The sequence below is a fragment of the Eleutherodactylus coqui genome, chromosome 3 (assembly GCF_035609145.1).
Source record: "Eleutherodactylus coqui strain aEleCoq1 chromosome 3, aEleCoq1.hap1, whole genome shotgun sequence".
Classification (NCBI taxonomy): Eukaryota; Metazoa; Chordata; class Amphibia; order Anura; family Eleutherodactylidae; genus Eleutherodactylus; species Eleutherodactylus coqui.
This window is the reverse complement of record NC_089839.1, coordinates 251,238,148-251,382,326: the sequence shown is the minus strand read 5'-3', so window position 1 is coordinate 251,382,326 and position 144,179 is coordinate 251,238,148. Positions and strand designations below refer to the sequence as shown.

Sequence of the window (144,179 nt, the reverse complement as noted above, 5' to 3'; positions counted from 1 at the left end):
GTCTGGGTTTGCCACGCTCTAGAACTGCAAATCAAATTAGAGACTTTTGTAGTTACGGCAGATTTCAGTGCAAGAGATAAATGTGTTCACCTGTTTGAAGTGAGCCTTCCTCTGGATCAACATGGGGGTGGTGGGTTAAGAGGCTGAACTGGATTGGACAAGTTTTTTCACTTCAAAAGACTTATTAAATTTAATAGTACATGTGAATACATTAACCCTTCAGTGACATACATATGACAACTTGCGTTGTAACTGCACATACCTTTTGCAGTTAGCACTTATATAGCTGTCCAGCATATTCTATATATCAAGCAAGCTTGGGAGCTGAACGTGCTCCATACATACACCGTATATACTCGTGTATAAGCCAACTTCAGCAAATTTATTTTTGCTGAAAAAGCCCTCCTCTGCTCATACTCGAGTGAGGATCCCCCTTACCTGTTCTCCAGGGCAATGCGGGTGTTCTTCAGTCTCTCCCGCTCATCTGCAGGCACCTGCAGACTCTATGGGTGGTCCGATGACTGCTGATATTACCGTTTTTGTTTTCTCCTGCACGCCGGTCACCTCTGTGTTGTCTGTGCCATACTGGGCAAGAACCTGCCTGCTTCTGTGTTCTGGTACCTGGTGCGCACCGCATCCTTGTTAGATGAATGTTGGATGCGGCTGCTCTTCTTTTCCCACTCTTTTCCAGGGCTGTGACCAATGACGTAGCCTTTACAGTCTTACCCATGCTTGGTCCTGCCCCCTTGCTCTGCCCAAGCATTGCTGAATTCAAGTATTGGTATATCTCTGGTCTTGGATATACAGTACGTTTATTTACACTACTCAGTTCACTATATTTTATTTATTTACTTATTAACCCCTTTCTGAACCAAGTGTTGACCAAGAGCAGCCTGTGAATTAGCTTACGTGCCCTTCAAATGGCTAAAGATGACGAATTAAAAGTACCAGGCATTGAAAATTTTGTTCCGTCAGCAGGATGGTATACCCGCTTTATGAATAGGTTTGCCCTATGTTTGTGGCAAAGAACAAAGATTTCACAGAAGTTGCCAAAAGACCTTGATGAAAAAGTGATGTCATTTCATTCCTTCTTCATAAAACAAAGAAGTATCCATAACTATAACCTGAAAGATATTGGGAATATGGATGAAATAGCTATGACCTTTGATCTTCCAAGCAACAGAACTGTGGCAAGTTTGGGAGACAAAACTATTTTACTCAGAACCACAGGAAATTAAAAAAAAAAAAACCTTTCAGTTTTTCTACCATGTTTGGCTAATGGAACTAAGGTGCCGCCTGTCTTTATTTTTAAAATAAAGACCTTGCCTAAAAAAGGTCAAATTTCCACCACAAATTACAGTGCGCACACATATTAAAGACTGGATGGATTAAGACAGAACAAGAAAAATGGTTGAAGAAATTTGGAACGGATGACCAGGAGCAAAAAAACATGATTGCTAGTTTGGGATATGTTCAGAGCCCACACATCTGATGACATAAAAAAATTGGCAAAGTCTTCTCAAGTTACTTTGTCCGTTATTCCAGGTAGGCTTACATCTGTATTGCAGCCCCTAGATGTATGTTTAAATAAGCGGAAATTGATGTCATCTAGTCAAGCCTGGCTGTCAAAAGTTGCAAGTCTGATGAAGCCCGACATAGAATTGATAGCAAAGTCGGTTTGTGATGCCTGGGAAGAGATTCCAGAGGACATGGTGCAACGCGCCTTCAAGAATTGTGGCATTAGTAATGCTTTGGATGGCAGTGAAGACAGCGCTTTGTATGAGAACGACAGCAGTGATGGGGAAGACTGTGAACTCAGTGATGATGACAATGTGTATGCTGATAACCTCACACCATCTAAAGCCGAAGCTCTGTTTAGACATACAGATGAGGAGGAGGAATCCAGTTTTTAAGGGTTTTAACTCTTGTGTTTTAGTTTGGCTGCTGATTGAGCTAAGGTTTTTGTACTTTTAAAGTTATTGTTGATACCATATTGTTTTTGTTGACCCTCTTTTCTACTTACAGAGCTAGTTTACTGTTTTCCTTTTAAATAAATATTTTTATTTTTTAAGTTTACCAGTAGCTGCTGCATTTACCACCGTAGGCTTATACTCGAGTCAATACGTTTTCCCAGTTTTATTGTGGTAAAATTAGTTGCCTCGGCTTATACTCGAGTATATACGGTCCATTGTAGTGTATAAGCAATCAAATGATCATAAATTTAAGTCCCCTATAGGAACAAACTAAGAATGGTAAATAAAGATTTTTTTAAACTATTATAAAAATAAAAAATTATAAAAATTTAAAAAAAAAATTCCGAGTCATTACTTGAAAAACTAAACATTCTTTTAAACAATCAAAAAATTGGTATAGTTATATCTGTTAAAAGTCCAGTCTATTAAAAGATCACATTATTAATCCCAAATGGCTTACTCCATCAGAAAAAAACAATGTCAGAATTTCGTTTTTGCTCACTCGAAATGCAGTAGGGGAGGAACACAGGTCACGGGGACCCCCAGCAATCAGACATTTACTGCCTACCAATTCTGGGAATAGCCGTTTTAACTCCTAGTAAGATCTTAGTGAATTGTTTTTCTACATTGTTGATATATGTGAACATACAAATGCAAACGGAATACATTTTTAAAGGTTTTAAAAGTATATTGATGTGATGGCTATTTATTAGTATTAATACATTTTATCACTTTTCTTTATACAATAAGGTTTGCAACAGCCGAAAATAATTTCCGTCGCACAAATTACATTACATACATGGATGATCTCTCTGCAGATATAGGTGTGAATGTAAACATATGGAAACTGTTCCTAACGGACCCAGTTTTGGCATGGAAGGTTGTTTTTGGGCCCTGCAATCCCTATCAATTTCGTCTAACTGGTCGAGGAAAATGGGATGGAGCCCGAGAAGCAATTTTAACCCAATGGGATCGAATTGAGAAGCCTCTAAGAACAAGGGGGCTAAAGCAAAATCCTAAATCTCATTTGGAATCACTTATAACTTGGATACTTTGCTTTGGGATTCTGCTTTTAGCCATTATCCTGAGATGGTAATAAGTTACAAAATACAGTTTAAGAGTTTGTCATCATCTAAATACCATATAAAAGAATGAAAAAAAAAATCTATATTGTATCAATACACATTTATATATCTTAGTCTCTCTTTACACTTCTGTCAGTTCTATTCTGACAAGTTTCCATTGATTTTTGAGAAGTGGAATAGCATATAATTCACAATAAAAATGTGTAACTATGAATGCTTCCTCTCAGCATCCCAATATATATGCAATATTTTATATCTCATTCTATAGAGTTGTAAAAAATAATAATGTGATTATCGGTGGTTAGCATCATTATTTGTGTAATTCTTACAGTAAATTTTACATTGATGTAAAAAAGGGATTTTGAACTTGAGAGCTATTGGAACAATAACTTTATTTCATGCTTAAAATGAATCTGTTACCATCTTTATGTACTCATGTGTTATGTTACTAATAAAATGTACGTTTCTGACAAACTACAATCACGTCTGGATGGTGGTGCAATGCAGCAACTGACAGATGGAGAGCGGAATATATTCTAAAAAGTAACTTTTACTGAACGTGTGCATGATGAACAGTATTGCTCTCAGTCCCCGGGCTTGGGTACTTTAACATTACTTAACAACTTGGCATTAACACTTTCTTTTAAGCAATAGTTATTTTCATATGTTGTGCAACTCAATATACACTTCCCCTTTACACAGTATTTCTTGCCAGCATGTAAATCTCCTACTCATGTCCTCTTGGCGGCAGCAAGGCACATGACATCTCATATAATTGACAGCGCCTTTTACAACTTCTCTTGACTGCAATATAGCCATTACGCATAACTTTTCTGGCCGTAGGCCCCGACCTCAAATCCTCCATAGGAGCAGCATCCTTACACACAGATGCTTAACAATTTCATTAACATCACTTCTGTATGCAGAGGTCATCACACAATTATAGCATTTCAATTCCCACATCACATCTTACACTAATCTGTAATACTGCTCCACATGCCTTGCTGTACCATTACAATCCTATTAACTGTCATAGACCCATCATACCCTTCATATCATATGCATTACACCTTAAGGGTATTAGGTTACTTACTGGGTAATAGTTTCATATCAGCTTCCCCCACAAGGACTTATGTAAACTACTAGCGCCTCACTAAACTTTAAATGCTAGAGTCATCACAGTCCCAACGAGTCCATGATCCCCCACCTTGGCGACGGAATTAATATTATGTAGTCCTGGGGATCGTAGTCCACTCACGCTCAGTTGATGCCACTTTCACTGCTCGCAGGGATTTCTTTGGCACCACTGCCGCAGTGTTCAGCATTGCAGGGAGAGCTACTCGCTCTCCTCCCATGAGCTGTGGGGCGCTTCCCTCCAAGGATCCAGCGACTGCATTATACTTTGCTTCTTCAGTGGCTGGGTCTTTAGGACCCTTTGGTATCTCAGTATGGTCCCTCTGCAGGCCTCTATAAGGCTTGAGGACCTTCCTGCTGGGGGTGGGTGTAGCCCTCAATGTAATCCTATGGATGAGGTGTTCTGAGTGGGGACATGCTAATTAGGTCATCGCCTGCATCACTATGGCACGTCCTGCACCTGGTCCCACTCCCCATCTCCCAGCCACATCTCGGACCTGGATGAGGGTGGGGTTAACATTTTAGCCATAGGCTGCCAGCTCTGACAGAAGTTGTAAGTGGGATCTGGGCACTGCTACCCTCTTTCAGATACATAAATCACATATCACTACAATCAGTATGCTGATCCTACTTCATGCCACCCTCAGACAGGAGAGCATAAAGAAGGTGAGAGATTGCCTTTAACGTTCCTGATTTTTGTAAAATACTTAGCCTATAAAGGTACCATACTTAGGGATAGAGAGTTGGTCTAGCTAAGTAACTTGGACATTCCTCCACACCGTTTTTTTGTATTTTTCCTTACACTTTCATACCTACCCCTTATAAGAAGAGCAACAAACCACTTAGTAGTTTACAAATGAGTTCCAAGCAATTTTTATATTATTGTTTGGAGGAAAAAAATAGCTGTTTTAAAATGGCTCAAAAATCATATAAAGCTGTAATAAAAAAAAATTTAAATTGAGGCATTTTTTGAGCAATTTGTGCTTTAAGCTTTCGCATGGACTGCAGTTTCTGATTGCAAAAAAAAAGAAAAAACAACTCAATCTTCATCTTAAAGAGGTAATTTATGCAAGAGCCTTTTTGTTTCACATTAAATTTTTGCATTGGAATGCTTGGTCAGGAATATACAGTACATTACAATGGCATTGAAAAGATAAGACCACCGCAATGGAGTTGGTTAGACATATTAAACATTCTTGCCAAATACAATTACAATTAGATTTCTCTGACAGTGCAATTCTTCTTGTAAATTATTATGTATAAGTAAGTTTGTTACTTGCACATATTTTTCCAATATTTCTAACATCTTAATAAACCAAAACTAAAGAACTAACTAGGCATCAATTCATTGACTACACATAGCAGATACTAATGTATCATTTTCCATTTATTCCAAGCCTCCCTATATTGTTTCAAGGAGTTATTACGAAGCGCTAACCAACTTTTGTACATACACTGTTCTGCCATACGGTCCATGAACTCTTTTATTGTTGGGGGGGGCAACTTCCCTCCAATGTCTTGCAATGATGGTTTTCGCCGTCATTAAGGAGTTACCAAGTAGGTATCTATTGTTTGAAGAGAACCTCTCGAGGCCCACCAAGAGTAAAATTAACTTGGTGTCCCTAGGAACGCTGCATCCTAATATATTATCAAGGCCTTTGAGAACCTCCTTCCAAAAAATGTTTAATTTGGGACAAAACCAAAAGATATGTTATAGAGGGTCCCTTTGTCCGCAGTCTCTCCAGCACACGCCGTTTACACTTTAGTCTACCGTCTAGCAATGAGAGAGGGTAATACCACCTTAATTGCAATGTGTTTGGGATTCTAGTATACCCAGACCCTTGGTAGATTTTAGAGTATTTCTAAATGCCTTTTTCCAAGATTCGATTAATATTTTATTTCCCAATTCATTTTTCCAGCTCAACATATGGGTTTTTTCTTTATATTTTTGTTGTCTGTCATATCATAGAAGAGCCTGATGTCAGATTTAGCTGTAATCCTTTCTAAGGTTATTATGTGAATAATTATATTAGAGAGTTTTACTTTGTGAATAGGTCATTTTTGCAGAAAGTACCTGATTCTATAGTAAGTAAATAGTTCTTTTTGTGGAAGATTATGTTTGGAGCTAAGTTCTGAATATGGTCTTATACCATTTATAGATAGTAAGTCATCTATCCATCTCATTACCCTTGCTTTCCAAATCCTTAAATCTAGGTTTGGTAGAAAAAGATTTAAAATTTCAAGGGGAAAAAAGGGTTTACAAACTAACACCTCATCAGCACAGAACACCTACATCACACATCTTACATTCATTACAGTCTTTTTTTGGACAAACAGTTAAAGTTTGACTGATTCCAGGGGGAGGTGGGAGTGATTGAATGCATTTGTTTGCAAGATGAGGACAGTTGCATCATACGCGTTACGTCCTGTGTGAACTCTTACTAACATTTGAATGAGACTTGACCGCATGAACGGATGGGAGTTAATGACCCGTGCTCAGACAGAGCTAGTTTCTGCAAAAGGTCACCCCAAGCTGCTATCATAGGAGGAAATATTTCCAGGTCCTGTAATGTCAATTTCAGTATCTTTGATACACTTGCCAGTGATACTGCGAATAATGGTGCTTGGCCTGAAACGCGTTTTATAAAGTTTCTTTCTATGCCTATCCAACTCTAAGCATTTTCTTTGCTCGCCCAGTTCCTGGTATGGCTCAATATTGTAGTCCTGTAATACATTACTGATTTGGGACATCTGCAATACCGCTTTTGCGTGTAATGCTAAAATTGATAGTGCTAAGCAGGGTTTTTTCCCTCCCCAAATATAATTTAATTGTTTCTGTAAATTATTTATGGTATGGTTTGAGATTGGAATTGGAAGAACCCTGAAATAGTAAATATTTTAGGTAGGATTTTCATCTTGTATGACATAATCCTGCCATACCATGTTAGATTTAATTTATATAGGTGATCTATTTCCCTCTGGGTGGTTTTAAGTAATGAGGCAAAATTTGCACGGGTATTGTCTAATCCGGCGGGTGCTGCAGGCAGCCGGATACTTCCTGGTTGCGTCATCGCGTCAATGACGTCTCGCGACGACGCAACCTGGAAGTGTCCTGCTGCCTGCAACACCCGCCGATGCTGGTGAGTATGGCCCCCTGTGTGTGAGTGAGAGGGTGACTGTGTAAGTGGCTGAGGGGGCGGGTAGCTGTGTGAACTGGCCGGCTAGCTGTGTGAACTGGCCGACTGTGTGAGCAGGTGTCTGTGTGAGGAGCAGTGTGTGTGTCTGTGTGTGGATGCTGGGAGTGATGGTGGATGAGCATGAGTGGATGTGTGTGGAGAATGGGGGTGATGCTGCAGGAGCAACCATCAGCCAATCCCCGGAGGGGGTCATCTTATACGCCGGAAAATACACTTTTTTTTTTCCCCTTATAAATTTCTCACAAGCGCTATAAAGAGTGTCATACATCTATCCCATTGGTTCTACAAATTTACTTTTCTTATAACCAAATTATGTATATGTGGCTTGCTGCGGAGCCCAGCAGCTAACTGTCCCAGGGTAGGGAATGCCCTCCTCCTGTGCCTCAGAAGCCCACTGGACAGCACTCCCGATAGAGGCCCTCAGTCCAGGCAGCTCCCAGCTTCCAGCAGTCTCTGCCTTCCTGGTGCTGCAGGCAGGCCCGGGACTCTCTCACCTCCCCTCTGATGTGGTCTCCTCTTTCCTATCCGGCAGCTATGCCTCCTACTCTGCTTACTCCCAGTGGGAGCTTGCTGTAACCTGGCTGGACTGCTGCCCTCACTTCCGATCAGGGAGGTATTATTGTATCTTGACGCCACCGGAAGCTAGGGGTGTGACAGGGAAAATGCCCCTCTCACACCCCCAGCTCCCAATTGGCTGAATAGCTGAGGGGCTGAAGCAGTGTCCCATCTAAGTGAGGCGACCTCCCTCTCTCTTACTTGGCTCTGTCTCACTGTATTGATGCTGTTGCCTTCCGTCCCTCAGGGAGCCGCGGTGCATCTGGCAGTCCCCCGACAATGTTGGGTCCCTTGTGCGCAGCTGTGTGATCTGTGCTGTGGTCCCGGGCGGTGCAGCCGGTGGCCCTGTGGCCTCCTTGCAGTGGGGGTGGGGGAGTGCAGGGGTGGCCGCTTCTGGCCTGGCCCCGGTGTCTGCTCCACGAGTGTGCGGCCACCGAGTCTCAGTCTCTCCTCCAAGCCATGTGGTCTCCCCGCAGTGGTGGCGATGTAAAAGGTGGAGAAGTTCCAAGGGTGGCCACTTCTGGGGCGGCCCTGGCATCTGCTCCTGGGGTATGCGGCCGACAGCTCTCAGTGTGTCTCCCGCTGGCCCTGTGGACTCCCTGCAGTGGCCTGAAAGTAACATCGGCTGGGAGGGGCACTCCTGGGGCTAAGGCAGCCACGCAGGAGAAAGCGCTTCACACTAAGGGGGGGTTCCGGCTTCTGGGTCAGTACCGAGGAAGCCCCTTGCACCTGGTGCTGCATGGCTACTGCGGGGGCTGCTTTATGCATTTTGCAGCAAATTGTAGTGACCTTCCAGGACCTACAGCCCAGCCTGCTGTTCATCCAATCAGGATCAGGGGGTGTCACCCCCCCTGTCAATCTTGGCTCCACCAGGACTTCCTGGTGGCATCAAGATACAATAATCCCGCCCAGAGATGCAACCTGGCAAGGTAGGCTGCGCTCCTGCACCTCCACCGAGAGACCCACGGAAGGTCTTGTTCTGTAGCTCCTGGTCTGATGGTGTCAGTGGTAGGACTCTCAGCCCTAGGGGCACACTCAGGAAGGCAGGAATGCTCTAAAAGGCCTCGCCCACACAGAGGGTCCTGAGATGGTGTCCATTCCTGTTGCAGGCTAGGCCACGTTCCCTCTCATGAGTATTTTGATCCCACGGTTTCTTTTAAGGAATTCATGCAATTTAGGGGAGTAAAAATACAATTTCATATTTTTGCAATAATGTCATTTAAAAAGACAGGATTTTTTTCTGTAATGCGCATGAAAATGAGGATTTGCACCCAAAATGGATCCCCCTGTTTTTGCTGTATTCAGAAACATACCCATTGTGGCCCTAATATTATGTCTGTATGCACAACGGGGCCCAAACCAAGGAGCAGCCAGTGTCTTTCAGAACAGACATTTTACTTGGAGGTGTTTTAGGCCCCATAGCCCACTTGTAGAGCCCTTGAGCGTCCAAAACGATGGAGAACACCCACAAATGACCCCATTTTGAAAACTAGACACCTTAACGAATTCATCTAGGGGTGTACTGTGTATTCTGATGCCACAGTTTTTGAATGAATCTGAGCAAAGCAGAAGGGAAAAATTACGATTTTCTTTTTTTTTGGCAAATGTGTCATTTTAAAAACATTTTTTTTGTACAGCACAGATATGAAGACTTTCACCCCAAAATGGATATCCCCAATTCGTCCTGTGTTCAGAGACATAACCATTGTGGCCCTAATCTTATGTCGGTATGCACATGTTCTTCATGCCCGCAGGGGTCACAGCAGTGGCGGAGGGGTACGTTTTTTTGTTGTTTTTTTGTTTTGCACTAAAATGGTTCTTTTTCAGGGAAGGGCTTATATGTAAAGCCCTTCCCTGAAAAAGAATGCAGGGGGCCGGCAGAGCACTGTTTTCAATGGAGCCGCTGGCAGCAGCCACGGCGCCATTGACAACAAGCACGCAGCTGTGTTCACACGTGTTTTTGCTTGTACCTAGGTGCGGACGTATGTACGCACCTAAGTACGCACCAAAATACGCTCGTGTGAACCCACCCTAAAGCCCAGGAAGCTAGGATGTAAAAACGCTATGGGGTGGTCACTAAGGAGTTAAAGGAAATTGTTTGTTACTTGAAAATGAGACGTGCTGCTATTATTCAATGCTACCAGTGTAATCAGCAGGTTTTAAGTTTACAGAAACATCTCAATTATTTTCTTTTATGAATTTTTTTTACAATTTAATTGTTGAGAATTGTTCAGTTTCCCACTCTCCTATAGGAATATGAATGATAATCGTCCTGCATATATGCATGCAGCGACTAATATAGCGCAGGTAACTAATGCAAAATAATGACTCTGCCTAAATAATATTACCAGGTCTGCATATTTGAGCTTGAAGAAACATGGAAACCCCTATTGTAGCAGCACTGAATGACATATGATAGGTGGCTCAGCACTCCTGGGTTTGCTAGGCAGGGGTTTGCATTTTTAATTCCTATGCCTTTTAAAACTTGAATTTAGTCCAATAATATATAGATTTTCATGAAAGTATCTTTCTTGCCCTTTGGGCAATTGTGATGTAATGTAGAATTTCTAGTCACGCCCCAGATCCTATTAAAACGTAATTAAAAAATACCAAAGACAAACAATCCTCATGATTGGTTGGCAAATTACATGTACATGTGTTTCACCTTTCCTTACCTCATTCTGTTTCAACCTTCCTGGGTTTACAAGCTAAGGGAAATATGTTTGACTAATGAAAAACAGTAACAAGATATAGAAAAAGAACAAAACACCGGAGCATTTCAACTTCATATACCAAAAGGTAAGTACAGTATGTGTGCCAAGAAAAATAGATATATAGATAGATAAAAGACGACAGTTGATGCATAATGAATGCGTAGTGTTTCTCAATTCTAATTATCACAGATTTTGGTTAAATGATATGTTTAGAATACAAGTAATATACTAGAAGAATGAATGTTGACTCGTTGCATCCCACATTTGAAAACAGCTGGGATATCACAATTTGAATGATAATATGCTTTATAATGATTCAAGATTATATATATCTAAATACATTTTGTTGAAGGGGTTACATATGGGATGGAAATCGCCTGTCAATCTGTTAGAACCCTTACTATAAGGACTTATTTACACAAGCATATATCGGCGGGCCGATATACGCTTCCATCTAAGCAGTCCCCCCTTCCCTCCCCCTCACAGTCTCTCTCCTCCCCTCCAAGCGGTTTGCAATGGGAGGGGGCGGGATGTGAGCGGAGCTAAGCTCCCGCACCTTATCCACAGCCAGCAATGGGAGTGGGCGGGACACACCCCCTCCAATTGCAAATGCCGGAGTGGAGGAAAGAGGCAGAGAGACGGTGATGGGGAGGGAAGAGGGGGACAGCTCAGATGGTAACGTATATCGTCCAGCCGTGAAAACGCCGGCCGATGTACGCTCATGTAAATAAGCCCTAAGGCCGGCCACAGGCGAGCGTATGCGTATTTGTACATTCACGAGCACCGTGTATTTACAGAACAAACTTTGCTTTTTTGCGCACACATCGGTGTATATTTTGCAGTTTTTTTGCGTGTGCAAATGCACATACTTTGTGCTCGAAAAGAAACAGGAAAAAAAAATCAGCAGTGACCATTGAAATGGCTAATTAGTCTAATGAGTTTAAGATGTGTTGTTTTCCTGCACAATTATGCAGCATATTACGCAATTCTCAGCATATTGTGCGCACATTTGCACATCCCTATTGACTTTTATGGGGGCTTTTGGTGTGTAAATGCGCAGGATATTAGAGCATGTGTTTTTTTTTTTTTTTGCATGACTGAAATATGCAGGTAAAATACGTGCACACGAATGAACCCATTGAGATCAATGCGCTCTATTGACTGTGCATTGCATGCACAAATATGCTTGCAAATACGCCTTTGCGAATTTGCACTGTTTACATCGGTTCGATTTTGCACAGCATTTTCCCTTTTATTTCCGTGCCCACTTGCGATATTTCTGCATGATTTTTAATTTTATGCATACGTTTTTCACATGTTTTTTTAAAAATCATATCTTAGTTCTCTTTCTTTTTTTAATTATGGTTTCAATAGTTGCCTGCAATAAAATTGGATCGCACTTGAATCATGCAAACGCAATCTGATATTTTAAACGCAGTCATAGACTTGTATGGGCGATTTTCATTCAAAAATCTCTCCATTATAGGAAATGCAGAGATTCATTTTACTCTGACTTTTTGCCAGATTTAAAAAGAACCTGGGGGGGGGGGGCATGTCCTAGTGGAGCACCATGATGGTTGTGTAATCCCGGAGCTCCATGCAGAGACTGTTCCGATAGTTACATCAGCAGGATGTGCTTTTTCTTCAAAGAGCCGCCCAACACCACTGCCGCTCCCGATAACGCTCCGGAGAACCTTCCATACCCAGCTGGGCAGCCTGGAAGAGTTCTTGACTTCTCATGGCACTACACATGCTCAGGCTCCAGACTCCCTGGCCTGATCTTACTCACTGCTGAGACAGGGGAGTGACATGGGAATCACCAACAAGGCAATGGAGGAACCCACTTGTGCCACAGCAATCACGTGAGTATCCCAGCAGACCACTGAGCACGCATGTAGAACAGCATACACTGCCGCTGCATGTGTCCAAAATTGCGCCATCCTCCATAGCCCATATGCAAGAGGACCAATTACCCTTAAATCAGCTCTATAAAATCCCCCAGGCTAGAAGAAGACCAAGCTAAACTACCAGACTCCATCTCTCAGCAGCCTGCGTCAGAAGCATATATAACAGAAATGGCGGTCATTTTAAGAGATTCTCTCCAAACCAACATTATATCCCTATCTTAAACACTCAAAACAACAATAGAGGACATTGGGGAGGGAGTAGATTGAACTGAAATAAAAGTGGGTGAGATAACAATATCGCATAATGATTTAATTGATGCGCACTACACCCTATCAGAAGAGGTGGAGCAGTTTAAGGCGAAACTTGTAGATATAGGGGACAAAAGTAGGCACAACAATATTAAGTTTAGATGGGGCTCTAGAAACCATACATCATCTGAAATTATTAAGTATCTGCAACAGCTCTTGAAAAAATTGCTACCATAGGATACCTCGCACAACTTAATTATTAACCCTTTGCAATCCAATTTTGGATTCAGGGTTTCCTAGGGGGCTCACTCTTTCTGCCTTTATACAATGGCACCATCTGATGGCTAGAGTACTGCGGTATGGGACATGATAGAGAGGCCCCCGACAACAGAGCGGCCAATAATCTACAGTAAGAATACCCTGCTGGACGTCCTCCGACATCGGAGCTGTACAGCCTTCAATCAGAATGTCTTTAGACGTTAGACAGTGGATTGGAAAGGGTTAATATAGCACACAGGCTACCTAGGCCTGAATACCTTTCACCTCGAAGAGACATAGCAAGGGTTCACTTTTACCACATCAAAGATGCCTTAATGACAACTGCCCACAAGATAAATCTGCTGCCAGCTCCATACACGGACATTCATCTATATATGGACCTGTCACAAACAGCTATGCAAGTTAGGAAAAAATTTGCAGGAGTCACCAACACCCTACGCCAATCTAATATCCCTTATAAATAGGGATTCCAACCAAAAATATTAATTCATAAGAATGGTGCTGTTCAAGTGATCCACAAACCCGAAGACATAGTTCCTCTTTTTAAAGCTTGTGGTAGCCTACTAGCCGATGCACAACAACCCCATTCAACTAGGAAACCAAGGAAACACGTACAGGAATGGTCTCAGAATCAACCACCCAACTGATACATCTTATCTCCTATGATCTGATTTGAGAGCTTTTGCCTTGCTCCCCACCAGGCAAACTTTTACACCCCCACCAAACAGGCCGTACAACCTGCTAGGCTGATTTTTCTCTTCTTACCTGTGTCGCCTGCCCTCGCCAAGGTGGCACAGGACCTTCCGGCCTACCTGAGGCGTAGGGAGCAAAGAGTTCCTCTATTCTTTTTGTTACGCATCTCTAGACAAATGTTTTATTGTTTTCCTGTTTTAGAAGACACTTTTAAATTTCCACATATTGTGCAACGTCTTTTGCACTAGTAGAATGTCTGTGAAAATAGTCCCGCTAAATGCCAATGGATTAAATTTACCCTTTATGCGCTCCTCGATGTGGAAAGAGGCCCTTCCTAATAATGCTAATGTGTGTGCAGGGGACGGACTTCACTGCTTCCGCATACCCAAAAATATCCCATAAAAAGATATCCAAAAATCTTTTTTACCTGCTCAACAAAGAAACAGACAGGAGTCCTTATTGTGTTTAGGGATTCAATACAAGTTGAAATCAAATCCCAGGAAATAGATCCCAAAGGCAGATATCTAATCCTAGCATGGTCTTTAAACTCAATCCCTTTCACACTAGTCAATCTACATGCACCCATCTCTTCCCAAATACGATTCTTGAATAAAACTCTAAACAAAGTGCAGAAGCACGCAGTCGGTAGACTTATTGTATGTAGAGATGTCAATGTTGTCCCAGACAAGTCACGGGACGCAACAGCTTACTCCACTAGGTCCTCAACCTCCTTGATTCCTTGGCTACAAAAAAATCCTTTACAACACCTTTAGGTGTCTAAATGCGCCTGTGAAAGAATTTTCCTATTACTCTCCAAAGCATAAAACTTTTTCCAGGATTGACCTAACCCTTGTAGACAGGTGGTCTCTCCCTCATGTGTGTGAAGCTCATGTTGGAATCACGACATGGTCAGATCATGCTTTGGTGGTAATATCTATCAATCAGTTATAATGCGGTGGGGAATAGGGTCTGGAGAAATAATCTTTTCTTGATGGGGACCCCCAAAAGTAAAAGCGCTATTGTTGCTGCCTTAACGGAATACTTTAAATTAAATGTGACAACCGATATTAGCACACTCACAATGTAGAATGCACACAAGGCCTTTGTCAGGAAAGTCCGTATCAAAATAAGCACCCAACATAAAAAAAGAGGGCACAGCTTAACATACTTGCCCAAATCACTAAGGTACAGTCCCAGCTGAGTAAATTGCCCTTGGATCTTTGCTAAGACCAACTTTTTAATCTTCGGCAAAAACTTAGAATGTTACTTATGAATGACTACGACTGAGACATGAAAGCCTCACATACCACCTTTTATGCTTTAAACAATATGTTCTTGTGCATGATTGCAGTTCGGGTCAAAAAACGGGCGATTGAAGTTAGGATTCCATACTTGATTGCTAAAAATGGTAAAGGGAAAAAAAATTACTCAACCCAAACAGATCGTGGCAGTATTTAGAAAATACCACTGCCAACTTTATAACCTTGAGGACAACAATCCCCCCCCCCCCCCCCTCAAACCTCACCACCAGCAATATCAAAATTTTTACAAAGAATAAATCTCCCCATTCGCTCAAAAACTCAGTGCAACTTCCTAAATCTTCCAATGACTCCTAGAGAAATTGTAGATGCAATTAAAACTCTTAAAAACCCTAAAATCACCAGACCAGATGGGTTTCCCAATGATTATTATGAAGTGTTCCTGAACATCCTTGCCCCACACTTAACTTTGGCCTTTAACCTTAGCATCGTGCAAGGCAAGCTTCCCAACGAAATGCTGGAAGCAACAATAGTCACCATCCCCAAACCGGGAAAAGATACAACATCCACGGCCAATTTCCGCTCCATTTCTCTCCAAAACTACAACACAAAAGTCTATGCCAAAGCATTGGCTCAAATGCTCCTAAACATTCTACCCAATATCATCCACTCTGATCAGGTAGGCTTCACCAAGGACAGGCAGGCCTTGGATGGTACTAGAAGAGTTTTAAATCTGCTATCTAACCTGCAAGGCTCTTACACCCCCTCAATCCTACTAGCCCCCGATGCTGAAAAAGCTTTTGACAGGCTACATTGGGTATACAGCTTCTCCACTCTAGAAAAATTTGGCTTCCAGGGAATCATTTTAAACGCCATCAGGGCTCTCTATACTGCCCCTTCAGCTAAAGTGATAATGGATGGAACATTATCAGCCTCATTTTCTATCACCAATGGCACCCACCGGGGCTGACCACTATCTCCCTTCCTATTTACCTTGATAATAGAACCGCTAGCAGAATACATTTGACTAAATTCAGAAGTCTGTGAAATTCATACTGGACTCAGACAGCATAAAATCAGCCTTTTTGCTGACAACATTTTATTGATTAACTAATCTTCTAACTTCTCTGAAAGTGACCTGTGAAATCTTAGCTGTTTCATACTGCAGGTTGAACCTGACCAAGTTGCAAATACTGGGAATACATATAACTAAAAATCTTAAACAAGATATTACTTCAGAATTCTCATTCTAATTGCAAAACAAAAGTATCCCTTACCTCGGAATAAATTTATGCTACCCTACCTCGGAATTAATAACTGTAAATTTAATTCCCCTACTCCAGGAACTACAAAGGGAATTAGAATCTTTCAGCACCCCCATACATCTTGAATAGGTCACATCATCTTATACAAAATGCTTATACTCCCCCAAAATTCTGGCTAAATTCCAGAGAGAATTGTTACCATGCGGCGGTTGCTGGTCCTTCCGGGGCGGCGGTGTGCGGGGTCTTGCGGTCGGGGCGCATCCCCCTGGCTTGTTGTCTGGCTTCAGGGGGTGCGGGTGCCTGGCCGGCATGGTGCTGGTGGCGCGCGCGCACCTGTGAGTGCAGCTGCCGTGCACGAGCTCCCTTTTATTATGTTCTGTTGGCAGTTGGCTGTTTCCCTTTCTCTATCCATGGGTGGAGGCTTTTGTTTAAAGGTCGGGCAGAGCCTGGCAATCACTGCCAGTTTTGGTTTCCCTCAGTGTGCTAGCTAGTCTGCTTCGGTTGGTCTCCTGCTTCTGCCATCTTGTCTGCTATACTTTCCTATTACTGCCAGGTTTTTCCATCTGCCTCAGTTCTGCATAGTATTGCTCCTGTTGGTCATTTACAACTGCCTTTTCTGTCAGTATTCTACCCTTTCCATCCAGGTACGCCAGCATCCCTTTTTCGGTCCCTAGTGAGAGTAGGGATCGCCACTCAGTTGCCCGCCTGGGGTTAGCCAGAAGTGGAGGTAAGTAGGCAGGGACAGGGGTTGTGGGTGAGATCTAGGGAACCCGGGCTGGCGTATCAAGGGTAGTATACCGTAACATAACTGGCTCTTAAAATTACTTTCCTATGGAGGCCATGAGTACCCTCGCAAGGCAGTTCCAGGATTTTGTGGTCGTGATCCAAGACCTGTTCGGTCGTATGGTGGACCAGGAGCAGTGGGAGTTAGTGCATGTTTCTACCGCCCCTTCTATTCCTGAGCCCAAGTGTCCGCTTCCTGAGGTATTTTCAGGAAAGAGGAACAAGTTTTTTGGTTTTCAGCAGGCATGTAGATTGTATGCTGCCCCGCTCCTCCGGCTCAGAATCTCAGAAAGTTGGATTGATTATGTGTTTTTGTTGGGTCTTTCTCACGGGGTCAAGGATCTACTCATTTCTCATCCCGCTCCTGTGATACTCAATGATGTGATGGAATTGGTGGTCAAAGCTGACAGGAGGCTGAGATCTAGAAAAGAGGAATGTCAGGCCCATAATGCTAGGGAATCCGGCAGACCCGCTCCCGCTTCTCCCATGCCAACTTCTGGTGCCAAGCCTATGGAAGCGGATCACCTAAGACCCGAGGAACGGCGACAGTTCCGGATGACTCGTCGCCTCTGCCTCTATTTTGGGAAAGCCGGACATCGTGTAGCAACCTTTCCTCAAAAGCGTCTACAACATCAGTCTGAATTGGTGGAAAACTTCAGATCCTAGGCAATTTTTGGGAGGATCGCCTAGGATCACAGGTACTCCCTAAGTTGTTGGTGCCTTGTCAGATTGGCTTCCGGAATTTTACTCCGTCAAGCTTTTATTGATTCGGGGTCTGCCACCAATTTGATTAGTTTAAGTTTTGTCAGACCTCTGATGACTAAATTCTCAGCGTTAAAGATTCCCATACGCTTCACTAGTATTGATTCTACCCCTCTGTTTGCAGGGGTTGTACAATGGAGGACTCCCATGTTACAGTTCACTGTGGGTGTTCTCCATTCTGAGAATCTGTCTGGGTAATGGAAAGGATGTCTGTTGATGTAATGCTTGGTATGCCCTTGTTAGCACTGCACAATCCCTGATTTGATTGGTCCACTCGGGAATTAAAACATTGGGGGTTGTCCTGTCATAGTCAGTTAGCTACTATGTCCATGTGTTCAGCAGATACCATACTTATTCCTGAGTATTTGTCTGATTTTCATGATGCATTTTTTGAAGAAACTGTCTGAGACTTTGCCTCCCCATAGAGAGGGGGACTGTGGTATTGATTTGATCCCCGACAGTCCCATCCTTAAGGGAGCCATTTTTAATTTGTCTGGGCGTGAGTACGAAGCCCTTAAGTCCTATATTTCAGAGTCTCTGGCCAAACGACATATCAGGCCGTCCAGTTCTCCTGCCGGGGCAGGTCTCTTCTTTGTAGAGAAGAAGGATGGGACATTGAGGCCTTGTGTGGATTATCGGGCTTTGAATAAAATTCCAGTGAAGAACCAGTGCTCCTTGCCGCTGATTCCTGATTCATTGAATCAGGTGGTAGGGGCCCACTGGTTTTCCAAATTGGACTTAAGCGGGGCTTACAATTTAATTTGCATCTGAAAGGGAGATGAGAGGAAGACTGAGTTCAACACCTCGTTCGGACATTTTGAATGTCTAGTCATACCCTTCAGACTTTGTAATGCGCCCGCTATGTTCCAGGGATTTATGAACGCAGTCTTCCATGACTTCCTGGGGGTATTTTTGGTCATATATCTCGATGACATTCTGGTGTACTCCCCAGACTGGGATTCACATGTGTGGCACCTGAGGCTGGTTCTGACCCGTTTGCGTGAGTACCAACTTTTTGTCAAGTTGGAGAAATGCATTTTTGGTACTAAACAAGTGTCTTTCCTTGGTTATGTGATTTCACCCACGGAGATTCAAATGGAGTCTGATAAAGTGGCAGCAATGTCCCAATGGGTCAGACCAGATAACCTGAAAGCTCTCCAGCGGTTTTTAGGTTTTACAAACTTCTACCGTAGATTCATTAAGAATTATTCTGCTATTGCTCAACCCCTGACTGATCTTACCAAGAAGGGTGCCGACTTGATAGGATGGTCGCCAGAGGCCCTAGAGGTTTTTAGTCATCTCAAAGGGTGTTTACTGCTGCCCCGGTGCTAGTACAGCCTGACGCATGGCGACCGTTCTTTATTGAGGTTGATGCGTCTGAGGTGGGGGCGGGGGCTCTATTGTCTCAGGAAGTCAGCAGGAGACCTGGGTATAGTCTATGTGCATTCTTCTCGCGGAAGTTCAGTTCGGCGGAATGTAACTACGACGTGGGTAATCGTGAGTTATTGGCGATTAAGTGGTCTCTAAAAGAGTGGCGTCACCATCTTGAGGGGTTAAGGCATCCCATTACTATGTATACTGATCATAAAAACTTGGTATATCTTGCCAATGCTAAGAGACTCACAGCTCGTAAGGCCAGGTGAGCGTTGTTTTTTGGCAGGTTTAACCTCGTCGTTACATATATTCCAGGGAAGAAGGTGAAGGCAGACGCCCTGTCCCGTAGTTTCGGTTCACTGGAAAGTGAGACCGTGGCTCCCGAGAATATCTTGGGAGCCACAATCTCCATTACTGTGCGTATATGGTCAGCATCCTCGCTTCCTTACAGCTGTTTCTACTCCGTCTGCCTGTCCTGCAGCTGATGTCGCCACAGATGTGCTGCAGGGGGTATGGAAAGAAGTACAGAAGAACCTGGAAGCAACGGGGCTCGTATGCAGTTGCGTAGTGGGAAGAGTCTGTCAGTATCTGAACCTTACAGGATGGGACAGAAGGTATATTTGTCTTCTAGAAATCGCAAATTGAAGGTTCTATCTTTGAAACTAGCGCCGCATTACGCGGGTCCCTTTGTCATTACGCGTGTAGTAAATCCACTTGCTTATGAACTTGATTAGCCAGCTTCATGGAGGGTTCATTGGGTTTTTCAGAAGTCATTGTTGAAACCTTTTGTCCCATGGACACGTTCAAAACCAGCAAGAGTTTAATGACAATAAACCCGTGAAATCCCTATTTGCATCTGTACTGGCTGCTCTTTCTCCTGCCCTGAAACTACTTTTCTCAACCCCTGGCCTCACCCTAACTATGAAGGCCTCCATAGAAGCTTGACAGAATTTTGTTGGTAATACAGACAAATTTAAGGTAGATTTCCCTGAGGAAAATTCCTTTTGAAACTTTGGAATACTTTATTCGCGATCTACGATTCGGCTCGTGTGTAGACAAAGGCATAAAATCTCTCTCTAACCTTGTAAACAGGGGTAATCTGGAACCATTCACATCACTGTCTCTAAGATATGCCCTGCCCAACATATATTTATACAAATACTTCTAGATTTGTTCCCTCTTGAACTCAACCCTAATTCACTAAACTAGGATCCCATTGCTAGTGCTGATAATGCTAAACAAAAAACTTATGCCCACACTAAATCTATGACCCGCACATTCTACGATAAAATCATCAGCAATTGAGACCTACAAAAAAGTCACTTACTTAATTGGGAAAGGGATATGGGAGAGACAATTTCCATAGAACAGTGTCAGAGGGCTTTTGCCTGGGCTAACTGGGCTTCCAGAGGGGCTAACCCAGTAGGGACCCACCTGAAACTGGTACTATATCCCATTTCAACTAGCAAAAAGAGGGTTGTCCCCTAGTGCTGATTGCTGAAGGCTTTATGGACATACCGACACCCTGCCCCATATTTTCTGGTCCTGTCCACTAATCATTCCCTATTGAAAGGGCAGTATACACACTGATCAAAAAGGTTACAAATCTAACCATACCTTTTAACCCAATATTTGCTTTATTGCTTATTGATTCCAATTCATCGAGCATACAAAAAATTGATAGGCTATGTCCTATTGGGTGCTAAATTGCTTACTGCCGAAAATGGTAAATCTGAGGCCCAGCCATCTGTTAAAGATCTAATCTGCTTGACCTCAGTGCATAGTATTTACGAAAAAATATTGGCTCTTCGAAATAATGCTTTTTCAAAATATCAGGAAATGTTGAAGCCATGGATAGTACAATTCATTCTCTAAAGTGTCTTCTCTTACACTGTTAATCTGTTTTCCCAGTTTATTTCTTACCTAACCTCCTCCGATTTACATCGCCCTCCCTCTTCCTTTACCCTCCCTTATGATGTCTATAAAAGACAATTGCTCTAACCCTCCAAAGAGCTATTGTATCAACTTGCTTTTCTTATCAAACATGTTACTGTTTTGAGGCATGTACTCTCATGTAAGAGATGCCAATGTATTCCTTTACTTGCTTTTTTTTTTCTTATTAGTTTTTCTATACGGTAACACTTGGTAAATATGTTTATACTTTTTGATTAATTGCTTTTAATTTCCAATAAAAAACTATTGAAAAAAAAAAAAGATTTAAAAAAGGCTATCTGAATATACCCATTTTGAATGGGTTCTATTTCCACCCAATTTTGGATCAATTTTCTTTGGACCATAAATCGGACTGAAAAAAAATAAATAAATCAATCGTGTGAATATAACCTTAATGTCGTCAAATTCAAGTGCTTTATTGTGTGTCTTAAAGGAGACAACTCATTGATCACCCACTGAGTGAATCAATAGATTATCAGCCACAAATAAATAAGCAATTACCTTTTGTTTATGCAGATTTATAAATTGTTCATTAAAATGTTGTTAAATACACAATATGAATTATGATTCGATGTATTCTGTGCTTATATAATAGGCCACCTGTATGGCACGAGGCAAATAATAAGATTGATTTTATCTGTATGGCACAAGGCCAAATTCTTCACACGTTAGTGCAGTCTTTTTTAAAAAAAAAACCATATAAAACGAACATAATTAAGGGATTAAAAGATTATCTGGATCTGGCATACTGTGAGAAAGGCAAAGACGAGCTCGTCAATCATTACATAGAATGTTATGAATTGGTTTAAATGAATAGTGATTTAATTTACACTTCAAACATAACATGAACCATAAACTCTGTAGCCGTAGATTTAGCTATTATGTGTGACAGTAAAAAAAAAATGAATTTACAGCTCCTTGTGGTTTCATCTGTGCTTAATTTCTAAACATCAGGCTAGATTACATTGCCGGGGATCTGCTGTTCACTGGGCTCTAGATACTTAGCTGTCAATAGACAGCCATGAGGTTCGGCAGGGATGAGAGTGGTATAATGAGGGTGAGGAAAATGTCATCTGCAAAAAGATTGGCTTTGTATTCTTTCATGTCTTCCCCTACACCTGCCACATTGGGCTTATTTCTAATTAGATGGGTTAATGGCTCTATTGCTAGAGCGCACAGAGCTATGGATAGAGGGCAGCCTTGCTGCATGCCTCTCTGAATGGGGATTACACTTGGGCTAGAGCTGAGAAGTTTCAAGACTGCGGAGGGTTTGAAGTGCAATGCCCCAAAGGCCATTACAGAAGGACCGTGGAGACCCATTTTTTCAAGGACCGCAAAAATGCACTCCGAGGAAAGGCTATCAAAGGCCTTTTTAATGTCTAAGGCTAGAGTTAATAATGGAGATTTCTGTAATTGGGATATATGGATCAGATTCAACAGTCTCTGTATATTATCTGGAGCTTGCCTCGATGGTATAAATCCCACTTGATCTTAATGGACCAAGTGGGGGAGTCGAGGATTTAGCCGTTTGGCAAGTATGCTTGCGAATATTTTGTAGTCGAGGTTTAATAGTGAAATGAGGCGGTAGTTTTTTGGGGAGGTGTGATCCTCATTCAGCTTCGGAATAACAGTTAAGTGAGCGTCGGGGAATTCTCCCGGAGGGCGTTTCCCTGCTAAAATTTTGTCATAGAAGCTTGCAAGGTGGGGGGCTAGGAGGGTGGCAATTTTTTTTATAATAGAGGGCTGTAAAGTCGTCGGAACCTCGGCCTTTACCTTGTTTAAGGTCTTTAATGGTATCGGGTATTTCCTCTTCAGAAATGGGACTGTTTAATTTGAGGTTACTATCTGTGGTGAGTTTTGGGAGCGACAGGTGTAGAAAGTTTGAAGGGACCTTCTGCGGTTTATATTTGTAAAGAAAACTGTAAAACTCATGAAAGATCTTAGTAATTTTGTCAGGATTTGAGGTACAGCCCCCATTCCTTGCCCTAATCGCATACACAGAGTTGATGCGCTCTTTTGTTCTGAGCTGCACTGCCAGTAACCTATCAGGCTTGTTTGCTAATCTAAAGTCTGTGGCTTGGGTCCAGTTCAGGGCCTTTTCTGCCACAGCAGCATATAGTAGATTTAATTGTACTTTTATGTCTCTGATATCCTTAGTAATCGTTATACTGGGCCTATGTTGGTTTGCAATCTCAAGGAGAGTTAGGCGGTTTTCTAGTGCATTTTGGGCCTGAGATTTCTGCCGTTTTTTGTGCACTGCTATTCGGGCTATATGACCTCTCATGAAGGCTTTCTGGGCAAGCCAAACTCAAATTGGTTGTGACTCAAGTTAACATTTATGGACAGAAAGGACATAAGTTGCTGAGAGAAGTCTGTTAGTTAATGGATTTTTTAGGAGAGATTCATTCAGGTGCCATCTCTTAGGAGGCTTCAAGGCATTTTGGGTCAGAAAGTATGTCATGACTATGTCGTGGTCGGACCAAGCGCAGGGTATGTGCCGTGTCTGAACGAGAGCAGGGGCTAGATGGGTGGAAATCAAAGTTCAATCAATACGTAAATATGATCTATGTGGGTGAGAGAAAAATGTGTACCCCTGTTTAGTCCCATGTGCCTCTTTCCAAGCGTCTACAAGGTCCAGATCTTTCAGAGGAATGTAGGGCAGCTCTTTGGGAAGTGCTAATTTTATCAACAATCATGGAAAATGGCCAGATACTCATTGGTGTCCCTCACAGGTGTAATTAGCTCCCTCATTTGGTTAGTTTACTACATGCATGTTGAGAGGATGCAGCAATCTGCCCTCCTTAGTCAGTAAGTATCTGGCCATTTTCTGTTAATGGTTTTATGTTTTTATATTTCCCCTTCTGTGATGTCGCTAATTTTATCAGGTCCCATTGATGTGCGTTCGAGGGCAGGTGTCGGGGTCATGTTAAAGTTACCCATGCAGTATATATCTGCCCCAAGGGAAGAGGTTGTTTACTGGGGCATAGGAATTAATGAGGACCACTTGCCTATCATAAGGTGACCCTTTCAGGAGTACAAATCGCCCCTGTGGGTCCAATTCCGCATCAGATACCATAATAGTGAAGGCGTTATGGAGGAAAATGGTAACCTCCTGATGTTTTTTGGGGGCTATTGAGGAATACATCCACGAATATTGTGAATGTATAAATATGGATGCTGAGGAGGCAGAGAATTGAGTTTCTTGGAGGCATATAACCGCCAGTCTTTTTTTAAGATATTGAGAAAGGGCTCCTCACCTCTTGGTCGGGGAATTAAATCCCCGAATGTTGCGGGATATAATAACTACCATTTATATTGATAAGAGATTGCTGGAGCAATCTAACTATTGAAAGTGAAGGAGCGCATACAGTAGTATCATACCATTTAGAAATGTACCAGTCCAGAGGCAATGTGGATAGCATGACATAACATATACAAAACATAATAAAGATAACTACATTAACTTGAAGCCTAGATGAGCAGGTCAGAGCTAAAAGCACCCAGGGTAGTCCAAGCTGAGAGTGATCCCCTATATTTATGGGCGCCACTCCCATAGTCTGGAGTAGGAAGACCAACAAATCTCTCCAACCTGTCCCAGTCATATGAGAAGCTGAAAAAAAGGGATATCAGGAGATCAATGTGTCCCCTGTGGTGTGTCAGGAGTGTCCATCCACATTCTATGCCGGGGGAAAGCCACAAATATACAACTGAGAGGGAACGGAAGGAGCAGAAAAGGAGAGAGGGATAGAGGGTGCAACACACCCAAGGGAGAGAGAGAGGGAGGAAACAAAATGAACAAGGCCCTCTCCCCAATGGCGATTTAACAAAACTATTTCAATCAAGGAGCAGAGGGGTACTTTATGCATCTGGCGTCAGTGTCCTCAGATTGGAGAATGTGGTTGCCGTTCTCTGCTGAATGAGGATCTGGTGTGTGGTGGACGCTGAGATCTCAGTGGTCCGCTTCCGGATGCACTGTAGGGAATTCCCATCTCCTCCAGGGCCCGCTTTCCATCGTCTAGGGAGCAGATCACGAATGAGCGCTGATTGTTGCGGGCCTGCAGGGCGAATTGGAAGCCCCAGCAGTAGCGGAGCCCTGCTTGTTGCAATGCAGTGGTGACAGGTCGCAAGCCTTCTTCTGGTCAGGGTTGCAGGTGAGATGTCGGCAAAGATCTGGACTGCAACCGTTGGTCAAAAGGGTCCCTGGGTTTTTGCAGGACAGGAAATCTGTCATGCAGCAGTTGAGAGAATTTTCATGGAACAATAATAACAGCTGGGTTTTGTGTGATGTAATAGATCTGTATTCGTGCATACCACACCATGTGACATTGACATCTATCAAATTTCATTTAAACAATCACAGTAATTATACAAAGGAACTAAAAGTTTATTTTATTGGCAGTTGATTTTTTATTAAAACATAATTTTTTCACATTCAATAATAATTTGTTTTTTTACAGATATCGGGAGCCCCGATGGGCTCTTATTTTTCTTATTGGGAGTCTGTTTATTTTTTTTGATAATCCGTTTGAGGGCCGCATGGTGTGGTATGCACGTTACATAGATGACAGTGATAATTTGGAATAATGATTCCATAATGGATAGTAAAGAAAAAAATCAAAGAATTCTTCCAATATATCAATAACAATGATATGGGATTAAGGTTCACAGGAGAAGGAAGAAATTATGAGGTTCCGTTTTTGGATCTGGTCCTAAAAGGCAATGATGTGACAGGTAGAATAGAGTTCAAGTCCTACAGAAAAACCACAGCTGGCAACACTATCTTACACGCTGATAGTGGACATCCAAACCATGTAAAAAAAGCTATACCAGTTGGTGAGATGATTCGAGCTCGCAGAGCTTGTACCCTACAAAAAGATTATAAAGAAACTGAAAAAGGAATTATCAATAGACTCACAAAAAGGGGATATAATAAAAATTCTCTATAAAGTATCAAAAAATATTAGTAAAATAGACAGAGATGAATTATTATTCAGAAAAAAGGAGAAGCATATAAGATCAGATTTTTTAGTCTTCTCCACTGCTTACAGTAGGGAATTTAATGCTATAAAAAGAATATTTAAGAAATATATTCCTGTTCTCTGTCAAGATAAAACCACAAGTGATATTCTGGATAAAAGGTATAAAAGTTGTAGCCAGAAAAAATAGGAATCTGGGGAACATGTTGTCCCCGAGTTTTTTTCTCGTTAGAACAAATAGAAAATAAAAGGTACATGGCTACCCTTTAAGGGATTTGCAAAATGTGGACACACCAGATGTAGCACCTGTCATATGGCAAAACAATGTAACACCTTTGAGAATAGTTACAAAACAAAAGAATTCCCAATAAAATACATTAATTGTAACTCCACCAATATAATATATGTCATCAAATGTACAGCTTGTGAGAAATGTTACGTCAGATGCACAATCTGAAAATTAAGAACACGAATAACTGAGCATGTCAGAAATATAAAAAATAAAAATGCCGAGCACTCAGGCGCTGTAAGACATTTTTTAGAAGAACATGGTGGTAGTCTGACAAACTTCTCTTACTTTGGCATTGAAAAGGTTAAATGTAAAAATAAAAGAAAACAATATGTAGATAAGTTTTCTGTTCTAAAACGGGAGGGTTACTGGATCCTAACTCTAGACACTAGATATCCAAAGGGATTGAATTCCAAAACTGATTTGTTGTGTGTGTATATATATATATACAGTATATATATAATTATTTTGTTATATTAGGCACCTATGTGTAACATCAGTTTTGGTTGTGTAATGTTGCATTTTTCTCTATAGATAATTTATTTATTTATTTTTTTTAATTTTTAAACATTTTTTTGTTGCAGGCTGATTGTTATGTCGCTATTAGAGATGAGCGAGCACCAAAATGCTCGGGTGCTCGTTACTCGGGACGAAATTATCGCGATGCTCGAGGGTTCGTTTCGAGTAACGAACCCCATTGAAGTCAATGGGCGACCCGAGCATTTTTGTATATCGCCGATGCTCGCTAAGGTTTTCATTTGTGAAAACCTGGGAAATTCAAGAAAGTGATGGGAACGACACAGCAACGGATAGGGCAGGCGAGGGGCTACATGTTGGGCTGCATCTCAAGTTCCCAGGTCCCACTATTAAGCCACAATAGCGGCAAGAGTGGGCCCCCCCCCCCTCCCAACAACTTTTACTTCTGAAAAGCCCTCATTAGCAATGCATACCTTAGCTAAGCACCACACTACCTCCAACAAAGCACAATCACTGCCTGCATGACACTCCGCTGCCACTTCTCCTGGGTTACATGCTGCCCAACCCCCCCCCCCCGCGCGCGCACGACGCAGTGTCCACAGCGCACACCAAAGTGTCCCTGCGCAACCTTCAGCTGCACTCATGCCACACCACCCTCATGTCTATTTATAAGTGCGTCTGCCATGAGGAGGAACCGCAGGCACACACTGCAGAGGGTTGGCACGGCTAGGCAGCGACCCTCTTTAAAAGGGGTGAGGCGATAGCCCACAATGCTGTACAGAAGCAATGAGAAATATAATCCTGTGCCACCGCCATCAGGAGCTACACACGTGGGCATAGCAATGGGGAACCTATGTGCCACACACTATTCATTCTGTCAAGGTGTCTGCATGCCCCAGTCAGACCGCGTTTTTTTATAAATAGTCACAGGCAGGTACAACTCCGCAATGGGAATTCCGTGTGCACCCACAGCATGGGTGGCTCCCTGGAACCCACCGGCTGTACATAAATGTATCCCATTGCAGTGCCCTGGACAGCAGAGCTAACATCAGATTAAATGCAGGTGGGCTTCGGCCCACACTGCATGCCCCAACCTGACCGGGGTTTTTAATTCATAGACACAGGCAGGTACAACTCCCTGTGGACCCACAGCATGGGTGGGTGCCAGGAAGCCACCGGCGGTACATAAATATATCCCATTGCATTGCCCATCACAGCTGAGGTAATGTCATGTTTAATGCAGGTGGGCTTCGGCCCACACTGCATGCCCCAGTCAGACTGGGGTTCTTTAGAAGTAGACACATGCAGTTACAACTCCCTGTGGACCCACAGCATGGGTGGCTCCCTGGAACCCACCGGCGGTACATAAATATATCCCATTGCAGTGCCCAGCACAGCTGATGTAACGTCAGCTTTAATGCAGGTGGGCAAAAAATTAATTGGATTACACTGTAGGCGAGGGCCCCATATAATTGGTGTACCAATAGTACTAATGTACATCAGAAAAATTGCCCATGCCCAACCAAGAGGGCAGGTGAAACCCATTATTCGCTTTGGTTAATGTGGCTTAATTTGTAACTAGGCCTGGAGGCAGCCCAGTTAAAATAAAAATTGGTTGAGGTGAAAGTTTCAACGCTTTAATGAGCATTGAAACGTATAAAAATTGTTTACAAAAATTATATGACTGAGCCTGTGGGCCTAAGAAAAATTGCCCGTTCGGCGTGATTACGTCAGGTTTCAGGAGGAGGAGCAGGAGGAGGAGGATGAATATTATACACAGATTGATGAAGCTAAAAGGTCCACGTTTTTGATGGTGATAGAGAACAATGCTTCCATCCGCGGGTGCAGCCTACGTATTGTTTAAGTATCGCTGCTGTCCGCTGGTGGAGAAGAGAAGTCTGGTGAAATCCAGGCTTTGTTCATCTTGATGAGTGTAAGCCTGTCGGCACTGTCGGTTGACAGGCGGGTACGCTTATCCGTGATGATTCCCCCAGCCGCACTAAACACCCTCTCTGACAAGACGCTAGCCGCAGGACAAGCAAGCACCTCCAGGGCATACAGCGCGGGTTCAGGCCACGTATCCAGCTTCGACACCCAGTAGTTGTAGGGGGCAGAGGCGTCACGGAGAACAGTCGTGCGATCGGCTACGTATTCCCTCACCATCCTTTTACAGTGCTCCCGCCGACTCAGCCTTGACTGGGGAGTGGTGACACAGTCTTGCTGGGGAGCCAGAAAGCTGTCAAAGGCCTTAGAGAGTGTTCCCCTTCCTGTGCTGTACATGCTGCCTGATCTCTGCGCCTCCCCTGCTACCTGGCCCTCGGAACTGCGCCTTCGGCCATTAGCGCTGTCGGATGGGAATTTTACCATCAGTTTGTCCGCCAGGGTCCTGTGGTATAGCATCACTCTCGAACCCCTTTCCTTTTCGGGTATGAGAGTGGAAAGGTTCTCCTTATATCGTGGGTCGAGCAGTGTGTACACCCAGTAATCCGTAGTGGCCAGAATGCATGTAACGCGAGGGTCACGAGAAAGGTATCCCAACATGAAGTCAGCCATGTGTGCCAGGGTACCTGTACGCAACACATGGCTGTCCGCACTAGGAAGATCCCTTTCAGGATCCTCCTCCTCCTCCTCCTCCTCAGGCCATACACGCTGAAAGGATGACAGGCAAGCAGCATGGGTACCCTCAGCATTGGGCCAAGCTGTCTCTTCCCCCTCCTCCTCATGCTCCTCCTCCTCAACGCGCTGAGATATAGACAGGAGGGTGCTCTGACTATCCAGCGACATACTGTCTTCCCCTGCCTCTGTTTCCAAGCGCAAAGCGTCTGCCTTTATGCTTTGCAGGGAACCTCTCAAGAGGCATAGCAGAGGAATGGTGACACTAATGATTGCAGCATCGCCGCTCACCATCTGGGTAGACTCCTCAAAGTTTCCAAGGATCTGGAAGATGTCTGCCAACCACGCCCACTCTTCTGTAAAGAATTGAGGAGGCTGACTCCCACTGTGCCGTCCATGTTGGAGTTGGTATTCCACTATAGCTCTACGCTGCTCAGATGAAACCGATGTTGCAGGGTGCGCAGGGTGGCAGCGTCCGTGTGGGACTTGCGGAAATGTGCGCAGAACCGGCGCACCTTTCCGAGCAGGTCTGACAAGCGTGGGTAGCTTTTCAGAAAGCGCTGAACCACCAAATTAAAGACGTGAGCAAGGCATGGCACGTGCGTGAGGCTGCCGAGTTGCAGAGCCGCCACCAGGTTACGGCCGTTGTCACACACGACCATGCCCGGTTGGAGGCTCAGCGGCGCAAGCCAGTGGTCGGTCTGCTCTGTCAGACCCTGCAGCAGTTCATGGGCCGTGTGCCTCTTCTCTCCTAAGCTGAGTAGTTTCAGCACGGCCTGCTGACGCTTGCCCACCGCTGTGCTGCCACGACGCGCGACACCGACTGCTGGCGACGTGCTGCTGCTGACACATCTTGATTGTGAGACAGAGGTTGCGTAGGAGGAGGAGGAGGGTGGTGGTTTAGTGGAGGAAGCATACACCGCCGCAGATACCACCACCGAGCTGGGGCCCGCAATTCTGGGGGTGGGTAGGACGTGAGCGGTCCCAGGCTCTGACTCTGTCCCAGCCTCCACTAAATTCACCCAATGTGCCGTCAGGGAGATATAGTGTTACGTGTGCTGCTGGGATCTGTTGTCCTATGTACTCCTAGCAGCACTCTCAGGGTTAATTGAGCTGGCTGGGTGTGGTACTTCCTGCTAGCCAATCTTCTGGATCTGTGCTCACTTATAACCCAGCTCCTGTCAGTCTCTGCCTGGGTCCCCTAGGGTGAGTACTCATGTTGGTTCTGTGTCCTGTAACTTGTTATCAGTCATGGTCTGTCCTGTTCCCACTCTCATCTGTGTTTGCAAGTAAGTCTATTGTGTGGCTCTGCTTCCCCAAGATTGTCTGGACACCTGTCGTCCTAGTTTGCAGTACATGCAGCCCCCTTTTCCTTCCCCCTGTTCAGGTGCAGCCTCCAGAGGTCTTATGTCTTACTCCGGGTGTCAGTTGGTGTAACTGGACACTCCCTTATGTCAGCTTGTGTAGCTGACTGTCTATTCCCCCCGGTATGAGGACGCATAGACTTGCTGTGTGTACATGTGAGTTCTGAGTGGAGTCTGTCTGGCCCTGTTCCCTGTTCTCTGTCCTGTTCCTGATGCAGCTGGCTGTGTGTCTAGTGCTCTGTTCTGTCCTGTTGCAAGCTTTGCTCAGTAATTTATGTCTTGCTGGTTCATGTCCGTTTGTACGCTTAAATTCTGTCAGTTTGCTGTGCAGCCTGCTGTCTGTGTCCTGTCCTGTTCCAGCCTTCTGTGTGAACTCTGTCCGGTTCTGTTGGACTCCTGGTTAGTGTAGGGACTAGCGGTATAACCAAGAACCATGAAGTGGCCTGCTAGCTTCCACATATTGTACAACATGTCAACCAATACCTGGTATTTACGTTCAGCTTATCTGTTTCTAGTGGTTGCATGTTGTGTGCTGTGTATCCTGTTCTGTCTTTGTCATGTGGCATGTGTATGCCTTCTGTTCTGTGGCATGGTTCCTAGGATCAGCTAGAGCCGAGTTCCGAAGACCGCTGGGCTTCCCTTATTGGGGCAATGTTCCCCGCTTAGGTAGGGCCATGCCATCCGCCTGGTAGACAGGGTCAGTTGCCTGAAATCTGTGATCCCGTGTGACCCTGGTGCTACTTGTGTGCTTCCTTCCCATCCGTACATTTCCCAATTTTTGGGTGCGATCGTGTCGGCTCCCATGCTTAGGTTGCCCACACGATCGTAACATAATGCCTCCCCACTTACGAAAGGGGGTGGCATTATGGGTGTGATCGTGTGGGCTCCCGTGCTTAGGTTGCCGACACGATCGTAACATATAGTGGCCCTGCCCGCCTGTGCTTGTCCACGTGTCCGTTGTTAAGTGGACCTTGGCAGTAACCGCGTTGGTGAGGGCGCGTACAATGTTGCAGGAGACGTGGTCGTGCAGGGCTGGGACGGCACCTCGGGAAAAGTAGTGGCGACTGGGAACTGAGTAGCGCGGGGCCGCCGCCGCCATCATACCTTTGAAAGCCTCCGTTTCCACAACCCTATACGGCAGCATCTCCAGGCTGATAAATTTGGCTATGTGCACGTTTAACGCTTGAGCGTGCGGGTGCGTGGCGGCGTACTTGCGCTAGCGACGGCTGGACGGTGCGCTGAGAGACATTGGTGGATGGGGCCGAGCACAGCGGAGGTGAGGGTGTGGGTGCAGGCCAGGAGACGGTAGTGCCTGTGTCCTGAGGGGGGTTGGATCTCAGTGGCAGGTTGGGGCACATAGGGAGAGGCAGCGGTGCAAACCGGAGGTGTTGAACGGCCTTCGTCCCACCTTGTGGGGTGCTTGGCCATCATATGTCTGCACATGCTGGTGGTGGTGGCGGCTCCCCGGCTGATCTTGGCGCGACAAAGGTTGCACACCACTGTTCGTCGGTCGTCTGCACTCTCAGTGAAAAACTGCCAGACCTTTGAGCAGCTCGGCCTCTGCAGGGTGGCATGGCGCGAGGGGGCGCTTTGGGAAACAGTTGGTGGATTATTCGGTCTGGCCCTGCCTCTACCCCTGGCCACCGCACTGCCTCTTCCAACCTGCCCTGCTGCTGCACTTGCCTCCCCCTCTTAAGACCTGTCCTCAGTAGGCGTAGCAAACCAGGTGGGGTCAGTCACCTCATCGTCCTGCTGCTCTTCCTCCGAATCCTCTGTGCGCTCCTCCCTCGGACTTACTCCAATTACTACTACCTGAGTGATAGACAACTGTCTCATCGTCATCGTCCTCCTCACCCACTGAAAGCTCTTGAGACAGTTGCTGGAAGTCCCCAGCGTCATCCCCCGGACCCCGGGAACTTTCCAAAGGTTGGGCATCGGTCACGACAAACTCCTCCGCTGGGAGAAGAACCATTGCTGGCCATTCTGGGCAGGGGCCCGGGAACAGTTCCTGGGAGTCTGCCTGCTCCTCAGAATGTGTCATTGTAATGGAGTGAGGAGGCTGGGAGGAAGGAGGAGCACAGCCAGAGGATTCAGAGTTGCAGCAGTGGACGGCGCAGAACTCTGGGTGGTCGATAGATTGCTGGATGCACTTTCTGCCATCCACGACAGGACCTGCTCACACTGCTCATTTTCTAATAAAGGTCTACCGCGTGGACCCATTAATTGTGAGATGAATGTGGGGACGCCAGAAACGTGCCTCTCTCCTAATCCCGCAGCAGTCGGCTGCGATACACCTGGATCAGGAGCTCGGCCTGTGCCCACACCCTGACTTGGGCCTCCGCGTCCTCGCCCGCGTCCACGTCCTCTAGGCCTACCCCTCAGCATGGTGTATTACCAGTAGTGCAGAAACAGAATGCTGTAATTAAATGTGCCACTTATTGGCCTGTGGTTGGAGGCTGACTTCGCTTACGGAACGCACAGCAGAGGCAGGAAAGAATTTTGCGCAAGCCTGCTGTAACACTTAGCTGGCTGCATATGAATTAGGACAACTACCCCCAGCAGAGACCCAGTACACTTGTGGACAGGAATACAGCGGTGATGTAAGAGGCAACACAGAGGAAGGAAAGAATTTTGCGCAAGCCTGCTGTAACACTTAGCTGGCTGCGTATGAATTAGGACAACTACCCCCAGCAGAGACCCAGTACACTGAGGACGGTCACAGGCAGCCCAAATAGATTTTTTTTCCCAAATGTTTTTGGAAAGGCCCACTGCCTATATACACTAAATATGTCTTCTGTCCCTGCCTCACCACTACTGGCCCTGGACAATGTAAAATTACTGCAGTACGCAATGCTCTGCACGGCCAATATACAAAAAAAAAAAAAAAAAATGTGCAACACTGCAAAAAGCAGCCTCCACACTACTGCACACGGTTAGATGTGGCCCTAAGAAGGACCGTTGGGGTTCTTGAAGCCTAAAATAACTCCTAACGCTCTCCGTATAGCAGCTCCGGCACCAGCAGCACTGTCCCTGATCTCTGTCAGAACGCATCTGTGGTGAGCCGCAGGAGGGGCCGATTTATATACTCGGGTGACACCTGATCTCGACAGCCACTCACTGCAGGGGGGTGGTATAGGGCTTGAACGTCACAGGGGGAAGTTGTAATGCCTTCCCTGTCTTTCTATTGGCCAGAAAAGCGTGCTAACGTCTCAGAGATGAAAGTGAAAGTAACTTGAACATCGCGTGGTACTCGTCTCGAGTAATGAGCATCTCGAACACGCTAATACTCGAACGAGTATCAAGCTCGGACGAGTACGTTCGCTCATCTCTAGTCGCTATATACAAGAATTAATATTTTTAATAAAGTTGGTTTAATTTCAAAGTTACAAGAGATTATGCAATTAACAAGATATTATGATTCACATGTTTAATAGGAATATAACAACCTCTGGTATTCGCTGGAATAACAGGTAATAATAATTCATTGCCGTTTATAACAAGTATGCAATTGAATAATATGGAATCCATCCACCACTGTTGTATAAAGACAAATGTTCTATACTAGTATAATCTTTTGATAGACATGTGTTTTGGGCTAGAATTATTTTCTAACAGATTGTGCATTATGTGTAGCCATAAAACTGTGATTAAGTGATTTTTCAAGCAAAATGACTTCCACCCTTAGGGAACAGGGTGAGAGGTGTTCTGAAAGAGTAAACAAAGGGTTAATAATCAGGTGTTTTTAATTAGTTTGACTATTTAAATAGGCTAAGGCTAGTAATGTTGTTTGTAAGAGATGATCAAGGCTCATGAGGAGCTGAAACTAGTCCTCTGGACCTCTGATTTTTACATGCACGGATTACAATAAAAGGAGTTTTTTTTATTCACGGCATCTCCTCCAGGGCTCGCTTTCCATCGTCTAGGGAGCGGATCACGAATGAGCGCTGATTATTGCGGACCTGCAGGGCAAATGGGAAGCCCCAGCAGTAGCGGAGCCCTGCTTGTTGCAATGTAGTGGGGACAGGTCGCAAGCTTTCTTCTGGTGAGGCTTGGAGGCGAGATGTCGGCAAAGATCTGGACTGCTGGAGGGACCCCTGGGAGGGCCTCCAACAGATGAGCCATGGAGAGGATCTGATCTCTCATCTCAGGGTTGTGCATCTTGAGGACAACATTCCTCGGGGTGTCTGGGTTGCTGAGGTTGGAGTGCGCTCGGTGGATCCTGTCCATACGGAGCGACTCCTGTGGACTTGGGGCAGGAGAGCAGAGAACAGGTTAACAGTAGAGATGAGCGAGCACGCTCGGTAAGGTCAGTTACTCGAGTAAACCTCGCTCATCTCGAGTAACTGCCTTCTCCTCCGAGCGTGCTTGGGGGGAAGAGAGAGACCTCTCCCCCCCCCCCCCCCCGACCCGAGAAGGCAGTTACTCGAGATGAGTGAGGCTCGCTCGAGTAACTGACCTTATCAAGCATGCTCGCTCATCTCTAGTTAAGAGCTGCTTCCTTCAGGTTGTTGATGGATTCTGGCACACCTGATTCTGATGTTGGCTCTCCGGCTCCTATTTTCCAGATCTTCACACTTTAGCTCAAGCGCTTCAACGTGGGCTGTGTAGGCCTCCCATTTTGTTCTCTCGTAATCAAGAGTGTCTACAATTTCATCTGTTCTCTGCTCTAGATCAGTTGTACGCTGTCCCAGGTTGCCCAGTTGCTTTGCCTTGTCGCGCATAATGGTTTGTAACTTGGCTCTGATGATACGCTGGATCTGAGATTGTAGGTTGCCATCAGATGAGGAGGAGCCTGCACTCGTGGAGGGCGGCATAATCTTGTTTGGTTGACCTTCCATTGTTGGTTCACTTGTGACCGGAGAGTTTGAACTCCGGGTGATGATGCCTTGTTGGAGTGTCTAATGCTTGATTGTTCTGGGAAAAATTCTGAAAAGGTGCTTTGTGATGAGTTCTGTGTTTGATTATTTGATTTGCCACTTTTTCTTGTTTTCATCCTCCGTCTCACCCCCGAAGTACAGATAAAAGATCTGATATCGCTTTAGATATGCTGGTGTACCTTGATGCCACCGGAAGTGGTGGGTGTACACCAGTGTTAGGCTGCTTGACAGCCAGGTGATGCCCCCATTTCCTGATTGGCTGAAAACCTTCTGCTTTGCAAGGTCCTACGAGCGTGGAAGGAGTTTTGTAATGGATGGAGGGTTAGGGGTTGTTTCACAGTGAGGCATACATTATCTAACCTTCCATCCATTAGCAAACTGCTTCTACGCTCTTAAGCCACAGTGGTCGGAACTTAGCCGGCCGTGTGTGAAGGCCGCTTCCCCCCCCCCCCCCCCCCTTTTGTCGCTGCCACTCCTGATGCCGACCTGGGTGGTGTGTTACAGTACCGCACCTATAACTTTGGCTGCAGCTCTGCCATATTCCCTGCTGCTCCATCACTGTCCATGGGCCACTGACAAGGTCCGCGGCGCTGCCGCTGCTGTGGCTTCTTCCCTGCTGCTCATCCGCTCTCTGTCCCATCCCTCGCTGTCAATGAGCTCGGCGCCTCTGCTAGCAGCTTCCGCTGCTGTGCCTTCTCCCCTGTTGCACTCCGGACCGTCCCCCATTGTCAATTATTTTGACGTCGCTGCTGTGCCTTCTTCCCCAATGCTCTCTGTCCTGTCCACCCACATGTCCCCCGCTGTCAGTGAGCTCGTCGCCGCTGCTGTGCCTTCTCCCCTGCTACTCTCAGGACTGTCCCACAATGTGAATCATTTCACCACCGTTGCTGTGCCCTCTCACCCAATGCTCTCCATCCTGTCTGCCGCCACTGCAAATCTCCAATCATGAAGTGGGGGCGTCACCTGGGTGTCAAGCAGCCTAACACTGGTGTACATCTACCACTTCCAGTGACGTCAAGGTACACCAGTACCAGAGGCTAGAGCATAGTTCAGGGGAGGGTAAGTAACATTCCCATCACCATGTATGTGTTCATTACCTTCGGGGGTTGAGGTCGGGTTGCTGGGTGGAGGCCCCTTTTAAGTTATGGCCTACCAGATTGGCCTGTAATAATGTATGGAGGCAGATTGTTGGTGGAATTGAGAGTCTCTCACCTCAGCCTGGGCACATAGAGATAAAATTGCTGCAATTTTCACTTTCAGCCACTAGGTGGTGCTCTGGATAAGTGTAGTTGATGTAGCAGAGCCAAAAGTGTTGAATAGGTCAGGAAAGGTCTGAAGTGGCACGGGACAATATTTTCAAGTTATTTTACTCAGCAGATGTCCTGCTTTATTAGATGTAGGGTGCAGACTTCTACTGGGGCATATGTTGCAGAATTGTGCATAATGGCCACAGCTTAGAAGCCCCAACCAGCAGGCTGTGAGTGTGCAGAGCCTCTCCCCTCATAACCTGGTGGCTCTGCTATCTCAGGGCACCAGAGATATCTTTCAGACCAAGACAAGAAGGGGTTAACGAATGGGGCCTCCAATCCACCCCACACCAAGCTCTTTACTTTACTTTTAATGTCCAGGCTTAGTGGTGACAGGGGGAGTTTGCTCCATTGCCCCGAACCTGCTTCTTGCCGGCTGCTCCACCAGATCCCCTGCTCTTCCTAACATGTCTTTAAGGTCTCCTTCACACGAGCGTCAAAGTCGTGCGCTTTTTGCCTATGCTTTCCTATGGGTTCCTTCACACATGCGATATTTTGTAGCATGCAACAAACTGACAAAAAACCTTGCAGGTCCAGCGATATGCCCGTGGCTCGTGAGGTTTTGTAGCTCACGTTTCCCTATGGAGCCTTCCTCTCTGTTGCATCGCACGAAAACATGATTTTAGTGCGGTGCGATGCAACTTTGACAGTAGGAAATCCTACTGCCAAAGCCTAATCTAAGCCCTAGCTGCAGAAAAAGAAACAAAAAAAACACACCTCACCTTACAAGTGCTCACCGCCGCCGCTGCAGTTTCCCCTCGGGTCCCGGAACGGTTTCTTTTCATTATCTTCTGGCTGGGAATTGAAAAATCTCCGCCTCCTTGAAGTGTTGGCTATGATTGGCTGACGCTTAGCTAATCACAGCCAGTGCTTGATGAATGTCTGTGATTGAAACCAATCAGGGACTGAGAAGAAGCTGCAGCGGCGCCCCGGACAGTGAGGGAGAGGTGATGTATACTTCCTTTTTTCCTTCAGCTACAGTTTATTTTCGGGGTAGGGCTCATATTTCAAGACCCCCCCCCCCCTTCCCATGAAAATCCTCGCATGTGATGCTACAAAGTTGTGCGACTTTGTAGCACCATATGCGACTTTGTAGCGCTATAAAATCGTGGTATTGAGAGAAGATATCAGCAATATCGCACAGACCAGCGATGCTGTGTTGCCCATGTGAAGGAGGCCTAAAAAGATACAGGGCTGAGACCCAATCATCTCATTTAACACCCTAAAGTTGCCAATATTCACCTGAGGCACAATTGCCCTGTATATACTGGAGACGGCAGCTAGAGGCTGGTGAATATACCTGAGATGCAATAGCCAAGATTATTAGGCCCTGAATGCCAAATAAGCAGATACAAACATCAGTCCTGATAGTAAACTGAGGTTGGAAAGAGAAAATCACAAATGGAAACAGCAGCTCTGGTGGTGAGCTGGTGTCAGAAGGAGAGCTCATTCTGTTATTGGATTTTAGATGCTTTGCTGTTCACAGATGGAGCATAATTAATGTTATTCTGTTATTGGCCGTGACTTTTTGTTCCCTCATTGGTTCTTTTGTGCATTTTAAGGATGTTCATTTTGTAAAAGAATATATGATTAGGAAGTCTGTTTGAAACATGTAAGTATGATTTTGGTAGATTTTTTTTTTATCCATGAAATGCCGTTTTTATTCTGGAATCCACAGCTTCAGTGAATCTCCTCCTGACTGCAGGACCCCTGTTCTTGGGATCAGTGGGGGTTCCAGCATTTGGATCTCCACCGATCTATCAGTTTTCACCTGTCCAGTGGATAGGTGAAAGCTTGAAAAAATATATAGCCTCCAGAATATCCCTTTCAGCATTAAGGCTTATTCAGATGGGCGTATATTGGTCGGGTTTTCACACCCGGACGATAAATGCAGCCCCTCTCTGCAAGCGGAGGAGGCAGGACGGGCTGGGAGTTAGTGCACTGAGCTCTGGCCCCCTCTCTTTGTCCCTCACCACTGTTTGCAATGGGAGGGGGCGGGTGGGGCAGAACTTATCGGAGAGGGGGCAGGGGCTCAGTGCACTAGCTCCCGTCCTGCCTCCCACTCTTGCAGACAGGGGCAGCGTATATCAGCCGCATGTGGAAACCCTACCAATATACGCCCATCCGTATAAGCCCGTACATATACTTTCCACTGGATTGTGCACCTAATAGGTTTATATTAAATGTCAAAAGAATTGAGAAAACAGAAATATACAGCCAAACCTGTCGCTAATTAACATTTGGATTTACAATGTTTTTTTTCTTCATCCTGTAGATAAAACCATGGTTAAAACAGTTGCTGTCATTGGATCTGGAATCAGCGGTTTGGGAGCTATTAAGGCATGTTTAGAGGAAGGTCTTGAGCCTACATGCTTTGAAAGAAGTAACGATATTGGAGGCCTCTGGAGATTTACTGTGAGTGCACCACCTCTTCCTAGAATTGTAAAAAAAAAATGAGTTGTCCCACAATTGTTACTTTTCTCTGTTAGCAGGGCCATTTTTAGGCAAAGTGTGACCCTGGACAAAGTAAAAAATGGGGCCCCAAATACTAACAACAATATAGTCACATTCAGTCAGTATAAAGACAGCATAAAGAGATCTCAAATCGAATCCAGGGGTGTTGCTAGGGTCTTGAAAAATTAGAGGCAAAAGCTCCAAGGCATATGCCCAACCCTGATGTTTTACATATATACATAGTTATCAAATACCACTATACAGGACAAAATATTACCACCCTACAGTGATGAAATATTACCTTCAAACAATTACTGAACAAAATGCACTATGCAAAGACCAATATAAGCTATTGATACTACTATATAAGGCTCAAATAATACCATGACCACTACCATAACCATTACACAGCAACTCAATAATATTACTACTACTAAGACGATTACTGAGTAGTAATAGTAGTAGATACCTGTTCTACATAGGCATTCTGCAGACCTTACAAGTGAATACAGTACAATTAAATCACATAATCATAGGGGATCTTTGACTGTAGTCATTCACTTTCTTATTTTTCCCATCCAGCCCAGACCACCATGAAGGCTTTTTTCAGATTTTACTTCCCTCTGCAGAGTTTGCACTCCAAACATCTTTGCCTCCTTACTTTTCTAGTACCCTCTCTACCTTTTCCCGACCTACAGTTCACAAACTCCCTATTCTGCTGCTATCTTCAATTCCGTGTCTGTAGCTGCCCCATTTACCCTCAAAGCTGAACCTACCATATGCCACATTGCTCTCAAAGTGTATTTGAATGTTGTGACATCTAATATGGTATCATAGCTCAAGTTGTTCACAAAAGAAAACAGTTCCACACAGATGACACTCCTGAAAACAATAATATCAGATAGTGAGTGACCCAAAAATAATTGTGCCAAACAGCCAGTGCTCTATATTGTGCCCCAATCGGTAATGGTGCTCAACACAGTAAAAGTGCCATTATTAGTACCCCACACAGTAAAAACATCCACACACAATAACACTGATATTTTCAGTGGCCACAAACAGTAGTGGTGCTGCTTTTAGGCCCCATACAGTGATATTGCCCACCTTTGTGCCCCTTACACAGTAATAATGTCCTTTTTGTGTCCCCACAAAGTAATAACGCCTCTTTGTGCCCACTAGACAATAATAGGCTTAAAAGTAATAATGTGCCCTTTCTGTTCCAACATAATACTAGTATGACAGCTTCCTACAGTCTCTCCCTCTGTTATGCAGACTTTCACTATGTCCTTCTGTTACACAAGCTGCTCCCATGGTCTTCTCTCTCACACAGACTACTACCCATGCTCCCATGGGCTGGCACATTTCAGCTTAAAGCACAAGCACATCCGTAACCTGTTTACCTTTGCCTTCTGTAGCACAAATACAACATCAAGATTATCCTCGGTACACAAACGCTGCACCAGAACCAAGCTCATAACACAAATCCAGTATCAGAACCAAGCTGATGACATACTGTAAATATAGACCCCAAAAACAAACAGGGCAGTAAGCAATTGCAAAGTCAGGTTTAACGCTAGCATGTAATCTTATACCATGCAAAATTCCAACTCCAAGTATAGCTTTAACAATGGTAAGAGTATACAGGGAGTTGTTCTTTCGCAAACAAATATATTATAGCCCATCATTCTGACCAAACACAGAAGGAGAATAAGCATTTATGTTAAAAGGGACTCCCAGTTCTTCTCTGATTGGAGTCCTTTTCTTCTTTATCCGCCATGACGACTTCTGCTAGTCACGACTCACTTTTGCAGAATTTGGCATCCAGATGTCTTCTGCTTCTTCCTTTTGCAGCACTTCTGCCTATTGTGGGTGGACTGGTGATACCAGCTGAGTTCCCTCCAGTTTGGAGAATTCTGATTTTGTTTATATTTTAACCTTGGAGCGCTGTCCTTGTTTTTATACTATTTCAGGATGAAGTAGAAGAAGGTAGAGCCAGCATCTACAAGTCTTTGGTCAGCAATGCTTCCAAAGAAATAATGTGTCTTAGTGACTTTCCAATGCCGGATGATTTTCCAAACTTTTTACCAAACCACAAATACTTTGAATACATCAAGCTCTACACAGAGCATTTTAAACTGTTGCAATACATAAAATTTAAGGTAAGAATGGTTTATATTTCACATGCTAATTCTAGTAAGGTCAATTATTAAATACAGCAAAATAAATGTATTACATAAAGTTACGTAAATTAAAATAAATTAGATTTCAAAACTAATTTGTCTTTTTTTAGATGTAGTACCATTGCTACTACATACATCCATACATTCCGCAGTACATACATTTGCTATATATATATTTTTGTGCAGTCTTACTCCTAATATATAATTTAGACATAGTAAACAGTTTAAAGCAAATTAAAAACCACAAGAAAGGTGCTATTACACAAGCGCCGCTAATGCTTGTGATTTAGAGCTGACTGCTGAGCTGCACATGGATTTGCAAGTTCAGCCATCAGCTCTAAATTATGAGTGCTATAATAATAATAATAATAAACTTTATTTGTATCGTGCCAACATATTCCGCAGCTAAGGGCGCCCACCCACTGGCGATTTTTTTTTTTTTTTTTTTTTTTTCCTTCTTTGCGTTTTTCTCAAGAGCAATTAGAATTGAATGTACTCCTGTCCACTGGCGTTTTTTTTTGCGGTGCGTTGCGATTTTTAACATAGGAACTGTCAGTTGCATATGTGTCCTTATTTTTCTCCTAATGCACCCATGAATGTCAATGGAAATGAATGGAAAAGGCGCGAAAAACGCCACGGAAAACGCAAACGCCAGTGGGTGGGCGCCCTAAAAGTGGCAACTCGTTAGTCTACTAGAATCTGAAAAAAATAAATCACAACTGTAACATTAAATTGAAGGAGGAAATTGCTGACAAGGTCCCTATTATAATTTAACATTTATTAAAGAAGTACTAAAATATTTGGCAAATGTGAAAGGATGGACATGTCAGAAATACATAATTCACATGCATTACTGGAAAAAACAAATACAAATTATAATTAAAAATATTTTTATAAAAAGACAGGGTTAGATATACGCACATAGGAGGGCTGAGCAGAAAAGTCGGGGCAAGATATAATGTTTTTGTTAGCTGTTTAGTTCACGACAAGAGATGAGCGAACGTACTCATCCGAGCTTGATACTCGTTCGAGTATTAGCGTGTTCGAGATGCTCGTTACTAGAGGCAAGCACCACGCGATGTTCGAGTTACTTGCACTTTCATCTCTGAGACGTTAGCGCACTTTTCTGGCCAATAGAAAGACAGGGAAGGCATTACAACTTCCCCCTGCGACGTTCAAGCCCTATACCACCCCCCTGCAGTGAGTGGCTGGCAAGATCAGGTGTCACCCGAGTATATAAATCGGCCCCTCCCGCAGCTCGCCACAGATGCATTCTGACAGAGATCAGGGACAGTGCTGCTGGTGCCGGAGCTGCTATAGGGAGAGCGTTAGGAGTGATTTTAGGCTTCAAGAACCCCCAACGGTCCTTCTTAGGGCCACATCTGACCGTGTGCAGTACTGTTGAGGCTGCTTTTAGCAGTGTGGCACAATTTTTTTTTTTTTTTTTTTTTTTTTTTTTTTTTTTTTTTTTTTTTTTGTATATCGGGCATGCAGAGCATTGCGTCCTCAGTCTGCAGTCATTGTACAGAGTATAGGGCCAGTACTGGTGAGGCAGGGAAAGAGATATCCAGGCTATATAGGCAGTGGGCTTTTTCAAAAAAATTGGGGAAAAATACTATTTTTGGGCTGCCTGTGACCGTCTTCCGTTTACTGCGTGTCTGCTGGGGGTAGTAGTCCTAATTAATACGCAGCTAAGCGTTACAGCAGGCTTGCGCAAAATTGTTTCCCTGGGTCTGCTGTCTGTTACATCACCGCCGTCATCCCGCCAGAGGGAAACAGTATACATATTATACGCTGCCTACAGTATCTGTCTGCTGTATCATCTCAGCATTTTAAAAAATAGAAGCAAAATACTTAAGGCCTACTACTGGCCTTTGGCCACTTGACTGCTTCTGCGCTGTGAATTCCACTTGCTCAGTCATACGCACCTACGTCTCACTACAGGCGTGCGCATAATTGTTTCCTGGCTCTGCTGTGCGTTCCGTAAGCGAAGTCGGCCTCCAACCACAGGCCAATAAGCGGCACATTTAATTACAGCGTTCTGTTTCTACACTACTGGTAAAACAGCATGCTGAGGGGTAGGGGTAGGCCTAGAGGACGTGGACGCGGAGGTCCACGTCAGGGTGTGGGCACAGGCCGAGCTCCTGATCCAGGTGTATCGCAGCCGACTGCTGCGGGATTAGGAGAGAGGCACGTTTCTGGCGTCCCAACATTCATCTCACAATTAATGGGTCCATGCGGTAGACCTTTATTAGAAAATGAGCAGTGTGAGCAGGTCCTGTCATGGATGGCAGAAAGTGCATCCAGCAATCTATCGACCACCCAGAATTCTGCGCCGTCCACTGCTGCAACTCTGAATCCTCTGGCTGCTGCTCCTCCTTCCTCCCAGCCTCCTCACTCCATGAAAATGACACATTCTGAGGAGCAGGCAGACTCCCAGGAACTGTTCCCGGGCCCCTGCCCAGAATGGCCAGCAATGGTTCCTCTCCCACCGGAGGAGTTTGTCGTGACTGATGCCCAACCTTTGGAAAGTTCCCGGGGTCCGGGGGATGAGGCTGGGGACTTCTGGCAACTGTCTCAAGAGCTTTCAGTGGGTGAGGAGGACGATGACAATGAGACACAGTTGTCTATCACTCAGGTAGTAGTAATTGGAGTAAGTCCGAGGGAGGAGCGCACAGAGGATTTGGAGGAAGAGCAGCAGGACAATGAGGTGACTGACCCCACCTGGTTTGCTACACCTACTGAGGACAGGTCTTCAGAGGGGGAGGCAAGGGCAGCAGCAGGGCAGGTTGGAAGAGGCAGTGCGGTGGCCAGGGGTAGAGGCAGGGCCAGACCGAATAATCCACCAACTGTTTCCCAAAGCGCCCCCTTGCGCCATGCCACCCTGCAGAGGCCAAGGTGCTCAAAGGTCTGGCAGTTTTTCACTGAGAGTGCAGACGACCGACGAACAGTGGTGTGCAACCTTTGTTGCGCCAAGATCAGCCGGGGAGCCACCACCACCAGCCTCACCACCACCAGCATGCGCAGACATATGATGGCCAAGCACCCCACAAGGTGGGACGAAGGCCGTTCACCGCCTCCAGTTTGCACCGCTGCCTCTCCCCCTATGCCCCAACCTGCCACTGAGATCCAACCCCCCTCACAGGACACAGGCAGTACCGTCTCCTGGCCTGTACCCACACCCTCAACTCCGCTGACCTCGGCCCCATACACCAATGTCTCTCAGCGCACCGTCGCTAGCGCAAGTGTTGGAGCGCAAGCGCAAGTACGCCGCCACGCACCCGCACGCTCAAGCGTTAAACGTGCACATAGCCAAATTTATCAGCCTGGAGATGCTGCCGTATAGGGTTATGGAAACGGAGGCTTTCAAAGGTATGATGGCGGCCGCGGCCCCGCGCTACTCAGTTCCCAGTCGCCACTACTTTTCCTGATGTGCCGTCCCAGCCCTGCACGACCACGTCTCCCGCAACATTGTACGCGCCCTCACCAACGTGGTTACTGCCACGGTCCACTTAACAACGGACACGTGGACAAGCACAGGCGGGCAGGGCCACTATATCTCCCTGACGGCACATTGGGTGAATTTAGTGGAGGCTGGGACAGTCAGAGCCTGGGACCGCTCACGTCCTACCCACCCCCCGAATTGCGGGCCCCAGCTCGGTGGTGGTATCTGCGGGGGTGTATGCTTCCTCCACTAAACCACCCTCCTCCTACGCAACCTCTGTCTCGCAATCAAGATGTGTCATCAGCAGCACGTCGCCAGCAGTCGGTGTCGCGCGGCACTGCAGCACAGCGGTGGGCAAGCGTCAGCAGGCCGTGCTGAAACTACTCAGCTTAGGAGAGAAGAGGCACATGGCCCACGAACTGCTGCAGGGTCTGACAGAGCAGACCGACCGCTGGCTTGCGCCGCTGAGCCTCCAACCGGGCATGGTCGTGTGTGACAACGGCCGTAACCTGGTGGCGGCTCTGCAGCTCGGCAGCCTCACGCACGTGCCATGCCTGGCCCACGTCTTTAATTTGGTGGTTCAGCGCTTTCTGAAAGGCTACCCACGCTTGTCAGACCTGCTCGGAAAGGTGCGCCGGATCTGCGCACATTTCCGCAAGTCCCACACGGACGCTGCCACCCTCCGCACCCTGCAACATCGGTTTAATCTGCCAGTGCACCGACTGCTGTGCGACGTGCCCACACGGCGGAACTCTACGCTCCACATGTTGGCCAGGCTCTATGAGCAGCGTAGAGCTATAGTGGAATACCAACTCCAACATGGGCGGCGCAGTGGGAGTCAGCCTCCTCAATTCTTTACAGAAGAGTGGGCCTGGTTGGCAGACATCTGCCAGGTCCTTGGAAAATTTGAGGAGTCTACCCAGATGGTGAGCGGCGATTCTGCAATCATTAGCGTCACCATTCCTCTACTATGCCTCTTAAGAAGTTCCCTGCAAAGCATAAAGGCAGACGCTTTGCGCTCGGAAACAGAGGCGGGGGAAGACAGTATGTCGCTGGATAGTCAGAGCACCCTCCTGTCTATATCTCAGCGCGTTGAGGAGGAGGGGGAGGAGGAAGATGAGGAGGAGGGGGGAAGAGACAGCTTGGCCCACTGCTGAGGGTACCCATGCTGCTTGCCTGTCATCCTTTCAGCGTGAGGAGGAGGAGGATCCTGAAAGTGATCTTCCTAGTTAAGACAGCCATGTGTTGCGTACAGGTACCCTGGCACACATGGCTGACTTCATGTTAGGATGCCTTTCTCGTGACCCTCGCGTTACACGCATTCTGGCCACTACAGATTACTGGGTGTACACACTGCTCGACCCACGGTATAAGGAGAACCTTTCCACTCTCATACCCAAAGAGGAAGGGGTTCGAGAGTGATGCTATACCACAGGACCCTGGCGGACAAGCTGATGGTAAAATTCCCATCCGACAGCGCTAGTGGCAGAAGTTCCGAGGGCCAGGTAGCAGCGGAGGCACGGAGATCAGGCAACATGTACAGCACAGGCAGGGGAACACTCTCTAAGGCCTTTGACAGCTTTATGGCTCCCCAGCAAGACTGTGTCACCGCTCCCCAGTCAAGGCTAAGTCGGCGGGAGCACTGTAAAAGGATGGTGAGGGAGTACATAGCCGATCACACGACCATCCTCCGTGACGCCTCTGCCCCCTACAACTACTGGGTGTCGAAGCTGGACACGTGGCCTGAACTCGCGCTGTATGCCCTGGAGGTGCTTGCTTGTCCTGTGGCTAGCGTCTTGTCAGAGAGGGTGTTTAGTGCGGCTGGGGGAATCATCACGGATAAGCGTACCCGCCTGTCAACCGACAGTGCCGACAGGCTTACACTCATAAAGATGAACAAAGCCTGGATTTCCCCAGACTTTTCTTCTCCACCAGCGGACAGCAGCGGTACCTAAACAATACGAAGGCTGCACCCGCGGATGGGAGCATCGTTCTCTATCACCATCAAAAACGGGGACCTTTTAGCTTCATCAATCTGTGTATTATATTCATCCTCCTCCTCCTGAAACCTCACGTAATCACGCCGAACGGGCAATTTTTCTTAGGCCCACAAGGCTCAGTCATATAATTTTTGTAAATAATTTTTATACGTTTCAATGCTCATTAAAGCGTTGAAACTTGCGCCTGAACCAATTTTTATTTTACCTGGGCTGCCTCCAGGCCTAGTTACAAATTAAGCCACATTAACCAAAGCGATTAATGGGTTTCACCTGCCCTCTTGGTTGGGCATGGGCAATTTTTCTGACGTACATTAGTACTGTTGGTACACCAATTTTTTGGGGCCCTCGTCTACAGTGTAATCCAATTAATTTTTTGTCCACCTGCATTAAAGCTGACGTTACATCAGCTGTGTTGGGCACTGCAATGGGATATATTTATGTACCGCCGGTGGGTTCCAGGGAGACACCCATGCTGTGGGTCCACAGGGAGTTGTAACTGCATGTGTCTACTTCCAAAGAACCCCAGTCTGACTGGGGCATGCATTGTGGGCCGAAGCCCACCTGCATTAAACATGACATTACCTCAGCTGTGATGCAATAGGATATATTTATGTACCGCTGGTGGCTTCCTGGCACCCACCCATGCTGTCGGTCCACAGGGACTTCCCAATAGGGAGTTGTACCTGCCTGTGTCTATGAATTAAAAACCCCGGTCAGGTTCGGGCATGCAGTGTGGGCCGAAGCCCACCTGCATTTAATCTGATGTTGGCTCTGCTGTCCAGGGCACTGCAATGGGATACATTTATGTACAGCCGGTGGGTTCCAGGGAGCCACCCATGCTGTGGGTGCACACGGAATTCCCATTGCGGAGTTGTACCTGCCTGTGACTATTTATAAAAAACCGCGGTCTGACTGGGGCATGCAGACACCTTGACAGAATGGTGTCTGGCACATAGGTTCCCCATTGCCATGCCCACGTGTGCAGCTCCTGATGGAGGTGGCACAGGATTATATTTCTCATTGCTTCTGTACAACATTGTGGGCTATCGCCCCACCCCTTTTAAATAGGGTCGCTGCCTAGCCATGCCAACCCTCTGCAGTGTGTGCCTGCGGTTCCTCCTCATGGCAGACGCACTTATAAATAGACATGAGGGTGGTGTGGCATGAGGGCAGCTGAAGGCTGCGCAGGGACACTTTGGTGTGCGCTGTGGACACTGGGTCGTGTGGGGGAGGGGGGGTTGGGCAGCATGTAACCCAGGAGAAGTGGCAGTGGAGTGTCATGCAGGCAGGGATTGTGCTTTGTTGGAGGTAGTGTGGTGCTTAGCTAAGGTATGCATTGCTAATGAGGGCTTTTCAGATGTAAAAATTTTTGGGAGGGGGGGGGGGCACTCTTGCCGCTATTGTGGCTTAATAGTGGGACCTGGGAACTTGAGATGCAGCCCAATATGTAGCCCCTTGCCTGCCCTATCCGTTGCTGTTTCGTTCCCATCACTTTCTTGAATTGCCCAGATTTTCACAAATGGAAACCTTAGCGAGCATCGGCGATATACAAAAATGCTCGGGTCGCCCATTGACTTCAATGGGGTTCGTTACTCGAAATTAACCCTCGAGCATCGCGAAAATTTCGTCCCGAGTAACGAGCACCCGAGCATTTTGGTGCTCGCTCATCTCTATTCACGACCCTATGTGACACTAAAGTCTCTCTCCCTCCATGTATTTCGATTTTTCACTGCTTCCCTTCAGTTGTGGGATATCCATGCTCTGTATCAGCTCTGACTATATCAGCCATCGTGTCCTTTGGCGACCGGGTCTTCTTTTGCCACTGATCTGTCCAAGCATTATAGATTATCTTTCCCTACAGTGATAGATCGGGTCATATACACTTCAGGACTTTTGTTTCTTACTCTCACCATCCAGGGCATACGCAGCAGCTTTCGCCAGCACCACAGGTCAAACGCATCAATCCTCCTATCAGCATTTTTCGCAGTCCAGCTTTCACTATGGCTATGCGGAAAACAGCGGTTTGCACTTGGCTATGCGGAAAACAGCGGTTTGCACTATCCTGCGTTTAGTTGCTATACCAATATCCCAGCTTTTCCAAATTTTGTCCATGTTTAGCATTGTGTTTTGCCCCAATGCTAAAAATATAATAGTTCACCCAAATCTCAGTCACCCATAAAGATACATATATAAGAAATGCTTGTAAGGTAGGTGGCGCACTAACTTGACTATTTAACTAGCGCTCTGGTGTTTGACTGTTAGCTTCTCGTATCGCCTTCAGCACACCATCAGGGCTGGTTGTTTGGGCAGTAAATATAATGCCATTTTCTGTCTTGTATCTATTTAATATCCATCGTTCATCTTGTATGCTTCAGTCTGTCATATTGTTGCCATTTTCCTTCATAAGAAGCTTGCAGATATTACATCTAGCATAATCTTCTTGGTCAGAACATCCCATAATTTTTGTGTTTTGAGACAAGAAGACCAGACTACACAACCCTGGATAATATCAGCACCAGTTCTCCATGAGAAGGCCATTGTACAGAGCTCTCATGAGGCTTAGTGCCAATCGTCCTGAAAGAAGTCTGCCTGACAACTAAGATGTCCTCTTTCTTTTGATTTAACAAAGAGATGAGCGAGCGTACTTGGCCATGCCCCTTTTTCGCCCGAGCGCCGCGCTTTTCAAGTACTTCCGTACTCGGGCGAAAAGATTCGGGGGGCACCGTGGGTGAGTGGGGGGTTGGAGTGGGGGGGGGAGAGGGAGAGAGAGAGGGTTCCCCACTGCTACCCCCCCGCTCCGCCACGCCTCCCCCCGCCCCCGATTCTTTTCACCCGAGTACAGAAGTACTCGAAAATCGCGGCAGTCGATCGAGTAATTACTCGAAAAGAGTAGGTTCGCTCATCTCTAATAACGAAATAATAAATTATAATTATTACAAGTGAGGCATGTTCTAGCCTCGATGCAAATGTTTTTGTATACATACCTCTGCTGGTTAATGGAGTAAACAGAAGAACTTGATTACACTAGGAAAATGATTGTGGTCATTTGTTATCAGAGTACTCCATTTTTCTAAGATTTGCAAAGCACCTAAAATGTACCTTTAAGCATAATTTTCACTATTAATTGGTGCAGTGACTCAGATTATCCAACCAAGCTCTCACTCCAGACACCAGCGAAGAATGCAGTGACTTTCTCTTCTCCGGGAAAGACAAACAGCAGAGTGTTATATAAATAATAAGTATGAAACTTTATTTCCAACAAAATTGTCTGTCTTCCCCTGAGGCTGTGATTGCCATCTGCGCTGGTGAGACAAGGCATTTAGTGTCTTGCTTTGAACCCTGTGTCAAAACTACCCGACAGCAATATTTTGGTAATGTGTTCCAATCTACTAAAATCGCTACAAATAAGGGTGCCTGTCCACGGGTGTGATTTCGCCGGTGTTAAACTGCCGTCGAATCACGCCGGCCGACGGTTTCCATAGCATTGCTATGGAAAGCGCCGCCACCTGTACATGAGCGGAGAATCATTGTGATTCTCCGCTCACGGTGGGCAATTCGCAGAATTGCCCCAATTCTTCGCGGCCAGCCTATCAGATAGGGCAGACCGTCGGAGAATCGGCGACTGCTCCTGCGGCGGCGATCTGCCACGGGACCTCGCATCGCCCATGGACAGGGAGCCTTAACCTTAATTCTTTGTGATATCATTCATAACTGCAGCCCTTTATGTATTATGCACAATGTACGTAAAATTCTCCTATTGATATTATCTCAATTATATTCCATATATTTGTCTGTGACTTCTTGGACTTAGACAACTGTTTGCCGAGTAGAGAAGCATTCTGACTTCCCAGTCACTGGTCAGTGGTTAGTTACTACAGAAAGTAACGGAGAAAAGAAGACAGACATCTTTGATGCAGTTATGGTTTGTACAGGTCAGCATGCACAACCAGTAGCGGCCATGAACACCCTTCCAGGTAGTTATAAAATAGTTGCTTTTACTTTGCCATTTTTGTACCTAATTTGGAAAATCTTTGGTCAGGTCTAGTATGCTATACCATATAAAAAAAGAATCAGCGGTAGACCCAGAGGTCAGACCCCACAATCCCACGGTAATCCCCTATCTTGTGGATAGGAGATAACTTTATATGGTGTTACAACTCCTTTAATTAGTCCATAAGTAAGTAGTGTGGAAAATTTAGTTAGTCCAGACACTTTGGATCTGGTCTGAGGATCTGCGTGTATTAATGAGTCTCATCTGGGTCTGTCTGTGCTATTATATCCTGTTGGTCAAACATTACATCATCAGATTTGGAATTTTTACTAGATAAGGTTTTTTTTTTTATTTTTTTTTTAAAAATCGGTTGATATCAATGGGAATGCATTCATAGATGGAATAAATATACGTGAATAAATTTCACTGCATAATAGATATATTATCCAATTGTGCGCTACAAACCATTTTTATGAAGAATGTTTATGCACTGTCTCGTTCAGAGATTTTATTTACGATACATTAATGTACTTGTGCTTATTGTTTATGTACTGATTCTTCTGAACATCTTATATTAATTACTTTTTTTACACGGTGTGACTTCAGTTTATGCAGTTTAAGAAATATATACATTTATCATTTATATGTAATATCTATTTAATTTATTCAAATATTCAAGTTGCAATTAACATTAGGGCCAATTATCTGAATCATTGTCTGCATATTTTTTGGAATATGAACTGTATTATGCACATTGTTGAATTCAAGCAATCGCTCTAATTCTGATGTATATACATTTTCTTTGTACTCGTCTTTTATGCTCTGTCTCTACTTTTTATCTTATCTTACCTATCATCTGTTATGTACATATAGAAATCACCGAGGCAGGGAGATCTAATAAGAATAAATGTCCCTCATAGAAAAAGAACCCCACAATATAATATCTAACATTTTATTAATGTAAATATAACAATAAGGCTGCATTCCCACGAACGTATATCTGCTCGGTTTTCAAGCCGAGCCGATATACGTCGTCCTCATCTGCAGGGGGGGAGGATGGAAGAGCCAGGAGCAGGAACTGAGCTCCCGCCCCCTCTGCCTCCTCTCCGCCACTCTGCACTAATTCCAATGGGGAGAGGTGGAATGGGGGTGGGGCTAATTCTCAACTTAGCCCTGCCCTGTCCCGCCTCCTTTCATTGCAAATGGTGCAGAGGGGTGGAGAGGAGGCAGAGAGGGGGGCGGGAGCTCAGTTCCTGCTCCTGGCTCTTCCATTCCCCCCCCCCCCCTGCGCATGAGGACGACGTATATCGGCTTGGCGTGAAAACTGAGCCGATGTATATTAATGGGAATGCAGCCTAAGGGTGCGTTCACACGAGCGCATAAACGGCGCATTTTTGCGCCCAATCGTATATACGTGGCCATCTGAGGCGTTGGTTTCAAATGTATTCGTTCGCATGGGCGATTTTACGGCGCGTAAAAACGGCAACCCCAAAAAAAAACGGAACACATGCGACCGAAATACGCGCCAACGCATATTCGATGGCCGAAAAGATAGTTTGCAAAGTAGGAACAAACGATAATACGCTTTCTAGCTCTGGTCATGATCGACGAAAAACGTTCTTTCCGGCGATTATATGCTGCGCACGTGCGAACGTAAATATGCCTACGCTCGTGTGAATGCACCCTAAGGGCTAGGACTAACAAACCAATCATGACTATTCCCTGGATTGGATAATCCAAATGAGAAGTGATCTTTTAAGTAATAGAAAACGAGACGACTTAAAGGGTATGCATACTGGATAATTAGAAAAATACATTAGATTTGTATTGTAATCTCTATATGCAGAATGAGGAAAATGACAACTATTGGGTTATGGCAGTCCCCATAAAGAATAACTCGCTGCATAGGCAAGAAATAGTGCTGGATACCAATGCTTTCCTCCACTATACTACCTATACAGACTAGTCTCTAATGATGTCTCCATATTTGCATAATAAAGAATCTCATTAGTTCCAGGATTACTAATGAGAATTCACAATTCAATGTACCTAGTATTTCCTAAATCAGCTAATTAGACAAATTTCGATTACTAGTCCAAACAATGGCTTTTGCGCAATAGCCATTCCGTGTAAAAGGCACGCCCATTGTACAGTTTTCAGTCACTTTTCGTTCATCACTGACTAAAAGACAGCATAAAATCCATCATGCCTGATAGCAGGGACGGCACGCTGAGTTCTCCGTGGGGAGCGCTGATAACATTGAATTCAGCATGCAGCCCCCACCAGAACAAGGGAGATGTATTTACAGATCAGGCCACCTGCTGTTCTCTGAATACATGCAAATGAGGCTAATAAGCTACTAATGTTAATTAGTGCCCATTAGTAGCTTATGCAAAATGATCACTCAAAACTGTCACTCAAACTATCTTTTGAACTAATTTTGAGCGATCATCTTTGCATGTAAATAAGGCTTTAAAGGGGTTGTCCGGCCATAAACATTAGGTCTCATTACTTCTGTTTGCCCAATACAATGCACTTTGTAATATACATTGTGCATTGTAAATGAGGCAAACAGAAGTTATTCACTTACCTTTTGGGGGGGGGTGCCCCCCCCCCCGTGTTGCTCCTCGGTTGCCATGGTTCCGACAAGTCTCTTGTCCTCTTCTTGTCGGGACGACGGGGACGCGCTTCTCCAGCACAGCTCTGCGCATGTGCAGAAGAACTTCAGCCGCTGGGAAGCTCAGTTCTGCCTGCAGGGGAGGCGTGGCTGCTGGCTCTTCATCTCCAAGGTAAGAATGAGTGGAGGGGCGGGCGCTCGTGGGGGGGGGGGGGGAATGGATGGATGTGTGCAAGTGGTGTGGGGGGGGCAGTGGTGTGTGTGTGTGTGTTAGGGGTGTCAGGAGACCCGGCTGTCACAAGTCGGGGGGGGGGGGGGTGCGGTCACATAGACTTGTCGGGCGGGGGGGGGGGGGTGCGGTCACATAGACTTGTCGCGGGGGGGGGGGGGTGCGGTCACATAGACTTGTCGCGGGGGGGAGGGTGCGGTCACATAGACTTGTCGCGGGGGGGGGGGGGGGGTGCGGTCACATAGACTTGTCGCGGGGGGGGGGGGGCGGTCACATAGACTTGTCGCGGGGGGGGGGGGCGGTCACACAGACTTGTAGCGGTGGGGTGTGCGGTCACACAGACTTGTCGCGGTGGGGTGTGCGGTCACACAGACTTGTCGCGGTGGGGTGTGCGGTCACACAGACTTGTCGCGGTGGGGTGTGCGGTCACACAGACTTGTCGCGGTGGGGTGTGCGGTCACACAGACTTGTCGCGGTGGGGTGTGCGGTCACACAGACTTGTCGCGGTGGGGTGTGCGGTCACACAGACTTGTCGCGGTGGGGTGTGCGGTCACACAGACTTGTCGCGGTGGGGTGTGCGGTCACACAGACTTGTCGCGGTGGGGTGTGCGGTCACACAGACTTGTCGCGGTGGGGTGTGCGGTCACACAGACTTGTCGCGGTGGGGTGTGCGGTCACAGACTTGTCGCGGTGGGGTGTGCGGTCACATAGACTTGTCGCGGGGGGGTGTGTGCGGTCACAGTAATTTGTCACGTGGGGTTGGAGGGGGCTGTGACAGTAATTTTTCACACAATGTATAATCCTGCCTGTGCAGGGAGGGGAGGAGGGGAGCTGTGTCTGTTGTGAATGGTGGATCCTGTGTTATCTATATATAGGTATCACTGTACTTGTAGGGGGGAGGGGCAGGGGGTGCTGTTAGTGTACTTGTGTGTGGGCACTGTAAAGGGGGACTGTGGGGGAGGTCACAGGGGGGGGGGGCACTGTATAGGGACGCTGTGGATGTAGGGACTGTGGGGGGGGGCATGTGGAGGGGGGCTACTTTGGAGTGCACTGGGGGGGACTCTGGGGGGGGGGTGGCATGTGTAGGGGGGGTACTTTGGAGGGCACTGTAGGGGTGACACTGGGGGGGCACTGTGGGGGGGCATGTGTGGGGGGTACTGTAGAGGGCACTGTTTGTGGCACTGTAGGGGGGGACTGTGGGGGATCATTAGGGGGGCACTGTGGGAGAGTGCACTGTGGGGGGGTCATTGTGAGGGGGGGGGTTGCTGTGGGAGGGGCAGTGTGTGTGTGTGTGTGTGTGTGTGTGTGTGTGTGTGTGTGTGTGTGTGTGTGTGTGTGTAAATGTTTTGTTTTACTTTAGCAGGGTGGGGGGGCAGTAGGTAGCCTTGCAGTGGGGGGGGGGGGGGGGGCTGCAGGAGAGTTCTCTCTTGGCTCTCCCCAGCCCCTCTCCATTCACTATACACTGTGCTGCTGTTTACACTCATGCCAGGATTTTATCCTGAACCATGAGTGTATAACGCAGTCTCCCCTGGCCACACCCCCTCTGAGTATAGTATGCAGCGGGGGGCGGGGCCTGGGCAGGGAGAGACTGTAGAGCAGTTCAATAGAGGTGGGCGTGTCGTGGGCGGGGCTAGGACGTGAGCTGAGGGAGGCCATGAAATCCTGCTTTTTCATGCCTCTTACTGCCATCGGGAGCGCACACACAGAAGAGGGAGAGCGCAGAGCATTGTGGGAAGGCAGCACAGAGGCGCCATTTTTGAAAGCTGCAGTGAAGATCAGATTCTAAGGTAATAAATGACATTCCAGCTGATCTGCCTGCCGGTTTGAGCCCCTGTATGCTGTGTGTTACTATCCTTACTGAAAGGGAAGCAGCAGCATTATAAAAATGTTATACCCTGTGTGGCCGGACAACCCCTTTAAACTTAAATAAGTTCAACACTCAGAAACTGATAATTAAAAGAAAGATTCAAGGTTCTCGTTGATGGGTCAAGAGTCAAAAAAAAAAAAGAAAGGGTTCAATGTGTCATTTGGTCAGCTCAAAATCGTCAGGACCATGTAAGTCAATAAATATAGAGATTAGTTTTAAATACAACAAAATCAGGCGTATTGATTCTTGACACTGAAAATGCTTCAGTCAATAATCCCTAGGTGAATCAAATCCCTAGATAGCTATTCAAAATCAACCTGGCGTGCTATTACCCCGATTTCGCTTATGTAGTGCAGAGCCCAATCCTGCCTAGCTACACAAATTAAAAAATAGTGGAGCAGAAGCAGAATTAGCCATCAGTCCACCATCAGGGCTGATGCTGCTACTGCTCCTCTATTTTTTAATTTGTGTAGCTAGGGAGGATTAGGCTCTGCACTCTATGAGCAAAGTCAGCATTATTGCACTCTAGGTTGATTTTGAATAGCTAAAGCCAGCATTGAATTTGTGGATAAGTCTTGTCTACCATGAAAATTGCTCACTAGTCTTTGTCTCTGCATGTTATGTTTTGATATGAATATAATTTCCAATTTACCCATTTGCTTTATTTCTTTTAAGATATTGAAAAGTTTAAAGGTCAAATAATCCATTGTCAAGAATACAAAAGGCCCATTGGTTTTGATGGAAAACGAGTATTGATAATTGGAATGGGCAACACTGGAGTTGATATCTCTACTGAATTGTGCACAAGAGCATCACAGGTACATTTCACTCCACTATAAGAAACTAATCTTCACAGCAAAGCTGCATGGCAAAGGACCTGCTTAGTAAACCAGTCCAGCTCACTGAAGGGAGATGCTATTGGCTTATGATAAGGTTAGAGTTGCAACCCAGTATTAGACATGAGCTTTGAATTGCCTGAGATGAATGTCTGTAAGACTCCCTCAAAGCCTTTGCAGCTGGTGAGCAGAGAACATAGGGAGCAGGACCGTAAATGATCCCAAAACGTAGCAGTATACAATAGGTACATCTCATATGTGCACACCCCATGCTTTGCATTTGTCCTCCTGTTTTTACTACTGTCCCATGTGTCTCACCCTATGTTCTTTAATCATGTGACTCATGTAACGTTACCTACATCATGCGGTTCATATTGATCAGCTCCCCAGTACCCTTTTTCATTTTTCCCTCCTTACATAAGTGAATAGAAACCCACACATATTCTTAAAGCAGAAGGCATTTGCCTCCTATAAATTGCCTTGGCTAATCTGTGTTATCAAACTTTTGATCCTTATTGTGCCCTCCATATTGCACTATTAGTCATACAGTAGTTCCTATTTTAGTTAAGATGCCTATAATTGATTGTTTCCAGGTATATCTTAGCTCTAGACAAGGGGTTTGGGTTCTTCAGCGCTGTAAAAATGGAGGACTTCCCTTTGATTTGGACTTCATATGTCGTTACAAAAACTGGATCAGCACAATAATGCCACCAGCCGTGTCTCGATGGATGCTAAAGAAGGCCATGAATGATCAGTTTGACCATGAATTATACAACATACAACCAGAGGGGTAAATTAAAGAACATGATTATGTTATGTTTTATGACATGATTGAATATTCAGGTTATGCATGTGTGATCGATTATATTCAGCATGGACCTGAGAGGGCACATATTGTTTATACGCTGAGCTCAATAATATAGTGGTATGCAGTAAGCAGCTGAGCTCACTCTAATTGTATTAGAAGAAGGATATTTACCTTCTGCTTCATTCTTTACCACACTTTTGGTAATCTTTCTCTACTCTTATTACTATTATATGACCTTGATCACAGCATGTTTTGCAGCATATTTGAAATTGATATCATGCTGATTCCACATCAAATCTGCATCCTAAAAGTCTTCCTTTTACTGTAATGTATGCCATAGTTTATACAACATGACTTGAAATTGGCATAAGGAAAAAAGTAATATGTAGCATCTTGATGCAGATTCTTGAGGAAGAAGTCTTTATGTGGATTTTCCCCATTGAAAAGGGCTAAATCTGTGTGCAGAACACAGTAAACTCAAATGCAAATCTGTTGCAGAAATTCATGATTTACCTTTGATTTCATTTGTGGATTATAAATCCAAATCCACACCGAACAATGTGACACAGGAATTCCACTGTGAGACCAAATCCTATATATCTATGTAGAAAGACAGTCAATGAACGGTTTTGCCAATTAAGAAGTGAGAATACAGTGCTGTATATTGCATATTTTAACCCCTTGCAATCCAATTTTGGATTCAGGGTTTTCTAGGGGGCTTTCTCTTTCTGCCATTATACAATAGCACCATCTGCTGGCTAGAGCCAGTACTGCGGTATGTGACATGCTGGAGAGGTCCCCGACAACAGGGCGGCCAGTAATATACAGTAAGAATACCCTGCCAGACGTCTTCCGACATTGGAGCTGTACAGCCTTCAATCAGAATGTCTTTAGACGTCAGACAGTGGATTGGAAAGGGTTAAGCTCGTATATAGCTGAATTAATAAAAAAATGTGTTATTACTTAGACAACTATTTTAGACATGCAGTAATTTTCTTTACTGAATATCTGACTGTTGTACTGTATAGCTGTAGTAAACATTAATTTAACATATAACGTGTTATAACTCAAGTTCAATGTACTAAAATGCTGTAAATTGAGTTACTGTGATAAGCCAGTCATGTCAACTATAGCTACATCCTATGTTCCTTATCTGAAATTACTATTGATAATATTTGTAATCACAGATCTGTATGGAAAGAACCTTTGGTGAATGAGGAACTTCCAAGCCGCATTTTGTCAGGATCTATTATGATCAAGCCACATGTGAGCCGGTTCACTGAGAACTCAGTCCATTTTGCAGATGGTTCTGTTGTGGACAATCTTGATATCGTTTTGCTGGCCACAGGCTATGATTATAGTTTTCCTTTTCTGGATGAATCGATTGTTAAAAAGGATGAAAACAAAGGATCTTTTTACAAAAAGATAATCCCTCTGGGAATTGAAAAGCCAACAATAGCATTCATTGCATTTATCCTTCCAGTTGGGCCAACAATGGTGATCGCTGAACTTCAGTCTCGATGGGCCACTAAACTTTTCAAGGGTAAGGAATTGTGAAACCATATTTAGGGAAATACTATAATAGAGGAAGGAATATTAATTAATTCTTTAAAAATTATTTTATTTTTAGGATTACACAAACTTCCAGACACTGAAGGAATTAGAAAAGAAATGCTAAAGGATGAACAGCTCAGAAAAAAATGGTATGTTTTAAAATCATTATTTTTAGTACCTACTTCATCAAATGGCTCATTGTAAATACAGATCTGGTAATCGTCATGGTTTATCTGGGTTTACCACGCTCTAGAACTCCAAATCAAATTGAAGACTATTGTAGTTTGGGCAGATTTCACTGCAGGAGATAAATGTGTTCATCTGTTTAAAGTGAGCCTTCTTTTGGATCAACATTTGGGTCATGGGGTAAGAGGCTGAACTGGATGGAAACACATCTTTTTTCAGCCTAAAATACTCTGTAATGTAATTTTTTATCAGTAGTTTTTGTGAATATATTAACTTTTCAGTGGCATACATATGACTACTTACATCTTAACTGCACATACCTTTTGCAGTTAGCACTTATATAGCTGTCCAGCATATGCTGTATATGAAGCAAGCTTGGGTGCTGAACGTGCTCCATACATATACATTAGGGTGGCTTCACATGAGTGTGTTTTTATGCTTACATAGGTGCACACCTATGTACGTGCAAAAACACGCGTGTATGAAGGTCCGTGCATTGCCTTCAATGGAGCCACAGCTGCTGCTGGTGGCTCCATTGAGGGCAATGGTCTGCCGGCAACCCTGAATTGTTTTTCAGGGAAGGGCTTTACATATAAGCCCTTCCCTGAAAAAACAAGACTTTTAGTGTAAAAAAAATAAAATAAATAAATACTTACCTGTCCACCTCTGCCGTGTCCCTGCAGGGATAAAGAACACCTCAACCGCATGCGGCAGATGTTTCCTTCATCCCTGCGAGGAAAAAGAATTCCCTGCTGCACCTGCCACATCTGTGACAGATGCGGCAAAGGAATTCTTTATCCCTGCGGAGAATAAAGAATTCCCTACCACAGCTGTCACAGTTGACAGCTGCAGTAGGGTTTGCAGCTGCCGGCATCCTGTAATTGTTTTTCAGAGAAAGGCTTTAAATATAAGCCCTTCCCTGAAAAAGAAAAAAAGGTGATAAAAAAAAAATACTCACCTTTCTTCAGCTGCCGGGGCTCAGCCGCATCTAGCCAGCTCTTCTGCTGCACTGCTCTGAGGAGTATTCAGCAGCTGGGGATTTAAAATACCCGCCTGCTGAATGGGCTGCCTCTGATTGGCTGAGCACTGTGGCTGCCACTGATTGGTCCCTGCGCTCAGCCAATCAGAGGCAGCACTCACCCATTTATGAATTCATGCACAAAAACACGCTTGTGTGAAGAAACCCTTATAGTGTATGAGAAATCAACAGCTCAAATTCAAGTCCCAAGCTAAAAATAAAAAATTCTAAAAATTAAAAAAAGCCTTCTCTCGGTCATTGCTTGAAAAATGATTTTTTTTTAAACAAAATCGAAAAATTGGTATCACTATATCTGTTAAAAGTCCAGTTTATTAAAATATCACATTATTGATCCCAAATGGCTTACTCCATCAGAAAAAAATATATAATGTCAGAATTGCGTTTTTGCTCACTCCAAATGCAGTAGAGAGGAACGCAGGTCACGGGACTGTGTTCTCATGATTGGTTGGGCTCTCAGAGGTGGGACCCCAGAAATCAGACATTTACTACCTGCCAATTCTGGGAATTGCTGTTTGCACTCCATATTTTCTAGTAAGAGCTTTATGAATAGTTTTTCTAAATTGTTGATATGTGAACATATAAATGCGTACTGAATTAATTTCAAAGGTTTTAGAATTATATTGATATGATGGCTATTCATTAATATCTATTAATACACTATTACTTTTCTTTATACAATAAGGTTTGCAACAGCCGAAAATAATTTCCGTCGCACAAATTACATTGGGTACATGGATGATCTCTCTGCAGATATAGGAGTGGATCTAAACATATGGAAGCTGTTCCTAACAGACCCAGTTTTGGCATGGAAGGTTGTTTTTGGGCCCTGCAATCCCTATCAATTTCGTCTGACTGGCCCAGGAAAATGGGATGGAGCCCGAGAAGCAATTTTAACCCAATGGGATCGAATTGAGAAGCCCCTAAGAACAAGGTTGCCAAAGCAAAATCCTAAATCTCATTTGGAGTCGCTTATACCTTGGATACTTTGCTTTGGGATTCTGCTTTTAGCCATTATCCTAAGAGGTTAATATGTTACAAAATACAGTTTGAGAGTTTGTTATCATCTAAATACCATATAAAAACTGAAAAAATTCTAAATTGTATCAATACACATTTATATATTTTAGACTCTTCTCATTTCTGTCAGTACTCAAAATTCAATGGAAACCTGTCAGAATAGAAGTGGAATAGCATATAATTCACAATAAAAATGTATAACTATGTATGCTTCCTCTCAGCATCCCCATATATATGCAATATTTTATATCTCATTCAATGGTATTGTAAAAAATACTAATGTGATTATTGGTGGTTAGCATCATTAATTGTGTAATTCTTAGAGTACATTTTACATTGATGTAAAAAGGATTTTGAACTTGGGAGAGCTATGGGAACAATAACAATTTCATGCTTAAAATAAATCTGTTACCATCTTTATGTACTCTTATATGTATTCTGTTACTGATAAAATGTAAGTTTCTGACAAACTACTTGATAATCATGTCTTGGATGGTTGTGCAGATGGAGAGCGGAATATATTTTAAAAAGTAACTTTTAGTTTCAACGGTTTTTATTGAAGGTTTTTTTCTCCAAGAGTGAGACAGTAACATACATGCTCTTGTCCCCACGCAGGGGGCTTAAGTTAAGCTGTCTGGTATTATTTAGCTTATAATACAATCTTTTACTCTTGGCATATAATATTGGGAGGGGTTAACAGGGGGGACAGAACAGGGGGTCGTCAGGGATCCATATCTTCCCCATGGTATAATTTATTGAGAATCTTAAGTAAGTTTGTGTTATAAATTTTTAGGTGGTGGAGGAAATATTATGTAGCCCTGGAACAGCTAGGTAATTTATCTTAAAAAGTAACTTTTACTGAACGTGTGCATGATGGACAGTATTGCGCTCAGTGCCTGGGTTTGGGTACTTTAACATTACTTAACAACTTGGCATTAACACTTTCTTTTAAGCAATAGTTAGCTTCAACTGTTCTGCAACTCAAAATACACTTCCCCTTCACACAGTATCTCTCGCCAGCATGTAAATCTCCTACTCATGTCCTCTTGGCAGCAGCAAGGCACATGAGATCTTATATAATTGACAGCGCCTTTTACAACTTCTCTTGACTGCAATATAGCCATTACGAATAACTTCTCTGGCCGTAGGCCGGACCTCAAATCCTCCATAGGAGCAGCGTCCTTACACATAGACACTCAGCAATGTCATTTAACATCACTTCTGTATCTAGAGGTCATTACACAATTATAACAATTCAGTCCCCACATCTCATCTTACACTAATCTGTAATACTGCTCCACATGCCTTGCTGTATTATTACAATCCTATTAACTATCATCGACCCATCATACACTTCATATCATATGCATTACACCTTAAGGGTATTATGAAACTATTACCCAGTAAGTAACCTGTCAACTTCCCCTACAAGGCCTTATGTAAACTACTAGCGCCTCACTAAACTTTAAATGCTAGAGTCATCACAGTCCCAACGAGTGCATGATCCCCGACCTTGGCGATGGAATTAATATTATGTAGTCCTGGGGATCGTAGTACACTCGTGCTCAGTTGATGCACCTTTCACCACTCGCAGGCATCTCTTTGGCCCCAGTGCCAAAGATACTTCCTCTTCTCCCATGAGCTGTGGGGCGCTTCCCTCCAAGGATCTAGAGACTGCATTATACTTTGCTTCTTCAGTCCCTGGATCTTAAGGACCCTTTGGGATCTCAGTATAGTCCCTCTGCAGGCCTCTATATGGCTTGAGGACCTTCCTGCTGGGGGTGGGCTTAGCCCTCAATGTATTCCTATGGAAGAGGTGTGGTTCTGAGTGGTGACATGCTAGTTATGTCATCGCCTGCATCACTATAGCACGTCCTGCACCTGGTCCCACTCCACGTCCCCCTCTCCAAGCCACATGTCGAACCAGTAGGGGGATGGGGATTAACACTTCAGCTATAGGCTGCCAGCTCTGACAGAAGTTGTAAGTGGGATCTGGGCACTGCTACCCTCTTTCAGATACATCAATCACATATTACAACAATCAGTATGCTGATCACTACTTCATGCCACTCTCAGACAGGAGAGCATAAAGGGGGTGAGATTCCCTTTAATGTTCCTGATTTTTGTAAAACACTTAGCCTATAAGGTACCATACTAAGCTAGACCAACTCTCTATCCCTAAGTAACTATGACATTCTTCCCCACCCACCCTGTTTTTTTGTATTTTTCCTTACACTTTATTACCTAGCCCTTATAAGTAGAGCAACAAACCACTTAGTAGTGTACAAGCGATTTCCAAGCAATTTTTTTATATTTTATAGTATGCAGGAAAAAATTAGCTGTTTTAAAATGGATCAAAAATTATATCAAGTTGTGATATTTAAAATAAAATGATAGAGGCATTTTTTTTAGCAACTTGTGCTTTAAACTTGTGTAGACTGCAGTTTCTGATTGCAAAAAAAACCAAAAACCTCAATCTTCATCTTGCAAAGAGGTAATTTATGCAAGAGCCTTTTTCTTGATGGCTTTGAACACACAAAGGAAGACCAATGATGTGCCTAGAAATAAGTGCCGCTGGACCATTAATTAGTGCATGGCATTGGAGAAATAGGATCATCACAGGGAATACACAGTTTATGACCACTGTGCTAGATCCTTGCAACTGTTAACAATCAGCATCGATACTAAGAGGGGCTGAGGAAACCCTAACAGTTGAGGAAGGTGTAAACTAATAGGACATTTACGCAGGGTGATTACTGCTTAAAATTCGTTCAAACGAATGGAATGGAGTGATAATTGTTCAGTGTGAATGCATCACAGAAAGGGAAATAAAAAATTAAAAACAATCACAGAAAATGGCCGTTACTTACTGACTGAGGAGTGCATATAGATGCATCCTCCTCTCACCATGCAGGTAGCTGACTACCAAATGGAGGAGCCAATAACACCTGTGCAGGAGACCGATAAGACAACCACTCACACTGCCTCTTGATAATGAGGGGGGTGCCGATAAGACAACCACTCACACTGCCTCTTGATAATGAGGGGGGTGGATACAGGGTGCCAGACCATTCTGATATATGTAGTTCACCATGCAGACCAGCAACCTATTAATGACGCCATGATAATTCGGCGGGTTGCTCTGCATTTCCATCAGTGAACCACATTGGTACTACCACCCTGGGCTCCCCTTTGAGTCTTAATGCCACGCTGCATGTGAATGATAGATAATAAATGCAAGGCATTGGTTGCTGACTAACATTGGCCAACATTGAACCAATGCCTTGCATTTATTATCTATATAGTAGCCATCATTTAGGTATAACAATTCCAAGCAAACATGAGTGCAATCATTTAAGGAGTTTTTCAGGCATAAAATAAGTTTAAAACATCTTAAAAGGGCTTAAAATGAGTAAAATGTGAATACTTGCCTATTCCTGCAGCTCCCTATCCAGTGCCATCCCCGCAGCCTCAGTGCCAGGTACACAGAATCCAGAAGAAGCAGCGAGAGGTCACATGCATGTCATTACAAATCGGCCACTTGCAGAGTTTAGTGGGGATTATTCTATGGCCACTAAAGCCCGTGAGTGGCTGAGCAGTCACGTACACAATTTACAGCACGTGACCGCCCACTCTTCTTCCAGGTTCTGTGTGGTGGGCACTGGGGCTGTAGTGCTGGACAGGTAGCCATGGGAATAGGTGAGTATTCAAGTTTTGCTCACTTTAAGCCTATTTAAAATGTTTTTTTGTCCAAGAAAACTAAGTTGTTATACCAGTGCACAACTGTAACCATAAAACCCCTATGTAAGTAATAAAAATCTATTGTTCCTGCATACAAATACTTGCAAAATTTCAGCACAGCCAACAGACAATTAAATATTAATATGTCTGAGAAAGAGTTAAAGGGTGAAGATTGCAGCCTAAAAGTAAATGCAACTTTAGTGCTTACCCTAAAGGTAAGCTATAGCATATGCAAAAAAATATGAAAACATTGTTTTTTTCCATGTTTTAAAAGTGTCTAAAGCCTTTTAGGGGTTAATCAATAACAGACACAAAACCAATACATTTTTCTAAGAGCTATCTTAACCTTGAATTAGATGCTAATTGGTGGCATGACTTTCTCAAGTCCCGGATGGTAATGAAGTTGGTCCCACTGTCACAGGCCCAAAGAAGTAAGCCAAATATCAAAGAGTGGGACAGCACCCACTAGACTTACCAAGCAAGGGACCTGAACCTGGGCCAGGCAAGCAAAAATTAAAATTTTAAAATCTGTAAATTTTATTACATTTTTAAACTGTTTCTTTTGTAGAACTGCATTATTACAAAATAAGTTGTTCATAGACAACTATTTTCTAAGCTTACTACATTAGTAATCTTTGAACTTGGGAAAACCTTTCAATGAGTGGACATTTTCAGGGATTTTTTTAACCTACAGGTGGGGATAAATCTTATTGGGTATCTGTGAACACTTTCTGCTGCATCCAGCATCACTCTAAGGGCTCCCACCCACTGGCGATATTTTCTTTCTAGCGTTGCGAGAGCACGAGAAAAATCTCGCATCACAGCGCAAGAAAGAGGCCGGTATAGAACCGGCATATCGCAAGAGCTTTCAATGGGGCTAGCCACAGCAGCGCTAGCCCTATTGAAAGCAATAGAATAGAATGCCGCGGACTTCTGCCACAGCTGTGACAGCTGTGGCAGTAGTTTCCTTCATCCCCACGGGGATGAAGGAATCCTCTGCCACAGCTGTGGCAGAAGTCTGTGGCATTCTATTCTATTTCTTTCAATGGGATCGGCACTGCTAAGATATAGCTATTCATGAATGAATAGCTAAGGGCTGTGTGTGATTGGCTGAGCGCTCAGCCAATAGCTAAGCAGTAGCTGCTATTGGCTGAGCCCTCAGCCAATCTGCACAGCTCTTTCAGGAGGCGGGGATTTTTAAATCCCGACTGCTGAAAGAGCTTCATAGCAGTGCCGGGGAGCCAGCAGGAGGACGCGGCTGAGTGCAGGAGAGGCGAGTATGATTTTTAAAAATTTTGTTGCACACTTATTGATGATTATCGGGGAAAGGGCTTATATTTCAAGACCTTCCCCGATAATCATTCTGCGGGGCTTGGCTGAACCATTGATTTTAATGGGATCGGCAGCTGTGACAGCTGTGGCAGAAGTCCCCGGCATTCTCTATCTCTTTTCAATGGGGCTAGCACTGTGATGCGAGACTTTAACTTTAGAATTGCATCGTAGTGGAGAAAATATCGCCGGTGGGTGGGAGCCCTAACATCTCGAGACAGTCACGTGATTATCCCTTCTTTTCTAATCCATCATATTAGTTTTTGAATTTCCATTAAACATCATGGTGAGGGGAAAAAATTGCATTATGCCCTATCTTTTTGCGTTCCTTGGAACACCTTGCCCATTGTTTTCAATCACACACTGGGCAATGCAAGGTTTCCATTTAAAACAATGGGGAAAACTTGCAGATCCTCTATCGCGCTTGAAAGCTAGGCCGTAGGATTGCTACTTCACAGAAAGTGAAGTCATGGGAAGTGGTTTTGCCAGAAAAACGCCTTGCATGGACGTGAAAACGCACGTTGGCGACTGCAATATCAGGCTGAGTTTCTTGGTCTGATATCACGCTCGCCCGTGTGTAGGCGGACTATCCTGTTGCTTAGTCTGACTATAACAGTATAACAAAGTATTTTTGAAATGGTTAATAAATTTAGAGAACTATTTTTATTAATAGTAAATAATGATGTTACTTTCAGATTTGGTGAAGCCGAAATGTCGAGTTCAAACTGCAAGCGTAAATCAGGTTTCTTGAAATGAAAAATTCAAGATGAAAAGTTGGTGAAAGAATTAGTTGGTCATCAAATTATAACTACGTTTTTTAAGTCAAATAGTGAAAAACAAGCAAATGAACAGCGTCAGCATGATTTACTAGCAAGGTCTGTTGAGTTGATTGAATCTACTAGTACTACAGCACAAATCCACGTCACAGGATCCTCGTAGGATGAGGCACACTTTATCCTATTCACTAAAAGGCTCTGTCTTCCCAAGACTTCAACTCTTGCAACTATCACCAGGGAGCAAGATGACCAGTCTCAGACTCACGTATTTTGGCCATGTAATTCGAGGAGAGTCACTGGAAAAATCTATAATGCTTGGACAGATCAGTGGAAAAAGAAAACATAGCCGCCAAGGAACTCGATGGCTTGATACTGTCAAAGTTGATACTGGCATAGATATCACACAACTGAAAGAAGCTGTGCAAAACTGAAAAACAGAGAGAGCTCACCTATGGGTCGCCGAGGGTTGTGAACAACTAAGTGGCTAACAACAACAAGAGGTTTACTAAATTCATGAATTTCACTAGTAAAACTGCTGAGTCAATAACTCAGGAAATAGTTTCCACATTAGAAACCTTTTGCTGACTGCCACTCCCAACGGTATGACGACAGCTCAAATAGGTGAGGAGACAAGACTATTGGAAATTAATGAATCTGCTATTTTCTCACCTTGCGGAGCATATTCCCTAATCATGCTTGCAGTTAATGCAGCTAAATCATGAAGCGACATGACTTTTTTTGGGAACATCTAAAGATTTTACTCTCTTCTCACATGAGGACGGATCTCTCATAAACCCATGCTGATGCTATGTTATAAGGTTAATTTCACAAAGATATTCCGGAATGGCATCTCTTAGAAAACATTCAAATATTTTACCCGCTATACAGGTTAAACTTCTGGCCTATAGTTCCCAGGCTTCTTGTGTGCCCCTTTTTAAAATATTGGCACTACATTCCCTATGCACCAGTCCTGTGGAACAGATCCTGTCACTGTATACTCCTTAGATGGGTTTTCCGTTTTATATATATATATATATATATATATATATATATATATATATATATATGACACTTGGGTCATTCGCTCACATCACAGGTAGACACCAGCAGCTTAAAATGCAATTTCTCCTGTATTTATATGATCAAAGCAACATCAGCTTGCTTCAGCACAGCTCTTAGTAATTAACTTAAATATCCCATACTTCAGGGTTTCAATAGTCAACAGTCCAACTGTGGTTCTCGGCCCAAACCACCATAGTAACTTCTCCTGGTTACAGTGTGTCTCTGCAGAATTTAACACAGACATCTTTGGTTCCTCACTTTTCCATCACTCTGTTGCCCCAGATAGTGATTAGGCCCCTTACAGGAAATGCTGCTTTCATTGCTATCCACACAATAAAAGTGCCCCATTTGATTGTGATGAGTAATAACTAGAGATGAGCGAGCACCAAAATGCTCGGGTGCTTGTTACTCGAGTCGAACTTTCCGCGATGCTCGAGGGTTCGATTCGAGTAACGAACCCCATTGAAGTCAATGGGCGACTCGAGCATTTTTGTATATCGCCGATGCTCGCTAAGGTTTTCATTTGTGAAAATCTGGGAAATTCAAGAAAGTGATGGGAACGACACAGAAACGGATAGGGCAGGCGAGGGGCTACATGTTGGGCTGCATCTCAAGTTCCCAGGTCCCACTATTCAGCCACAATAGCGGCAAGAGTGGGCCCCCCCCCTCCCAACAATTTTTACTTCTGAAAAACCCTCATTAGCAAGACATACCTTAGCTAAGCACTACACTACCTCCAACAAAGCACAATCACTGCCTGCATGACACTCCTCTGCCACTTCTCCTGCGTTACATGCTGCCCAACCCCCCCCCCCCCCCCGCACGACCCAGTGTCCACAGTGCACACCAAAGTGTCCCTGCGCAGCCTTCAGCTGCCCTCATGCCACACCAACCTCATGTCTATTTATAAGTGCGTCTGCCATGAGGAGGAACCGGAGGCACACACTGCAGAGGGTTGGCAGGGCCAGGCAGCGACCCTCTTTAAAAGGGGAAGGGCGATAGCCCACAATGCTGTACAGAAGCAATGAGAACTCCAATCCGATGCCACCTTCGTCAGGAGCTGCAAACGTGGGCATAGCAATGGGGAATGTGCCACACAGTATTCATTCTGTCAAGGTGTCGCATAGCTCAATCCACACTGCAAGGGGAAAGCCGTCAGCGCTCTGCCCCCTACCCAAGTCAGTCAGTACCTATGTGCCAGACAGGTCAAACACCGCAATGGGAACTAAGTTTGCACCAACAGCATAGGTGGGTCCTAGGAAACCCAAGACATGAACCAATAATTGATCTGAGCACCCAAACATGGCAGACTTGCACCGCGCCCACGGCATAGGCCTCGGCCCACAGATTCAGCAATCCTAGGCTGGAAGCGGACTTTCACGGCACCCAGGACATAGGCCTCTGCACAAGCCCTCAGCAATCGCGTGCCTACAGCGGACTCCTATGCTAGCGTAGCTGTGCACGTCTCATTAGCGCTGTATTGATCCTGTAGTTTGTCCCAATGCAGTGCCCCGGATAGTAGAGCTAACTTCAGATTAAATACAGCTGGGCTTTGGCCCACACTGCATGCCCCAGTCTGACTGGGGTTCTTTATAAGTAGACACAGGCAGGTACAACTCCGTGTGGACCGACAGCATGGGTGGGTCCCAGGAAGCCACCAGCGTTACATAAATAAATCCCATTGCATTGCCCAGCACAGCTGAGGTAACGTCAGATTAAATGCAGGTGGGCTTTGGCCCACACTGCATGCCCCAGTCTGACCAGGGTTTTTAATTAGAGATGAGCGAGCCCAAAAATGCTCGGGTGCTCGTTACTTGGGACGAAATTATCGCGATGCTCAAGGGTTCGTTTCGAGTAACGAACCCCATTGTAGTCAATGGGCGACCCGAGCATTTTTGTATATCGCCGATGCTCGCTAAGGTTTTCATTTGTGAAAATCTGGGCAATTCAAGAAAGTGATGGGAACGACACAGCAACGGATAGGGCAGGCGAGGGGCTACATGTTGGGCTGCATCTCAAGTTCCCAGGTCCCACTATTAAGCCACAATAGCGGCAAGAGTGCCCCCCCCCCTCCCAACAACTTTTACTTCTGAAAAGCCCTCATTAGCAATGCATACCTTAGCTAAGCACCACACTACCTCCAACAAAGCACAATCACTGCCTGCATGACACTCCGCTGCCAATTCTCCTGGGTTACATGCTGCCCAACCCCCCCCCCCCCTCCCCGCACGACCCAGTGTCCACAGCGCACACCAAAGTGTCCCTGTGCAGCCTTCAGCTGCACTCATGCCACACCACCCTCATGTCTATTTATAAGTGCGTCTGCCATGAGGAGGAACTGCAGGCACACACTGCAGAGGGTTGGCACGGCTAGGCAGCGACCCTCTTTAAAAGGGGCGGGGCGATAGCCCACAATGCTGTACAGAAGCAATGAGAAATATAATCCTGTGCCACCGCCATCCGGAGCTGCACACGTGGGCATAGCAATGGGGAACCTATGTGCCACACACTATTCATTCTGTCAAGGTGTCTGCATGCCCCAGTCAGACCGCGTTTTTTTATAAATAGTCACAGGCAGGTACAACTCCGCAATGGGAATTCCGTGTGCACCCACAGCATGGGTGGCTCCCTGGAACCCACCAGCTGTACATAAATGTATCCCATTGCAGTGCCCTGGACAGCAGAGCTAACGTCAGATTAAATGCAGGTGGGCTTCGGCCCACACTGCATGCCCCAACCTGACCGGGGTTCTTTAGAAGTGGACACATGCAGTTACCACTCCCTGTGGACTCACAGCATGGGTGGCTCCCTGGAACCCACCGGCGGTACATAAATATATCCCATTGCAGTGCCCAGCACAGCTGATGTAACGTCAGCTTTAATGCAGGTGGGCAAAAAATTAATTGGATTACACTGTAGGCGAGGGCCCCAAAAAATTGGTGTACCAACAGTACTAATGTACGTCAGAAAAATTGCCCATGCCCAACCAAGAGGGCAGGTGAAACCCATTAATTGCTTTGGTTAATGTGGCTTAATTTGTAACTAGGCCTGGAGGCAGCCCAGTTAAAATAAAAATTGGTTGAGGTGAAAGTTTCAACGCTTTAATGAGCATTGAAACGTATAAAAATTGTTTACAAAAATTATATGACTGAGCCTTGTGGGCCTAAGAAAAATTGCCCGTTCGGCATGATTACGTCAGGTTTCAGGAGGAGGAGCAGGAGGAGGAGGATGAATATTATACACAGATTGATGAAGCTAAAAGGTTCACGTTTTTGATGGTGATAGAGAACAATGCTTCCATCCGCGAGTGCAGCCTACGTATTGTTTAGGTATCGCTGCTGTCCGCTGGTGGAGAAGAGAAGTCTGGGGAAATCCAGGCTTTGTTCATCTTGATGAGTGTAAGCCTGTCGGCACTGTCGGTTGACAGGCGGGTACGCTTATCCGTGATGATTCCCCCAGCCGCACTAAACACCCTCTCTGACAAGACGCTATCCGCAGGACAAGCAAGCACCTCCAGGGCATACAGCGCAAGTTCAGGCAACGTGTCCAGCTTCGACTCCCAGTAGTTGTAGGGGCAGAGGCGTCACAGAGGACGGTCGTGCGATCGGCTACGTACTCCCTCACCATCCTTTTACAGTGCTCCCGCCGACTCAGCCTTGACTGGGGAGCAGTGATACAGTCTTGCTGGGGAGCCAGAAAGCTGTCAAAGTTCTTAGAGAGTGTTCCCCTGCCTGTGCTGTACATGCTGCCTGATCTCTGCGCCTCCCCTGCTACCTGGCCCTCGGAACTGCGCCTTCGGCCACTAGCGCTGTCGGATGGGAATTTTACCATCAGCTTGTCCGCCAGGGTCCTGTGGTATAGCATCACTCTCGAACCCCTTTCCTCTTCGGTTATGAGAGTGGAAAGGTTCTCCTTATACCGTGGGTCGAGCAGTGTGTACACCCAGTAATCCATAGTGGCCAGAATGCGTGTAACGCGAGGGTCACGAGAAAGGCATCCTAACATGAAGTCAGCCATGTATGACAGGCTACCTGTACGCAACACATGGCTGTCCGCAATAGGAAGATCACTTTCAGGATCCTCCTCCTCCTCAGGCCATACACGCTGAAAGGATGACAGGCAAGCAGCATGGGTACCCTCAGCATTGGGCCAAGCTGTCTCTTCCCCCTCCTCCTCATCCTGCTCATGCTCCTCCTCCTCAACGCGCTGAGATATAGACAGGAGGGTGCTCTGACTATCCAACGACATACTGTCTTACCCCGCCTCTGTTTCCGAGCGCAAAGCGTCTGCCTTTATGCTTTGGCATAGCAGAGGAATGGTGATGCTAATGATAGCAGCATCGCCGCTCACCATCTAGGTAGACTCCTCAAAGTTTCCAAGGACCTGGCAGATGTCTGCCAACCAGGCCCACTCTTCTGTAAAGAATTGAGGAGGCTGACTCCCACTGCGCCGCCCATGTTGGAGTTGGTATTCCACTATAGCTCTACGATGCTCATAGAGCCAGGCCAACATGTGGAGCGTAGAGTTCCACCGTGTGGGCACGTCGCACAGCAGTCGGTGCACTGGCAGATGAAACCGATGTTGCAGGGTGGCAGCGTCCTTGTGGGACTTGCGGAAATGTGCGTAGAGCCGGCGCACCTTTCCGAGCAGGTCTGACAAGCGTGGGTAGCTTTTCAGAAAGCGCTGAACCACCAAATTAAAGACGTTGGCCAGGCATGGCACGTGCGTGAGGCTGCCGAGCTGCAGAGCCGCCACCAGGTTACGGCCGTTGTCACACACGACCATGCCCGGTTGGAGGCTCAGCGGCGCAAGCCAGCGGTCGGTCTGCTCTGTCAGACCCTGCAGCAGTTCGTGGGCCGTGTGCCTCTTCTCTCCTAAGCTGAGTAGTTTCAGCACGGCCTGCTGACGCTTGCCCACCGCTGTGCTGCCATGCCGCGCGACACCGACTGCTGGCGACGTGCTGCTGCTGACACATCTTGATTGCGAGACAGAGGTTGCGTAGGAGGAGGAGGGTGGTTTAGTGGAGGAAGCATACACCGCCGCAGATACCACCACCGAGCTGGGGCCCGCAATTCTGGGGGTGGGTAGGACGTGAGCGGTCCCAGGCTCTGACTCTGTCCCAGCCTCCACTAAATTCACCCAATGTGCCGTCAGGGAGATATAGTGGCCCTGCCCACCTGTGCTTGTCCACGTGTCCGTTGTTAAGTGGACCTTGGCAGTAACTGAGTTGGTGAGGGCGCGTACATTGTTGCGGGAGACGTGGTCGTGCAGGGCTGGGATGGCACATCATACCTTTGAAAGCCTCCGTTTCCACAACCCTATATGGCAGCATCTCCAGGCTGATAAATTTGGCTATGTGCACGTTTAACGCTTGAGCGTGCGGGTGCGTGGCGGCGTACTTGCACTTGCGCTCCAACACTTGCGCTAGCGACGGCTGGACCGTGCGCTGAGAGACATTGGTGGATGGGGCCGAGCACAGCGGAGGTGAGGGTGTGGGTGCAGGCCAGGAGACGGTAGTGCCTGTGTCCTGAGAGGGGGGTTGGATCTCAGTGGCAGGTTGGGGCACAGGGGGAGAGGCAGCGGTGCAAACCGGAGGCGGTGAACGGCCTTCGTCCCACCTTGTGGGGTGCTTGGCCATCATATGTCTGCGCATGCTGGTGGTGGCTCCCCGGCTGATCTTGGCACGACAAAGGTTGCACACCACTGTTCGTCGGTCGTCTGCACTCTCAGTGAAAAACTGCCAGACCTTTGAGCACCTCGGCCTCTGCAGGGTGGCATGGCGCGAGGGGGCGCTTTGGGAAACAGTTGGTGGATTATTCGGTCTGGCCCTGCCTCTACCCCTGGCCACCGCACTGGCTCTTCCAACCTGCCCTGCTGCTGCACTTGCCTCCCCCTCTGAAGACCTGCCCTCAGTAGGCGTAGCAAACCAGGTGGAGTCAGTCACCTCATCGTCCTGCTGCTCTTCCTCCGAATCCTATGTGCGCTCCTCCCTCCGACTTACTCCAATTACTACTACTCACTGATAGACAACTGTGTCTCATCGTCATCGTCCTCCTCACCCTCTGAAAGCTCTTGAGACAGTTGCCGGAAGTCCCCAGCCTCATGCCCCGGACCCCGGGAACTTTCCAAAGGTTGGGCATCGGTCACGACAAACTCCTCCGGTGGGAGAGGAACCATTGCTGGCCATTCCGGGTAGGGGCCCGGGAACAGTTCCTGGGAGTCTGCCTGCTCCTCAGAATGTGTCATTGTAATGGAGTGAGGAGGCTGGGAGGAAGGAGGAGCAGCAGCCAGAGGATTCAGAGTTGCAGCAGTGGACGGCGCAGAATTCTGGGTGGTCGATAGATTGCTGGATGCACTTTCTGCCATCCACGACAGGACCTGCTCACACTGCTCATTTTCTAATAAAGGTCTACCGCATGGACCCATTAATTGTGAGATGAATGTGGGGACGCCAGAAACGTGCCTCTCTCCTAATCCCGCAGCAGTCGGCTGCGATACACCTGGATCAGGAGCTCAGCCTGTGCCCACACCCTAACTTGGGCCTCCGCGTCCTCGCCCGCGTCCACGTCCTCTAGGCCTACCCCTACCCCTCAGCATGGTGTATTACCAGTAGTGCAGAAGCAGAACGCTGTAATTAAATGTACCGTTTATTGGCCTGTGGTTGGAGGCTGACTTCGCTTACGGAACGCACAGCAGAGGCAGGAAAGAATTTTGCGCAAGCCTGCTGTAACACTTAGCTAGCTGCGTATGAATTAGGACAACTACCCCCAGCAGAGACCCAGTACACTTGTGGACAGGAATACAGCGGTGATGTAAGAAGCAACACAGAGGCAGGAAAGAATTTTGCGCAAGCCTGCTGTAACACTTAGCTGGCTGCGTATGAATTAGGACAACTACCCCCAGCAGAGACCCAGTACACTTGTGGACAGGAATACAGCGGTGATGTAAGAGGCAACACAGAGGCAGGAAAGAATTTTGCGCAAGCCTGCTGTAACACTTAGCTGGCTGCGTATGAATTAGGACAACTACCCCCAGCAGAGACCCAGTACACTTGTGGACAGGAATACAGCGGTGATGTAAGAGGCAACACAGAGGCAGGAAAGAATTTTGCGCAAGCCTGCTGTAACACTTAGCTGGCTGCGTATGAATTAGGACAACTACCCCCAGCAGAGACCCAGTACACTTGTGGACAGGAATACAGCGGTGATGTAAGAGGCAACACAGAGGCAGGAAAGAATTTTGCGCAAGCCTGCTGTAACACTTAGCTGGCTGCGTATGAATTAGGACAACTACCCCCAGCAGAGACCCAGTACACTTGTGGACAGGAATACAGCGGTGATGTAAGAAGCAACACAGAGGCAGGAAAGAATTTTGCGCAAGCCTGCTGTAACACTTAGCTGGCTGCGTATGAATTAGGACAACTACCCCCAGCAGAGACCCAGTACACTTGTGGACAGGAATACAGCGGTGATGTAAGAGGCAACACAGAGGCAGGAAAGAATTTTGTGCAAGCCTGCTGTAACACTTAGCTGGCTGCGTATGAATTAGGACAACTACCCCCAGCAGAGACCCAGTACACTTGTGGACAGGAATACAGCGGTGATGTGATGTAAGAGGCAACACAGAGGCAGGAAAGAATTTTGCGCAAGCCTGCTGTAACACTTAGCTGGCTGCGTATGAATTAGGACAACTACCCCTAGCAGAGACCCAGTACACTTGTGGACAGGAATACAGCGGTGATGTAAGAGGCAACACAGAGGCAGGAAAGAATTTTGCGCAAGCCTGCTGTAACACTTAGCTGGCTGCGTATGAATTAGGACAACTACCCCCAGCAGAGACCCAGTACACTGAGGACGGTCACAGGCAGCCCAAATAGATTTTTTTTCCCAAATGTTTTTGGAAAGGCCCACTGCCGATATACACTAAATATGCCTTCTGTCCCTGCCTCACCACTACTGGCCCTGGACAATGTAAAATTACTGCAGGACGCAATGCTCTGCACGGCCGAAATACAAAAAAAAAAAATGTGCAACACTGCAAAAAGCAGCCTCCACACTACTGCACACAGTTAGATGTGGCCCTAAGAAGGACCGTTGGGGTTCTTAAAGCCTAAAATAACTCCTAACGCTCTCCCTATAGCAGCTCCGGCACCAGCAGCACTGTCCCTGATCTCTGTCAGAATGCATCTGTGGCGAGCCGCGGGAGAGGCCGATTTAAATACTCGGGTGACACCTGATCTCGCCAGCCACTCACTGCAGGGGGGTGGTATAGGGCTTGAACGTCGCAGGGGGAAGTTGTAATGCCTTCCCTGTCTTTCTATTGGCCAGAAAAGTGCGCTAACGTCTCAGAGATGAAAGTGAAAGTAACTTGAACATCGCGTGGTACTCGTCTCGAGTAACGAGCATCTCGAACACGCTAATACTCAAACGAGTATCAAGCTTGGACGAGTACGTTCGCTCATCTCTATTTTTAATACATAGACACAGGCAGGTACAAATCCCTAATGTGAAGTCCTTGTGGACCCAAAGCATGGGTGGCTCCCTGGAACCCACCGGCGGTACATAAATGTTTCCCATTGCAGTGCCTTGCTCAGCAGAGCTAACGTCAGATACAATACAGGTGGGCTTCGGCCCACAGTGCATGCCCCAGTCAGACTGGTAATATGTACCTTAACAGTAACCACGTTGGTGGGAATGTGGTAGCGACTGCGGACCTAGTATCGCGGTTTTATTTCGTTGGTTTTCGGAATGTGGCCAGGATTAAGTGGGCTGTGGCGGGGGCATGGTGGGGGGGCTCTCTTGTTGTGTCGGTAAAGGTGAAATTCTTGGACTGCCACCAGACGGACCAATGCAAAGGTATTTGCCAAGAATGTTTTCATTGTTGGAGGAGGAGGGGGATGTTTTTGAGGCACTACGTGTCCTCTCCACGTGTCCGTGGTTATATGCACCTTAACAGTAACCGCGTTGGTGGGAAATGGCCTCGCCACCATCATGTCTTTGGGAAGCCTCCATTTCCACACCAGTATAGGGGGAGCACAGTATTAGTTCCATTTCAGTAATAGTAGCAGTCAAGACAGGCCCCAGTAACAATTCCGAAGAAGCAGTATAGGGGGAGCGCAGTCTTAGTTCCATTTCAGTAATAGTAGCTCCGGTGGGAGCCGGTGGGAGAGGAACCATTGCTGCCCAATCTGGGCAGGGGCCCGAAAACAGTTCCTGGGAGTCTGCCTGCTCCTCAGAATGTGTCATTTTCATGGAGTGAGGAGGCTGGGAGGAAGGAGGAGCAGCAGCCAGAGGATTCAGAGTTGCAGCTGTGGACGGCGTCGAAGACTGGGTGGTCGATAGATTGCTGGATGCACTTTCTGCCATCCACAACAGGACCTGCTCACACTGCTCAGTTTCTAATAAAGGTCTACCGCGTGGATCCATTAATTGTGAGATGAATCTGGGGACCCCAGAAACTTGCCTCTCTCCTAATCCCGCAGCAGTCGGCTGCGATACACCTGGATCAGGAGCTCGGCCTGTGCCCACACCATGACTTGGGCCTCCGCGTCCTCACCCCCGTCCACGTCCTCTAGGCCTACCCCTACCCCTCAGCATGGTGTATTACGAGTAGAGAAGAAACAGAACGCTGTAATTAAATGTGCCGCTTATTGGATTGTGGTTAGAGGCTGACTCCACGTACGGAACGCACAGCAGAGCCAGGAAACAATTATGCGCAAGGCTGGGTATTAATCAGCGACTACTACCCCCAGCAGAGACGCAGTAAACTGAAGACAGTGACAGGCAGGCCAAATATAGTATATTTTTACACTTTTTGGGAAAAAGCCCACTGCCTATATAGCCAGTATACCTCTTTCCCTGCCTCACCAGTACTGCCCCTATACTCTGTAAAATGACTGCAGACTGAGGACGCTATGGTCTGCACGCCCGATATACAAAAAAAGAAATTTGTGCAACACTGCCAAAAGCAGCCTCAACAGTACTGCACACGGTCAGATGTGGCCCTAAGAAGGACCGTTGGGGTTCTTGAAGACGAATATAACACCTAACACTCTCCCTATAGCAGCTACAGCAAGACAGCACTTTCCCTGATCTCTGTCAGAATGCATCTGTGGCGAGCCGCGGGCGGGGCAGATTTAAATACTGAGGTGTCATCTGATCTCCCCAGCCACTCACTGCAGGGGGGTGGGATAGGGCTTGAATGTCACAGAAGGAAGTTGTAATGCCTTCCCTGTGTTTCTATTGGCTAGAAAAGCACGCAAATTTCTCAGGGAAGGAAATGTAATGGAGTCGAGCACCACGTGGTACTCGTCTCAAGTAACGAGCATCTCGAACAACCTAATACTCGAACGAGTATCAAGCTCGGACGAGTACGCTCGCTCATCTCTAGTAATAACACCTCCTTTATTATTTTCTGCTTCTATAAGCAATAATGCCCCTTTTCTGCACCCATAATTAACCTGGTCACCTATTTTACCGCCATAATTAATTATGCCACATTTTCTCTCCCCTAGATTAATCATTCTGCACATAAGTAATACTACTTCTTTACTGGCCCCACAAATAAAGACCCTTTATCAGCCCTAGGGACGTACCTAAAGGCTCAGGGGCCTGTGTGCAAAAGCTATATACAGATATATACACACACACACACTATATACACATATACAGACACACATACACATACCCCGGGGCCGGACCACCTCTCCATGTGATAGCAGCAGGACAGGCAGACGCAGCAGAGGCCATCCAGCAGGAGGCAGGGGATGCACATGATGACATCATCATTCCTCAATGGCCTGTGTGGCTGCCTCCCTCCTCCCCCACTGCTCTTCTCTGCTTCCTCTCAGGCTGGCCGCACTGTCTGCCCCGTGATCGGTGCGGTGCTGCAGACAGAACGGCCAGCCGGTAATGCACTGAATGTGCCCATGTGTATGGCGGAGGGCGGAGGAGGGGCCTTCTGAGCACAAGGGTCGGGTCACCACCACAACCCCTGACGGAACACTTATGACCAGCCCCATAACTAATAATGCCCCCCTTTATTGGCTACATAAAAATAACATCCCTCTACTAGCCCCATAATAAAAAATGCCCCCTTGTTGCATTATTTATAGGTCTACTAGAGCTGAGCTGCTATATATGAGCCAACAAAGTTATAGGAGTTGTTAGACAGATTTTCTATCTTTCTGTCTGTAGGTCTATCAATCTATATATATCTTAGGAGGGGGCCACAAAACATGCCTTGCCTTGGGGTGAGTGCCCCTGATCTTTTAATGTAATGTCCTTGACTGGGTGGACACTACAAACTGGTATACTGAGTATGAGATAGGTATGGGGTGATAGAGAGTTTTGGTTGTAGGTTATTTACTTTCTTAATTTAACGAGTTCAAACAGTTTATTTATTTTCCCCGTCTCCAGATACTGGGAAATCCCCTAGTCTGCCAGCCTGCTCTGTGATAGGTCAGCCTTGTTTGGCTGAAGAGAGGCTAAGCTAGAAGCTATCAGAAGCTTCAGGAAGGGGGAGAGGTTTTTAAAGACCCAGCCTCCCTAGCTTCTGTGAGTAATAGTCATCTGACTGCATATCAGGAAGAAGCCCTGGAGATCGCCTGAAAGCTGTTTAACCCAAGTCAAGCACCTCAGGAAAACAAGCCGGTGAGTAACTTACAAATGCACAGAGAAGAAATAATTTCGCAGTAGGGCCGGTTTCACATGTCCGAGTTTAGTGCATTGTGAGACGCACAAAACTCACGTGAATATGAACTTTATTCTTTTGAACAGAGTCATACACACGAGCGATATTTTTCTCACTGCGTTGTGGTGAAGGAAAAAAATTGCTGCATGTTCTATTTCCCATTGAAATCGATGGGAAACACCTCCGATTCTCTACTATGCGTGAAATTCAGGATCGCAATAGGATCGGAATTTCCCGTAAGGGATGCAAGACTATTTTTGAATGCAAAATCGCCTTGCATCCGCCGGTAAAATGCAGGTTGCTGAGCGCGATATTGGGCCAAATGTCTAGGACCAATATTGTGCTCGCCTGTGTGGAGGTAGCCTAAGAGGTTACGGAGTAAAGAGACAGGGACAGATGTCCCCAGGTATGGTGTGCACTGGGATGTGAGATGTTGATGGTAATGATAGCAGTGGCGCTGCTCTCCTCACAAACATGTAGCAGCTGACAGAATAAGAAAATATATCAAAGTCTTTGTATGGCGTTTTAAGGGCTACCCTGTCAGTTTGTCAGGGTAGGTTGATAATATTCATTGTTCGTGATGCCAGCCCATATACAGGCATAAACCTGTTCCAGGCAAAACTAAATAAAAATGAAAAAATGTAATAAAAATGGTGGATGCAGTTCCTTCCCCTGGAGGGTGGTGTAGTACGCTTCAGTGCTGATGGTAAAGTGGTGAGAAGGAAAACTCCAGGAGTCAGGTTGAACAAAAAAACATTAAAACTATTTTCTGAGAGTGGACACCTCTTTCACTTTCTTAGTAACAGACAGGCTCTACTTCTGTATTTCATCCTGAGGTGAGTAATTGCAGGTATCACATCTGTTGTCTCTACTTTACATTTACATTTCTCTGTTTGTATGTGTAGATCTCCTGTTACTTCTGTCCCTTTCTCTATTTATCAATTTATCTTTCTCTATCCTTCTGCTTGTAATCTTCATTCTCTAACCTTCTGCATATAATCTTTGTCTTTATAACTTTTTTTCTTAATACAATCTTTCTATATCCTTCTTGGTTATGCTGCCTTTCTATATCTTTTCATCGCAATCTTTTCCTGTTACTTACTACACCTTCTCCTCACCGCACTGTAATCCACCTTTGTCTTGTGTCTGTCTGCTCTTGTCCTTTCTCTTCGCTGATCTCTCTCTAACTGCCTCTTACGCACACTTGAAATTCTCTTTCCATGCGGGCTCTGGCACTGCTAAGCAACCAATATACCAACAACAAGCCTGTTATCTTTTGACTACCCTGTCCTCCAATCACTAAGCTGTTGCTGGGTATTAATCAGGCCAATAGAAATCAGGGAATGGGTAGCCAATTAGGAACTCTGCAGGTTGTCAGGCAGATTATGTAGGGAGTAATAAACATGCAATGAACATTTTAAAGGCATATATACACAACCACAACGACTAGGCCCACGGTTGCTGCATTAAGACCCCAACAACATTTATGGTTACTACACTTGCATCAATTTGCCACTTAACCCATTTTTTATATGCATGACATCACGTGGAACAATTTTTTTTACAGTTACAAAAATAAATGATTAAAAAACCTGCAAAATAAAAAAATATATTAAAAAAAGAAAAATTACCCACCTCCGACGTCAACCTAATCCGTTACCATAGTCACCCTGTAATCTGAGATACTAACTTTATATCAAAACGGCAGAAACAAAAATGGTGAACCCATTCCTATAGTTTATTTTTAAAATTATATTTCAGTTAAAATAAAGAACTATACATTTTAAAAATCATTTTTCATACTTTTTGTGCACATCACCTCTAAAAAAAAGAAATAGGAAAAAGTTTAAATGAAAAAAGGTGTTAAAAATAGCCACATATGTGACAAGAAAAAGAAAAGCACAACAATAATCATTTTAGCAGGCCAGGAAAAAAATAGGGGCATAGAACCAGCACATGGCTAAAAATCACTAAAATGTTTTGTCCTTTAAGGGCTCAAGAAACCCAGAGATGCAGCTGAAAGTTCTGGTTAGTCTACAGCCAGAAGCCATGTAGAGTAGGGATTTGTGTATGTATATGATAAGGGGTCCTAAGCTGAACTTTTGTTCACATGTTAATGCCTTATAGAATGGAGGCTGAGCTGCTTCAGAGAAGTGCACAAGGACATGTGAGTGGGCAGAGCAGGGTTGGAAGCCGTACGAGAGGTAGGGAGCAAGTTGCGAGGGCTTGTATTTACTTGCACAATGGAGTGTAGTATTACATCATGACTAGAGATGAGCGAGCACCAAAATGCTCGGGTGCTCGTTACTCGGGACGAAATTTTCGCGATGCTCGAGGGTTCGTTTCGAGTAACGAACCCCATTGAAGTCAATGGGCGACCCGAGCATTTTTGTATATCGCCGATGCTCGCTAAGGTTTTCATTTGTGAAAATCGGGGCAATTCAAGAAAGGGATGGAAACGACACAGCAACGGATAGGGCAGGCGAGGGGCTACATGCTGGGCTGCATCTCAAGTTCCCAGGTCCCACTATTAAGCCACAATAGCGGCTGTTACAGCTGTGGCAGAGAAGAATGATTTGTCTTCTATATGTTCTTAATGGGGTTGGCGCTGCTGCCGCCGGCCCCATTGAGCGCATATAGAGAAGTGAACAGAAATCGCAGATCGCACATAGGTGCGATCTGCGATTTCTATGGCCTAAGAAGGACCGTTGGGGTTCTTGAAGCCTAAAATCACTCCTAACACTCTCCCTATAGCAGCTCCGGCATCAACAACACTTTCCCTAAACTATGTCAGAATGCATCTGTGGCGAGCCGCGGGAGGGGCAGATTTTAATACTCGGGTGACACCTAATCTCGCCAGCCACTCACAGCAGGGGGGTGGTATAGGGCTTGAACGTCGCAGGGGGAAGTTGTAATGCCTTCCCAGTCTTTCTATTGGCCAGAAAAGCGCGCAAATTTGTCAGGGAAGAAAATGAAAGTAACCCGAACACCGAGTGGTACTCGTTACGAGTAACGAGCATCTCGAACACCCTAATACTCGAACGAGTATCAAGCTCGGACGAGTATGCTCGCTCATCGCTAATCATGACTTCCAATTAAATGCTGACACAATAAGAAGCCCGAGTGTAGCACAGAATAGTAGATCATACTGCAGCACAGGTTTCAAAAGAATGAAAAATTGCAGAAATCATTGGAATGGGTTTACTAATCTTGTCTAATATTGAGACACTGTAAAGGTAGAACAGGCAGTCTTAGACCAATGTTATGATAGTGGCTCATGCTGGATGATAAATTTCGTGACTACTGCTAGATGTGTTAGACAATTCTGTCTAAGTTTTCACCACCTGGTCGTAGGCTTATTTAGTGCCAATATTTTGTGCCAAGGTTTTTGGTGCGATTTGGTATGTCACATTTAAGTTACACCATCCTGCTAAACTACAGCTAATTCTCTCTAAACTAAGCCTCTAAAGAGGTGCAAAAAGTGTTTAAAACACATAAGAAATGTGGTGCAAGACACGTGCAGCTAGTTGTTTTTTTTTAAATTAAGCCACAATTCTGGTGTATCACATCATAATCTTCCAATTAAATATACCTAGTCATGAAATGGAAATTCACTAAATGGCCACCTTACTAGAGACACCCATGTAGTAATGAGTTGGATCTTCTTTGGCTTTAGCAGCAGTTCATCATGGCATGGATTCTACTTGATGCTGACATTACTCTGTAGGAACCCATGCGGTAAAGATAACTTGCAACAACTGCAAGAAGCTAAGTATGTAGCAAATGGAAACTGTACATTTAATACATCTAATATAAAAACCTTCCAACTTTTTCTTGCAGCGCACTTTGCCCCTTTGTGTGACCTTTGCTGGATAATTTTGGTGTCATTAGATTTGTTACATCCTCTCCACTGTCATAAATTCATATAATTTGAGTTTGATACATAAAGTGACCTGTCAGAAAAGGTCAAAGTTCCTATGTCAAGTCTAGCGGCGCTGTGGTGCTGCTAGGGAGAGTCAAGCATTGCTAGGAGATGTTCATATCAAGTTGATATAAAGAATAGTGCTTACCAGTTTTACTGTTGCCATGTCCCCAAAATGTTGAAGACTAAGGCCTCCTTCCCACGAACGGATTTCCGCCGCGTAATTCGCGGCGAAAATCCGCTGCGTTGCCCGCAGCTATTAGATTCTATTGAACCTAATAGCTCAGGGCACACGGTGCGGAATTTCACCACGGAATTCCGCACCGTGAAATCTCCCGTCCTCACCCGCAGCATGCTCTATTTGCCGCGGGTGTACGCGCTGACGGCTTCCACTGCAGTCAATAGAAGCCGTCCGTTCACGCTATCTCCCGCTGTAACACAGTGGAAGATAGCGTGAAAACGCTTTCCTGCCTACCGCGTCATATGACACGGCCGCCTGCGTCATGTGACGCGGTGGGCGTGTCATGTGACGCGGCGGCGGTGGGCGGGGAAGCATCATGCGAGAGGGAAGACGCCGGATCCGCTGGTAAGTATGGGGTCTCTGGGGGGGCGCCGTGACGGGCTTCACCGCGGAATATTCCGCGGCGGAGCCCGTCATGCTCGTGTGCAGCCGGCCTAAGTCGTGGATGGCAAACAGTTCCAGCTGAATCCTCAGCTTGACAACATAAAACAGATAATCGTAAACAAATGAGTGTCTCCAGTAGGTCAACATCATACTGAAGTTCAAACTCTGGGATCCATGGACAACATTTGCATTTACAACAATATTTCCAAACATTTTATGTTTACATAGCAAACATCGGGTCAATGTAGTCATGATAACATTACTACAATGTACAGGTTTATGGGAGAATGAATGTACGGGACTTTGAAGAGTCAGATTTTATGCCTACTTCACTAGGTAACACTGCTGATTGTGGGAGCCGGTGAGTATTTAAAAAAAATACATCACCTGGCTCCCTGCCATGTACTCTTATAGCAACATAACTTAGTTTATGGTGCTATGAGGACATGACAAGGTCCCTTTAAATCAAGTTAGCACGTTGTGGCAACCATATAGATTCATAGAATGGTAGAATTGGAAGGGACCTCCAGGGTTATCTGGTCCAACCCCCTGCTCAGTGCAGAATTCACTAAAATCATCCCAGGCAGATGTCTGTCCAGCCTTTGTTTAAAGATTTCCATTGAAGGTAAACTTACCACCTCCCATGGCAAACTGTTCCACTCATTGATCACCCTCGCTGTCAGAAAGTTTTTTTCTAATATCTAATTTGTGTCTCCTCCTTTTCAGTTTCATCCCATTGCTTCTAGTCTTTCCTTGTGCAAATGAGAATAGGGCTGATCCCTCTGCACTGTGACAGCCCTTCAGATATTTGTAGACAGCTATTAAAGGAGATGTCCCGCGCCGAAACGGGTTTTTTTTTTTTTAAACCCCCCCCCCGTTCGGCGCGAGACAACCCCGATGCAGGGGTTAAAAAAACCACCCGCACAGCGCTTACCTGAATCCCGGCGGTCCGGCGTCTTCATACTCACCTGCTGAAGATGGCCGCCGGGATCCTCTGTCTTCATGGACCGCAGGGCTTCTGTGCGGTCCATTGCCGATTCCAGCCTCCTGATTGGCTGGAATCGGCACGTGACGGGGCGGAGCTACACGGAGCTACACGGAGCCCCATAGAGAAGAGGAGAAGACCCGGACTGCGCAAGCGCGGCTAATTTGGCCATCGGAGGGCGAAAATTAGTCGGCACCATGGAGACGAGGACGCCAGCAACGGAGCAGGTAAGTATAAAACTTTTTATAACTTCTGTATGGCTCATAATTAATGCACAATGTACATTACAAAGTGCATTATTATGGCCATACAGAAGTGTATAGACCCACTTGCTGCCGCGGGACATCTCCTTTAAGTCTCCCCTCAGCCTTCTTTTTTGCAAGCCAAACATTCCTAGACCCCTTAACCATTCCTCAGAGGACATGATTTGCAGACCACTCACCATCCTGGTGGCTGTTTGCTAAAGTTGCTCTGAACAATATTCCAGATGAGGTCTGAATAAGGAAGAGTAGAGGTGGATAATTACCTCACGTGATCTAGACTCTATGCTTCTCTTAATACATCCCAGAATTGTGTTTTCCTTTTTTGCTGCTGCATCACATTGTTGACTCATGTATGGTCTCAACAGCATCAAGTGTGTTTAAAAAAAATCAGATTTTTATTCCTCCATATGCTTAGCCCAATTCTTCCCATTCTGTATGTGGTTTTTTCATTTTTCTTGACCAGATGTAGGACTTTGCATTTCTCTTTGTTAAATATCGTTCTGTTAGTTGCTGTCCACTGTTCAAGCTTTTTTTTTAGATCTTTTTGATTACTCTCTCTCATCTTTAGTGTTAGCTATCCCTCCTAGCTTTGTGTCCTCAGCAAATTTGACAAGTTTCCCCTCAGTTCCCTCATCCAGATCATTTCTAAAAATGTTGAACACTAGGCCTAGGACAGAGCCTTGTGCTACCCCACTTGCCACATTCTTCCAATTGGATGTACAGCCATTTATGACTACGCTTAGAGTACGATTGCTCAGCCAGTTCTCAATCCACCCAACAGTTACCTCGTAAATTCCATATTTGGTCATTTTTTCAATAAGTACAATATGAGATACTTTCTCAAATGCTTTACTAAAGTCAAGATATAGTATATCTACCGCATTTTCCTGCTCAACCCAGGCGGTGATTCTGTCATAGAAGGAAATTAGATTAGTCTGGCATGACTTGTTTGTTACAAACCCTTGCTGGTTCTGGTTAATTACTTCACTCTCATCCAAGTACTTGCATACATGCTGTTTAATAATTTGTTCAAAGATCTTTCCTAGCTAGTTTCCTGGGTCCAGGGGCTTAGCTAAAAGCTCATGGGCCCCGTTGCAAAGGTTTATCTTGGGGCCTCCCAACTTCTTTTAACCACAACACAGGCGTAACTTGAAACTCCTGGGCCCCAATGCAAAACCTGTAACAGGGCCTCCAACTATAATGTTTTCTTCATAGTACTGGGCTCCCTATATGAAGAAGAGGGGCATTTTGGGCCCTTTAAGTCTCCTGGGCCTGGGTTTAACAGCATCCCCTGCATCCCCTATAGTTACACAAGTGCTTGGGTCCACCCTCTTCCCTTTTTTGAAGATAGGGACAACATTTGTCCCTTTCCAATCTTCTGTGACTTCTCCTGTTCTCCGGGAATTTTCAAAGATTATGGCCAGTGGTTCAGCAATTACCTCTGCTGCTTGCTTTACTGTTCTAGGATGTAATTCATCTGGACCTGGAGACTTGAATTTCTTTAAGTTGGCTAAGTGTTCCCTCACCATCTCCTTTTTATAGATAGTCTGTATTATTTTATTCCCCTAATAGTACAGGGAAGATTAGCTGATGTTACATCTACTTTCTGAGAGAAAACTGTTACAAAATAGAAAATTAAAAGTTTAGCCTTCTCATCATTTTAATCAATTCACCATTTTCATTTTGTAAACATTCTATAGCATCTTTGACTTTTCTTTTGCTTTTGACATAACCCAAATCCTTTTTATTGCTTTTAGCCTGTGTTGCAAGCTTCAATTGATTATTAGCTTTTCTGACACTTGCCATACAGTTTTTGCAGACCGCATTATATTCTTTAAATATTCCCCCTTTTTCCATTTGATAAACATTTTTTTCCTTTTTAGCATGTGTGAAAGTTCTGTGTTCATTAGAGATGAGCGAGCACCAAAATGCTCGGGTGCTCGTTATTCGGGACGAACTTTTCGCGATGCTCGAGGGTTCGTTTCGAGTAACGAACCCCATTGAAGTCAATGGGCGACCCGAGCATTTTTGTATTTCGCCGATGCTCGCTAAGGTTTCCTTGTGTGAAAATCTGGGCAATTCAAGAAAGTGATGGGAACGACACAGCAACGGATAGGGCAGGCGAGGGGCTACATGTTGGGCTGCATCTCAAGTTCACAGGTCCCACTATTAAGCCACAATAGCGGCAAGAGTGGGGCCCCCCCCTCCCAAAAACTTTTACTTCTGAAAAGCCCTCATTAGCATGGCATACCTTACCTAAGCACCACACTACCTCCAACAAAGCACAATCACTGCCTGCATGACACTCCACTGCCACTTCTCCTGGGTTACATGCTGCCCACCCCCCCACCCACCTACCCCCCACAGCGCACACCAAAGTGTCCCTGCGCAGCCTTCAGCTGCCCTACTGCCTCACCACCCTCATGTCTATTTAGAAGTGCGTCTGCCATGAGGAGGAACCGCAGGCACACACTGCAGAGGTTGGCACGGCTAGGCAGCGACCCTCTTTAAAAGTGGCGGGGCGATAGCCCACAATGTTGTACAGAAGCAATGAGAAATAGAATCCTGTGCCACCGCCATCAGGAGCTGCACACGTGGGCATAGCAATGGGGAACCTATGTGTCACACACTATTCATTCTGTCAAGGTGTCTTTGCATGCCCCAGTCAGACCGGGCTTTTTAATTCATAGACACAGGCAGGTACAACTCCCTATTGTGAAGTCCCTGTCGACCGACAGCATGGGTGGCTTCCTGGAACCCACCGGCTGTACATAAAAATATCCCATTGCAGTGCCCAACACAGCTGAGGTAGTAATGTCGTGCTTAATGCAGGTGAGCTTCGGCCCACACTGCATGCCCCAGTCTGACTGGGGTTCTTTACAAGTGGAAACAGATGCATTTATAATTCCCTGTGGACCCACAGCAGGGGTGGGTGCCAGGAAGCCACCGGCGGTACATAGAAATATCCGATTGCATTGCCCAACACAGCTGAGGTAGTAATGTTGTGCTTAATGCAGGTGGGCTTCGGCCCACACTGCATGCCCCAGTCTGACTGGGGTTCTTTACAAGTGGACAGATGTAGTAAAAAACTCCGTGTGCACCTACAGCATGGATGGCTCCCTGAAACCCACCGGCGGTACATAGAAATATCCCATTGCATTGCCCAACACAGCTGAGGTAGTAATGTCGTGCTTAATGCAGGTGGGCTTCGGCCCACACTGCATGCCCCAGTCAGACTGGGGTTCTTTACAAGTGGACAGATGTAGTAAAAACTCCGTGTGCACCTACAGCATGGGTGGCTCCCTGGAACCCACCGGCGGTACATAGAAATATCCCATTGCAGTGCCCAACACAGCTGAGGTAGTAATGTCGTGCTTAATGCAGGTGGGCTTCGGCCCACACTGCATGCCCCAGTCTGACTGGGGTTCTTTACAAGTGGAAACAGATGCATTTATAATTCCCTGTGGACCCACAGCAGGCTTGGGTGCCAGGAAGCCACCGGCGGTACATAGAAATATCCCATTGCATTGCCCAACACAGCTGAGGTAGTAATGTCGTGCTTAATGCAGGTGGGCTAAAAATTTATTTGATTACACTGTAGGCGAGGGCCCACAAAAATTGCTGTATCAACAGTACTAATGTACCTGAAAAAAATTGGCCATGGCCAACCAAGAGGGCAGGTGAAACCCATTAATCGCTTTGGTTAATGTAATGTGGCTTAAGTGGTAACTAGGCCTGGAGGCAGCCCAGTTTAACGAAAAATTGGTTCAAGTTAAAGTTCCAACGCTTTTCAGAGCATTGAAACATCTAAAAATTGTTTAGAAAAATTATGAGTGAGCCTTGTGGCCCTAAGAAAAATTGCCCGTTCAGCCTGATTACGTGAGGTTTCAGGAGGAGGAGCAGGAGGAGGAGGAGGAGGAATATTAGACACAGATTGATGAAGCAGAAATGTCCCCGTTTTGGATGGTGAGAGAGAACGTAGCTTCCATCCGCGGGTGCAGCCTACGTATTGCTTACGTATCGCTGCTGTCCGCTGGTGGAGAAGAGAAGTCTGGGGAAATCCAGGCTTTGTTCATCTTGATGAGTGTAAGCCTGTCGGCACTGTCGGTTGACAGGCGGGTACGCTTATCTGTGATGATTCCCCCAGCCGCACTAAACACCCTCTCCGACAAGACGCTAGCCGCAGGACAAGCAAGCACCTCCAGGGCATACAGCGCTAGTTCAGGCCACGTGTCCAGCTTCGACACCCAGTAGTTGTAGGGGGCAGAGGCGTCACCGAGGATGGTCGTGCAATCGGCTACGTACTCCCTCACCATCCTTTTACAGTGCTCCCGCCGACTCAGCCTTGACTGGGGAGCGGTGACACAGTCTTGCTGGGGAGCCATAAAGCTGGCCAGGCCCTTAAAGACTGTTGCACTGTCTGGGCTGTACATGCTGCTCGATCTACGCACCTCCCCTGCTACATGGCCCTCGGAACTGCGCCTTCTGCCACTAGCGCTGTCGGATGGGAATTTTACCATCAGCTTGTCCGCCAGGGTCCTGTGGTATAGCAACACTCTCGAACCCCTTTCCTCTTCGGGAATGAGACTGGGAAGGTTCTCCTTATAGCGTGGGTCGAGCAGTGTGTACACCCAGTAATCCGTAGTGGCCAGAATGCGTTGAATGCGAGGGTCACGAGAAAGGCATCCTAACATGAAGTCAGCCATGTGTGCCAGGGTACCTGTACGCAACACATGGCTGTCCGCACTAGGAAGATCACTTTCAGGATCCTCCTCCTCCTCCTCTTCCTCCTCCTCCTCCTCCTCAGGCCATACACGCTGAAATGATGACAGGCAACCAGCATGGGTACCGTCAGCAGTGGGCCAAGCTGTCTCTTCCCCCTCCTCCTCATCCTCCTCCTCCTCCTCCTGAACGCGCTGAGATATAGACAGGAGGGTGCTCTGACTATCCAGCGACATACTGTCTTCCCCCGGCTCTGTTTCCGAGCGCAAAGCGGCTGCCTTTATGGTTTGCAGGGAACTTCTCAAGATGCATAGCAGAGGAATGGTGACGCTAATGATTGCAGCATCGCCGCTCACCACCTGGGTAGACTGATCAAAGTTTCGAAGGACCTGGCAGATGTCTGCCAACCAGGCCCACTCTTCTGAAAAGAATTGAGGAGGCTGACATCCACTGCGCCGCCCATGTTGGAGTTGGTATTCCACTATAGCTCTACGCTGCTCATAGAGCCTAGCCAACATGTGGAGCGTAGAGTTCCACCGTGTGGGCACGTCGCACAGCAGTCGGTGCACTGGCAGATTAAAGCGATGTTGCAGGGTGCGCCGGGTGGCAGCGTCCGTGTGGGACTTGCGGAAATGTGCGCAGAGCCGGCGCACCTTTACGAGCAGGTCTGACAAGCGTGGGTAGCTTTTCAGAAAGCGCTGAACCACCAAATTAAAGACGTGGGCCAGGCATGGCACGTGCGTGAGGCTGCCGAGCTGCAGAGCCGCCACCAGGTTACGCCCGTTGTCACACACGACCATGCCCGGTTGGAGGCTCAGCGGAGCAAGCCAACGGTCGGTCTGCTCTGTCAGACCCTGCAGCAGTTCGTGGGCCGTGTGCCTCCTATCTCCTAAGCTGAGTAGTTTCAGCACGGCCTGCTGACGCTTGCCCACCGCTGTGCTGCCACGCCGCGCGACACCGACTGCTGGCGACGTCCTGCTGCTGCTGACACATCTAGATTGCGAGACAGAGGTTGAGGAGGAGGAGGAGGAGGAGGGTGGTTTAGTGGACGAGGCATACACCGCCGCAGATACCACCAGCGAGCTGGGGCCCGCAATTCTGGGGGTGGGTAGGACGTGAGCGGTCCCGGGCTCTGACTCTGTCCCAGCCTCCACTAAATTCACCCAATGTGCCGTCAGGGAGATGTAGTGGCCCTGCCCGCCTGTGCTTGTCCACGTGTCCGTAGTTAAGTGGACCTTGCCACTAACCGCATTGGTGAGGGCGCGTACAATGTTGCGGGAGATGTGGTCGTGCAGGGCTGGGACGGCACATCGGGAAAAGTAGTGGCGACTGGGAACTGAGTAGCGCGGGGCCGCCGCCGCCATCATAGCTTTGAAGGACTCCGTTTCCACAACCCTATACGGCAGCATCTCAAGGCTGATAAATTTGGCTATGTGGACGGTTAACGATTGAGCGTGCGGGTGCGTGGCGGCGTACTTGCGCTTGCGCTCCAACAGTTGCGCTAGCGACGGCTGGACTGTGCGGTGCGAGACATTGGTGGATGGGGCCGAGGACAGCGGAGGTGAGGGTGTGGGTGCAGGCCATGAGACGGTTGTGCCTGTGTCCTGAGAGGGAGGTTGTATCTCAGTGGCAGGTTGGGGAACAGGGGGAGAGGCAGCGGTGCAAACCGGAGGCGGTGAATGGCCTTCGTCCCACCTTGTGGGGTGCTTGGCCATCATATGTCTGCGCATGCTGGTGGTGGTGAGGCTGTTGGTGGTGGCTCCCCGGCTGATCTTGGCGCGACAAAGGTTGCACACCACTGTTCGTCGGTCGTCAGGCGTCTCTGTGAAAAACTGCCAGACCTTAGAGCACCTCGGCCTCTGCAGGGTGGCATGGCGCGAGGGTGTGCTTTGGGAAACACTTGGTGGATTATTCGGTCTGGCCCTGCCTCTACCCCTGGCCACCGCACTGCCTCTTGCAACCTGCCCTGCTAATGCCCTTGCCTCCCCCTCTGAAGACCTGTCCTGAGTAGGCGTTGCACACCAGGTGGGGTCAGTCACCTCATCGTCCTGCTGCTCTTCCTCCGAATCCTCTGTGCGCTGCTCCCTTGGACTTACTGCCCTTACTACAACCTCACTGCAAGACAACTGTGTCTCATCGTCATCGTCCTCCTCACCCACAGAAACTTCTTGAGACAGTTGGCATAAGTCCCCAGCCTCTTCCCCCGGACCCCGGGAACTTTCGAATGGTTGGGCATCAGTGACGATAAACTCCTCTGGTGGGAGAGGAACCGCTGCTGCCCAATCTAAGCAGGGGCCCGAGAACAGTTCCTGGGAGTGTTCCCGCTCCTGAGCAGGTGTCATTGTAGTGGAGTGAGGAGGCTGGGAGGAAGGAGGAGCAGCAGACAGAGGATTCGGATTTGCAGCACTGGACGGCGCAGAACTGTGGGTGGATGATAGCTTGCTCGAAGCACTTTCTGCCATCCAGGACAGGACCTGCTCACACTGCTCATTTTCTAATAAAGGTCTCCCGCGTGGACCCATTAATTGGGCGATGAATGTGGGGACGCCAGAAACGTGCCTCTCTCCTAATCGCGCAGCAGTCGGCTGCGACACACCTGGATCAGGAGCTCGGCCTGTGCCCACACCCTCACTTGGCCCTCCGCGTCCTCGGCCACGTCCACGTCCTCTAGGCTTACCCCTACCCCTCAGCATGCTGTATTACCAGTGATTTGATTTCCCAGGCAGGAAATAAATTGGCGCAAGCCTGGAGGCCAAATATAATGTTTTCGCTTTTTTGCAAACGGAAGACCCCACTGCGTGTATTCAATGAACAAGAAGTTTAATATCTGTGGTGTGGCCCTCAAAAAGTGTCACACAAGTATAGTGTAGCAGAGTTATTAACTCTAGCAGAGCAGGTATTTGCCAGTCAGGAAAGACAATGGCGCTAGGCTGCAGTAAAGCGTAGCTGGTTGCGTCTGATTTTTGTACGTTGTACACGCAGCACACACGTACACGCAGACCTTAGGACTGACACAGGCAGGCCAAATATAATTTCTTTTCCTTTTTAGCTTAGGGAAGACCCCACTGCGTATATTCAATGAACAAGAAGTTTAATATCTGTGGTGTGGCCCTCAAAAAGTGTCACACAAGTATAGTGTAGCAGAGTTATTAACTCTAGCAGAGCAGGTATTTGCCAGTCAGGATACACAATGGCGCTAGGCTGCAGTAAAGCGTAGCTGGTTGCGTCAGATTTTTGTACGTTGTACACGCAGCACACACGTACACGCAGACCTTAGGACTGACACAGGCAGGCCAAATATAATTTATTTTCGTTTTTAGCTTAGGGAAGACCCCACTGCGTGTATTCAATGAACAAGAAGTTTAATATCTGTGGTGTGGCCCTCAAAAAGTGTCACACAAGTATAGTGTAGCAGAGTTATTAACTCTAGCAGAGCAGGTATTTGCCAGTCAGGATACACAATGGCGCTAGGCTGCAGTAAAGCGTAGCTGGTTGCGTCAGATTTTTGTACGTTGTACACGCAGCACACACGTACACGCAGACCTTAGGACTGACACAGGCAGGCCAAATATAATTTTTTTCCTTTTTAGCAAAGGGAAGACCCCACTGCGTGTATTTAATGAATAATAAATGTCTTCTGGCCCTGCCTACACAATTCTATCCCTGTAGTATTAATGCCGGGTGCAATGCTCTGCACAGCCGGTTTTGAGAAAAAAAAAAAATGCAACACTGCTAACAGCAGCCAGGACAGTACTGCACATGGATAGAAGTGGCCCTAGAAAGGACCGTTGGGGTTCTTGAAGCCTACACTAACTCCTAACACTCTCCCTGCCTAACCCCCACTTCTGTCCCTATTGCTGGGCGCAATGCTCTGCAGATCCAATTTTGGACAAAAAAAAAAAAATACTGTGCTAACACAGTACTGCACACTAGTAGATGTGGCCCTGAGAAGGGCCGTTGGGGTTCTTGAAGCCTACACTGACTCCTAACGCTCTCCCTACAGCAGCACCAGCAGCAGCACTTTCCCTCAGCTAAGTCACAAGGCATGTGTGGCGAGCCGCGGGAGGGGACGATTTTTATACTCGGGTGACATCTGATCGCCCCAGCCACTCACAGCAGGGGGGTGGTATAGGGCTTGAATGTCACAGGGGGAAGTTGTAATGCCTTCCCTGTCTTTCAATTGGCCAGAAAAGCGCGCTAACGTCTCAGAGAGGAAACTGAAAGTAACCGGAACGAGCATCCCGAACACCCTAATATTCGCACGAATATCAAGCTCGGACGAGTACGTTCGCTCATCTCTAGTGTTCATCCATTCTGGTTTCTTTAAATGCTTCCCATTCTTCCTTCTTTTAGGGATTGTTAATGATTTTGCTTTGAGAATCTCATTTCACAATATTTCCCAACCTTCTTGGACATTTCTGTCCTTATGAACAACCAGCCATTTGATTCTACCTACCCCCTTTCTGAATTTATTAAAATCTGCCTTTCTGAAATCCAACCTTTACGTTTAGTTTTCTCAGGTCTTCCTCCTCTTGTAATCCAAAATTCAAGGATAGCATGATCACTGCCTCCTAAGATCCCAGTAACCCTTACTTCCTCAACCATTTCCTCCCTGTTTGAAGAATTGGGTCCAAGATAGCAGATCCCCTTGTTTTCTCTTCTACCGTTTGGAAGATAAACTTGTTAGCAAGAGCAATAATAATTTGTTGGCCCTATTAATTTTGCCTGAGAGAGATTCCCAACAAATGTCTGGATAGTTAAAATCTCCCATGATCACTATGTCATGCTTTTTTGAGAGCTTGGCCATCTGATGCAGAAATTGTTCATCAATATCTTCTGCTTGTCCTGTTGGCCTATAATAAATGCCAACAATGGTGTCCTTACTGTCGTTCTCTCCTTGTATTCTTACCCAAACAGTTTCTACAGAACTCCCATGCTCTGAAGCTTGAATCTCTTTGGAAATGTAGGTTTTCCTAACATACAACGCAACAGCTCCTCCTCTTTTTTGGGTCTGCTTCTTATTAATAAGTTGTATCCTTCAAGCCTTGTATTCTAATCTTGTGTATCATGTCTCCAGATTTTATGTAATAAAGGTTTATATAAGCTGCAGGATGAATTACTACTAAATGTTACCTCTACCTATGGTAAACTGATAAATTACCCCACCTGGGGATACAAACAAATATTACATGGGCTTGTAAAAAGAGGAAGGTATATGGGATTTTCGAGTGATAGTGAAGCTGATCCAATAGTACCTGAATTTTCTGTGACCCCAATATTTCATTGTCTGCCAAAAATACACAAACTGCAATTTACATCACCTATAAGACCAATAGTGGCTGGAATAAGCTCATTGAATGAGAACTTAGGAGCTTGGGTGGATAGCCTGCTCCAGCTACCATTAAAGGAAATCCCTGGTTAAGCTACATTCACATGGGTGACTGCAATATCTGGCCGAGATATTGCGCTTGCCACGTGTGATTTTTCACGGTCATGCAAATCGTTTGTGATTAAATAATCACCTCGTTTCTGTGAAATTGCAATCCTATTGCACGTGATAGGATTGCAAGCGTTTCCCATTGACTTCAATGGGAAACATAGCATCACACTTGCATGTACATCGCATGGTATGCCATGCGATATCTTTCAAGATCCCATTGAAAACAATGGGTGAGGTGTTCTTAAGGAATGCCCAAAGATAGAACATGCTACAATTTATTTATTTTATCCTCACAGCAAAATATTCCTCGTGTGAATAAATCCATTCAAAAGAATAGATTTCATATTTGTGCCAATTTTGTGCACAAGAAAACAAGGATTCCCTAAGGGGTTAATAGAGCAAGCATCAGCCATTTATTTAATCACGTGGGATATATAAGATACAATATGTGGGGTTGCACAACAAGGTTTGGATCCATCTGTCAAACAGTGATCACATTGGTGCAGTTAATGCAGGGGTCCCCAACTCCAGTCCTCAGGGACCACCAACAGGTCATGTTTTCAGGATCTCCTATAGGAAGAACACCTGTGGCAATGTCTGAAGCATTGATAGTAAATTCATCACCTGTGCAACACTGAGGAAATCCTGAAAACATGACCTGTTGGCGGTCCCTGAGGACTGGAGTTGGGGAACACTGAGTTAATGCATCAGCAGTTTCCAAGCATTTTTGGGAGGTGCATAAAGGAGACACATCAGCTTGCCGAGTAATTGGTATAGAGAGGGTTAAGTTACCAGAGAGGTGGAGATAGGAGAAGACTTTTAGTGAAACAAGAGGCCTTTTGGATATTCACCTTTCAAACTAAATGTCCAGTGGGCTTGAATCAAAGGTAGGATTTGTCACTTCAGTAATAATCTGAAAAAAGTGTTACTGTGTTAGCCAGTAGAGCAAAATGTGATTGTTCCCAGCAAAAGAAACCAAGTAATCTTATAAATATGATACCTTTTAATGGCTAACAAAAATACATATTATTGCCAGCTTTCAAACTTCTCAGGATTTTCCCTCAGGCATAAGGAAATAGATCTGAAGAGGCATGAATATATATACACATACTTATGGCAAGGCACATACATGGATGTGATTAATTTGCACTTAAAAGGATACTGCAACAGGATGGGTAGAGAAATAAAAACATACTGAAATAGTCCACTGATAAAGATGTGAAGGCTTTATGGTCCCTGAATTAGTGTTAGGGATCATCTGTTATCTGTGCTATAGAGGTCCCATACTTTCCAGTCCCGCATGAATCCTCTTGAGGAATTTAGCCCTTTAATGAAAGTGTCAAAAGTTTTTATGAATTTATACACCCAAATTATTCTGCGGCTTTGTGATTTGAAATTGCCTTTAACCTTTTAGTGACCACCCTTTTGTTTTTATGTCCTAGTTTAGTGGGCTTTAGTCCCCAGGGCTGTAAAAACAGGCTTGCTCTGGGGATTAAAGCCACGTGTTTTGTGGATGTGACAGATCCCTGCAACCGCAACCTGTCCTCAGGGGTCAGGATATCCGACCCCCGGTCATGTGATTGCTGATATTCAATAAATAATGGCGATCGCATTAAAGCAAATAAAAAGTTTAAAAAAAGATTATATGGTAATGCAGTACTACGTAGATCAATCAAATGCATTGTATTACACAATCCGCTCACATTAGCGGGCCCTAGTTTTCAAAATGGGGTCATTTGTGGGGGTTCTTTATTGTTTGGGCCACTCAAGGGCTCTACAAGTATGCTATGGGGCCTAAAACACCTTCAAATAAAATTTCTGTTTCTGAAAGTCACTGGCTGCTCCTTTTATTTTGGGCCCTGTTGTGCATACAGAAATAAGATTAGGGCCACAATGAGTATGTTTCTGAACATGTGCACTATAGAAAAAAACTGCCTTTAAAATGACATATTTGCAAAAATATAAAATTTAAATTTTTCTCCTCTAATTTACGTTAACTGCTGAAAAAAAACATGGGGTCAAAATATTCATGACACCCCTCAGTGAATATATTAAGGCGTGTAGTTTTTAAAACAGGGTCATTTGTGGAGGTATCTATCATTGTGACTCCTATGAGTGTTTGCAATTTTGGCTTGGTGTAGGAAAACAGTGTTCTTTAAAATGTTGATAATTAATGTTAAATTTGTACGTCTCCTAAATGGTTAAAAAAAAACTAAAGTTTTTCAAATGTGTGTCCAGAATAAAGTAAACAGATGGAAATATAAATCTTATCAAAATTTGTACAGTATGTTTGCACATTTGAGATATTGCAATTGAAAATGTGAAAAAATTAAAAAATTTTAAAAATTTTCCCAATTTTGGCGCTTTTAATAAATACACAAATTCTATCAGTCTATTTTTAAATGATGTACAATATGTGGCGAAAAAATAAAGTGAGAATCACTTGGATATGCAAAACCTTTACGGAGCTATTCTATGTTAAAGGGACATATGTCAGATTTCCAAAATTTGGCTTGTCATTAAGGCGCAAACAAACTTGGTCACTAAGGGGCTGAGTATAATAACTTTCATGTGTTCCATGTTGTGTCCATGACTAGAAAAGTGCTTGGCCACAGGTAAATCTGTCTCTCTCTTTTTAATTGTGTGGCCATGAGATCTCATCCTCACTTTAAGTTTTTGTTCTGTTTCTTCTGTTTTGCCCTTTATATTGGAGAAACAGGAAAAAAACTGAAAGTGAGGATGAGATCTTATCGCCACACAATTAAAGAGAGAAAGACAGATTTACCTGTGGCCTAGCACTTTTCTAGTCATGGACACAACATAGAACACATGAAAGTTATTATACTTAAAGGCAATTTTAAATCATAAAGCCATATAAGAAATTGGGAATATGAATTTATAACAACTTTTGACACTTTCAATAGAGAGCTAAATTCCTCAAGAGGATTCATGCGGGATTGGGAAGTATGAGACATCTATAGCACAGATAACACTGCTGGCCTGGTAATCCCTAACACTAATTTAGGGACAATAAAACTTTCACATCTTTATCAGTGGACAATTTCAGCATGTTTTTATTTTTCTACCCATCCTGTTGCAGTATCCTTTTACGTGCAAATTAATCACATCCATGTATGTGCCTTGTCATAAGTATGTGTATATATATATGCATGCTTTTTCAGATCTATTTCATTATGCCCGAGGAAGAATTCTGAGCGCTTTGAAAGCTTGCAATATCATGTATTTTTGTTAGCCATTAAAAAGGTATCATATCTACAAGTTTACTTGGTTTCTCTTGCTGGGAACAATCACATTTTAGTACTAATCTGGTGACTTGAAAATCTATGGGTTTTGTAATGCCTCGCTGTTAATAGATGTCATATAATGAGTGTCATTCTCTTATTGGCTTTTAAAGGCTTTGCTGTTCACAGATGGAGCATAATTAATGTTATTCTGTTATTGCCCATGACTTTTTGTTTCCTCATTTATTCTTTTGTGCATTTAAAGAATGGTCATTTCGTAAAAGAATATGCTATGATTAAGAACTCTGTTTGAAACATGTAAGCATAATTTTGGAAGATGTTTTTATCTATGACATTTTTATTGTGGAATCCACAGCTCCATTCAATCTCCTCCTTACTCTGGGACCCCGTTCTTGAGATCAGTGGAGGTTCAAGTAGTTAGATTTCTACCGATGTATCAGTTTTCACCTGTCCAGTGGATGGGTGAAAGCTTGGAAAAATGTATAGTCTCCAGAATATTCTTTTAAGCATTACATAGACTTCCCATTGCTTTGTGCATCTAAGAGGTTTATATTAAATGTCAAAAGAACATGTGGATTTATTATTTATTTCTTCATCTTGTAGATATAACAATGGTTAAAACAGTTGCTGTTATTGGATCTGGAATCAGCGGTTTGGGAGCTATTAAAGGAGATGTCCCGAGGCAGCAAGTGGGGTTATACACTTCTGTATGGCCATAATAATGCACTTTGTAATATACATTGTGCATTAATTATGAGCCATACAGAAGTTATAAAAAGTTTTTTACTTACCTGCTCCGTTGCTAGCGTCCTGGTCTCCATGGTGCCGACTAATTTTTGGCCTCCGATGGCCAAATTAGCCGCGCTTGCGCAGTCCGGGTCTTCTGCTGTTCTCTATGGGGCTCCGTGTAGCTCCGTGTAGCTCCGCCCCGTCACGTGCCGATTCCAGCCAATCAGGAGGCTGGAATCGGCAGTGGACCGCACAGAAGAGCTGCGGTCCACGAAGATAGAGGATCCCGGCGGCCATCTTCAGCGGTAAGTATTGAAGTCACCGGACCGCCGGGATTCAGGTAAGCGCTGTGCGGGTGGTTTTTTTAACCCCTGCATCGGGGTTGTCTCGCGCCGAACGGGGGGGGGGGTTTAAAAAAAAAAAAACCCGTTTCGGCGCGGGACATCTCCTTTAAGGCATGCCTAGAGGAAGGTCTTGAGCCTACATGCTTTGAAAGAAGTAGTGATATTGGAGGCCTCTGGAGATTCACTGTGAGTGCACCACCTCTTCCAAGAATTGTAAAAAAATGAGTTGTCCCACAATTATTCCTTTTCTCTGTTAGCAGGGCCACCTTTAGACATAGTACGGTCCTGGGCAAAATGAAAAATGGTGCCTCAAATGCTGAAATATTGTACGATCAATACAGTCCCATTCAGTTAATTCAGCAGACAATATGAAGAGACATTCTGCACTAATTCCAAGCACTTCTAGGGGTGTTGCTAGAGTTTTGAAAGATTAGAGGCAAAAGCTCCAATGCATAAGCCCACCTCGGATGAGTTATACACATACTTAGTTATCACATAATACCACTATATACAGGACAAAATATCACCACCATAAAGGGATGAAATATTACCTTCATATCATTACTAACAAAACACACTACGCAAAGACCAATATAAATTAATGATTCCACTATATAAGGCTCAAATAATGCCCACCATGACCACTACCATTACACAGCAACTCAATAATATTACTACTACTAAGACCAATATTGCCACCACACAGTGACTATATAGTAGTAGATACTGGTTCTACATAGGCACTCTGCAGACCTTACAAGTGAATATAGTGCAATTAAATCTCATAATGATAGGTGATCTTTGATTGTAGTCATTCATTTTCTTATTTTTCCCATCCAGCCCAGACCACCATGAAGGCTTCTTTCAGCTTTTACTTGTCTCTGCAGAGTTTGCTGGCTACACATCTTTGCCTCCTTACTTTACTAGTACCCTCTCTACCTTTTCCCGACCTACAGTTCACAAACTCCCTACTGTGCTGCTATCTTCAATTCAGTGTCTGTGGCTGCCCCATTTACCCTTAATACTGTACCTACCATGTGACACATTACTCCCAGAAACTGTATGTCAAGTCTGTTCATGTCTGCCAACTAAACAATGGCTGACAATAGGGAGCAGAGAACCAGGGGGCAGGCTGGAAGACATATATACAGGGAGCAAGTGGTGGCTAGATGCATGATCAGATAGTAAACGGGATGGAGCACCCCTTACCCTTCCAGACTGGACCCATCTTGAAAAGGATGAGCCCATGGCTTAAAAGAGGCAAGGTCCAAGGACAGAGAGGAATCATGGCACAAAGCAAAACACAGCACAACACAAACACAAAGAACAGAACACAGCAGGAAAAGAGATACAAACAGACATGGAACTACAAGGCACAGAGACACAACCAAACAAGACCAGCACACAGGACAGTCACTGCACACCTGACCTAACCAGTACACAGGTAGTATAACTGGTGCCCTCGGCAATCATCCCAGCCAGCGCATCAACTAAACAACTCCTAGAAAGTTACTGATTAGCTGACTAAGCTGGCAATAACCCAGCTAGCCTACAGCAGAAGGGAGAGGTTTAACCCTGAATGTTGTGACACTGTATTTCAGATATTAGGGCGTCATAGCTTTAGTTGCCAACAAAAAAACAGAGGACACTCCTGAAAAAAAATATCAGATAGTGCCCCAAAAATAATAGTGTCAAACAGATAGTGCTCTAAGACAGTAAAAGTGCAATCTTTGGCACCCCACACAGTAAAAACATCCACCTACCATAATAGTGATCTTTTCAGTGGCCACAAGCAGTAATAATGTACGTTTTATGGCCCCACATAGCAATAATGCCTCTCTTTATGCCCATTTAACAATAATAGCCTTAAAAGTAAGCAGTGTCTCCCCGCTGCTGTGCTCCGCTCCTCCTGCAGCGCCATTTAAGATGCTGAGCTGAGCGACAGCACTCATCTGATGCCTTTGGGGGAAAACACAAGGCAAACTCCACTAACCCACTGCCTGAGTGGGAAGGAGGGGGGGGGGGTGCTGACAGCTGGGGGGTGTTGATGTTCGGCAGTAATGGGTAACAGCTGGAGCCGGCACAAGAGGAGGTGGAGTGTCACTGGCTACAAGGAGGAGGTAAGTATATGGGATGGGGAGAGCTATTAATACTAGGGCTACTGAGGGGTTTACTATTACTACTGGGGCTACTGAGGGGGCTAATATTGCTATTGAGGAGGTTATTACTACTGGGGGTATGAAGGGGGTTAATATTACTACTGGGGCTACTCAGAGGGTTACTACTACTACTGTGGTTACTAAGGGGTTAACAGTGCTACTGAGGGGGTTACTACTACTACGGCTACTGTTGGGTTAATATTGCTGTTGAGGGGGTTAATATTACTACTGGGGCTATTGTGGGGTTAATATTGCTGTTGAGGGGGTTATTACTACTGGGGCTACTGGGGGGGGGGTTAATATAACTGCTGGGGCTACTGGGGGGGTTAATATAGCTAGTGGGGCTACTGAGGGGGTTAATATTACTACTACGGCTACTGTTGGGGTAATATTGCTACTGAGGGGGTTATTACTGGGACCACTGAGGAGGCTAATATTACTGCTAGGGCTAATGACGGGGCTAATATTACTACTTGGGCTACTGTTGAGTTAATATTGCTACTGAGGGGGTTAATGTTAATATTGGGCACACTCAAGAGGTTAATATTGCTAATGAGGGGGTTATTATTATTACTTGGGCAACTGTGGGTCACTATTACTACTCAGGACCACTGTGGGGATCACTATTGTTACGGAGGCCCCTGTGGGGATCATTATTGTTACGGAGGCCACTGTGGGGATCATTATTGTTACAGAGGCCACTGTGGGGGTCACTATTACTACTGAGGTCACTGGGGGTCACTATTACTACTGAGGTCACTGTGGGGGTCACTATTACTACTGAGGTCACTGTGGGTTCACTATTACTACTGGGGCCAATATGAGGGACACTGTTACTGCTGATGACCCTGTGGGGGTCCTTATTACTACTGGGGTCACAATAGGGGTCACTTTTGTTACTGGGGACAATATAAGGGTCACTTTTACTACTGGGACTGCAATGGGGGTCACTTATTACGGTACTGGGGACAATATAGGTCGCTATTACTACTAGCAGATATGGACGCTGTAGTACCCTGTTGTACGACCTATAACTTGGATACAAGATGTGATATGGGCATGCATGGAGGCTCTAGTACCCTGTTGGGCCGCATCTAGCTTGGGTACAAGATGTGATACAGGCAGGCATGGGGGCTCTAGTACCCTGTTGGACCGCCTCTAGCTTGGATACAAGATGTAATGTGGGTGGACATGGAGGCACACAGGTTCTGTATGATATCCTGCAGCATATTGGTCCACACTTGCTGTAACTGAGTCTCTAGACCGTGCAAACTCATAGGCTGTGAAAGTTTATGTCCAAGATGGTGCCCCTATCATGTTCTAATGGTGATAAATCTGACAAACGGGCAGCCACGGATGTGTGACAGTGTTATGGGGGCTCCTGTGCCCCCCCTTGTGTGTGGCCGAGCATTATCCTGCAGCAAAATATACAAATGTATAACTTATACCAGCTATACATATACACTTATATAATTATATACGGGAAATATGAAGTCTCTGTAGCCCTATCTTTCTGCATGCTCTCGCATTGCATCTCCCATTGTTTTCTAGGAGCACGCAATGCAAGGTGTCCCCATTGTCAGCTGCAGCGGAGAATCACTACTGAAGCAAGATGTTTTCAATACAAAAATGCCTTACAGCCATGGCAAAATCTCAGGCTGGCGAGCCCAATATCGGGCTGTGATTCACGGCCCCATATTGAACTCATTTGTGTGAAATTCGCCTAAGGGGCTACAAATTTTTATGTAGTCCAGGAAATGAGTCATTTGTGGGAAAGTTTATTCCAAGGGGCTAGATCACATATGTAAATTTGTTTTGCAGCTATAGGCAGCATGGTTTAGGTATGGTACAGGCATGGAGGGGGGGGGGGGGGGGGGATGGTGAAGCCTGAGGATAACTTTTGCACCCGGGCCCCTGAGACTTTAGTTATGTCCCTGGCACAAATACAACATCAAGACTAACCTCAGTACATAAACACTGCCCCAGAAACAAGCTCATAACATAAATCCAGTATCAGAACCAAGCTTATGAGGTACTGTAAATATAACCCCCAAAAACAAACAGTACAGTGATCACTTGCAAAGTTAGGTTAAACGTTGGCATGTAATTTTATACCATGCAAAATTCCAACTCCAAGTATAGCTTTAACAATGGGAAGAGTATGCTGGGAGTTGTTTTTTCGCAAACAAAAATATTACAGCCCATCACTACGACCATTAAACACAGAGGGAGAATAAACATTCATATTAAAGTGACTCCCAGTTCTTCTCGGATTGGAGTCCTTCTTTTCTTCTTCCTCTGCCATGACGACTTCTGCTAGTCAAGACTCGCCTTTGCAGAACTTGACATCCAGATGTCTTCTGCTTCTTGCTTTTGCAGCACTTCTGCCTATTGTGGGTGGACTGGTGATACCAACCGAGTTCCCTCCAGTTTGGAGAATTCTGATTTTGTTTATATTTTAACCTTGTTTTTATACTATTACAGGATGAAGTAGAAGAAGGAAGAGCCAGCATCTACAAGTCTTTGGTCACCAATGTTTCCAAAGAAATAATGTGTCTTAGTGACTTTCCAATGCCGGATCATTTTCCAAACTTTTTACCAAATCACAAATACTTTGAATACATCAAGCTCTACGCAGAGCATTTTAAACTGTTGCAATACATACACTTTAAGGTAAGAATGGTTTAGATTTCACATGCCAATTCTAGTAAGGTCAATTATTAAATACAGCAAAATAAATGTATTACATAAAGTTAAAGGGGTTGTCCCGCGCCGAAACGTTTTTTTTTTTTCCAACCCCCCCCCCCCCCCCCCCCCCCGTTCGGCGCGAGACAACCCCGATGCAGGGGTTAAAAAAGAACACCGCACAGCGCTTACCTGAATCCCCGCGCTCCGGTGACTTCTTACTTACCTGCTGAAGATGGCCGCCGGGATCTTCTCCCTCGGTGGACCGCAGGGCTTCTGTGCGGTCCATTGCCGATTCCAGCCTCCTGATTGGCTGGAATCGGCACGTGACGGGGCGGAGCTACACGGAGCCGACATCCTGCACGAGCGGCCCCATTGAGAAAAGAAGAAGACCCGGACTGCGCAGGCGCGTCTAATTTGGCCATTAGACGCCGAAAATTAGACGGGCTCCATGGAAACGAGGACGCTAGCAACGGAGCAGGTAAGTGAAAAACTTCTTAGAACTTCTGTATGGCTCATAATTAATGCACAATGTACATTACAAAGTGCATTAATATGGCCATACAGAAGTGTATAGACCCACTTGCTGCCGCGGGACAACCCCTTTAAGTAAATTAAAATAAATTAGATTTCAAACCTAATTTGCCTAGATTTGCTACGTTGTGCAGTCTTACTCCTAATATATAATTTAGACACAGTAAACAGTTTAATGCAAAATAAAAACAACAAGAAAGGTGCTATTACACAAGCGCCAATAATGCTTGCGATTTAGAGCTGACTACTCAGCTGCACATGCACAGTATTTGTAAGTTCAGCCATCAGCTCTAAATTGTTAGTGCTAAAGGTGACAGCTCTTGCTAATGTACTGTGTTTCCCCGAAAATAAGGCACCCCCTGAAAGTAAGACAATTGAAGAAGTCCCAAATATAAGGCACCCCCCGATAGTAAGGCATAGTAAAGTGTGTTTGTATGTAAGCATGCCTGCCAAACAGAACACCAGAGCATGCAGCTGTAATGCTTTTTAGCCCGCCCCCGCTGTCCCCTACCTTCACTGTCCGTTGCAGAGCAGCTGCATGCAGGACATGAAGACAGTCACCTGCCTCCGATCCCGATGTTTCCTTCCGCGGCCATCGCTTGTAAATGTGCAGGCATGTCAAGAAGCCCGTCCCCTGCTGCCATCCCCGTTGTCTCCTACTGCCAGATGTATCGGTAGATCTGCAGAGAGTCTGCCGTTACCCCTTCTCATGTCGCCGTTATCCTGTCTCTGCTGTGCTGTACGTGTGTGCTGTCATGAGCGCTCCCTGCTGGCCAGAAAATGCCATACTGTACATTCTGTTCCTGCTGTACACGTCTGCTGTGACGAGCTCCCCCTGGTGGCCAGAAGCTGCAATACCATCCCTGATTACAAGTGTTCATTTTTTTAAAATTAAACAATAGATGTGAATTCTTTATTGAAAAATAGGACACCCCCTGAAAATAAGACATAGCACATATTTGGGAGCAAAAATTAATATAAGACACGTCTTATTTTCGGGGAAACAGGGTACTAGCATCTGAAAAACATAAATCAGAGCTGTAACTTTTAATTGAAGAAATCAGAGTTAGATCTACACACATAGGTGGGCTGAACAGATAAAGGGGGCAAGATATGATAGTTCACCCAAATCTCAATTACACCTAAAGATGCATGCATGAGAAATGCTTGTAAGGTAGATGGCACACTAACTGGGCTATTTATCCGGCACTCTGGTGTTTGACTGTTAGCTCCTCATATCGCCTCCAGTCCACCATCAGGGCTGGTGGTGTGATTTTTCATTGCTGGTTATTTCAGTCTATGCTTAGTATATTAGCATACTCTTTATCTATGATAGGTTGGCTGCACACGGCTGGATTTGAATTGCAGAATCCAGAGCGGCCGTCTACCTCTGGGTTACACAACAAATAGCATCCATAAAATTCTATGAAAAAACACTTTCATGCACACAAGCGGAAATGAACTGCGAATTTCCGCTTGCAGAGGAAAAATCGCAGCGTGTTCTATTTCTGCGTAGCCTTCACACAGATGGCTTCCATTGTGGTCAATGGAAGCCATCCGACCCACAGCCCTTCCACAATTAACATTGCGGAAAGGTCGCGGGACCCGTATTATCACCTAGCGACGGTGCTTGAAAATCTGTACTGTCCATGTCCGACTGCGAGTTATCTGGACTATCCGCAGTACAGTATTGTGAGATATTCACTGCACTCTGAATCACACAGCTACTTTTCAATTCTTGCCCTGCACCAACATTCACTCTTTCTCTTCTCATTGTATACGATAGGCTGCTAACATCCAACCACATCTGCATACATTCATACATTTTTTTTCTTTCCTTAATTTTACTTTTCGCAAACACGCCACCACATTCACTGGTTCAGCATCCTTCAAACACTTTTCCCATGATTCACTTAAACCACACATTGTGACCACTCAGCAGTCAAAGTATTATAAGGGGCCTGCTCTCAAACTGGGATTTCAACAGATTCATTCAAAACCTCCTTTTTATTAAAAATAAACATGTTTTATGCAATATCACACAATTTTTATGGATTGTTAAACAAGAGTTTTTAAAATTCCAGGTTATCGGAATGTCGCTAAATATCAACCACTGAACCTTCTGCATATCCTGTTCACAGCACCATTTATATTTTGCCAACTTGAAAACAAGTTCGGATGCGGCTTTAAAAAAGGACAAGTGGGTTGATAGAACACAATTTATTAATGCAAATGAATAAATTATAAAAATAAAACAAATTTACATAAAAATAGTTGATATTGCATATACGTTTTGTAAACAATTCCTAAACAATGGTTACATTAATACGCACACCACCAAGAGCCTTAAGTGTACTTCATCTATTTTTTGCATCAACCGGAAGAAGCAGCAGTGAAAAGTGTGAGAACAGGGGGCCTCTTGGGAACCACACAGAGGGCATTCCCAATCACAGGTCCAAAATGCTTCTAACTCTCCGAAACCCTCTCCTGTCTTATATTTAGTATGATCTATTGCTTGAATATTTGTATTGCAAATATCTATGCATAGAGTTGTGTGTTTGAAGTGACCATTCCTCAAAAAGAACCAGATCAGACAAACAAAACTGATTCTTAAAACAATGACCGCAATAAGCTTCAAATATACATAAAGCCCCAGTTAGGTCTTAAGAGATCTCTCTCTCTCCACCCGCTCCCCCCCCCCCCCCCCCCCGCGCATGGTGCTCAGTCGAGTAATCAGTTACTCGACAAGACCGATGCTCAATCGAGCATCAGCCTTAAACGAGTATGCTCGTTCATCTCTAGTAGCATCTAAAGCCAACTTAGCTGCTCACTTCACTGTGGTTTGACGGAAGCTGTTTATGCACTACTAATTTACCTTAAGCAAAGTTTTTATTGAAGAATAAAAATATTGCAAATTTTACCTGCAGACTTACAGTAAACCACAGATTACAAACATTGATATGGCATCACATCATGAAATTCTCACTTTTGCTCCCTCTATTTTATCACTCTAATAGCAAAGTTACAGTATGTTATTACATGCAGGTATATATTATGTTAATAAAGAATGAACATACAATTGTAATGCAAGTTGTTGCGTAAAGACTGAAACAATAATACCATAGTGTTATGGGAATAAAACATATTCCAGAAGATTTCACTGATCTGCTCCCAATTGGTTATAATGAGAAGCTGCATGCATGAATATATGTATTTGAACTTACTGGTGCTATCCGTCAGTCCCCAATACCCTTCTGATTGATTTATTTAAAGAAAATACAATACAGATATAGTTAAACATGATGCACTAATTACATGCAAGCCCCCAACATCATAACAACTCATGATTGGCCTAGTATGTAATGAGGCTAATGATTAACATATGTTTACGCCACAGTTGTATGCCGCTATGTGAACATGTAATTTCTGTATACCCAAGTGGCATAGACTTTATTCATATTCCAATCTGGACCGAAAGAATGCAGTAAGAGATAAGAAGTTTGTCCCCTTGTGAGCTAGCGCTGGAAAAATGCGTAGGGGGTTTAGCTTCAACATTGTACTTGTACATACCAGGTTATAATAGAGTTCATTATTCCATTTAACTGCTAGCTATTTCTTATGAAGGTGGATATATATAATATATATATATTTATATTTGCCTAGGCTGATTTAACCCCTTAGTGACCGGGCTTTGCTTTTTTCCATTTTTGTTTTTTCCTACTCCCTTTTAAAAAATCGTAATTCCTTTATTTATCCATCGACGTCGCTGTATGAGGGCTTGTTTTTTGCGGGACGAGTTGTATTTTTCAATGGCACTATTTATTGTACCATATAATGTACTGAAAAACTTTTTAAAAATTCTTAGCGGAGAGAAATGGAAAAAAAAAACGACATTCCACCATCTTTCGGTGCGTCCTGTTTCTACGACGCACAAACTGCAACAAAAACGACCTGATTTTTATTCTATGGGTCAGTACGATTACTACGATACCAAACTTATATAGTATTGTTTTTGCTGTAGTACTTGTATTTTTTTTTTTAAGATATTAAATTTTTTTCAATTATTTTCTGTGGTCAGTTTGTGCGTGCGATAACTTTATTTTTCCGTCGACGTAGTTGAGCAAGGGCTCATTTTTTGCGGGATGTCCTGTAGTTTCCGATAGTATCAATTTGGAATACATATGACTTTTTGATCGCTTTTTATTGCGTTTTTTCTGGGAGACGGTAACTAAAAAAATGCATTTCTGGCGTTCTTTTTTTTTTTTTTTGGATGATGTTCACAGTGCAGAAAAAATAATGCACTACTTTGATAGATCGAACTTTTACGGACACAGCGATATCAAATACATATTTTTATTTTATGATTTAGATTTTTTAATAATAGATATGGCAAAAGGGGGGTGATTTAAACTTTTCAAACTTTTTTTTTTTTTTACAATTTAAAAAACTTTATTGATTTTTTTTTTTTTACTTTGAAGTCCCCCTGGGGGACTTTAACATGCGATGCTTCGATCGCTCCTGCAGTATGACATAATGCTATAGCATTACAGGCAGTCTATGAAGCCACCCTGTGTGGATGGCTTGATAGGCAGTCTGCTAAGGTAGCCCTGGGGCCATTCATTAGGCCCCCGGCTGCCATGACACCTGCACGGATCCCCCGATCTCACCGCGGGGGGCCGTGCGGGACCCCCAAACAGCGTTCGGGGGATTTAAATGCCGCTGTCAGAATTGACAGCGGCATTTAAAGGGTTAATAGCCGCGATCGGCCGAACGGCTGAGCGCGGCTATTGCCCGCGGTTGTCAGCTGTAATAAACAGCTGATGCCCGTGCTGTATGGAGGGAGATAGCGCCGCTACCTCCCTCCAAACACGTCCTGCAGCTGCAGGACGTAAAAACAGTATGGCCCAGTCGTTAAGGGGTCAAGAAACACATTTATATTATTACTACAACAGTAGAGTAAAACAAATCTAATTGAAATTGCAGCTACTGTATATGCAGGGGTTGAGCTAGGATGCCCATACAGTGATTATGTACAGGACCACTCTGCTGTCTAAGGGCTCTTTTATATGAGCCGAGATTCGGCACCTTTTAACAAATTAGCACGTTGTTCAGCTCTCATTACCGACATTTACACCAGCAGAGAATTACGGGCATGTCGATAAATGATAAATGATCGTTACGATTATTTGTCCACTCTCGGCAGTATATCTACATCTTTAGATGCGGACATGTGCTGTTGACCAGGTATAACGTTTATGTTGCATGAAAGATACAATCATGCCGACAAAATGATAAACAAGGTAAGATGGAACTTTTACATCAGAGCCCATGAGTTTTTAGCAAAAATGTTGAGTATGTCAGTGATCTTGTATTCAGTATAAAGACAACCAAAATATGGAGTAAAGTATATCACACAGTAATGTGTTCAATCTACTAAAATCACTAGAAATAAACCTTAAGGCCGCCTGCAGACGAGCGGGTCGGATCCGGCAGCGAGAATTCTCGCCGCGGGACCCGACCCAAGAGCCTGCAGGGACGAGCGCGTACTCACCCGCGCCTGGTGGCCCCGGCTCTTTCATGTGCCGGCTGCCGCGCAGCCAGCGCATGCGCAGACCGAAGCCGGCGGCCGGGTGAGTGCGAGCCCCGCACAAAAAGAGGACATGCCGCGGTTTGTTTGCCGCGGCCGTCTGCACTCCTATGCAAACTTTCAGTGGCGGAAATCCCGCGGGAAATACCGCCGCAGGATTTCCGCCCGTGTGCAGGCGGCCTAACTCTTTGTGATGTGATTCATAACTGCAGCCCTTTATGTATTATGCACAATGTACATTAAAGCCTCCTATTGATAGCTCAATTATATTCTTTATATTTGTCTGTGACTTCTTGGACTTAGACAGCTGTTTGCCGAGTAGAGAAGCATTCTGACTTCCCAGTCACTGGTCAGTGGTTAGTTACTACAGAAAGTAATGGAGAAAAGAAGACCGACATCTTTGATGCAGTTATGGTTTGTACTGGTCAGCATTCACAACCGGTAGCGGCCATGAACACCCTTCCAGGTAGCTATAAAATAGTTGCTTTTACTTTAGCATTTTTGTACCTAACTTAGAAAATCCTTGGCCAGGTATAGTATGCCACAGCATATAGAAATAGAATCAGCGGTAGACCCAAAGGTCAGACCCCCACAATCATACTGTGGATAGGAGATAACTTTATATGCTGCTACAACTCCTTTAATTAGTTCATAAGTAAGTAGTATGGACATTTTAGTTCAGAGACTTTGGATCTGGTCTGAGGATCTGCATATATTAAGGAGCCTGATCTGGGTCTTTACTAAAAAAACTAATTAAAAGTGGATGATTCTGTTTAATTATCCAAATGGCATACAATATTTAAATTGCTATAGAAAGTATATGACTTTTCTACACTATGTTTCGTTCAATGATTTTATTTACGATAAACAATAAGCACAAGTACATCTTATTGTATGTACTGATTCTTATGAACCTCTTATATTAATTTCTTTACACGGTGTGACTTCATTTTATGCAGTTTAAGATAAATGGAATTTCATTAAATATTTTAAATATGTATAAAATGTACATTAAAGGGGTTGTCCAGCCATACGGGGTAAAACATTTTTATAATGCTGCTGCTTCCCTTTCAGTAAGGATAGTAGCACCCAGCATACAGGGGCTCAAACCGGCAGACAGATCAGCTGGAATATCAGTTTATTACCTTAGAATCTGATCTTCACTGCAGCTTTCAAAGATGGCGCCTCTGTGCTGCCTTCCCACAATGCTCTGCGCTCTCCCTCTTCTGTGTGTGCGCTCCCGATGGCAGTAAGAGGCATGAAAAAGCAGGATTTCATGGCCTCCCTCAGCTCACGTCCTAGCCCCGCCCACAACACGCCTACCTCTATTGAACTGCTCTACAGTCTCTCCCCGCCCAGGCCCCACCTGCTGCTGCATACTATACTCAGAGGGGGTGTGGCCAGGGGAGACTGCGTTATACACTCATGCTTCAGGATAAAATCCTGGCATGAGTGTAAACAGCAGTACTGTGTATAGTGAATGGAGAGGGGCTGGGGAGAACCGAGAGAGGACTCTCCTGCAGCCCCCCCCCCCCCCCACTGCAAGGCTACCTACTGCCCCCCCCCCACCCTGCTAAAGTAAAACAAAACATTTCCCCACACACACATGCCCTCATAGTGCCCCTCCCACAGCGACCCCCCTCACAATGACCCCCCCCCACAGTGCACTCTCCCACAGTGCCCCCCTAATGATCCCCCACAGTCCCCCCCTACAGTGCCACAAACAGTGCCCTCTACAGTACCCCCTACACATGCCCCCCCACAGTGCCCCCCAGTGTCACCCCTACAGTGCCCTCCAAAGTACCCCCCCTACACATGCCACCTCCCCAGAGTCCCCCCCCAGTGCACTCCAAAGTAGCCCCCCTCCACATGCCCCCCCCCCACAGTCCCCCCATCCACAGCGTCCCTATACAGTGCCCCCCCCGTGACCTCCCCCACAGAGTCCCCCTTTACAGTGCCCACACACAAGTACACTAACAGCACCCCCTGCCCCTCCCCCCTACAAGTACAGTGATACCTATATATAGATAACACAGGATCCACCATTCACAACAGACACAGCTCACCTCCTCCCCTCCCTGCACAGTCAGGATTATACATTGTGTGAAAAATTACTGTGACAGCCCCACGCTACCTCCCCCCAGCGCGGCAAATTACTGTCACAGCCCCCTCCAACCCCACGTGACAAATTACTGTGACAGACCACCCCCCCACAGCTACAAATCTATGTGACGGGACACCCCACCGCTACAAGTCTATGTGACCACACACTCCACCGCGACAAGTCTATGTGACCACACACCCCACCGCTACAAGTCTATGTGACCGCACACCCCACCGCTACAAGTCTATGTGACTGCACACTCCACCGCTACAAGTCTATGTGACCGCTCACTCCACCGCTACAAGTCTATGTGACCGCACACCCCGCCGCTACAAGTCTATGTGACCGCACACCCCACCGCTACAAGTCTATGTTACCACACACTCCACTGCGACAAGTCTATGTGACCACACACCCCACCGCTACAAGTCTATGTGACCGCACACCCCACCGCTACAAGTCTATGTGACTGCACACTCCACCGCTACAAGTCTATGTGACCGCTCACTCCACCGCTACAAGTCTATGTGACCGCACACCCCGCCGCTACAAGTCTATGTGACTGCACACCCCACCGCTACAAGTCTATGTGACTGCACACTCCACCGCTACAAGTCTATGTAACCGCACACCCCACCGCTACAAGTCTATGTGACTGCACACCCCCCCGCAACAAGTCTATGTGACCGCACACCCCACCGCGACAAGTCTATGTGACCGCACACTCCACCGCGACAAGTCTATGTGACCGCACACTCCACCGCGACAAGACTATGTGACCGCACACACCCCCGCGACAAGTCTATGTGACCGCACACCCCCCGCGACAAGTCTATGTGACAGCACACACCCCCGCGACAAGTCTATGTGACCGCACACCCCATCGCGACAAGTCTATGTGACAGCACACCCCACCGCTACAAGCCTGTGACCGCACACTCCACCGCGACAAGTCTATGTGACTGCACACTCCACCGCGACAAGTCTATGTGACTGCACACTCCACCGCGACAAGTCTATGTGACTGCACACCCCCCTGCGACAAGTCTATGTGACCGCAGACTCCACCACGACAAGTCTATGTGACCGCAGCCCCCCCCCCCCCGCGACAAGTCTATGTGACAGCACACCCCCCGCGACAAGTCTATGTGACCGCACACCCCCCCGCGACAAGTCTATGTGACCGCACACCCCACCACGACAAGTCTATGTGACCGCACACTCCACCGTGACAAGTCTATGTGACCGCACACTCCACCGCGACAAGTCTATGTGACCGCACCCCCCCCCCCCCGCGACAAGTCTATGTGACCGCACACCCCCACGACAAGTCTATGTGACCGCACACCCCCCACGACAAGTCTATGTGACCGCACACCCCCCCACGACAAGTCTATGTGACCGCACACCCCACCGCGACAAGTCTATGTGACAGCACACCCCACCGCGACAAGTCTATGTGACCGCACACTCCACCGCGACAAGTCTATGTGACCGCACCGCCCCCCGACTTGTGACAGCCGGGTCTCCTGACACCCCTATCACACACACAAACACACACACATCACTGCCCCCCCCACACACCACTTGCACGCATCCATCCATCCATCCCCCCCCCCCCCCACGAGAGCCCGCCCCTCCACTCATTCTTACCTTGGAGATGAAGAGCCAGCAGCCACGCCTCCCCTGCAGGCAGAACTGAGCTTCCCAGCGGCTGAAGTTCTTCTGCACATGCGCAGAGCTGTGCTGGAGAAGCGCGTCCCCGTCATCCCGACAAGAAGAGGACAAGAGACTTGTCGGAACCATGGCAACCGAGGAGCAACACAGGGGGGGGCACCCCAAAAGGTAAGTGAATAACTTCTGTTTGCCTCATACACAATGCACAATGTATATTACAAAGTGCATTGTATTGGGCAAACAGAAGTAATGAGACCTAATTAGAGATGAGCGAACGTACTCGTCCGAGCTTCATATTCGTGCGAATATTAGGGTGTTCGGGATGCTCGTTACTCGTAACGAGTACCACACGGTGTTCCGGTTACTTTCAGTTTCCTCTCTGAGACGTTAGCGCGCTTTTCTGGCCAATTGAAAGACAGGGAAGGCATTACAACTTCCCCCTGTGACGTTCAAGCCCTATACCACCCCCCTGCTGTGAGTGGCTGGGGCGATCAGATGTCACCCGAGTATAAAAGTCGGCCCCTCCCGCGGCTCGCCTCAGATGTCTTGTGAGTTAGCTGAGGGAAAGTGCTGTTGGTGCCGGAGCTGCTATAGGGAGAGTGTTAGGAGTTAGTGTAGGCTTCAAGAACCCCAACGGTCCTTCTCAGGGCCACATCTATCCGTGTGCAGTACTGTGGAGGGTGCTGTTAGCAGTGTTGCACAAATTTTTTTATTTTTCAAAATCGGCAGTCTGCAGAGCATTGCGCCTTGCAGTAATAGTCCAGGGATAGAAGTGGTGGTTAGGCAGGGAGAGTGTTAGTGAGTGTAGGCTTCAAGAACCCCAACGGTCCTTCTTAGGGCCACATCTATCCGTGTGCAGTACTGTGCAGGCTGCTGTTAGCAGTGTTGCATATTTTTTTCTTTTCAAAATCGGCTGTCTGCAGAGCATTGCGCCTTGCAGTAATACTACAGGGAGAGAATTGTGTAGGCAGGGCCAGAAGACATATATTATTGATTGAATATAGTCAGTGGGCCCTCCGTTTCCAAAAAAGGGAAAAATTGTATTTGTCCTGCAGTCTTGCGCCAATTTATTTCCTGCCTGGGAAAAGTAACCGCTGTGCTGCACTTCATATAACTGCATTTCTGTGCAACACATATCTTATCTGATTGAATATAGTCAGTGGGCCCTCCGTTTCCCAAAAAGGGAAACATTCTATTTGTCCTGCAGGCTTGCGCCAATTTATTTGCTGCTTGGGAAAAGTAACCGCTGTGCTGCACTTCATATAACTGCATTTCTGTGCAACACATATCTTATCTGATTGAATATAGTCAGTGGGCCCTCCGTTTCCCAAAAAGGGAAACATTCAATTTGTCCTGCAGGCTTGCGCCAATTTATTTGCTGCCTGGGAAAAGTAACTGCTGTGCTGTACTTCATATAACTGCATTTCTGTGCAACACATATCTTATCTGATTGAATATAGTCAGTGGGCCTTTTCTTTTTAAAAAAAGGGAAACATTCTATGTGCCCTGCCTCTGTCAGTCCTCAGCGTTCTGTGTACGTGTGTGGTGGGTGGAGATAGTAAACAAATCATACGCAGCCAGCTACGTTTAACAGCAGGCTTGCGCCAATTTACTTCCTGCCTGGGAAATCAAATCACTGGTAATACACCATGCTGAAGGGTAGGGGTAGGGTTATAGGACGTGGACGCGGGCGAGGATGCGGAGGCCCAAGTCAGGGTGTGGGCACAGGCCGAGCCAGTGCGGTGGCCAGGGGTAGAGGCAGGGCCAGACCGAATAATCCACCAACTGTTTCCCAAAGCGCCCCCTCGCGCCATGCCACCCTGCACAGGTCAAGGTGCTCTACGGTGTGGCAGTTTTTCACAGAGACGCCTGACGACCGACGAACAGTGGTGTGCAACCTTTGTCGCGCCAAGATCAGCTGGGGAGGCACCACCAACAGCATGCGCAGGCATATGATGGCCAAGCACCCCACAAGGTGGGACGATGCCCGTTCACCGCCTCCGGTTTGCACCACTGCCTCTCCCCTTGTGCCCCAACCTGCCACTGAGATCCAACCCCCCTCTGAGGACACAGGCACTACCGTCTCCTGGCCTGCACCCACACCCTCACCTCCGCTGTCCTCGGCCCCATCTAGCAATGTCTCTCAGCGTAGCGTCCAGACGTCGCTAGTGCCACAGTTTGAGCGCAAGCGCAAGTACGACGCCACGCACCCGCACGCTCAAGCGTTAATCATGCACATTGCAAAATTGATCAGCCTAGAGATGCTGCCGTATAGGCTTGTGGAAACGGAGGCTTTCAAAAGCATGATGGCGGCGGCTGCCCCGCGCTACTCGGTTCCCAGTCGCCACTACTTTTCCCGATGTGCCGTCCCAGGCCTGCACGACCACGTCTCCCGCAACATTGTACGCGCCCTCACCAACGCGGTTACTGCCAAGGCCCATTTAACAACAGACACGTGGACAAGCACAGGCGGGCAGGGCCACTATATCTCCCTGACGGCACATTGGGTGAATTTAGTGGAGGCTGGGACAGAGTCAGAGCCTGGGACCGCTCACGTCCTACCCACCCCCCGAATTGCGTGCCCCAGCTCGGTGGTGGTATCTGCGGGGGTGTATGCTTCCTCCACTAAACCACCCTCCTCCTCCTCCTACGCAACCTCTGTCTCGCAATCAAGATGTGTCAGCAGCAGCACGTCGCCAGCAGTCGGTGTCACGCGGCGTGGCAGCACAGCGGTGGGCAAGCGTCATCAGGCCGTGGTGAAACTGCTCAGCTTAGGAGAGAAGAGGCACACAGCCCACGAACTGCTGCAGGGTCTGACAGAGCAGACCGACCGCTGGCTTGCGCCGCTGAGCCTCCAACCGGGCATGGTCGTGTGTGACAACGGCCATAAGCTGGTGGCGGCTCTGCAGCTCGGCAGCCTCACGCACATGCCATGCCTGGCCCATGTGTTTAATTTGGTGGTTCAGCGCTTTCTGAAAAGCTACCCCCACTTGTCATACCTGCTCGGAAAGGTGCGCCGGATCTGCGCACATTTCCGCAAATCACACACGCACGCTGTCACCCTGCGGACCCTGCAACATCGGTTTAATCTGCCAGTGCACCGACTGCTGTGCGACGTGCCCACACAGTGGAACTCTACGCTCCACATGTTGGCCAGACTCTATGAGCAGCGTAGAGCTATAGTGAAATACCAACTCCAACTTGCGCGGCGCAGTGGGAGTCAGCCTCCTCAATTATTTACAGAAGAGTGGGCCTGGTTGGCAGCCATCTGCCAGGTCCTTGGAAAATTTGAGGAGTCTACCCTGGTTGTGAGCGGCGATGCTGCAATCATTAGCGTCACCATTCCTCTGCTATGCATCTTAAGAAGTTCCCTGCAAAGCATAAAGGCAGACGTTTTGCGCTCGGAAACAGAGCCGGGGGAAGACAGTATGTCGCTGGATAGTCAGAGCACCCTCCTGTCTATATCTCAGCGCGTTCAGGAGGAGGAGGAGGAGCATGAGGAGGATGAGGAGGAGGGGGAAGAGACAGCTTGGCCCACTGCTGACGGTACCCATGCTGCTTGCCTGTCATCCTTTCAGCGTGTATGGCCTGAGGAGGAGGAAGAGGAGGAGGAGGAGGAGGAGGATCCTGAAAGTGATCTTCCTAGTGAAGACAGCCATGTGTTGCATACAGGTACCCTGGCACACATGGCTGACTTCATGTTAGGATGCCTTTCTCGTGACCCTCGCGTTACACGCATTCTGGCCACTACGGATTACTGGGTGTACACACTGCCCGATCCACGGTATAAGGAGAGCCTTTGCACTCTCATTCCCGAAGAGGAAAGGGGTTCGAGAATGATGCTATACCACAGGGCGCTGGTGGACAAACTGATGGTAAACTTCCCATCCGACAGCGCTAGTGGCAGAAGGCGCAGTTCCGAGGGCCAGGTAGCAGGGGAGGCGGAGAGATCAGGCAGCATGTACAGCGCAGGCAGGGGAACATTCTCCAAGGCCTTTGCCAGCTTTATGGCTCCCCAGCAAGACTGTGTCACCGCTCCCCAGTCAAGGCTGAGTCGGCGGGAGCACTGTAAAAGGATGGTGAGGGAGTACGTAGCCGATCGCACGACCGTCCTCCGTGACGCCTCTGCCACCTACAACTACTGGGTGTCGAAGCTGGACACGTGCCCTGAACTCGCGCTGTATGCCCTGGAGGTGCTTGCTTGTCCTGCGGCTAGCGTCTTGTCAGAGAGTGTGTTTAGTGTGGCTGGGGGAATCATCACGGATAAGCGTACCCACCTGTCAACCGACAGTGCCGACAGGCTTACACTCATCAAGATGAACAAAGCCTGGATTTCCCCAGAATTCTCTTCTCCACCAGCGGACAGCAGCGATACCTAAGCAATACGTAGGCTGCACCCGCGGATGGAAGCATCGTTCTCTCTCACCATCCAAAACGGGGACATTTCTGCTTCATCAATCTGTGTCTAATATTCCTCCTCCTCCTCCTCCTGCTCCTCCTCCTGAAACCTCACGTAATCACGCCGAACGGGCAATTTTTCTTAGGGCCACAAGGCTCACTCATATAATTTTTCTAAACAATTTTTATACGTTTCAATGCTCTTAAAAGCGTTGAAACTTTAACTTGAACCAATTTTTCGTTAAACTGGGCTGCCTCCAGGCCTAGTTACCACTTAAGCCACATTAACCAAAGCGATTAATGGGTTTCACCTGCCCTCTTAGTTGGCCATGGCCAATTTTTTGGATGTACATTAGTACTGTTGATACAGCAATTTTTGTGGGCCCTCGCCTACAGTGTAATGAAATGAATTTTTAGCCCACCTGCATTACAGCTGACGTTACATCCGCTGTGTTGGGCAATGCAATGGGATATATTTATGTACCGCCGGTGGCTTCCTGGCACCCACCCGTGCTGTGGGTCCACAGAGAATTATAAATGCATCTGTTTCCACATCTAAAGAACCCCAGTCAGACTGGGGCATGCAGTGTGGGCCGAAGCCCACCTGCATTAAGCACGACATTACTACCTCAGCTGTGTTGGGCAATGCAATGGGATATTTTTATGTACCGCCGGTGGGTTCCAGGGAGCCACCCATGCTGTCGGTCCACAGGGACTTCACAATAGGGAGTTGTACCTGCCTGTGTCTATGAATTAAAAACCGCGGTCTGACTGGGGCATGCAGACACCTTGACAGAATGAATACTGTGTGGCACATAGGTTCCCCATTGCTATGCCCACGTGTGCAGCTCCTGATGGCGGTGGCACAGGATTATATTTCTCATTGCTTCTGTACAGCATTGTGGGCTATCGCCCCGCCCCTTTTAAAGAGGGTCGCTGCCTAGCCGTGCCAACCCTCTGCAGTGTGTGCCTGCTTTTCCTCTGGCAGACGCACTTATAAATAGACATGAGTGTGGCGTGGCATGAGGGCAGCTGAAGGCTGGGCAGGGACAGTTTGGTGTGCGCTGTGGACACTGGGTCGTGGGGGGGGCGGGGGGGTTGGTCAGCATGTAACCCAGGAGAAGTGGCAGCGGAGTGTCATGCAGGCAGTGATTGTGCTTTGTTGGAGGTAGTGTGGTGCTTAGCTAAGGTATGCCTTGCTAATGAGGGCTTTTCAGAAGTAAAAGTTGTTGGGGGGGGGGGGCACTCTTGCCGCTATTGTGGCTTAATAGTGTGACCTGTGAACTTGAGATGCAGCCCAACATGTAGCCCCTCGCCTGCCCTATCCGTTTCTGTGTCGTTCCCATCACTTCCTTGAATTGCCCAGATTTTCACACATGAAAACCTTAGCGAGCATCGGCGAAATACAAAAATGCTCGGGTCGCCCATTGACTTCAATGGGGTTCGTTACTCGAAACGAACCCTCGAGCATCGCGAAAATTTCGTCCCGAGTAACGAGCACCCGAGCATTTTGGTGCTCGCTCATCTCTAGACCTAATGTTTATGGCCGGACAACTCCTTTAATATCTATTTAATTATTTATTTAAATATTCAACTTGCAATTAATTTTGATGGCCAATTGTCTGATTCATTGTCTCCATGTTTTATGGAATATTAGGCTTTATTATGGACAATGTTGAATTCAAGCATTCGCTCTAATTCTGAAGTATATACATTTTCCTTTTTGTATTCCCCTTTTATCCTTTTTCTGTGTCAATTTTTTACCTTATCTTACGTATCATCTGTTATGTACATATAAGCACCCCTTAAAGTCATTTCTGAAAAAGGGGCTGCGTCACCAAAACATGTTAAATATTGACTGTTTTTAAAAAAAACTTTAATAAAAGAAGAACCAGGTAAAACTACCTACTTAAATAGCATTTCATGAGAGCTGTGCCTCAATTTCCACAAATTTTCAGGATTCCTTTCTTTCCTACTCTACCAAGACAACTTAACCCCAAAAGTCCTGCCTACAAGTGGGGTGCTCATCCCAATAGGGATGGGCCCCATGGTAGAACCTAGGCGCCTGGCTTGCCTTAGATAGAGAGAGGTAGAAGACAGGATACTGTTCACATAACAGACAAGGGACCTACACCATGAATAAGATTGTTCACGCCTGATGTCTGGTCACCTACACAGAGAACACGTCGCTGTTCACATCGACAGACAGAAACCCTAGTCAGAAAACTCATGCATACTAATATTATATAATAGCTAGTTCAAGTGTCCTAACATTGTCAGGAAAGTGTCAGACACTGAACTGACCAAAAGAGACCAGTGTCAGGCATCCCCCACCTGACAGCACACATGACATTCGATGTCTGGAGACCATACCTGTCAAATGGAAAGGAAGAAGGGACCTGCATACGATGCACATGGGGAATACAGGTGTTCAGACCATTCTTAGGGAAGGTGGGAAAAACACTTAAGACTAACATGCATAACCCCAATAAAGTAGGACGAATAAATGACTAGCACCGTCTAGTGGGAGTGGCTGGTATTTATATATGCAGCAGACTGGTGGTAATAGGCTAGCTGGAGAACTCCACACCATAAGCTATCCAGATTAACCACACCGTCAGCAATGTGCTTCTGGAAACCCAACAGAGCCACAGGTCCCTGGAGCACAAACGTTACAGAGGTATTTTTTAGAATACTTCCAGTATATTCTGCATGACGGAGCATCCATAATTTTTTACTGATGGATTCATAAAGAATCGGGGAGAAAAAAACCCTATTTAGGCCTCCACTGACATGCAGAGGTACAGTAGTCCTGCATAGAGTGCTATGGCAACCTTATTTCAGTATTGTACAACTTCAAGTTGTACAGAGTCATAATACTGTATGCCTATGTGCATGAGCCCTTACTCATATAATGTATACACAAATGTATAAAGGGGGATCTTGATTTTGACATAAGTGATAATGAAAGGAGAGCATCCAAGCTGAACTTTTCTATCACAGCCCGTGAGCCTATAGCCAAGCTTCTGCTGCTGCAGCTATACATTCTGACAATCCCAGCTCAAAGGTTGTCATTTGCCTAAAGTTTTTATACTTCATTCAATTTATCTCAACAGTAAATTCTTTTCGTTAATATTTCAATATTATGAAATTATTTTTTAATGGAAAGTTTATTCTAAAATCCAGTTTTGAGTTTGTAGATACATCTTGTCTAGAAATGAGAAATGCTCACTAGTCTTTGTCTCTGCATGTTCTGTTTGATATGAATATAATTTCCAATTTACCTATTTGCTTTATTTCTTTTAAGGTATTGAAAAGTTTAAAGGTCAAATAATCCATTGTCAAGAATACAAAAGGCCCATTGGTTTTGATGGAAAACGAGTATTGATAATTGGAATGGGTAACACTGGAGTGGATATCTCTACTGAATTGTGTACAAGAGCATCACAGGTACGTTTCGCTCCACTATAAGAAACTAATGATGACAGCAAAGCTGCATGGCAAAGAACCGGCTTAATAAACCAGTCCGGCTTACTGAAGGGAGATGCTATTGGCTTATGATAAGGTTAGAGTCTCAAACTAGTGATAGACATGAGATTTGAATTGCCCAAGAGATGAATGTCAGTAGGATTCTCTCAAAGGCGTTGCCGCTGTTAGGGAGCAGGACCATAAATGATCCAAAAACGTAACAGGACTATAAATGATCTCATATTTGCACTCCCCATGCTTTGCATTTGTCCGAATGTTTTTTTCATTGCTGCTCCATGTGTCTCACCCTATGTTTTCTAATGACGTGACTCATGTAATGTTACCTACATCATGGGGTTCATATTAATATACACTACTACTGCCTTTAGAGGACTCGCTTTACTTTTTGAAATATTATAGTACTAACGTGAGATTTTCAAAAACTAATATTTGAAAATTTTGAAAGACCTTCCAATCTGCATATCTTCTGATCATCTGCTGTAGACATTGTCTGAGCCAGTATGTATGATGGAAGAGACCCAATAAGCTCAGCACATTAATAGGGACAACACACCACAACAGAATATGGTCCCTGCTGTATTAACGATACTCTGACCATCTCCCTGATCCCTCCTATTCCCCTTTTGCCTGCATAAACAGACATGTACTGATCACCTCCCCAGTACCATTTTCATCATTCCCTCCTTACATCAGGAAACAGTGGCTAGTCACCTTAGTAAAGCAGAAGGCATTTGCCTCTTATAGATCGGCTCAGCTATTCTGTGTTATCCAACTTTTAATCCTTATTGTGCTCTTCATATTGCATTATCAATCATGCAGTAGTTCCTATTTTAGTTAAGATGCCTATAATCAATTGTTTGCAGGTATATCTTAGCTCTAGACAAGGGGTTTGGGTTATTCACCGCTGTGCAAAAAGAGGACTTCCTTATGATTTGGACTTCATATGTCGTTACAATCACTGGATCATCACAATAATGCCACCAGCAGTGTCTCGATGGATAATAAAGAAAATCATGAATGCTCAATTTGACCATAAATTGTACAACATACAACCAGAGGGGTAAATTAAAAGGACATGATTGTTATGTTCTATGACATGATTGAATATATGTGATAGATTATATTCAGTACAGACTTGAGAGCGTGAATACTGTTTATGCACTGAGCTCAATAATATAACTGTATACAGTAAGCGGCTGAGCTCACTCTAATTGTATTACAAGAAGGACATTTACTTTCAGATTCATTCTTTGTCTTTTTCTACTCTTATTACTATTATATGACTTTTCTCACACAGTGTAATTTCCAGCGTATTTGAAGCAGAATTCATGCTGATTCCACATCAAATCTACATCCTAAAAGTCTTTCTTTAATGGTAATGTACGCCATAGTCTATACAAGGTGACTTGAAATTGGCAAGTGAAAAAAGTGACATGGTCGCATCTTGATGCAGATTCTGCATTAAGAAGTCTTTAAGAGGATTTTCCCCATTGAAAGGGGCTAAATTGTTGCGTGGAACCACACCATAAACTCAAATGCAAATCTGTTGCAGAAATTCATGGTTTACCCTTCATTTCTGCTGTGGATTTGAAGTCCAAATCCACACCGAACAATCTGACACTGGAGTTTCACTGTGAGACTATCCTATATGTCTAGGTAGAAAGACCCACTCAATGTATGGTTTTGCCAATAAGGAAGTAAGAATACAAGGCTGTATATTGCACATTTTAAGCTTGCATGTAGATGAAATAACAAAAACCAAAATTTGTTGATATGAAGGCCACTCTCCCACATACCCTCTGCAAAACACCACAATTTAGATCACGGTGGTTCGCCGCTATTTTACCGCTGTCTTTGGACGCAGGTTGCTGCTTCTGACAGCGGGTTTTAATGCACCCCATCATTCTGCTGGGTGATAAAGATGCGTTAATCGTGGTAAATAGAGCAAACGGCACTCAAAAAGCGCGACATTAGAAAATGCCGTGATCAGACGTAGGTCTTTGAGGCTCCTTTGGAATCAATGGGAGCCTTGTACCACGAGTAATCGTAGTAGAAAATGGATGTGTGAGAATGGCCTTAGGCAACTGTTGTAAACATGCAGTAATTTACTTTACTGAATATCTGACTGTTGTACTGCACAAATGTAATAAACACTCAAGTACAATTGCTAAAATGCTGTAAATTGAGTTACTGCGATAAGCCAGTCATGTCAACTATAGCTGCATCCTATGTTCATTATTTGAAATTACTATTGATAATATTTGTAATCACAGATCTGTATGGAAAGAACCTTTGGTGAATGAGGAACTTCCAAGCCGTATTTTGTCTGGATCGATTATGATCAAGCCACACGTGAGCCGGTTCACTGAGAACTCAGTCCATTTTGCAGATGGTTCTGTTGTGGACAATCTTGATATCGTTTTGCTGGCCACAGGCTATGATTATAGTTTTCCTTTTCTGGATGAATCTATTGTTAAAAAGGATGAAAACAAAGGATCTCTTTGCAAAAAGATAATCCCTCTGGGAATCGAAAAGCCAACAATAGCATTCATTGCACTTGTCCTTCCACTTGGGCCATTAATGGTGGTCGCTGAGCTTCAATCTCGATGGGCCACTAGACTTTTCAAGGGTAAGGAATTGTCAAACCATATTCCAGGAAATGCCATAATAAAGAAAGGAATATTAATTCTTTAAAAATTATTTTATTTTTAGGATTACACAAACTTCCAGACACTGAAGGAATTAGAAAAGAAATGCTAAAGGATGAACAGCTGAGAAAAAAATGGTATGTTGAAAAACAGCATTTTTATTACTTATTTCATCAAATGGCTCATTGTAAATATAGATCTGGTAATCATCATGGTTTGTCTGGGTTTACCACGCTCTAGAACTCCAAATCAAATCAGAGACTTTTGTAGTGAGGGCAGATTTCACTGCAAGAGATAAATGTGTTCACTTGTTTAAAGTGAGCCTTCCTCTGGATCAACAAGAGGGGGAGGATAATAGGCTGAATTGGATGGACACAAGTCTTTTTTTTAAGCCTAAAATACTATGTTACTATCTCATTTTATATTTTTTATCAGTAGTTCATGTGAATACATTAACCCCTTAGTGACATACGTATGACTACTTACGCCCTGACTGCACATACTGTTATGGTATACTACCCTTGATACGCCAGCCCGGGTGCCCTAGATCTCACCCACAACCCCTGTCCCTGCCTGCTTGCCTCCACTCCTGGCTAACCCCAGGTGGACAACTGGGCGGAGGTCCCTGTTCTCACTAGGGACCGAAAAGGGATGCTGGCGTACCTGGATGGAAAGGGTAGAATACCGACAGGAAAGGCCAATGTAAATAACCAACACGAACACTACTAAGCAGAACTAAGGCAGATGGGAAAACCTGGTGGACAATAGCAAAATGCAGACAAGATGACAGAGGCAGGAGACCAACAGAGCAGACTAGCTAACACACTGAGGGAAACCAATAACTGGCAGTGATTGCAAGTCTCTGCCCGACCGTTAAACAAAAACCTCTGGCCAGGGGTGGAGAGAGGGAGACAGCAAACTCCCAACAGAACATAATAAAAAGGGAGCTCATGCACGGCAGCTGCACTCACAGGTGCGCGCTCGCATGGTGCCGCACGCCACCAGCACCACGCCACCCATGCCGACCAGTCACCCGCGCCCCTGGCAGCCGGACAACAAGCCGGGGGATACGCCCCCACCGCGGGACCCTGCACACCGCCGCCCCGGGAGGACCAGCAACCGCTGCATGGTAACACATATGTTGTCCAGTTAGCACTTATATAGCTGTCCAGCATATGCTGCGTATGAAGCAAGCTCAGGGGCTGAACACGCTCCATACACAATGGGTATCAGCTGTCTTATAGATTACACTTGCTTGCAACATGCAGAGATCAGAGAACTCTGATTGTGGCCATTAACCCTTTAATTCCCTTTGTCAGCTCTGACAGCAGCAATTAAATGTCCTAATCGATAGGGATTGAAATGTCCCGAATAACCCTCTCCCCAATAAGACTTTCTGAAGGCCTCCGGAGATGTTATGTATTTCTGCCTATTAAGATGTGCCTGTAGCCCATCTTTAATAGGCAGCCTGTTAAAACAAGGTATAATTAATATAAATTACAAAAGTTGAATAAAGATTTTTTTAACTATTAGATTAAAAAAAATATAAAAATTATAAAAAGAAAATTCTCAGCCATCGTTTGAAAGACTAGAAAAAAGTTTGAATCTAAAAACTGTTATGGCTATTTTATCACAGAGGCAGAATTGTCTAATAATCAACCAGAAAGCCCTTCACAGTTTAGACAAAAGTAATATAAAATCAATAAACTTTATTAGATATATTTAAAACCATATAACACAAATAGGGCACTACACAAACAAACCTCTATATATCAAGAGGTATACAGGTCTCTATCAAAAGAGACTCTCACCACTTCTTTTTAGTACCAGGGGTCCCTAGTGTGTGTACAGGTACTAGTAGAGTGGTGAAGAGAAAAAACGCAGGAACTAGTAGATAAAGAATTCCTTTCTTGTTTAACTTTCCCCGTCCTTATATCTTTCTTTTGAACATATTCATATAGTGTGGAAGTATTTTATTTGGATGAATTGGATGTCATCATCACTCCAGTATTTCTTCTAGTACGTGTTCTAGAGAGATATAGTATGGGAATACATTTATCTTCCCTTTGTTTTGGGATTATAGAGTTACACAGGTGATAGCATGATATGGACCATTGGTATGCAATATTGATATTGAACAATACCCAATTGTCTCAGTACTGCCACCTTATGTTCTCATAAAAAAGAGAAAGGTACAGATGGTAGCCCTCTTTTAGAGAAATTCGTCTTGGGGCGACCACTTTGTGTTTTCTGATAGTGATTCCACTTTATAAGATTCAGTATCAGCTAATAGTACTATGTATACTCTCAGTCTCAGTCTCGGGTGACCACTTTGTGTTTTCTGATAGTGATTCCACTTTATAAGACTCAGTATCAGCTAATAGTACTATGTATAATCTCAGTCTCAGTCTCGACGCGTTTCCCCGTTCATAGAACGGATCATCAGGAGAACTTGTCAATTAGTACCATCTGTGTATAGTTATAACTGATCCGGCGTTTTTTAAAACAGTAGCACATATATTATGTCTCACTCCTATATCCTTTTAATTTGAAAGGGCAGAAAGACTAGCAGGTATTTTCCATGTAATGTTTGACTATAAGGTAACTGAGCACCTAGTGCATGAGTGATATCTTAGTTTGTCAGAATATCCTCAGTGAGCTTAAAGAACATTTTATAGTGCACTTTAAAGAAGATATATACTTTCGTGCACGTAATAATCTTTTAGCTTTCTTTGTTATAGCTCACAGGTATGCTCTATTACCCAACAATAGAGTATTCATATGCTATGATGATGTTAAGCATATGTATCTCTTTTATTTTTTGCACCTAGCTGGCACAGGTGCAAAGGCCTAGCAATGAATGCAATAGATGCAACTGATAGTAGGAGTATGTCCCGTATCCCAATGGCATCTCCTTATTGCATCAGTAGCATTCAGTTAACTGTGGGACTGCAAGGTAGATGCAGAGCTCACAGTATGCTAGAAAAACAAACCGAATGCAGAGCTAACATAGATGAATTGGCATTCTAAATAGAGATGGCTCCTCCCCATGTGCGTGTGTTGGATATTGAAGCCCGGCTCCGCTTGAGAGTGCGGTGTGTCACATGACGCGTCTAGTGCGCGTCGCCTAGCATAGATACAGTCAGGACATTGTTGTCACATGACTAGGCGACACGGGCTGACGTGCTGACGTCATCGCGTCACCCAGATGGTGACTGAAAGCAATTCTTTTTTTTTTTTAAGTTATTTCATTTTTTTAAAAGCAATAGAATACAGAACTATATTCCCAATGTTAAAGGGATATATCACTCATCCATAGGTAAATGTATGATTGCTGTGGGATACACTGCTAGGACCTTCACAATCATGAGAACACTGGTGTAATGTCCTCTTTGTCCTCATTCCATCCTTTGCAATGAAGAGGAGCTTAAATGGAGCAGTGCCCACCAGGCATGCTGTCTCTCCATTCTATTTTATGGGACTGCTGAAAGAGAAGCCAAGTACAGTGCTTAGGGATCTCTGGCAGTCTATAGCGTTTAATGGAGCAGCACTGCAAAAGGATTGGCTGCTGCTCCATACAGGATCCTATACACTGCTGTGAATTCAGTGGGGAGGAACGGGGGGTACAGGACTATCTTCTCATGACTGGTAAGGCTCCCAGAGGTGGGACCCCAAGCAAACAGACATTTACTACCTACCAATTATGGGAATACCCCTTTTAACCCTTTCCAATGCAATTTCTATCCTGGTTTTCCTAGGGGGCTTACTCTTTTTCTGTCATTATACAACGGCGCTATCTGCTGGCTAAAGCCAGTACTGCATGAGGTGACACATTGGATAGGCTCCGACAGCAGAGAGGCTGGCAACATACAGTAAGAGAACCCGGATGGTCGTCTTCCAACATCGGAGCTGTACAGCTTTATATCATGTCTTCAGACGTCAGACAGTGGATTGGAAAGGGTTAACTTCATATGTATTAGTAAAATCTTAGTAAATGGATTTTCAAAATTTTTGAAATATGAACATATAAATGCAAGCTGAATACGTTTTTAAAGGTTTTAGAATTATATTGATATGATGGCTATTCATTAATATCTATTAATACACTATTACTTTTCTTTACACAATAAGGTTTGCAACAGCCGAAAATAATTTCCGTCGCACAAATTACATTGCATACATGGATGATCTCTCTGCAGATATAGGAGTGGAGCTAAACATATGGAAGCTGTTTCTAACAGACCCGATTTTGGCATGGAAGGTTATTTTTGGGCCCTGCAATCCCTATCAATTCCGTCTGACTGGTCCAGGAAAATGGGATGGAGCCCGAGAAGCAATTTTAACCCAATGGGATCGAATTGAAAAGCCTCTAAGAACAAAGGTGCCAAAGCAAAATCCTAAATCTCATTTGGAATCACTTATACCTTGGATACTTTGCTTTGGGATTCTGCTTTTAGCCATTATCCTAAGAGGTTAATATGTTACAAAATACAGTTTGAGAGTTTGTCATCATTAAAATATAAAATAAGTAAAAAAAATCTAACTTGTCTTAATACACATTTATACATTTTAGGCTTTCTGCACACTTGTAACAGTCCTATTCTGACTGGTTTCCATTGAAATTTGAGAAGTGGAATAGCATATAATTCACAATAAAAATGTATAACTATTTATGCTTCCTCAGCATCCCAGTATATATGAAATGCTTTATATCTAGAGATGAGCGAACGTACTCGTCCGAGCTTGATACTCGTTCGAGTATTAGCGTGTTCGAGATGCTCGTTACTCGAGACGAGTACCATGCGATATTCGAGTTACTTTCACTTTCATCTCTGAGACGTTAGCGCGCTTTTCTGGCCAATAGAAAGACAGGGAAGGCATTACAACTTCCCCCTGCGACGTTCAAACCCTATACCACCCCCCTGCAGTGAGTGGCTGGCAAGATCAGGTGTCACCCGAGTATAAAAATCGGCCCCTCCCGCGGCTCGCCACAGATGCGTTCTGACAGAGATCAGGGAAAGTGCTGTCTTGCTGGAGTTGCTATAGGGAGAGTGTTAGGAGTATTTTAGGCTTCAAGAACCACAACGGTCCTTCTTAGGGCCACATCTAACCGTGTGCAGTAGTGTGGAGGCTGCTTTTTGCAGTGTTGCACTTTTTTTTTTTTGTATATCGGCCGTGCAGAGCATTGCGCCCTGCAGTAATTATACATAGTCCAGGGCCAGTAGTGGTGGTGAGGCAGGGACAGAAGACATATTTATTGAATATAGGCAGTGGGCCTTTCCAAAAACATTTGGGAAAAAAAATCTATTTGGGCTGCCTGTGACCGTCCTCAGTGTACTGGGTCTGTGCTGGGGGTAGTTGTCCTAATTCATACGCAGCCAGCTAATTGTTACAGCAGGCTTGCGCAAAATTATTTCCTGGCTCTGTGTTGGCTGTTACATCACCGCTGTATTCCAGTCCACAGTGCAACAGTCTGTAGTTATTTTACATACTCCAGGGCCAGTAGTGGTGACGCAGAGAGAGAAGACATATACAGTGTATATAGGCAGTGGGCCTTTCCAAAAACATTTGGGAAAAAAAATCTATTTGGGCTGCCTGTCACTGTCCTCAGTGTACTGGGTCTGTGCTGGGGGTAGTTGTCCTAATTCATACGCAGCCAGCTAAGTGTTACAGCAGGCTTGCGCAAAATTATTTCCTGGCTCTGCTGTGCGTTCCATAAGCGAAGTCAGCCTCCAACCACAGGCCAATAAGTGGCACATTTAATTACAGCGTTCTGTTTCTGCACTACTGGTAATACAGCATGCTGAGGGGTAGGGGTAGGCCTAGAGGACGTGGACGCGGGCGAGGACGCGGAGGCCCAAGTCAGGGTGTGGGCACAGGCTGAGCCAGTGCGGTGGCCAGTGCGGTGGCCAGGGGTAGAGGCAGGGCCAGACCGAATAATCCACCAACTGTTTCCCAAAGCGCCCCCTCGCGCCGTGCCACCCTGCAGAGGTCAAGGTGCTCTACGGTGTGGCAGTTTTTCACAGAGATGCCTGACGACCGACGAACAGTGGTGTGCAACCTTTGTCGCGCCAAGATCAGCTGGGGAGCCACCACCACCAGCATGCGCAGGCATATGATGGCCAAGCACCCCACAAGGTGGGACGAAGGCTGTTCACCGCCTCCGGTTTGCACCACTGCCTCTCCCCCTGTGCCCCAACCTGCCACTTAGATCCAACCCCCCTCTGAGGACACAGGCACTACCGTCTCCTGGCCTGCACCCACACCCTCACCTCCGCTGTCCTCGGCCCCATCCAGCAATGTCTCTCAGCGCAGCGTCCAGACGTCGCTAGCGCCACTGTTTGAGCGCAAGCGTAAGTACGCCGCCACGCACCCGCACGCTCAAGCGTTAAACGTGCACATTGCCAAATTGATCAGCCTGGAGATGCTGCCGTATAGGCTTGTGGAAATGGAGGCTTTCGAAAGCATGATGGCGGCGGCGGCCCCGCGCTACTCGGTTCCCAGTTACCACTACTTTTCCCGATGTGCCGTCCCAGCCCTGCACGACCACGTCTCCCGCAACATTGTACGCGCCCTCAGCAACGCGGTTACTGCCAAGGTCCACTTAACAACAGACACGTGGACAAGCACAGGCGGGCAGGGCCACTATATCTCCCTGACTGCACATTGGGTGAATTTAGTGGAGGCTGGGACCGAGTCAGAGCCTGGGACCGCTCACGTCCTACCCACCCCCAGAATTGCGGGCCCCAGCTCGGTGCTGGTATCTGCGGCGGTGTATGCTTCCTTCACTAAACCACCCTCCTCCTCCAACGCAACCTCTGTCTCGCAATCAAGATGTGTCAGCAGCAGCAGCAGCACGTCGATAGCAGTCGCTGTCGCGCGGTATGGCAGCACAGCGGTGGGCAAGCGTCAGCAGGCCGTGCTGAAACTACTCAGCTTAGGAGAGAAGAGGCACACGGCCCACGAACTGCTGCAGGGTCTGACAGAGCAGACCGACCGCTGGCTTTCGCCGCTGAGCCTCCAACTGGGCATGGTCGTGTGTGACAACGGCCGTAACCTGGTGGCGGCTCTGCAGCTCGGCAGCCTCACGCACGTGCCATGCCTGGCCCATGTCTTTAATTTGGTGGTTCAGCGCTTTCTGAAAAGCTACCCACACTTGTCATACCTGCTTGGAAAGGTGCGCCGGGTTAGCGCACATTTCCGCAACTCCAAGACGGACGCTGCCACCCTGCGGACCCTGCAACATTGGTTTAATCTGCCAGTGCACCGGACTGCTGTGCGACGTGCCCACACGGTGGAACTCTATGCTCCACATGTTGGCCAGGCTCTATGAGCAGCGTAGAGCTATAGCGGAATACCAACTCCAACATGGGCGGCGTAGTGGGAGTCAGCCTCCTCAATTCTTTATAGAAGAGTGGGCCTGGTTGGCAGACATCTGCCAGGTCCTTGGAAACTTTGAGGAGTCTACCCAGATGGTGAGCGGGGATGCTGCAATCATTAGCATCACCATTCCTCTGCTATGCCTCTTGAGAAGTTCCCTGCAAAGCATAAAGGCAGACGCTTTGCACTCGGAAACGGAGGCAGGGGAAGACAGTATGTCGCTGGATAGTCAGAGCACCCTCATGTCTATATCTCAGCGCGTTGAGGAGGAGGAGGAGGGGGAGGAGGGGGAGGAGGGGGAAGAGACAGCTTGGCCCATGCTGCTTGCCTGTCATCCTTTCAGCGTGTATGGCCGGAGGAGGAGGAGGAGGAGGATCCTGAAAGTGATCTTCCTAGTGAAGACAGCCATGTGTTGTGTACAGGTACCCTGGCACACATGGCTGACTTCATGTTAGGATGCCTTTCTCGTGACCCTCGCGTTACATGCATTTTGGCCACTACGGATTACTGGGTATACACACGGCTCGACCCACGGTATAAGGAGAACCTTTCCACTCTCATACCCGAAGAGGAAAGGGGTTCGAGAGTGATGCTATACCACAGGGCGCTGGTGGACAAACTGATGGTAAACTTCCCATCCGACAGCGCTAGTGGCAGAAGGCGCAGTTCCGAGGGCCAGGTAGCAGGGGAGGCGCAGAGATCAGGCAGCATGTACAGCGCAGGCAAGGGAAATTTCTCCAAGGCCTTTGCCAGCTTTATGGCTCCCCAGCAAGACTGTGTCACCGCTCCCCAGTCAAGGCTGAGTTGGCGGGAGCACTGTAAAAGGATGGTGAGGGAGTACGTAGCCGATCGCAGGACTGTCCTCAGTGACGCCTCTGCCCCCTACAACTACTGGGTGTCGAAGCTGGACACGTGGCCTGAACTCGCGCTGTATGCCCTGGAGGTGCTTGCTTGTCCTGCGGCTAGCGTCTTGTCAGAGAGGGTGTTTAGTGCGGCTGGGGGAATCATCACGGATAAGCGTACCCGCCTGTCAACCGACAGTGCCGACAGGCTTACACTCATCAAGATGAACAAAGCCTGGATTTCCCCAGACATCTCTTCTTCACCAGCGGACAGCAGCGATACCTAAGCAATACGTAGGCTGCACCCGCGGATGGAAGCATCGGTCTTTATCACCATAAAAAACGGGGACCTTTTAGCTTCATCAATCTGTGTATTCGATTCATCCTCCTCCTCCTGCTCCTCCTCCTGAAACCTGACGTAATCACGCCGAACGGCCAATTTTTCTTAGGCCCACAAGGCTCAGTCATATAATTTTTCTAAACAATTTTTATACGTTTCAATGCTCATTAAAGCGTTGAAACTTTCACCTGAACCAATTTTTATTTTAACTGGGCTGCCTCCAGGCCTAGTTACCAATGAAGCCACATTAACCAAAGCGATTAATGGGTTTCACCTGCCCTCTTGGTTGGGCATGGGCAATTTTTCTGACGTACATTAGTACTGTTGGTACACCAATTTTTTGGGGCCCTCGCCTACAGTGTGATCCAATTAATTTTTTGCCCACCTGCATGACAGCTGATGTTACATCAGCTGTGCTGGGCACTGCAATGGGATATATTTATGTACCGCTGGTGGGTTCCAGGGAGCCACCCATGCTGTCGGTCCACACGGAGTTGTAACTACATGTGTCCACTTCTAAAGAACCCCAGTCTGACTGGGGCATGCAGTGTGGGCCGAAGCCCACCTGCATTAAACATGACATTACCTCAGCTGTGATGGGCAATGCAATGGGATATATTTATGTACCGCCGGTGGCTTCCTGGCACCCACCCATGCTGTCGGTCCACACGGAGTTGTAACTACATGTGTCCACTTCTAAAGAACTCCAGTCTGACTGGGGCATGCAGTGTGGGCCGAAGCCCACCTGCATTAAACATGACATTACCTCAGCTGTGATGGGCAATGCTATGGGATATATTTATGTGCCGCCGGTGGCTTCCTGGCACCCACCCATGCTGTCGGTCCACAGGGACTTCACAATAGGGAGTTGTACCTGCCTGTGTCTATGAATTAAAAAGCCCGGTCAGGTTGGGGCATGCAGTGTGGGCCGAAGCCCACCTGCATTTAATCTGACGTTAGCTCTGCTGTCCAGGGCACTGCAATGGGATACATTTATGCACAGCCGGAGGGTTCCAGGGAGCCACCCATGCTGTGGGTGCACACGGAATTCCCATTGCGAAGTTGGGGATTCCCAGTTGTACCTGCCTGTGACTATTTATAAAAAACCACGGTCTGACTGGGGCATGCAGACACCTTGACAGAATGAATAGTGTGTGGCACATAGGTTCCCCATTGCTATGCCCACGTGTGCAGCTCCTGATGGCGGTGGCACAGGATTATATTTCTCATTGCTTCTGTACAGCATTGTGGGCTATCGCCCCGCCCCTTTTAAAGAGGGTCGCTGCCTAGCCGTGCCAACCCTCTGCAGTGTGTGCCTGCGGTTCCTCCTCATGGCAGACGCACTTATAAATAGACATGAGGGTGGTGTGGCTATGAGGCCAGCATGTGGCATGAGTGCAGCTGAAGGCTGCACAGGGAAACTTTGGTGTGCGCTGTGGACACTGGGTTGTGCAGGGGGGGGGGGGGGGGGGTTGGGCAGCATGTAACCCAGGAGAAGTGGCAGCAAGTGTCATGCAGGCAGTGAATGTGCTTTGTTGGAGGTAGTGTGGTGCTTAGCTAAGGTATGCATTGCTAATGAGGGCTTTTCAGAGGTAAAAGTTGTTGGGAGGGGGGGGCACTCTTGCCGCTATTGTGGCTTAATAGTGGGACCTGGGAACTTGAGATGCAGCCCAACATGTAGCCCCTCGCCTGCCCTATCCGTTGCTGTGTCGTTCCCATCACTTTCTTGAATTGCCCAGATTTTCACAAATGTAAACCTTAGCGAGCATCGGCGATATACAAAAATGCTCGGGTCGCCCATTGACTTCAATGGGGTTCGTTATTCGAAACGAACCCTCGAGCAGCGCGAAATTTTCGTCCCGAGTAACGAGCACCCGAGCATTTTGGTGCTCGCTCATCTCTAGTAATTTATACAAGAGCCTTTTTCTTGATGGCTTTGAACACACAAAGGAAGACCAATGATGTGCCTAGAAATAAGTGCCGCTGGACCATTGCTTAAAGCATGGCATTGGAGAAATAGTATCATCACAGGGAACACAGTTTATGACCACTGTGCTAGATCCTTGCAACAGTTAACAATCAGGATAGATCCTAAGAGGGGCTGAGGAAACCCTAACAGTTGAAGGTGTACACTAATAAGACATTTCCATGGGATGATTACCGCTTAAAATTTGTTCAAACTAGTGGAATTGAGTGATAATTGTTCAGTGTAAATGCAAAAATGTCATTTACATTCATTATCACTAACTTTCAGTTAGCATAAAAACCATTGCTGGATTGTAGGCTTGTCGTCCAGTGTAAACGCTCCGAAAGACACAAATGACCTTTCACGATTGTAGCTTCCCCATACGAAAACTAGACCCCTGACCTCAGAGTGTAGCATAAAATCAAGTGAGCAACTTTTCCTTGGATCAGTTTCAATGTGAATCCACATTGGAATGGCAAGGACATGTGATCTAAGCAAAGTTTAAAAAGTCCTGGTCATCAGTTTTAGACTAGCAGTTGCCATTATTTTGAAAACTGCCAAACTTGTGGGGTTTTCATGCAAAGGTATTAGGAGGATACCAAGAATGGTGTGACTTAGGAAAAACATCCAGCGAAAGGAGATCCTATAGACTATGAAAGTGGTTAGTTGTCAAGAATCTTCTGCTGAACAGGAGGTGCACAGTCAAACATATTGCAGCTGAATATAATGCTGGTACTCCAAATAATGTATTCAAATGTACAACTCATTGTTCCTCTGCACGGATGGGCTATAACAGTAGACAACCTGTTCAAGTGTCATTGCTGTCTAGCAGAAACAGAAATTCAAGACTCCAGTGAGCAAGGGAGCATAAATATTTGATCATTTGGCATTGGAAAAACATGACCTTGTCAGATGAATTCAGATTTCTGTTGCACCATGCTGATGGGACAGACAGAATTTGGCACAAGCTGCATGCATCTCTTGGAATTCTGGAATAAAAAAGATAATCGGGACAACACTTCAAGAAAAAATATCCAAATAGTTATACAAAAAGTGAAAAGGGGGACTTACCTGGTGTGAACAGCTACGTCCAAGAGGATAGGGCTAGCTGTCACACCTGTAGTCCTAGTGCACATTTTAAATAACCTCCTTAGCCAAAAGGGGCATCCAGAAGGCAGGCTTTAAGGGTTTGCTATAAAGAAAGTAACACTATCAGCAAAAAACCTCTGCATTCATAAGAGGAATAGGTGACAAAATTATGAAATGGCACTTACTTTAGAGGAGGTAGGTATGTTATAAAACATATACCCCCTCCTAAAATCACAGTCTAGCAGATCAGAGTAGAAGGACGAGATCCAACTGAGGGTTTTTATTGGATACAAACAAGTAGTACAGGGGAATAAGACAGGCAATGTGTTTCAGTGTGCAGAAGACACCTTTCTCAAGCCTGGATACAATAGTTGTGACAAGACATTTATAGATACTAAGAACTCCCCTAAAGTCACAGAGCGGGGATGGGCAGTCTTCTGGGGTGATATGGAACTTCTGAGAGGTTCCCTCCCTATAAATATTGACTTTCTTCCTTTATTACTTATTGAATTATGGACACCATTGCACTCATTTTTTATTGCTCATTTGCTTCCTAAATGTAAAATTAAGCAACTTTCTGCATAGGTTTTGTTTAAAATTTGCTACTATTTTGCTACTGTAAAGTCTGTGTCAAGGTGCTTTTACGCAGGAACGATTATCGCTGGTGAATAGAGGAAGAGCAGGCTGGGGATGGTTCCATCCTATCTGCCTCTATTCACAGTAAGCAGGCAGTCATTCATAAGTGAACTGCTGCTGGTTTACATGGCATGAGTCATTGCTCGTTTTTTTGCATGCAGAAACTGAGTGAGCAACAAGAAGCGAATTACTTCTTATTCGCCGTTCTGTCTCACAAGATCGTGGGCATCCAAATGATTCTTGGCCTGCGTAATAGCACTTTAACTCCCTCACATAGCTAGTTGTCCTGTGGCTTTTGACTTTGATATAAAATCCCATTGCTCTTGGCTATGTGTGCTCTTTCAGCTCTACCCCTCCCTCCTCTTAGCATTAGAGGTTATTCACCCAAACAAGAATCTCGCATGAGTTTTGTGCGATGTGAGGTGCAAAAAAACTCACAAGTATGAAATTGATTCTTTTGAATGGATTTATTCACACAAGCGATTTTTTTTCCAGCATGTGTGTGAATTTTTCCAGAAAATCACAGCATGTTCCATATCTGGGCATTCCCTCGAAACGTATCGCTTATTGTTTTCAATGGCACTCAAATGTCATGTGATGTGCATGCAAGTGCAATGCTATTTTTTCTATTGAAGTCAATAGGAAGCATTGACCATATTTTCACGCAGGGCAATGCAAATTCTAAGAAATATGCGTTGCCTTGCAGTGGAAATCAGAAGTTGGAAAGAACAATATTGGGCCACGTTTCTTGTGAATGTAGCCTTCGAGTTAATAGCAAGGAAGGGGAGGAGGTTGTGTATGGCAGATCAGAGGGCAGAGAGCACGAAAACATCCAAGTCTTCAGGGAGGGCAGATCACACAGGCTGTACTAAAGTAACAGGAGCATAGCTAACAAAGAAAGAACCCACAAAACAGTTTCAGTCTATGATTACCAGACACTAATTTTGTACTGAAAGTGGATCTATAAACTTAGCTTATTTCTTTGTAGGGTAAATTGTGCAAAAGTTATAAAAATTATTTATCTTATCTATTTCAAATTCACATTAAACTTATCAGATCAGTTTGCCTATTTGGAGAAGACTGTCTTACAACTTTGTTTATCAAGGCAAAAGACAGTAACCACTTTACGTCAAAACAGTTAAATATTTTAATTTATGGTGATGACTAGAGATGAGCGAACGTACTCGGTAAAGCACTACTCGTCCGAGTAATGTGCTTTATCCGAGTACCTCCCCGCTCGTCCTGAAAGATTCGGGGAGCGCCGCGGAGCAGGGAGCTGCAGGGGAGAGCGGGGAGGAACGGAGGGGAGATCTCTCTCTCCTTCTCTCCCGCCCGCTCTCCCCTGCTCCCCGCCGCAACTCACCTGTCAGCAGCGGCGCTCCCCGAATCTTTCAGGACGAGCGGGGAGGTACTCGGATAAAGCACATTACTCGGACGAGTAGTGCTTTACCGAGTACGTTCGCTCATCTCTAGTGATGACATTTTAAAAGGTTTTCCAGTTTCAGGAAATAAATGCTATGCCTTGAAGTCAGTTTTTCAAAATATTTCTGTATCAATCCATCAGAATTAAGAATTTTGCTCGCTTTCTGCTGCTAGGGTGCTTTTACGCGAAGATTTATTGCTCGCACAAGTGAATGATAGAGTTTGCTCCTTTACTTGTGCAGCCTGTTTATACAGAACGTGAAATTTACTCATTTACGTTCACTGTACCAGTGAATGAGAATTAATGAGCAATCGCTATTTAAACTGAACGATTAGCGAATGAGCCTATGCTTTTTTTAAATTCTTCTTCTTTTTGAATATATTTCCAAAGGAGCTTGCATGGCCTTATAAGTCTCCTCACTCACCTCTTAGGTGTCTCCTCACACACCTTCTACATGCTCTCCTGAAGGAGAGATGGTACTCATCCTGACCCACATCATAGGTCTCACTAGCCAAGCCAGAAACCTACTGCACACCGATGAGATACAGAAACCTCAAAACAGCTGTATGTGTATGGTTTTCTGGTTTTTGGTCAATTCCAAATCATTGTTATAAAGACTTGTGTAAAGGGTCTGACATTGAAAGCTGCCATCCAATAAGTGGCGCTGCTGAGATATTGTTCCATCTTCCTTATTTGCATATATTTCTTTGCATGGCCTTATAAGTCTCCTCACTCACTTCCTAGATGACACCTCACAGTTTCTTAAAGGGGTTGTCCCGCGAAACAAAGTTGGGGTATACACTTCTGTATGGCCATATTAATGCACTTTGTAATGTACATTGTGCATTAATTATGAGCCATACAGAAGTTATTCACTTACCTGTTCCATTGCTAGCGTCCTCGTCTCCATGGTGCCGTCTAATTTTCTGCGTCTAATCGGGCGATTAGACGCGCTTGCGCAGTCCGGTCTTCTCCGTTTTGAATGGGGCTGCTCGTGCTGGAGAGCTGCCCTCGTAGCTCCGTCCCGTCACGTGTGCCGATTCCAGCCAATCAGGAGGCTGGAATCGGCAATGGACCGCACAGAAGACCTGCGGTCCACCGAGGGGGAAGATCCCGGCGGCCATCTTTGCAAGGTAAGTAAGAAGTCACCGGAGCGCGGGGATTCGGGTAAGTACTGTGCATCGGGTTTGTCTCGCGCCGAACGGGGAGGGCTATTGAAAAAAAAAAAACCCGTTTCAGCGCGGGACAACCCCTTTAAGGAGAGAAGATACCCTTCCGGTGCATGAAATAAAGGATGAACAATAAACGAGCAAATTGTTTATTATTTGATTGTTGGCTGTGTTTACACTAAGCAATTATCTTTAAATGTCAAAGATCTCGAGAATTTTAGAATGATAATGATTCCTTGTAAATGTACCTTTACAAACCTCTGAGCTTCAGTAGTCCTGTTTCCTTCCTTAGTTCACAGCTGTGCTGTCACTGTCTGGCTCTGTGCACTGATTCAACTAGTCCCCATTTCCTCCTCTCCGGTTCCTCTTCTCTAAAGTACCAGAGCACAGTAGACAAGGAAAAAGGATTGGAAATACAGTACACAGTGCCGAACAGTGACAGTGCAGCCACAGACTAACCGCACAAAACAATCTGCCTGCACAGTCTTTTGCACATATGTTGCAACAGTGCTTCTGAATTGCAGTGGTGGTCCTGTAGGCAGGGCTGCCTCGGGTATGGGGGCCCTGGGCAATTGCCAAGTTTCTCCCCCGCCCCCTAATGCTCGCCATGCATTCAAGTGCCGTCCATTATTTTTTCTCTTTCCATTGGCTTGAAGGCACAGGTTCCATCCACAAAACATATTCGAATAAGTGCATGCGAGGAGTTTATTCATGCAGTCCATTTCTGCATTAAAAAAAACTCAGTAGTATGTGTTGCACTTTAGAACAACATCAACTCATCTTCCCTGTGCTATTGAAAGAATAAAAAGAATGCAGGCTATCTATAAACAGACAGATGGTGAGGGAACACTTAGCTAACTTAAATGAATTCAAGTCTCCAGGTTCAGATAAATTACATCCTACGATACTGAAAGAAGCAGCTGAGGTCATTGCTGAACCACTCACCATAATCTTTGAAAATTCCTGGAGAACAGGAGAAGTCCCAAAAGGTTGGAAAGGGCAAATATTGTCCCAAGCTTTAAAAAAGGGAAGACGCTGGACCCAGGAAATTACAAGCCTGAGAGCCTGATTCCTATAGAACTAGTGTTAAATAGCATATATGTAAGTGCTTGGTTGAGAATTGAGCAATTAACGAGAGCCAGTATGGGTTTTTAACAAACAAGTCATGCCAGACTAATCAAATTTATTTCTATGACAGAATCACCGACTGGGTAGATCAGGAAAATGCAGGAGATATAGTATATCTTGACTTTAGTAAAGCATTTGACAAAGTATCTCATACCATCCTTATTGAAAAAATGACCAAATATGGGATTGACAAGGCAATTGTTAGGTGGACTCACAACTGGATGAGTGATTGTACTCAAAGAGTGGTCATAAATGACTGCACATCAAACTGGAAGTTGTCAAGTGGGGTACCACAAAGCTCTGTCCTAGACCCAGGGCTGTTCAACATTTTTATAAATGATCTAAAGGAGAGATTTGAGGGGAAACTGATCAAATTTGCCGATGACACAAAGCTAGGAGGTATAGCTAACGCTAGAGAAGAAAGAGGATTCAAACTGATCTAGAAAAGCTTGAACAGTGGATGGCGACTAACAGAATGGTATTTAACAAGGAGAAATGCAAGGTTCTACATCTGGCCTAGAAAAATGAAAAAAGCATATACAGAATGGGAGGAATTGGGCTAAGTAACAATACATGTGAAAAATACTTGGGTATACTAATTGATCATACACTGAACCTGAGTCAACAGTGTGATTCAGCAGCAAACAATAAACAAGTCTGGGATGTATTAATCCCTTAATGACGCGGCCCCTTTTTTCATTTTCGTTTTTTTCTCCCCCCTTCAAAAAAATCGTAACTCCTTTATTTATGCATAGATGTCGCTGTATGAGGGCTTGTTTTTTGCAGGATGAGTTGTATTTTTCAATGGTGCCATTTAAAGTACCATATAATGTACTGAAAAAATTCTAAGTGGAGTAAAATGAAAAAAACAACAACATTTTGCCATCTTTTAGTGCGTCTTGTTTCTATGGCGCACAAACGGCAACAAAAACGACATGATAACTTTATTCTATGGGTCGGTACGATTACTACAATACCAAACTTGTATAGGTTTTTTCTTACCATACTAATTTTTTTTTCCAAAGACATTTAATTTTTTTCAATTATTTTCTGCGGTCATTTTGTGCGCACAATACCTTTTTTATTTTTACGTCGACGTAGCTGAGCAAGGGCTCATTTTTTGCGGGATGTTCTGTAGTTTCCGATAGTATCAATTTGGAGTACATACGATTTTTTGATCGCTTTTTATTGCGTTTTTTCTGGGAGACAGGGTAACTAAAAAAAGTGCATTTCTGGCGTTCTTTATTTTTTTTTCGGACGACATTCACTGTGCAGGAAAAATAATGCACTACTTTGATAGGGCGGACTTTTACGGACGCAGCGATACCAAATATGTATTTTTTTTTATAATTTAGATTTTTTAATAATAGATATGGCAAAAGGGGGGTGATTTAAACTTTTCTAACTTTTTTTACAATTAAAAAAAACTTAGATTTTTTAAATTTTACTTTGAAGTCCCCCTGGGGGACTTTAACATGTGATGCTTTGATCGCTCCTGCAGTATGACGTAATGCTATAGCATTACGTCATACTGCAATTTAACAGGCAGTCTATCAAGCCACCCCACGGGGATGGCTTGATAGGCAGTCTGGTAAGGCAGCCCTGGGGCCTTTCATTAGGCCCCCGGCTGCCATGACACCTGCACGGCTCCCCCGATCTCACCGCGGGGGGGGGGGGCGTGTGGGATCCCCGAACATCGTTCGGGGCATTTAAATGGTTAATAGCCGCAATCGGCCGAACGGCCGATAGCGGCTATTGCCCGCGGGTGTCAGCTGTTATAAACAGCTGACGCCCACACTATATGAAGAGAGGTTGCCACGCAACAAAGAAATGGAAAAGAAAGTTATTACGTTTTAAACCCTCGTTCTTGTGATTTTTTTAATTGCATCACATGTAACATTCTTGTGCTAATGTAGGACTGGTGTCACAAACTATTATTAATAAAAAAATAGCAATAATGCCATGAAGAGGCCATTGTGTCTCTGTTGCACATGACAGGGAGCCGCTTCAGAGCACTAAACAGCCACCTCTTACACTTCCTCAAGTCCCAGAGGGTAATGGAGTGGGTCTCACTGTCACAGGCCCTAAAAAGTAAGTCAAATATCAAAGAGTGGGATAGCACCCACTAGACTTGCCATAGCAAGGGGCCCGGACAAGGCCCAGGCAAGCAAAAATCAAATAATTTAAAAATCTCCAACTTTCACTACATTTCTAGATAGTTTCTTTTGTAGAACTGCGTTATTACAAAATAAGTTGTTCATAGACAACTACTCTCACCGAAAAGAACACACTAGTGGTTAAAACATAAGCTTTAATAATACTGATATAAAAGACGTGTACATAAATATTTAAAGCAAGTGTCCAATCCTTTTCAAATTAAGGAATGGATGATATGGGTCAGATTCTATTGGGACTATATCCCTCGTAATGGATGAGACAAATTTTATTATTAATATCTCTTCTATATTTATAGACCCTGGTGACCCCTTTTATTACACCCACACTGTAGAAGGTGCCTGATATTTATTCGTTACTCTGTCTTTATGTGTGTTCAAGAGGCAGGGTGGTAGATCAATATCTATTGCTAACACCCTTGTGCTGAGATCTCTCACAATAGATTTCCATAAGTTGAAGGCTTCGGATTTGATTCATGTATTTGATGCATTTATATGAATCAAGTTTCGAGTAACTAACCCCATTGAAGTCAATGGGCGACTCGAGCATT

At 45.6% G+C, this 144,179-nt stretch overlaps 3 protein-coding genes across 6 annotated transcripts in view; all 3 read left to right on the top strand.

Annotated features, from left to right (window-relative positions):
* Positions 1 to 3,814, top strand: part of LOC136621644 (flavin-containing monooxygenase 3-like) — a 121,255-nt gene extending 117,441 nt beyond the window's left edge. For all 3 annotated transcript variants that reach the window (XM_066597284.1, XM_066597285.1, XM_066597283.1), the window contains exon 9: positions 2,724 to 3,814. In XM_066597284.1, coding sequence (XP_066453381.1) covers positions 2,724 to 3,069 — 346 coding nt within the window. In that variant the 3' untranslated portion in view covers positions 3,070 to 3,814. The remainder of the gene's footprint in view (positions 1 to 2,723) is intronic.
* A 35,550-nt stretch (positions 3,815 to 39,364) lies between these two features.
* LOC136621642 (flavin-containing monooxygenase 3-like) lies at positions 39,365 to 61,981 on the top strand. The gene is made up of 8 exons (XM_066597282.1): positions 39,365 to 39,500; positions 41,510 to 41,698; positions 50,976 to 51,138; positions 56,544 to 56,686; positions 57,298 to 57,494; positions 58,700 to 59,055; positions 59,143 to 59,215; positions 60,974 to 61,981. The coding sequence occupies exons 1-8, from the start codon at positions 39,369 to 39,371 to the stop codon at positions 61,317 to 61,319; spliced, it is 1,599 nt and encodes a 532-aa protein (XP_066453379.1). The 5' UTR covers positions 39,365 to 39,368; the 3' UTR covers positions 61,320 to 61,981.
* A 17,757-nt stretch (positions 61,982 to 79,738) lies between these two features.
* LOC136621641 (flavin-containing monooxygenase 3-like) lies at positions 79,739 to 130,190 on the top strand. 2 transcript variants are annotated; one of them, XM_066597280.1, is made up of 9 exons: positions 99,739 to 99,794; positions 100,311 to 100,386; positions 104,844 to 105,032; positions 111,469 to 111,631; positions 122,652 to 122,794; positions 123,697 to 123,893; positions 125,107 to 125,462; positions 125,546 to 125,618; positions 129,613 to 130,190. In XM_066597280.1, the coding sequence occupies exons 1-9, from the start codon at positions 99,739 to 99,741 to the stop codon at positions 129,956 to 129,958; spliced, it is 1,599 nt and encodes a 532-aa protein (XP_066453377.1). In that variant the 3' UTR covers positions 129,959 to 130,190. The 2 variants fall into 2 exon arrangements, with proteins under 2 accessions (XP_066453378.1, XP_066453377.1); XM_066597281.1 differs by lacking the exons at positions 99,739 to 99,794; positions 100,311 to 100,386 and adding an exon at positions 79,739 to 79,867.
* The last annotated feature ends 13,989 nt before the right edge of the window (positions 130,191 to 144,179 follow it).

Coding starts and splice junctions, on each gene's coding strand:
- LOC136621642 (XM_066597282.1), top strand. CDS start 39,369: ATGGTTAAAACAGTTGCTGTCATTGGATCTGGAATCAGCGGTTTGGGA. Junction 41,699..50,975: donor TGCAATACATAAAATTTAAG/GTAAGAATGGTT, acceptor TCTTGGACTTAG/ACAACTGTTTGCCGAGTAGA. Junction 57,495..58,699: donor TACAACATACAACCAGAGGG/GTAAATTAAAGA, acceptor TTGTAATCACAG/ATCTGTATGGAAAGAACCTT.
- LOC136621641 (XM_066597280.1), top strand. CDS start 99,739: ATGGTTAAAACAGTTGCTGTTATTGGATCTGGAATCAGCGGTTTGGGA. Junction 105,033..111,468: donor TGCAATACATACACTTTAAG/GTAAGAATGGTT, acceptor TCTTGGACTTAG/ACAGCTGTTTGCCGAGTAGA. Junction 123,894..125,106: donor TACAACATACAACCAGAGGG/GTAAATTAAAAG, acceptor TTGTAATCACAG/ATCTGTATGGAAAGAACCTT.